At 30.9% G+C, this 120,460-nt stretch overlaps 8 protein-coding genes and 1 non-coding gene across 18 annotated transcripts; 5 read left to right on the top strand and 4 right to left on the bottom strand.

Annotated features, from left to right (window-relative positions):
- The first annotated feature begins 6,976 nt into the window (after positions 1–6,976).
- TRNAA-UGC (transfer RNA alanine (anticodon UGC)) lies at positions 6,977–7,049 on the top strand. The gene has a single exon. It is a non-coding gene; the product is annotated as a tRNA-Ala (tRNA).
- A 6,226-nt stretch (positions 7,050–13,275) lies between these two features.
- Positions 13,276–21,861, top strand: LOC100820322 (E3 ubiquitin-protein ligase MBR2). Of its 3 annotated transcripts, XM_006574828.4 has the most exons (8): positions 13,276–13,545; positions 13,691–13,742; positions 13,919–13,982; positions 18,226–19,972; positions 20,368–20,418; positions 20,876–20,977; positions 21,054–21,203; positions 21,483–21,861. In XM_006574828.4, exons 3-8 carry the CDS (start codon positions 13,975–13,977, stop codon positions 21,612–21,614), a joined length of 2,190 nt encoding a protein of 729 aa, XP_006574891.1. In that variant the 5' UTR covers positions 13,276–13,545; positions 13,691–13,742; positions 13,919–13,974; the 3' UTR covers positions 21,615–21,861. The 3 variants fall into 3 exon arrangements, with proteins under 3 accessions (XP_006574891.1, XP_006574894.1, XP_006574893.1); XM_006574830.4 differs by lacking the exon at positions 13,919–13,982 and having other exon boundaries at positions 13,338–13,545; XM_006574831.3 differs by lacking the exons at positions 13,691–13,742; positions 13,919–13,982 and having other exon boundaries at positions 13,309–13,328.
- A 5,648-nt stretch (positions 21,862–27,509) lies between these two features.
- On the top strand, positions 27,510–31,325 carry ZOU-1 (bHLH transcription factor ZOU-1). Its single transcript, XM_006574827.4, has 3 exons — positions 27,510–28,493; positions 29,842–30,255; positions 31,144–31,325. Exons 1-3 carry the CDS (start codon positions 28,167–28,169, stop codon positions 31,234–31,236), a joined length of 834 nt encoding a protein of 277 aa, XP_006574890.1. The 5' UTR covers positions 27,510–28,166; the 3' UTR covers positions 31,237–31,325.
- Positions 31,326–40,354: 9,029 nt separating this feature from the next.
- ZOU-2 (bHLH transcription factor ZOU-2) lies at positions 40,355–42,724 on the top strand. The gene is made up of 3 exons (XM_003518652.5): positions 40,355–40,818; positions 41,848–42,213; positions 42,414–42,724. The coding sequence occupies exons 1-3, from the start codon at positions 40,444–40,446 to the stop codon at positions 42,492–42,494; spliced, it is 822 nt and encodes a 273-aa protein (XP_003518700.2). The 5' UTR covers positions 40,355–40,443; the 3' UTR covers positions 42,495–42,724.
- Positions 42,725–60,725: 18,001 nt separating this feature from the next.
- Positions 60,726–64,857, bottom strand: LOC100810176 (U-box domain-containing protein 26). 2 transcript variants are annotated; one of them, XM_003518651.5, is made up of 2 exons: positions 63,008–64,857; positions 60,726–61,306 (listed from the first exon to the last, which is right to left on the bottom strand). In XM_003518651.5, the coding sequence occupies exon 1, from the start codon at positions 64,520–64,522 to the stop codon at positions 63,275–63,277; it is 1,248 nt and encodes a 415-aa protein (XP_003518699.1). In that variant the 5' UTR covers positions 64,523–64,857; the 3' UTR covers positions 60,726–61,306; positions 63,008–63,274. The 2 variants fall into 2 exon arrangements, with proteins under 2 accessions (XP_003518699.1, XP_014621764.1); XM_014766278.3 differs by lacking the exon at positions 60,726–61,306 and adding an exon at positions 62,692–62,900 and having other exon boundaries at positions 63,307–64,785.
- Positions 64,858–86,712: 21,855 nt separating this feature from the next.
- LOC100819253 (PI-PLC X domain-containing protein At5g67130) lies at positions 86,713–91,476 on the bottom strand. Its single transcript, XM_006574826.4, has 10 exons — positions 91,419–91,476; positions 91,253–91,317; positions 91,096–91,161; positions 90,883–91,005; positions 90,627–90,764; positions 88,881–88,979; positions 88,419–88,722; positions 87,918–88,141; positions 87,739–87,825; positions 86,713–87,328 (listed from the first exon to the last, which is right to left on the bottom strand). Exons 1-10 carry the CDS (start codon positions 91,456–91,458, stop codon positions 87,164–87,166), a joined length of 1,311 nt encoding a protein of 436 aa, XP_006574889.2. The 5' UTR covers positions 91,459–91,476; the 3' UTR covers positions 86,713–87,163.
- A 2,595-nt stretch (positions 91,477–94,071) lies between these two features.
- LOC100818720 (PI-PLC X domain-containing protein At5g67130) lies at positions 94,072–101,695 on the bottom strand. 6 transcript variants are annotated; one of them, XM_041011978.1, is made up of 9 exons: positions 101,628–101,651; positions 101,484–101,549; positions 98,709–98,759; positions 96,744–96,822; positions 96,476–96,613; positions 95,946–96,035; positions 95,080–95,383; positions 94,356–94,579; positions 94,072–94,267 (listed from the first exon to the last, which is right to left on the bottom strand). In XM_041011978.1, the coding sequence occupies exons 4-9, from the start codon at positions 96,792–96,794 to the stop codon at positions 94,202–94,204; spliced, it is 873 nt and encodes a 290-aa protein (XP_040867912.1). In that variant the 5' UTR covers positions 96,795–96,822; positions 98,709–98,759; positions 101,484–101,549; positions 101,628–101,651; the 3' UTR covers positions 94,072–94,201. The 6 variants fall into 6 exon arrangements, with proteins under 6 accessions (XP_040867912.1, XP_003520058.1, XP_040867910.1 ...); XM_003520010.3 differs by lacking the exon at positions 98,709–98,759 and having other exon boundaries at positions 96,709–96,822; positions 101,628–101,695; XM_041011976.1 differs by lacking the exon at positions 98,709–98,759 and having other exon boundaries at positions 101,628–101,693.
- A 6,995-nt stretch (positions 101,696–108,690) lies between these two features.
- LOC100809641 (probable receptor-like protein kinase At1g49730) lies at positions 108,691–114,009 on the top strand. The gene is made up of 9 exons (XM_006574825.4): positions 108,691–109,073; positions 110,419–110,967; positions 111,468–111,761; positions 111,887–112,148; positions 112,227–112,279; positions 112,621–112,688; positions 112,813–112,902; positions 113,092–113,176; positions 113,313–114,009. Exons 1-9 carry the CDS (start codon positions 109,001–109,003, stop codon positions 113,855–113,857), a joined length of 2,019 nt encoding a protein of 672 aa, XP_006574888.1. The 5' UTR covers positions 108,691–109,000; the 3' UTR covers positions 113,858–114,009.
- A 731-nt stretch (positions 114,010–114,740) lies between these two features.
- Positions 114,741–118,177, bottom strand: LOC100818186 (uncharacterized). Of its 2 annotated transcripts, none has more exons than XM_003520009.5 (2): positions 117,820–118,177; positions 114,741–116,672 (listed from the first exon to the last, which is right to left on the bottom strand). In XM_003520009.5, exon 2 carries the CDS (start codon positions 116,645–116,647, stop codon positions 115,049–115,051), a length of 1,599 nt encoding a protein of 532 aa, XP_003520057.1. In that variant the 5' UTR covers positions 116,648–116,672; positions 117,820–118,177; the 3' UTR covers positions 114,741–115,048. The 2 variants fall into 2 exon arrangements, with proteins under 2 accessions (XP_003520057.1, XP_014621755.1); XM_014766269.3 differs by lacking the exon at positions 117,820–118,177 and adding an exon at positions 117,551–117,796.
- Positions 118,178–120,460: the final 2,283 nt, after the last annotated feature.

Genomic DNA, 120,460 nt, shown 5'->3' with positions numbered 1-120,460 from the left:
GAGGTTGGCATGACCTTCGATAAAAAAAATAATGTATTCGAGCAGTCAAAGAATATAACATCAGAAATCATTTTGACTGTAGAACAATATATTCTGACCAGGGAAGCCTAAACTTCGTGTGTAAATCACATGAAAATGGTTGTACATAGAGCTTAGGCGCATGCAGTTCAAAGAGGCATAAGAAATGGATTATCAAAAGTATCATACATCACACTTGTCTCATGCTAATACTTAGATAAGATCATCAACAACTCGAAAAACATGTCATAGCACAAATCATCCAACCAACAGTCTCCATCAAAACATTGATGGCATAGATCAAAACGTTCATGAATTATACTTCATCCTACAAAAAGACATGGTTAGCAAAGCAAAGAGTGTTGGAAATGATTCATGGAAATGAGAAAGAATCATATGTCAAGCTGCCAAAACTTTTGGGAGCTTTACAATCTTGTGTTCCGGCAATGTGATTGCTGCTCAAACAAAATCCGTGGGTGAGAGATCATACCGGGAAAAAAAAATTCTTATACTACTGCAAACCCATAGTGCAAGTATATGATATACATGAATTTACGAGAAGTATATTGACACAATATTGATGACATCTACAACACAAGATAAAGCTAACCATATCTTCCTTATGCCTAGCCATTGTAGAATGGGAGACAACGTGTAGATTTTTTCTAAACAATTTGAGAAGACATGTTACTCCACAAATTAACATTTCTCTCATTTTAGATAGACATCACTCGATTAAGTACCTACAACAACTCAACTAACTTATGGGTCCAAGACACAGCCTATGAACTATGTGTATTAATGTGGCAAAAATATGAAGGAGTTTGGGCAACAAGGCCAAGGCCATAATAAAAACAAATGTTCCAACATGTTTTCATCTTTCTTTTTTTTAGACAAATGTAATTGTTTAAGTATTTTATTTATAATGTAATGTTCTTCTATACAAAACTTGTTAAACAAAAAGTATTATCATTTTTTAAAAAATCTAATGGCATAAACAAACAAATTATATTTAGTAAAATACTAATATTAAAAATTTTAATTTTTTTATTGAAGCAAAAATATTATTAGAAAAATTCATATTTTTTTTAAAAAATTAAAATGTTAACTTAAAAAAAGTCTTGTATAAATTAAATAATGTAAGAAAAATAATTATACTTAATAACATCATTTTCTTAAACAAAAATAAAAATTATTTTAATTTTTTTAAAATCAATTAAAAAAATGTCAAAACTAATGTAGTTTGCCTAATAAAATAGAAAGAGATATATTTTGAGAATATTGAGGAGAGAGGATGTATAGGTGGGTAAAAAATATGTAAAAATAAACCATCATCAATCACCAAAATAAAAAAAGCACTCATTTGCGTCAAAATCAAATAAATAAAAAGAAAGGATTAAATGGCTAAGATATCATAAACAACAAACAATTTAAATGTATGACTAATTATCTGACACCAACAAGATCAAACAAATGAGTGAATAGTTGAATTTTTTAAACATGTTGATAAATATTTGATTTTTTTACCATGGGTATAAAGAATAATTTGATTGAAGAGATAAAACTCATTTTAGATATCTATCTCTCAAGAAATTAGGATCTTATTTAGAATATAACAAAAAATTAATTTTCTAACCTGCATGATTATCATTCCATCGATTTTTTGTCATCTTTAACTTTTTTATTTTTGCTATGAAACTAGCAATCTGATATTTTTGCTGCAAGAATAAAACTCATTGTTAGGTAAAAGGGTCCAATAAAATCTTGAGGTCATCATGCATGTGAATAAATACTTTAAGCTACTGAAATAGAATAAAATTAGCCCCATTTGAGATTACTTGGATTAGAGTTGAGGGAAAACAGACCATCAATATTTAATTTCTCTACCATGAGGAAGTTATACTTTCAAAAGACAAAATGCATTTTAATTAGAGAATTTGATTTTGTAATTAATAGTTGAAAAATTAATAATTTTTTTTGAACTAAAGATATTATTACTTCTCAAAAGCCAAGTCAGTACAAGGTGATCCAATGATCCAACCTACCCAAGAGACAAAAAAAATTATATCATCAAAGAAGCTATATGCTTTCTCAACTTCTTTGATCCCCAGCCTCTATACACTATGTTTTCTATAATCCCATCACTAACATCTTTGCTAGTATTCCTATAAATATTATCTCCAAAAATCTTACTATTTCTGTGGATCCATATGCCATAAATTGTCTCCGTGACTGAGAGTTTTAGCAAATAAGCTCTCCAACCTTTCCTATTAGTCAAGTTCAGCAACCAGTCAAGTTCTAACGGCCACTCCTGAGGGACATGATCAATTCCTATCCAGTTTAGAACATTACTCCAAATATCAATAACAACTTTACAAGAAAAAAGAATATGGTTTTGAGTTTCCTCTACCTCCTTACACAAGCTGCAAATCTTATCAGTGATCATACCAAATCTGACCAACCTATCCTTGGTCCCCAATCTACCATGGCAAGCAAGCCATGTGTGAATTGCTCTAGGTCTAGCACAGTTTTCCTCATCAGACCGCTCCAATGCACTCTATCAGCCTCCATCATTTTATCATAAGCCTTTTTCATTTTAAATCTTTCACTATTCAGCAACTCTTTTCCACACAGGCTGCGGGGGTGTGAATGTACTCTCTTTGACTTAACACATTCTTCAGCACCCAGGAAAAATTATTGTAATCATAGTATTCATAACAGAGGAGTTTTTTATATAGTGAGTATGGATCTATTTCACCCATAGATTATCAGCCTTTTTACACAGGTTCCATAGACACTTGAGCATGGTAATATGATTCCAAACCTTCAGATTGAAAATATTCAGACCCTCTTGGCCTTTAGGTCTACAGACAGAATTCCAGGCAATAGGGCTTTTTCTAGTAATTTCAGTGCTCCCTGACCAAACAAAACTTCTGCACATACTATCAATCTTTTTTATGACACTCATAGGAATAGGTAGACACTGCATCCAAAACTGAACGATAGCAGTAATGGTGCAATTCACCATCTGAACTCTCCCTGCCATACTGAGCAGCTTTGAAGTCCAGTGTCGAATTCGAGTCGTAATCTTATCAATCAGCGGCAGGTAGTATTTTATATTGAGTTTTTTACTAGTTAGTGGCACCCCAAGATAACGAACTGGCAGCTGGCCCTCCTCATAAGAAGAAATCTGCTGGATTTTATTCTTGGTAGTACCATCTACCCCACCAAAATAAATTCTGCATTTGTTAGGATTAACCACAAGGCCTGTAGTGGCAGAGAACTTATTTATCACATGAAGCATCATTTCCACAGACATAACATCACCTCTACAGAACAGGAGTACATCATCTGCAAAAGTAAGATGAGTGATCCCTAATTTCTCACACTTAGCATGGTGATTAAAATTAGGGTCCAGCTGCAATTTAACCAACAACCTGTTAAGATATTCCATCATCACTACAAAAAGCAAGGGGGAAATAGGATCCCCTTGCCTAATGCCTCTTTTGGCCTGCATCACATCAGAGAGATCACCATTGATATTGAAAATATAGGTAACAGTCTTCAACATGATCAAGAGCCAACTAATAAATCTGCCAGGAATACCTAACTCCCTAAGGACAGTCTCTAAAGAAAACCAGTCTATCATATCATATGCTTTTTGTAAATCAAGTTGGATCATTGTCCTAGGGGTACCTCCTTTTCTAGCATAACCATTTAACAGTTCATAAGCAAGCATTATATGGTTATGAATAACCTGACCTGGGATAAAAGCTGCCTGAGAGAGGCTAACCACACTAGGGAGCACCTTATTCAGTCTAGCAGTGAGAATCTTGGACAGGATTTTGTAGAAAGTTGTACAAACTGCAATTGGTCTGTACTCCTTAACAGTACTTGCATTATCACTCTTTGGAACCAATGTCACCACAGTTTGATTAAAGGGCAAGAATAACTGATCTTGAGCAAAAAATTCCTGAGCAGCATTGACCACATCCTCTTTCACTATGTTCCAGCATGACTTAAAAACTTAGAGCTATAGCCATCAACTCCAGGCGATTTTAAGTCACTAATTCCATTTAGAGCATCTTCAATCTCTTTAACAGTGACATGTCTCACTAAATCCTCTCTTTGAACCATGGTGAGATGATCTCCTCTTCTTAAAGCATCAATATCAACATGTTGGAGGCTTCTACTATCATGACCCATAAGCTTCCCATAAAAAACTAGCACTTCCTGAGTAATTTCCTTCTGAGTAGTGAGGATAGTGCCATCATCTTTGTGGATAACTTTAATTCTTTTAGCATTTTGTCTGGATTTCAGATATGCATGAAAGAATGTATTATTGCCATCTCCAGCCCGAATCCAGTCAATTTTGGATCTTTGCATTAACATTTTTTCCTCCATTTCATTCCAGTGGATCACTTAATCAGTCAACCTTTTCACCTCCTCAATTCTGGGGGCATCCATGATGTTATTTCTAAGGTCCTGTTGAGCCTGGTCCAACTTTTCTCTTGCTGCAAGTTTATTCTTTTGAATATCATTAGTAAATTTATTAAGTTTCAAGAGATGAGGTCTAAGCCTATGAAGTTTATACCACAACCTCTGCATTGGAGTGCCTCTAGCAGGTTGGTTCCAGCTTCTTTCCACAAAACTATTGAAACCCACTGCATCCACCCAGCAGTTGTTGAATCTGAACTGATTTCTTTTTCTAACATGAAGAGGCTCAGACAAATAAAGGATGCTATGATCAGATACATGGGGGGGGGAGAATAGTCAGATTAGCATCACTATGAGTTTGGAACCAGTCTATGTTAGCCAATATTCTATCTATCCTAGAATAGATAGGATTGTCTGCCTGTTTATTAGTCCAGGTAAAAAATTCCCCAGAGCTGTCCATTTCACTCAAACCGGTTGCATCCATCATAGCTTGAAGATCTTCATATTCTGCCTCAGTAACCAGTTTACCTCCAACCCTGTCTTGACTTTTAGCCACATTGTTATAATCTCCAACAACACACCAAGGCCCCTGTTGCATATCATGAATTTCCTCCAAATCTTTCCAAAGCTTTTTCCTCTCATTAAGTTGGTTGTGGGCATATATTGCTGTCAACCAAAACTTAAAAGTGCCAGCCAAATCATAAACCCCACAGTGAATAAATTGACTAGTACTCCTAACATATCTAACATCTACCTTGTTATCATTCCATTCTATCCACAATCTACCATTTTCATGATGATTGTAATTATCCAGGTATCTACCCTTCAAGCAGAGTTTATCTCGAATTTTTTGAGCTTTTTCTTGTTTAACCCTAGTTTCAATCAAAACAACAATAGTAGGCTGAAGCTTAAGGAGATGAGAGCTTATCTCCCTTAGCTTGCCAGCTTTATTAAGCCCCCTTACATTCCAAGAGACTAACATGGGCCTCTGTCATAAGGGCCTTGTGGACCATTCAAAGCCCCTAAAGCCTCAAAGCCATTCAGACATTGTAATGTAGAGGATGATTCAGCAGCATCTTTACCTTTTCTTTCATCTCTAGATTTGTTAACAACTGTCCAACAACCACCGTCTTCAACATCAATGATATTGGGACCTTTGTCTCTAATTGGAGTCTTCACCAGAGTGCTATTCTTTTCTGCTTTCGGCTGTTTATCAGGATCAACTTTCTTCGGCTAAGACTTCCAAATCTTATGCTTAGCAGCTCCATCACATTGATGCCCAATTGTCTGGCACTTCTCACAGAATTTTGGCCTCCACTCGTATTCAATAGGTTGCTTTCTTTTTAAACCCTTATTATCTGTAATAGTAATTTCATCAAGCATCTTCTGGGTAATATCAACTTCCACCAATATTCTGGCATATGAAACTCTAAGCCTATGTGTAGTGCATTCATCTGTCACCAGAGGAATTTCAATGGCACTACCGATTTTGTTTAGGCTAGTTTCTCCCCATAGATGCAAAGGAAGTTTTGGCAATTTCACCCATATAGGGATGGTGCTCAACATGTCTTTCTTGAGATCAAAATCCGGCCTCCATTCCTGCAAAATCAAAGGCATATTCCTGATTGTATAAGGCCCTTTCATCAAAACAGCATCCATATCCGCATGAGATTTGAAGCGAAGCATGAAATATCCATCATCGTGATAGTACATATCCGACAGGGAGACAAAGTTCCAAGCCTTCTCCATGAAATTCTTCAGCATATGCATACTGATATCTCCACCTAAGACATACAAGATCAAAGTAGTTTCCCAAAATTTCAATTCTGGGGCAACATCCTCGTCCTCAATTTTCACATCTATTTCACCATCTACCACCTTGGGAGCCACATACTGCATAACTCTACCCTTAGCTGGATTTCTGTTTCCACTAATCACGTCAACCCAGAGTTTACGCCCAATTCCATCTTGGTCTTCGATTAGGGTTTCTTGAGCCACCATTTCACTTCCATTAGCAGGTCCTTGTTTACTATTAGCCAAATCACCATCTTCGTCTTCGTCATGGATTTCTGATTCCATTTCCGGTGGAGCCATCGGCGATGGAGGATTAACAGGTACCGGAGACACCGTTTTTGGTTAACAGGTACCGACAATAAAAGATATGATTGGTTTAATTATTTTATTTAAGTTAATACTATGGTTATATTTTACCCTCTAAAAGGTACTTTCTTACCTTAAAAGTATGATTGGTTTAAAAAAATAAAAGATATGTAAAAGTGAAAAAAATAAAATGAGATAAAATATTTGAATTAAAATAAAATATAAAATATAAAATTTACATTACTTTTTAAAATTTTCATCTTAAATATGCCAAATATAAAAGTAACCAATCACTACCTAAAACCTAAAAGACCGCCCTAAATTTCTTGGTGTGTGAATTATTCTTAGGAGCACTGTTTTGTTGGTTGTGATTTTATTCTCAGAATTTGTTTGCATAATTTTAGAGGCTTCATTGCTAATTGGGGATGTAGCTCAAATGGTAGAGCGCTCGCTTTGCATGCGAGAGGTACAGGGTTCGATCCCCTGCATCTCCAATTTTACACACCCACATGTAATGTAATAATTGGACTCAATTTGAGCTAGCTCAATCAAGATTTTTTTAAAGGAATAAACTTATTGCATTTCATTCATGACAATTGCAAACTGAAATACTTGGTGACTAGCATAAAACCGAAAAAGCCCTGCTAGAGAGAATGAGACTAAGAAGTTTAGGAGACTAAAAATAATCACTAATTCATGTATTAAACTTTCATTTGATTAACATAGGCTTTGATGTTTGATTTTGGCAAAGGCAACCTATAAAATCATAGTATATGATTCCAAATTATATTTTTTCTTTTTTGAGTTACATATATTTAAGATGCTATATTGCTAGGATACATTTTTTTTTGCATCTAGATTAGTTACAAAGTCACAATACATGTATTGCATTTTGTACTTTTTAAGTTAGGTATATATAGAAAGCAGGAACTCACAAGAAAGGGATTGAATTGTGTTCCTTGAAATTTTTTCATAAACCTTTAAAAAATATCAACATTGTCTTATAGAAAGTGTGATTTCATTAACAATCAATATAAGATATAATTGACAAGTTCAAAAATTTAGTTTTATTAAAAACATTTTTGAAAACCACTTATAATAGAGAAACACAATGCAAGGTTAGATAGAACGAATAAAACACAAATAAAATACACATTATTATTATACTAGTTCGTGTGTAGAAAGTAGGAACACATAAGAAAGGGATTGAATTTTGTTCCTTAAAACTTTTTCACAAACCTTCAAAAAAATATCAACATCACTTAATAGAAAGTGTGATTTCATTAGCAACCAATATAAGATATAGCTGATAGGTTCAAAAATTTAGTTTTATTAAAAACATTTTTAAAAACCACTTATAATAGAGAAACACAATGCAATGTTAGATAGAACGAATAAAACACAAATAAAATACACATAATTATTATACTAGTTCGTGCCTACCATTCTAACTATGTCTAGTTCTTGACGAATTCATCAAGTTTCACTATCACTGATTAGAGTATAATAATCTTTCTCAAGTCATTTTTGGCTCAACCCCAAGTAGTTTTACACTAGTCTCTTCAAGCTAGTCACCTTAGAATTATTCATTTCTTTGACTCCAAACCTCTTTAGGTTTCAAAAGATTCCACAAATTTTTGTAAGGATTAAGTGGACATTGACTATATATCATCTTATAGAAAAGTTACATATTAAGCTCAAAGTCTTACACTTAATATATACAAATGATTTAAGGGTTGAGACTCTAACTTAGAAGGATTATAAGGATAAAAAATAATTTAGTGATCATAAATGAATAGACTCACATTCGTTTAATGGACACATCCTATTTTTGGAGGATTCACATCTATATATTAATTTCTCTCACCGTTTTGTTATGCTTATTGATCAAGTCCCTTGTCTTTTAATCACATTCTCAAAGCAAGGCATTAGTATGTTAAGTATAAAATGCTTAGAATTTGTTTCTTTGAAAATTTGTTATTAAAAACTGTACTTCAAGAAGAGTTATGCCTTAACACTAACAACTCACTTTCGTCATAGTATTTTATACCCAAACTTGGGAAAGCACATCCACATAGGGTAGAATCAATTTTAACTACTATTAAAACAAAATCTGAAACCCTTGGACACCCTACTAGATAATGGTAAAAAAAATATCCAAAGCCCCAATTGAACAATATTTTCCCTGTCCTCCACCAAGTTAGTCTTCACCTTTGTAGAAACCATGTCCGATATCTATCAGTACAACATATTGGCTTACATATCAACTGGAGTTGATATCATATAGTGTAAAAACTAAAATCTTTTTCTAAAAATTTCACAATTCTAATATCCCTTTGGAGAAACCATGATCGATCTTAAAGACTACACTCGTCAATGTGCGAAAATATTTCCTGCTAATAAATGTGATCTCTTTGGTGCCTGTTGTCCTAACAATTTGTTAGGGAAATAAATCTTGTTTGAACAACCCCACCACGCTCATCTAATGACTCAAGTAGAAATGATGAGCTTTGTGTTGCCTTTTCTCTCTCTTGAAGCACTCATTTTTCTCCACAAAACATTTATTTTATTTTAAAATAATTATCATTTTAAATAATGATTGAAAATTATTAAATATTTTCATTTTAAAGAAATAATTAATCTAATTCTTTAACTTCCTACTCTATCCATGTTCTTTTATTTTATTTATGAAATATACTAAGAGGAAAAAATAAAGAAAAATAAAATTATTTTCTTTTATATATATAGTGAAAAATAATTTAAAACAAATCAAAACCTTTAAGAAATTATTATAGAATACAGTGACGTTTAAGGATTTTTTTTCTTTCTAAACTTAAAAAATTACTATAGAATATTTTTCAGATTTTTCCTTTCCTAAAGCACAAATAAATTTTTTTAATTTTAGAAAATCATAGATAAGAATTTAATGAATAATTTTAAACATATCTCTAAAAACTATTTTTTCATAAAAATAACAAAGAAATAGACCTTACAATATAACAAGTATTTCGTAAAATTTGTTTCTTCTTTTAATCTTAGTTTGGGCAAGAAATAAGACTAGAGACCAATATAGATTGACATAAACAATTAATCATAATCACAATAAAATAAAATTATCGTATTTTCCACAAATAAAGAAGGGCATCAATTGCTTAAGTTGGAACAAACTTGCTATGAAAAAAGAATTTGGAGACTGACCTTATTGATACCATCTTCAATCATAATAACTCCTTGATATCCAATCCATGCCTCTTCTGACTGTTTCCGCTAATGACAAATTACTTCGGAATTTTTGTACACTGGGTAACTCTACTATTCGAACAACTTACCACAATATCATGCATAACATGCTGGAGAATGAACACTTAAAAGCTAATTGTAATTGGATATTGATTTGAAATCTTCATATTCAGCCAAAGATCAAATATTTTTTTATGGAGATCCCTTTGAGGATGCTTACCAACTAGACAAAGCAAAGAGTGTTCTGTAACCATCTAATTGTTGTTGTAACATCTTAAGTTTACTATTAAGAATATATCATAAGGAGAACTCTTATTAGGACTCTTTTATTATATTTTCTTTTGTAAATTATTATTATTATTTGTGTATTATTGGTTTTATCTTAAACATGTACTTGTGTTGTGATAATGTATGTTTCTATACATGTGTGTATTTTATGTATATTATTATTATTTTATTATTACTTTTATTGTTGTTGTCGTCGTCTTTATTATATTATATTTGATGTTAGAAGAGTATTAAATTAACTTCTTATAGTTAAAATGCTTGAAAAATTGTCTAAGTCTAATGTTAATTTTATGATGAAAACCCTAGATAGACCATGTTATATCTTGAGTTATAGTTGTCCGTTTGAGGTATTTTTTGTGTCGTAGGAAAGCTTGCTAAAAAAACTACAATTCATTCATATATCTTAGAAACCAAAATTAGCTCTTATTTTAGAGAAAATCAGCTCTAAGAGTAGGTCACTTGATCATGAAAAACACTATAGGTCCCACATTGGACAAAATAACCTCATGAACCCCTTTTTTTCCTTATACATAGAGAAGACCGACAAGTCTTATATACACCAAAGAACTAAGTGGGCTTAGCATTAGCCATGGAGCCCCTCAGTCAATGCATTTTTGGGAGTGATCACGAGATCGTCTTCCTTTTCCTTGTTGAGGTATTGCTTCATTTGAGGTTAGGGAGAGTGGGTTTTCTCTTTTTCTTTTGTTGTATGAGTGATAATGAGCCACAAGTAGATTGTATGATCTTAGGTTTATGATTATAATAAGTTTATTTTCTTGGATGGGTTGTAAATACCTTGAAGCACGTTGTTTTGTTATGATTTGAGTGAATTTGATTGTTGTCTCTTTTGATGTTTTGTCATTTTGATGTTCTTGAAATTGAATTTGATAATCAATGTTCGACGCATGTGTTGATTTTCTGATAGAAAACATTAACTTAGAACACCAAAACATGTACTTAAATGATAGAATTATACTTTGTGTTCTTCATAAGTGTTGTAGCCTTGGATTATATCTAGCTAAGGGATTTGATTTCACTTTAAGATTTATATAACTCCAAATATTGTAATTTTAACGAGTAAAGGTTAAGTAGTTAGAATTATGCATTTAGTTTGTATATTTCTTAATTTTAGGTTTCTAAATGATTGAAAAGGATTTTGAGGTCAACATAACAATTGTAGAAAACTGTCTTATCTTTTTTATGAGATAAGAACCAAATTAATAGGATTAGTACAACTCTAAATATGATTATTATACTTTATGAAAGTCATAGTAACGTAAGAAGAAAAATGAGTATGTAATTTGATATTATAATGAGTGGTTGTATGATGTATGATGTTTATACTTATGATTTGATGAATAAAGTGATGTGATGATATTATTGTGTAAATAAGTAAATGTGCTCATGATTGATATTGTGACTGAATGCATGATGTTCATGAGTACATGTGAAAGTAATATGCCATGATATGCGTATGTTTTGCAAAAAATATTAAGAGAACTTACTTCATGTAGGATAAGAATCTTCAAGGAAATTCAAAAATAAACCATGTGCATATTATCTATGAACCATGCATCATGTTGTGCATATGTGTTTTGAAGTAAAGAACTTTTATGAACCTAACCGGGAAGGTCATGAATGAGTTGACATGACTTTAACCTTGGGAGTGCAACGGTTTGAAATCTCTTTTAAGCTTATGCTGATCACATGTGTTGGAGTATTTTTGCAAGGCCAAAACATCCTAATGCATTGTCGATAGTGTTATCTTGATGAGAGTGATAATGCTAGATTGCCCATTGTGTGGTAATTCATCAACTACATGGACTCCAGGACTACATTCAAAGTGTTCTCCAAAATGTTACCACATGCATATGAGTGTATGAGTCTAATGTGCATCACATTTCATGTGTAACTTTGTGTATGAAATGTTTGATTTAAATGAGACATGCTTGTGTTGTGGAACATAATGGTTATAAATGTGTCTTTATGACTTGTTTAATTTTTTAAATTTACTGTGAGATATATCTCACTCCTCGTATGTTTGTCTTTACTTTGTTTAGGCTGAATGTCACTCTTGCAGGCGAGTCGAGTCTCTGTAAGATTATGATGATGATGCTACATGAGAGATTTAGGTCTCCACTTTATATTACTATTAATTTTAGAATTACGGATGCTTTGAAACAATGTAACATTGAGATACAAATTTTATTCATTTATCTAAGAATTAAATTAATGAGTAGTTTTTCACCATATTTTATTTAATATGATTTGTATGGACTTTGAAGTACTAAGATTTGTTTAACGCAAATTAACTACTGTAGAAGGTTTCAACAAGATGATCTTTGACTCGCTTCATCAGCTTCAACCTCAAGACAAAGATCAAATTATTGTTATTCTTTAGTCCATCTGGACAAACAGAAATCAGAAAATATGGGACAATGTATACACCCCCTCAGCTACTGTCATTTCGCTAGCCATGCAATTCTGGCACGAATGGCTTTGCTGTAAAATCTCATGTCATTGCCTCTCACATGACTACTCAACTCAAGTTTGGTAGCCACCGAATTTCGACGTCATCAAATGCAATCTTGATGCCACCATCTTTAAGGATCACAACTGCTTTGACATCAGCATGTGCTTGTAGGACGACCACGGTAACTTCATTAGAGCTCGAACAATTTTCTTTGATGACCTTCCTCAACAAGCAGAAGCAAAAGTTTTTCTCTCTATCAAAGCCTTATTTGAACTCAACAACTCGATCTGAATAATGTTGTTTTTAAGACTTATTGCCAATTGATCAAAGACCATAGACTCCAAAATAGTTGGCCATTCTGATTTTCATGTTATTTTAGCCAACTGTAGACAGGGTCTTTCCTTAATTCCAAACTTTAGGATGAATGTAGTTAGGAGATAAGTTAATTTTGTGACTCATAATTAACTAGGATATCAAGATTAAATGCTAGCTAGCATCCATGATACTGATTGCATTTCCTCTTGTTGTGATCACTATATTATTCTAAAAAAAGAGTAGAGAGAATATTCTGTATCAAGGAGAATAATATAACTTCTGGTTTTCTAGCAACATAATTAAACCAATGACAGCATCTGTCTACGTGTACGAATTTCATAGTTGGGTTGAGCCCCGAACCCAAAGGCGTTATTATAAAAATTGTGAAACACTAGGTTCTTTCTCTCTCTCTTACAAAAATCTCTTAAATTAGTGTTTATAGATTACTGTACGCTAGGTACTCTGTCCCTTTAATCTCTCTCTCTCTCTCATGTTTCATTCTTTCTCTTCTCTTGTCGTGTTCTCATTGCCCTCTTCTGTTCAATAATAATAACTTAATAAAAGAAAAAAACAGTAATTGAAAATTGAAACAGCTGAAGAATAATCATCATCGTCGTCATCGCTTCCCAATCAAACCCACCACCCATTTGAATCAATCCAGGGATCCCCTTCTGGTAATAATTTTCTCCATTTCCAAACTCCAATAACCTCAATTTTCTTCATTAATGCTTGTGCTAAAGGTGATTATAGTTGTAAAAATCCCTTTTTGTTTTCTGTGACTTTAAAAATGATCTGAATTTGGGTTTTTCCGTTGGCAAGGTCTCATATCTTTAATCGGTTTTGGGGGTGGAGGATCGCGTCAATCCATTAGGTTTTTTGTCCTCAACTTTGCTTATTTCTTTCTTTCTGCCTTTTTTTTTTTTTTTAATTTCAACCGTACCTTTTGAAATTTTTAATCGATTCGAAGGCATGCCTTTATTTTTTCTTAATTTTTTTTATTAAAGTTTCAATTTTTTAGTTTTGATTCGGCTTATTTTGATTTCCCAGGTGGATTTTGCATCCTAGGAATGTAGGGTTGGGTATTGTGAAGTTTCACTCATTTGATGATCTGGTTGATCTTTACCCTCTCCATTTTAACCTGATTAATTTCAAGCTCATGCAGTGTGTTTTAGTTTTGGTGTCTTAGGGTGCAGACATTGAGTGTTGCATTATTACCCTCGTTGGTATGGGTGAGAAATTAGGGGAAAGTAAAAGCTTTGCATTAAGATAGACTTTGTACATTTTAATACTTTCTGAGGTGTTGATTAAAAACCATTCCCTGGCATTCAAACAGCTTTAGCTTTTGCAATGGCTTGTTCTTGACATTTTCAACAAAAAGTAAATGGATTGGTGGATAGTTCTTAATAGCTTATGATTTTGGAGAAGTTGATTTTTTAACAAATAGTTGAATGCATGATGAATTTTCTTCACTCATCCCTCTTAATAGATACATTCATTGAGCACACTTCCTAGCTTTTGCTAATTGTTATTGCAGTAAGATTATCTGTTCTCAAAACTATGGAGTTTTGCCACTGAACTTGTCTCCCAATCTGCCCAAGTCTTTAAGGCTCAGGTGACATTGATTTCAGAGGTTGAATCCTCCATGAGGGCACCTTTCTCCCACTCCTCCCCACGTGCTTGCATCTTCTTATAACCGCCCAAAAAAAGTTGACATTTTTTTTCTACCATAAATTTCGTTACACTGGCTACTAGTCATGTCTTTTTTAACCAATCAAGAATCCAATGGTTGTCAATGAATTTAAAGTTTGCAATTTCTCCCCTTATTTTGCTCCTGTCTCTTCTCGACTTCATGGAAACTTGGCACGTATCAGTGAGGAACCTGCCAGTTTATTACAGTTGTCATGCTTGGAATGAAGGTTGTAAAGTTGTCATGGAAATTGACAGAAAACTGGTATCTTATTAGAAAGAATACAGGATTTCTCCCTTGAATGCAGTGTCTCACTTGCAAAACTTCAAGGGTCTGCACATTCCAATGCTCAAGAGCCTTGATAATCTCACAATGATCGAATATCTCTCCCCCTCAACCAGTCTTCCTATTTATAGGCAACACGCTTTAATTTTTAACATCTTGGTGCTAGTAACTAGAGTATGTAGCTAACTAACTAACTAATGGATATATGTGAATACTCCTCTTATAAAGTTTCTCCTTGTCCTCAAGGTGAACAGCTTGTGGCTGCTGCCTGAAATAAAGTCCCACTAAAGTTCTAATAGATTGAAGCATGATGACCATGGTTTTAAATTGCGGTTGTGGTGAGTAAGAAAACCTTTACATTGCGGGAAAATGCGGCTGATGCAGCCGGAATTGCGGTTGTGGTGAGTCAAAATACCTTCATGTTGTGGCCGCAATTGTGGTTGTGGATCGATATTTAAGACCATGATGACGACTTAGTCAAACTTATCCTGCAGCCACCTCCTACTCCAGGGTCAAGCATGTGAACGCCCTTGCTCCCCTAGCGCCTTTGTTTTTCATGGTATTGTTGGTGACTTAACTCAAACTTACCCTGCAGCCCACCTCCGACTCCAGTTCGTCATGAAACAGAGCATTAGAGCCTTTATGGTTATATTGTGAAGATCCCTTGGCTGAGTTGGCTCTCTTGCAAAATGCACCAGTGCACATGGTCATAGCGGATGATTATCAAGGTCCTCTCCTTAATTTTGCTGGACTTTGCCCATTGGGACATGGGAACAATTCAATTGTTGCCATTTCCTGTTTGCTTCTCAATAATTTCCTCTACTTGAATTCTAATTCTTCTCCTTACTCCTTTGGGCATGGTCTATCAAGCCTGACTATGAGTTCCCCTTGTGTTACTCCAACCCAGCCCCCTTCTTTCTTCTCCTTCCTATGCACGCTGCTTCTAGGTGTGGCCACCATTTCCATAGGCACTTCTGCAATTCTTCCACAAAAATCAGTCACAAGACTCAACTAATGACACACCCACAAAGGGAACGCTTTTTTTCCTTTTATTTCACCCTCCGTTTGATACCCAAAAAGGTGATTATTACAATCCATGTTTTGCTTGTTGGTTTTCATTTGTTCATTTTCTTCCATTGGCGGATCAGGATCTTCATTGGCCACATCTATTTCATGTCTTCAAGATTTCCTCCCTCTTTCTGTTTTCTTGCTTCCAAGATTCTCTTCCCTCACTGCAATTTTGGCTCTTTCTCTTAAATTCTTAATTTTTCCTTTCATCTTCTTGCTCACTTCTGGTTCTGCTACCATTCACTGCATTCCCCTGGCTTTTGCTGGCCATTAAGGTTACTGATTCAAATTTTCAGAAGTTGTGCTTCGTGGAGCTCATCTCGTTTGTATTGTTCCCCATGTGTAAGCTCTGCTTTCCTCCAATCTTCTTCCAAGCTCCATCATAGAGCTTTGACACTCTTCTCTAATGTCTCTAATCGACCCTATATGGGCATGTTCATCCTGAATTCCTCCCAACATTTTGATTTGTCAGATCTAACTTTCCATCATTCTCTGCTTCCACTGTATAGCTTGGTTCTCCCCTAGCCTGGTTCTTGATTTTCAAGACCATCTCTGTTATTTTCCAGCACCTAAGATTCTTGCTCCTCACATCTCGAACCCACACTAGAAGATCTGGATCAAGTCTCGCTGGAACTCTTTTACCAAAGCCTTTGAGAATCGCTGCCATGTTGCACTTAGATGGTCCCCTTTCCACACAAACCACCAAATAAATGCACATGTCCTCACATAGTGTTTCCAATCAGTTGTATCTTTTCGTCCTTTTTTATTCCTGTGACCTCAAAATACTACTACACATTAATCAGCCACGCTCAGGTTCCTTTTTCTTAGAGTTCTGGAATCAGCTTTAAGATATACCCACAACTCCAACATTGGAGTTCTGATACCAGTTGACAGAAACCTGGTATCTTATTTGAAAAAATAAGGGACTTTCCCCCTGAATATAGAGCCTTATTGCAGAACTTTGAGGGTCTGCACCTCCCAATGCCCAAAGGGCCCAATTCTCTCACAAATGGATAGATATCTCTCCCTCTCAACCTTTCTTATTAATAACTGTCAAACTCAGAAAACAGTAGGCCAGAAATCTGTGTTCTACTGCTGGAAAATTCTCATATATATAGTATTTAATTACAAGTTAACATGCTAATTCTCAGCCCAAAATATTAGCTATCAAGATGATTTTGGGAATAACCGAACTGATGATCCACACCATGACTTTTGAGCATCTTTTACCACCCATTTGGCATGTTCATCCTTATGTTTGTCTTTATCAGGAGCAAAAGCACTGCCATCAATGTGACCCCGAAGATCTTTTCATTCGACAAATATCTGGAACTGGAATGCCCAGGCTGGGTAGTTCTTTCCATTAAGGCAAACCATTAAGACATTTAGTTTTTTTGAAGGCATGACAAAGAACCAAACTGGACTGGAAAAATAAAAATAGAACAGAACTGAGTCAGCGGCAAAAATTGTGAAATCTGGAACTAGGTTGATAAATAAGAGAGAAAAACTCTGACTGGGCTTTGGACCATAAGCCAGACTGCTACCGTGTCAAACTCAGAAAACTTTAGGCCAGAAAACTGTGTTCTGCTGGCAAATTCTCATATAAATAGTATATAATTACAAGCTGACATGCTGATTTTCAGCCCAAAATATTAGCTGACTGACATATATACATTTATCCTAATTTAGGAGAAAATAACAGTTTCACCTCCAGCTGTGGTATCCTACTTAAGGAGAGAATAAAAATTACAAAATGTACAATTACACAGCTCATTTAAAGCCCCAAAAATTTTCCATTTATTCTATTAATTTTCCATTAATTCCATTGACACAAATATGCCTTAATTCTTCTATTCATCTTGGCCCAGCTAACTAGCTGATAGGTATCTAGCAGAAATATTCAGTAATCAACATAATAATCTACCTGTAAAAAGTTTATTTTCCTTTTTGTTTCTCTTCAGTCTAAATCTCCCATTGAGGATGTATGTGCACCATCACACTGAAACAATAATTTTGTCCAAGAAAAATGCATGTTTGAGCTCTCTGGGCTAGCTCTATCTGATTTATGTGTTACTAGAGCAGTTTTAGGCTTTCCAGTGAACTATTTTACTCTCTAATGTTTGTATATCTTACCTCATTCATTTTATTACATTGATTAAATAGCTAAATTCTGATTGTATCTGTGGCAAAGCATGCTATACACTCTAGTTTCACAGCCGTAGTCGTCATCTATAGGTTATATATATGACTCTTGTGCACCTTACTTATAGCTTGAGATTTGAGAATCTTATAAATTTCCTGTTGATTAATTTAGGTGGGATAGCTTGATTCTGATGCAAGGACAAAGGAGGACTGTTGGGTCGTTCCCAGCAATTGTTAGTATGATGCAAGGGCCCAGTTCTAGTGGCACTGATATGAACCACCAGTCTTCCTTGAATCATGTGCAAAATGCAGTAGATTTCTGTTTGTCAGATTATAGGGGATCTTCTGGTGAGACTGCATGTTTACGTGGTACTGGTCATAATGTTCAGAGCTTCAGTGGCTGGAATACTGGTGAATCTAGTTCAAGACTCAATCTGATCAACCAAGTCAATGATGAAGGTCTAAAATCAGAACATGGGCTGTCTTCTTCGTATAATGCTGCTACCGAGGATGATCTCAGGTCTGAGGAAGGACAATTCAAAGCAAATAATGTAATTTTTCCTGTTAGTTCAAATACTAATCTACATGGCAATCAATCTAGAGTTCACCCTTCCTTTTTGCAAGGTTCCAGTTCTACTCATATTAACCAGAATATTAGTCTAGATATGGGGCATGTAGCTAATGCTGCTGATCGTGGGAAGGGCAAAGAAGCTGGTAGTAGTGTTAATGCCAACAATACTAGTGGAATAGACAGAGAAAAGACATTGTTTGGCAGTGCTTCATGTAATCACACAGGAGCTTCATCTGAAAGCTCTGGATACATGGCTTGGGGTGATAGTGCTAATTCAAGTTCTTCTTTAGTTAATTGGGGTCCTTCCTGCAAGAGAAAGGCTCTTGAAGGTAGTTCTAGGCAACTGTGTTCTGGAGGAAGCTCAAGCACTCTTGTACAATCCGGAAATGGTTGCTGGCCTACTGATCCTGTTGATCTTAATGCTTCCAGCGACTTAACTGATTCTACACCTATAGAAGATATTCCTGTTACTAGTCCTCCATTATTTCAGAATGCAACAAATGAAGAGCGACAAGAAGCTCCCAATGGATTTCCTTTGATAAGTATTGCAGAAAATGTGGAAAGGCCTCTAAGAAACTTCGATAGAAGAATGAGCCATCTACAGCATCAGGAATCTGTACCTCTCAATTTACCATCAACAGGGAGTGCTAGGCATCATAATCATTCTTCTCTGCATCAAGCACCTGGCTCTCACTCAATCAATGATTCGTTGGAGTTGAGGTTAACAGCTGGAGGGACATCTTCTGCTAATTCTGGCGCTTCTCTGAACCAGTCACCTGCCTTGCGCATCCATTCTTTTCCTTGGAACAGAACTGCCAATCCTAGAGGGGCCAGATCTTCAACTTCTTATAACTCTGGAGAAAGAGCCGTGCGCGAAGATTTTAATTTGAGAATGTTTCCAAGAGATAGTACGGAACACCCCATGAATGTGCCTGCATCTTCAGGACACGAACCTATTGGTTGGCATACACCATCTGGCAATGTGAACAATTCTGGAGGTGCACCTCCTCCATCCTGGATTGGATCTAGTTCAAATGTTCACTCTCCCGCTAACCGTAGCTGGATTTTTAATCATGAAGTCCCAGCAGAAAATATGCAGAGTGTGTCAGAGTTCAGTCCTTGGTCCCTTTTTCCATCAATTAGCTCTGCATCTGGTGTTCATAATGCCCATTCTGCCCCATCTTCTTCTGGTCCTCCTTCATTTACCCAGGGTTCTAGCAGCAACCAATCATACGCAAGAACAGCATTGGTGATGGAAAGAAGGGGTGGTGATGTTCTCTCTGGTGGTCCCCATTCACTGCGAGCATTAACCTTTGACAATGAGGGGAGACGTCGACTAATATCTGAGGTATCTTTTCTGTTTTCATTTGTATGTAATATGTTGCACTATTATCTGAAGGCTACTCCATGCAGGTATGATGATTTTCCTATTAAATTATGCTCATATAGCCAGGATTAACCATTTAAACAAGAAATGTGCACAAGTGAATAAATAATACAATTTTTTTAGATTCATATTATTGTTTGATAATACTTACAGTCTTGATGTTTGTCTAATTTCTAGTGCTGTCTCATTTTTTCATAACCTTTTTCAGTTTACTTTTCAGCAGAAAAGATATTTTGTAGCAGCCCGCTAAGTACTAACAAGCATCTTGATAAAGTGAAATTTGATCAACAAATTAGCTAAATTTGGTGCTACCTTTGTCCTACCTGAATTAATTATCTAATTGTTGTGTGTGCTAGATTCGCCAAGTCTTGATGGCAATGCGGAGGGGTGAGAACTTACGAGCTGAGGTTTGAATCTACTGTATAAATACATCTCGTGACAGTTTATGACATTAGTTCGTTGTATTGTGAAATTAATATTAGAGTATGTATTATCATTGGATCACATTTGGTGGATTTTCGGCCTATTTCTCTTTCATCTTAGGGAGAAATTCATCTGATAGAATACTGACACTAGAGTTGGGCTAATAGTATGTGAGCAATTGCCAATTTATCAAAACTAGACAGTAGACTCCATTTCTCTTGCAATATTGATTAGATCATCTTTGTTTACATGTTTTTTAGATAAAACTTATTTTGTGTATGATTCTCTTCAAATTGGCACACTTGTTTATGTTGCAGAAGAAATATTTATATTTTGAAGCAAGCGCAAGCTTGTTAGCTTGTTGGCCATGTTCCACTGGACTTTGCAATACTATTGAAAATACTAACTTAACATTTTCCTTTGACACTTTTGAAATGCCAGGATTATATGGTCTTTGACCACCCTTTCTTATATCATGGCATGGCTGAAATGCACGACAGGCACAGAGAAATGCGCCTTGATGTCGACAACATGTCTTATGAGGTAAAAAGGAAATATATTGTATTCCCATCCATCAGTTGCTCTCTATTATTTCTTCTGACTTTAACTGGGGTTGCAGGAATTGTTGGCATTGGAGGAGCATATAGGAGACGTGAGCACTGGATTGAATGAGGATGTCATCATTAAGTTGATGAAACAGAGAATTTACGTGCGTGCCATTATCATGACAGACTCTTATACAGATCTGGAACCTTGTTGTATCTGTCAGGTATGAGTAATTCTCAGTTTTTTTTTCCTTTTATGATCAGCCAATGTTAGTTGTTAATTTTTGTTAGAATGTTAGTGGAGGAGATTCGAACCCATTGTCTCTCCCCCCTTCCCCCTTTCTCCCTTAAACTCCGTTCTCAACCACCAAATCAATCTTATAACTCCGTCTGTCTCAGTTAGTAAAACTGTAAAACTAAAGAGGACATGAAAACAAATGCAATGATGTTTAACTTTTGAGCTAAATACATAATGCATCTTTCTTATTTTTTCATGATGGCAGGAGGAATTTTCTGATGGGGAGAATGTTGGATCACTGGATTGTGGGCATGAGTTTCACAGTGGTTGCATTAAGCAGTGGCTAATGCAGAAGAACCTGTGTCCCATTTGCAAAACAACAGCCTTAGCTACATGATAGGGAGAACCTCTATCTTCTTAAGCTGGCTCTATCTAAAGCTTTTTCTTACTTTATAAACTTTTTTCTTAAGAGAACAGGACCTCTCATTTGTTGTGATTGGGGACGACAATATGCTCCCTAAAAAGAAGTAAACAAAAAACATTGGTGGGTGATCTATGAACTATTGTAGAGTTTTATTTATACTTTTGTAATGGATTATTACATGTGGTTTATGATAAGCTATAAGCACTTTGATATTATTAAATTAAATTTCATTATAAATCTAAGGTTGGTGGCTCATGAGAGGATTATATTGATTAACCGATAGTCTTATTCTGTTTCATTCATTTATGCATAGTTTGGATAAATTTTTCAGTAAATACCTTTACATTTTTTTAAAATATTTTTTTTATAAATTAAAATTGATTCATGTATTCTTAATATTTTCAGAACTTTTCTCAATTATAAGCCTTTTTTTTTTTCATTTTTAAAGATTGTCTTGTTAATGCTACTTAGAGTCGTTGCTTAATTTCATTAGTCAACACTCAACACTTCTTAGTGTTGTTGATATTCTTAATCAGCAATTGCACGTAAGTATAAATTGAGATTGTTAGCCCCAAGTTTAAATAAATCTTTGAAGAATGTAAGCCTAGGGTATGGATATTTATATCTCCCTATTTTGTCACATACTTTCATTTTTATGTTTTTTTAATTAAGTTTTTAGTCCGTAAGCCTTTTTAAATTTCAATTTTTAGTCCTTTAAAATTATTTTAATCTTCTGTTAATTTTTCATTAACATTTTTAGTTTTTCAAATATTTTTTCCTCATTTTTAATACAAACATTTATCATCGTGGTTCTGCCTTAACACCATACCACACATCAATCTCATTAATGACAAATCCAGCTCTCTAATCTCTCTTGGATGTCTTCCTCAATATCTTCCTCACCTTCGTTTACATTGATTCCCATTCTAAAGGCTTTGAACCAAAAAGGACAATGACCTCAAAATAAGTTTAAAACTATGAAGTAGAAACTAGAAAGGGAGACATAAACAAGGAGGAACTTAACTTTGAATGGAATTGAAAAAAAAAGGTTAATTAACTTTTTCAGATTCTAATTTTAGTTCCTCAAAATTTATTTTATAACGGTTAGTCTTTCATTAATTTTTTATGGCTACAAAATACACGCATACATATGCACATATTAAAATAACTTGAAAAAATTAGTTGTAATATTATTCTTAATTGAACAACATTTTTAAATCTATAAGATAGATTTAACAATTAATGTAATTAATAATATTCTATTAATAAATAGAAAAATCAATTTTGCTTTATCTATTTTTTTTACAGAAAATTTTGTTTTATTTGTTAATCTCCATGCAAGAGACTAGTATATATCATACAAAATTATCATTACACCGACAACAGATAAATAAATAGACAATAAACATAAATAATCTTCAAACCAATACTAGACAATAAACATAAACATAGGAAAAAAAATGAGGAACTAAAAATGTTAATAGAAAATTAATGAAAGACTAAAAGTTATCAAATAAATTTTGAGGGACTAAAAATTATAATTTGAAAAAGTTGGGGAATTAAAAATTTAATTAATCTTTTTTTCAATTTCATTTAAAATTAAGCTCCTCCTTGTTTATATCTTCCTTTCCGGTCTCTACTTCATAGTTTTAAAAGACTTATTTCAAGGTTATTGTGGTCTTTGGGTTCGAAGCCTTCAAAATGGAAATCAACCTGAAGGAAGGTGAGGAGGATGTAGAGGAATCCAGGAGAGATTATAGAGGATTTGCCATTGATCAGTGGTGATGTGAGGTGTGGTGCTAAGGCTGAGCCATGATGATGAATGTTTGAACTATCAAGTGAAAAGAGAGGTATATTTATAAAAAATAGATTAACTTAATTTTGAATTGAGGATATTTTTGGGAAAAATAAATTTAAAAAAAGAGGTATATTAACAAAATTGGGAGGTATAATTATCAATGGTCTAATTATAAAGGGTCTTCTTGAGTGGTGATAAAGTGTTAGGGTTTATATTTAGTAATCTTTATGAAAATTTCTTAACAAAACAATATTGTAAATGGACAAAAGGTATTTTTTAAAATTATTTGATCTTTTTTTTTAAAATGCAGTTAGAATTAATAGATGAGGATCAATTTGAAAATTTTGAATCAAAATTTTGTTAACAGAAATAGTTTCATCATATTTTTTTTTTTATATATAGAATTCATCACCTTTTTTAAGGAATAGTATTTTGTACGAGGACACTGTAGTCTTATATAGTATATTAACTATTAACCAAACTTTAATATTAAAATACAAATTTATTAATCATTGTATTATTATTTTAATATACATTGCTTTTCATTGATGGTATTCATTTTTTTATGAAAAATGATGATATTCATTTACTAGATCTTAGAAAAAAATTATCGCATGGAGATGAAAAATGATCCTAATTAATCAAACTTGCATGCCACATGATCCCCCAATTTTTTTTCTATAAAGATGATCTCCAGTCTTAGATATTTTTTTAAAATAATAATAATAAAATTATAATTTGTATATAGTTGGACCTAGTTAATTACATTTAGCAACAACTTTTAATGATTATTTTATTACCTCGAGTCAAACCACATTATGGGGTTAATTTTTTGCCACAAATAAAGTATGATCAGAGCATCCTTAAAACATGTATTTTTATGGGTGTTATATTTTAATTTCATTTTTCTCACTAGAGTAAGTATATATATATTTTTTAGGGTAGAGCAAGTCTATATATGATATGGAGGATTTTTTTTTAAAGAAACAAACAAATAAAAAAGTCAGTTTATTGTATTTGAAACAAAATTAAGTGTAAACAAAAAATCATCTAAGTATGAATTATTTAGCATTTTCACTATTAAATTTTTTTTATAAATGAATTATTTTTTATCGATAAATATTAATTGATAGTTCCCTAGGAGATTGAAACCTATATTTTTTTCTCCCTTCTTTTTCCTTTTTTTTTCTTTTCCCTTTAACTACCAAGGAAATCTTGTTACTCCTTTATACATGAATTACTTAAATATAATGTAATATTGTGGGGTCCACTTAAAATATTTTAATTACAAGATATCTAAATATATCTTAAATTGTTATAATTGGAGACACCTTAATTCGGTTCTCAATTATATTTGAACACTACACCTAATATCATTGGTCTTCAATATCTTGTTTCTGAGCCGACCAATGTTTCACCCATTTTTTATTTTTCAGCTTTCAAGCTTCTTCTATAACGTTAGAATTTGGGTTTATCACCTTTCAAGAACACACTATCAATGAAACTGTAGTTTAATTTGTGTATTCCAAACATGATAATTTTTTGTCTTATTTAATATTATAACGTTTGTATTGTGGTTTGTGTAATCGGTGCTACCGTATATATAGGAATCATGACACAACCATGATTTCCTCAAAAGTGAAAACGAATATACCTCTACGATACCATACAATAAATATAAGTATTTTATACATATAGAGATACGTTAGAAAACATTTTAAAACCATATCATATATAATTAGTGAGTAATCCAATGTTCACTTTCTAAACTGATTAATGATGTCTTTAACTAATTATCGATCTGTTCAACATTCTTTAAGGATGATTAATTAACATATGTTAACAAAAGTTAGTGAAACTCTTATTTTTTGTTTTTCTTTCATCAAACGGAAGCAAACAATGCAAGCACAACTACACAAGAGAGACAAGGCCGTTTCATAATGGTCACTTTGCGTGTTGCGGTTTTCTTGGTTTAATTTGGAGCGATAAGTTTCAAATCTGTGGACTGAAGTGAGAGCAAACCACTAGAGTTGCATGCAATAATCACTTTGCATGCTGTATTTTGAACAGTGAATACTTTAGTTACTACTTTCTATAGAGTGCCAAGGTCTGCAGTGGAATACTTTAATGTAAAGTGTTAACGTTTCTAATTTCATAAAAACTTAAAGTGAAAAGATTGTCATATAGTTGTACCCTCACTAAACAAGCTCAAATAGACAAATACCATTAATTACTATTATTGGATTGTAATAGAGCTTTCTATATTTACATCACTCCTAGAGTACGTGAAAATATAAAGGTTTATACAATTATATATAGTAAGTACTAAGTAGCATTTTTATTTTACTTTTTTAAGTATGATTCATCATGCGTTGGTCTTAACCACATCACTACATAATAATTTAATTAATTTTTTTGAAGGCAATAATTTATTATATATTATTAAGAGAATTTCATAAATAAGAAAAACAATTTTACGACTTGAGTAGATTAAAATAGTGACTACCTTAAATTGAAAAAAACTTATTAACGAAAATGAATTAATGATATTTCAAATTTCTTTTATTCATTTTACGAACCACACAGGAAGTTTAATTTTGAATTCCTATGATATGCTCACCAATACTGCTAGTTAGCTTCTATAATATATATATATATATATACACACATATATACTGCCAGTTAGCTGTTACTTAAATAATTAAATTAAGCTGAATGTATAAGTTACTTGGAGAATGATAACAAAATGCATCTAAAATCATCATTACGTATACTCATAACGTTAGCATCCTTTCCTCTCATTAAGAAGACAGTTAAGAGTGCACTCATTGCCTAATGCGTATTTACTATATACTATATAAGAACAAAAATTCACCCATCATTAGGACCTGCAGATAAGAACAAAAATGGTTACAGAAGATAATATTATTTCATCGCGCTTAGAAGGACAATGCAAAATATATTTTTTAAAATAAAATTTATCAGTTTAGATTATGCAAAATAACGCAGATAAGAAACATAAAAAAATCAATTGAAACAACTAAGGATCAAAGGATCGATGTAATATCTTATTTTTAAAAGGGATTAATATTTAACTGTCAAAATGCAAGTTTTAACAGTATCTGTTTATATGGTAAAAAAACAATATGTGTATTTATTTGGAGAGGTCTAAAGCCCAATATTAACCATTAAATCTCATAATGAATGATGTATTTAGTGGTTTTTTATGTAAAAATAATAGAACAAATATTAACAATTAAATCTTATAGCAAGTAAAAAAAAACTATTATCTTATAATGAAGGGTTAAATTAAAATATATAATTTTCAATAGGTCTAGATTAGTACGTGAATTGTCTTGTAAACTCTTTAGTATTTGAATTCAATTTCAATTAATAACATGTAATTCATTTAATTTTGAATTAATATTGTATTGAAAAGAATGCATTAAGAGTATATTATTGTTTTTCTTTAAAATTTTTTATAGAGTTCAGTTAACTATTGTATGTGTATATAGACATCTGATTAATTAGAAGTTAAAAATAGAAGGTTTAATCGATACAGATATTTATCGTATCAAACATGCAAAAAGTCATTAATTTACTTTTTAAAAAGTAAGCATTTAATAGGGTGCATATTTAATAACTTCGCATCAAATGCCATTAGGAATTGAACACATTAAAAAAAACACTTTTTATAAAGAATTTTTGTTAACTATTTCTCAAAATCAATAAATATTTTTGTTTTTATTAAAAACCATGGTGGAAATACATTGTTCACAACTAATGCTATATTTTTAATAATAAAATTGTCTTTTGATTTCATAATGAAAACCATTTTGTACTATATTTTAAGGAATTTTTATTATGTGTTTATAGATATTTAATGTGAAAGGAATAAATACAATTTATTAAATATTTCTAATTACTTAAAAAAGTATTAAATAACTTTTGTATTTTTAATATGATTATAAATAATTTTTTTATACTTTTTTAATTTTTATCATATTCATTTACACTCAATAAAAAAATCACATTTTAAAGAGGTTAAAGGCTTGATATGAAGAAGAAGAAAAAAAAGATAAACAAAATATAATAAAATTTATTATTTTGAGATAATATTTTTGAGTAAAATATTCTTTACTATCATAAGTTAATCATTTAAAAAATTACTATATAAGTAAACGGGAGAAGGATGCAGATGAAAGAAAAAAAAGAAAAAAGAATTATAATTTACAAATTCCCTACACCTAAAAGAAAAAAAAAAAAACTGTCATTGACATCCATCTTAAGAGTGACACCAAAAGTTCTTTTCTATATCTCAGATATCATAGAATTTATTAAAATGATATTTTTTAATAAGAAAATTGTATTAATTTTTATTTGAAAATTTTAGCTATATATTTCCTAAAAATGAAATAAATTAAACCAAATTCTTCCTAGCTAAAACAAGTGGGGCCATCGTATATGGTGGGATCCTATAGTGGAATATTCTTGTACGCGGTATGATGTTATATGCTAAATATATTTGTTGTGATGAAAAGTAACCGCATTGTCTTATGATTATATTTTGGGGGTGTTAACCATCTTCATCATTTCTACTTTTTAATTTTCTTTTTGCATCTTTAACTGTACTTGGCCACCTATATATAAAATCCTTCTGCAATTTCCCTCTCCTCAAATCTAACTCTCTTAATTTATCTGTCTCTCTCACTCTCCCTCACTCTACCATGACCTTGTTGACCGTGGAAGATCAAAGTTTGCATGATATGAACTTCTTGTGGGAAAATCATTCATGGGATCCCTCCAATTCTGATAATTCGGGTGAAAGTAAAGAAAACATGAAATCACTTGATCAGGTAGAAGAAAAAGATGAAGCTCTCATGAATAAGAAACGAAATCGAGACCAAGGCAATATTACTAGTGGTGAAGGGAAAGGTGAAAAATGTCGTGAATCTGATCATGAAATGCATATATGGACCGAGAGAGAAAGGAGGAAGAAAATGAGGAACATGTTTGCCAGTCTTCATGCTTTGCTTCCACATCTTCCTTCCAAGGTAAATATTCAATCAAGTTCATTTTCATTCTTCGTGTGGTTTAATAAGTTCAAGGATAACCAAATAATTTTATTATTTGTGAATATTTCCCTTATGTTATCCTCGCATTACATGACTTTATATTATATGTCTTCTTTCTCCGACTTAACTTTGATCCTTTTCTAAAAAGGATGTCCTTTTCCCATGAAGTTTATCTATCTTGTATATGTCAGTTCTTAGCTTTTTTCTATCCTTTTCCAACATGGACAACTAGAAAATAAAGGAACAAATTAAACTTCTCCATCTTTCCATGTACCTTAAAAATGGTAAACGATTTTTTAGGGGAATGAGCTTTAACCTTATTTGGCAATTTGAAAATATTATTAGAGATCTTTCGCAAAATTACAGAATTTTTTCTCTCTTTTATATTATATGAGCTTTATGATTTCTTATCTAGACTCTTAAAGGTCCAAGAAAATGTTCAATCCTTATATATATATATATATATATTTCAATTGTCTATGTAAATCTCTTTCTTATTGACATTTTTAGTGGCTTAACCAGAAACTTTTTTTAAAGAGTTTAAAAGGATCTTGAGTCCGAGGACAATCAAATTATCACCACGTCAAATCACTTGAAAAAATTTCCTAAATAATATATTTTTATATACTTAATCAACTCTATACATTTTTATTTATGACAATGAAAGATAGATATCAAAAGAGTTTACAACTCACATTTATACATTTGAGCTTATGTATCTCAATTAAAAAAAATTGTACAAATATTAATAAATTATCTTATACAAAAAATTTGACCAAATGAAATAAAAAAAAATATTTTAATGAGGTTGATGATATAATATATGTATGATAGATAGGACTACAAGGTTTCAATACGGTAAAAAAACAGTGTAGTTGGATGAATGTATGTAGTTCGGTTTTCATCTAATAGTTGACATTTGGCCACATCTAATTTACACACAATATGATTATTGGTTACATATTAAACAAGATTCAATCTAAGTTGTAGTTTCTCTTGTTTGGGCCTTTGGCTTCTCTTTACCCAAAAAAAAAAACACAAGATCAACCCATACACATTTTGCTAATTGCAACATTTTTAGTTACATTGATTTCAAATTTGTTTAATTACAACTTTGTTTGGAAAAAAAATTATACCAAATCGATTTAATTACAAATTTATTATTATTTGTTTTTTGAAGAAATATTATTATTATATAAATTTGGTGATTACCGTTACTAGAATTATCTCTACCCAAATGCCCACCTCACGACAACCACCAAAGTTAATCTTAGGTGGCACAATAATTTCTTTTCTAACATATACTTTGATGTTCCATCTTTCGTAGGCTGATAAATCAACCGTTGTGGATGAAGCAGTGGCATACATTAAAAATCTTGAGAAAACCCTGGAAAAGCTAGAGAAACAGAAACAAGAAAGGGTCCAATGTGTCTCCACTTTTGGGTGTGAACCATCCATGTTTGTGACTGGTCAGGGATCTTCTAATAACAACATTTCCAATGCAATAATTGGAACTACTTCAAATGCACTTTCATTCCCTGTAGCTTTTGACAAGACTTGGGCTTCTGCAAATTTGGTCTTGAACATTTTTGGAGATGAAGCCCAATTCTCCATTTGCACAGCCCATAAGCCAGGCCTCATGACTACCATTGGTTTTGTGCTGGAGAAGTACAAGATTGAGGTCATAACTGCCAACATTTCGTGCATTGGTTATGGAAATGCTTGCATGATTCAAGCCCATGTAAGTTTGAAACTCAATCCCCCACCATATATTTTTTCTTATTATGCATGTTTTGTCGACTTTATTTTTAATTCAAAGTTACTACTTTCTAGACTGTTTTTAATTCAAAGTAACAAATAAACTGTTTTCAAATCAAAGTTTTGATTGTTAAGACTTAAGAGTGACACCAAATGTTTATTATATATCTCTATAAGAGATATCATGGAATTTACTAAAATTGCATTTTTATTAAAAAATTGAATTTATTTTTATTTGAAAATTTTAGTTATATATTTCCAAAAAATGAAATAAATCAAATCAAACTCTTCCTAAAACAAACGGGGTCACCATTTGTTGTGGGACCCTATAATGGAATATTCTTGTGCGCGATATTATACTATATGTCAAATATATTTGTTGTGATGAAAAGTAACCGTATTGTCTTATGATTATATATTGGGGTACCATCCTCATCATTTCTGCTTTCTAATTTTCTTTTGGCATCTTCAACTATACTTTGCCACCTATATATAAAAGTATTCAGCAATCTCCATCTCCTCAAATCTAACTCTCTTAATTTTTTTCTCTCTCTCTCTCTCTCCTCAAATCTTAAATATCGTCATTCAAAAGTTTTTGTTAAATTTATAAGTTTGTGTAACCAAAAAAAACTTACAAGTCTGTACAACAACAATACTTTCCGGATAGTGGTCGGGATGGAGTCATACAATATTATGTTTGGTATATACATGCAAGTTATTGTTCTTCCTTCCTAAAGTCGATTTGAATCTCTTAGGAGACAATGAAAGGACAAAAATAAAAAATAAAAGAGATTATTTAGTACATACACGAGCACTACGAATGTAAATATGATTTACTATTAACTCAACTAATTAATTGTTGATCTTACAGGGAAAACGAGTTTCACATCAGTTCCTAGATGCAAATTCAGTAGAGGAAATTTACAAGCAAGCGGCAGGAGAGATTATGCTATGGATCGGTTAAATTTTTGGATGATAAAAACTTATATTGGTATCATTATGTTTGGTGTGGATTTTTAGTTTTCTTGAAACTATTAGCGGACTTTTATGGCTTAACTGCCAATGGTTCTGAAAGCAAACAAATACATATACTCTAATCTTTGTGGTTTAATGTTTAAACTAAATGGTTTGTGCATTTCATAATCGTTATCTGACGATCTTTTCAAAGGATATTCTTGAACTTAGTTTTTTCCTAAAAGATTTGTTGGACTTTAAGATTATGTCTATGAAAAAGGTATGACAATTTTTCAAATGCTTGTTAAATGCCGAAGTTACTTAACCGGCCTTTATATATATAAAAGCAAGACATTTAATTCATAAGGACAAGAGTTTAACTCAGTTATAAAAATTCAACCCGTAATCAACTCTACTAAATTACTAAGATCAAATTAACTATTAAGTCACTAATTAAATTACATGAGTTGATCTATATAAAAATAATTAAAAATTTAATATCCTATCTCAAAAATAATTTTCTAATTCAGAACTTAATGTCTCAATGATACCTGATAAAATTATAATACTACAAATAAATGTATTTATTGTAATAAATTATATATTTGATAAGACATTTAACTTAATTTTTAATTTTTACACCCATTTGTTATAAATATATTCATAAAGGGATTTATTAACAAACATCCTATTTTCAGTTGAGTGCGTTACCAATCAACACAAACAAATTGGAAAAAAAAACCTTTATTTTAATTTTAATTAATTTATTTAAGGATATTATAATAATTTAAAGCTTAATTAAAAAAGTGATTTCTCTCTCCTCTCTCTTATCACACTACGTATCAATGGATTTCATTATCATTTATCTCAATTATTGGTACGATTTAATCTTCTTCCTTCATCATCTTGATATGTCACCGATGACGATAAATCAAACACCGAGTACAAAACCTTAGATTGTGCATCAGTCGGTTCATCGCGTCTCGGTTTGACGTGCCGCCACTGGCCACCATGCTTTCGATAAGTAGAAAAGCAATCCTAACCTTGCAAGGCATCGTTCCTGAGCTTTGTTAAAAACATAAAGATATGCTTAGTATTGTTATTTATTTCACCCATATTTTTATGATTTGACCCCATTGCTTTTAAAGTTTTTAGTTTTCATCAATTGCCTCTAATTGATTAGTTTTTTCTTCATATGTTTTGTTGCTTTTATGTTATTTTGTTTGATATTGTTGGGTAATTAATATTCCCACAAAAAAAATTACTCACATCCACCAAGGATCGTGAGAACACAACAAATATTACATACGTGGTTTGATACCTCTTGTCTATGTCCACGGAATCATCTAAAAAAGTATTTCACTATCACAAAAATGATTACAAGATTGTAATCCACCCCAAATAGTATATCGCTCTACATACCCGAGTATTTCACTCAATGGTTACAAGAAATGATAACACTCTCACACAAAGACACTTTTCTCTCAACAAAATGACTTTATTTCACAATCTCTATTCTCATACACTCTCTCTACATGTGTTGTATTTTTCCACTAATTCTCTTCTCTATTTATAATAAAGATTACCACCAACTATAATAAATAAGCTTTCTAGGAAGTTGAAACAAAAATAACTTCCAATGCATCCATTCAATTAAGGTTCATATAGTAAAATGTAATCTTTCACTTTGTATTTAAGCCACTTAAACCTTAATGATAAAAATCCAATTCTCAATATGCATGCATCTTATCTTTTGGCTTGAAACTCTACTATTCTCCCCCTCAAGCCAAAAGAGAAATATTTTTCAATCAATTTGAAAGCAAACAAACTCCCCCTCCAACAGAAGTCTCTCCCAATACTTCAACAATATTAGAAAATTTCATTTTCTTCTTCACTTTGCTATCATGGTTCCTCTTCAAGGCTTGTTCATCCAAATAGCAAAGGTTACTTTTATTTTTCTGCAACACCAAGTATCTCCCCTTGTACACCTTGCATCCCCACTTTGAACCAACATACTTATTCCCTTGTGATGTCATCTCCCCTATAGAAATCATATTGACAACAACAGAAAGTACAAACCTCACATTTGAGAAAGTTCGAATAACATCATCATGGAGCTTCATCCTCACGATTCATATGCCTTCAACCTTCATTGTTTCACCATTTCCTAACTTGAAATGGTCGAATTCTCCATCAATTTTCAAAGTATCAAACATTTCTCGATCTCAGCAATTGTGCTTTGAGGTAGTAGAATCAATCACCTATTTTGTTTTAGCAACCTCATCATTTGTTGCCATAAACACGCCATCTTCATCTTCAACACTTTTTACTACATTAACTTGGGAGTTGGTGCCATCTTTGTTCATATCTCTTAATTTCCTCAAGTTCCCTTTCATTTATTTGCACCCCACTTGCACATGACCATTCTCACCGCAATAGTAACATTGTATGTTACTCATATCTCATTGCAAGCGTTATTGTAATTTTGATCTTCCTCTTGGCCCATCATGTCTTCTTGAATGATTCCTCCCTTGCTCAGACTCCACCACAACTATTGCATTGTGTTTATTATCAACATTTTCAGTTCTCATTATTCTCTCATTTTCTCTAAAAGCAGCAATCACCTCATACAAATTTAAAGTTGATCTTCCCACAAGCAATGTTTGAACCAAAGTTTTGAAGGACCTTGGTAGTGAGGCCAACAACAACATCGCTTGCTCCTCATCAGAGAGTTTATCATCTGTATTCAACAGTTGACTTACTAGTTGGTTAGCGACTTTGACGCATAGATATCCACAAGGCCTTTGGTGTTGTCTCCTTCAACACGGTGTATTTTATCTCGGGAATAAGGGCTAACTGAATCATGCTCACAATCATCCTTTAAATCTTAGTCTACTCGGTTTCATTTATAGAAACTGGTCTTTCATCTTCTAATGCCTGATCAAGACCCTGTTGCACTAAAAGGTCTTGAATAGTATTTTGCCAAATCATAAAATTTATTTTTTTCGTCAAACAACGGTATCTTGAACCTTTGTGTGCTCTCGGCCATAGCTCTGATACAACTATTGGGTAATCAACGCTCCCACAAATAAAATTATCCACACCCACAAATGATCGTAAGAACACAACAAAGATTACACCATAAAAAAATAATTACAAACACAAGAATTTAATGTGGTTTGACACCTCTTGCCATGTCCACAGAATCGTCTAAAAATTTATTTCACATCACAAAAATGATTACAAGATTGTAACCCACTCCAAATAGTGTATCATTCTATAAGAAATGATAACACTCACATAAAGACACTTTTCTCTCAACAAAGTGACTTTGTTTTATAATCTTTCTTCTCACACACTCTCTCTACATGTGTTGTGTTTCTCCACTAATTTCTCTTCTCTATTTATAGTAAAGATTGTCACCAACTATAATAAATAAGTTTTCTTGGAAGTTGAAACAAAAACAACTTCCAATGCATCCATTCAACTAAGGTTCATATAGTAAAATGAAATCTTTTACTTTGCATTTAAGTCGCCTAAATCTTTGTGATAAAAATCTAATTTCCAATATGCATGTACCTTATATTTTGGCTTGAAACTCTATAGGTACTTCATTTCTTTTAAATTATAAATATATTTTTAGTCCCTTTAAAGTTTTTAAGTTTGATTTTTCTCCCTTTAAATTTTTTTATCCATTTTTTGTCTCTTAAGCTTTTCAAGACCAAAACTATTGCATTTTAAAAATAAGAAGAAAAAAACTGACAATTTTATAGAAAGAATAAAACGAAATAAATTTTAAAAAGCTTATTCTATCTTATTTTATATTTTAATTTTATATGTATGATAATCAATAATATTATTATTTTTTAAATAATTTGCCCCACTAATTTCGGATCTTGAATTCGCCACTGTCCGCAACAATGTACGCACTCCACAATGTGTCTTTAATCTAAGCGTTGGTATTTTGCTCCTATGATGATGTGTCCATGAGCAACAACATGAATGCAGCGGAGAATGACGATTGTGTGATCTCTAATGACATGGTGGAGACGATGTTGATGCAAGCAAACCACCCAATAGAGCCTAGGTTAGTGGCGTCCATCTTCGAAACAAAAGCGGAAAAATGAATTTTATATGCAAATGACTCATTACCTATTGTAATTCTTGTGACTATTTTTTTCTATTGTTTTTTTTGCATGTAAATCAATAGGTTGGACTGATGCTATTGCTACAACCAGTAGCATGTCCATGGAGGCGGGTTGGGGTTGAAGAAAACATAAGGGAAACACGTTGATAGGTAAGATATACCGGAGAGAGAAATCATATTTTTTTTAATTAAATATTAAATTATTGTAATACTCTTAAACAAACTAATTAAAATAAAAAAAGATAAAGGTTTTTTGTCCATTTTTTGTGTGTTGATTGTTAATACGCTCAAATTGAAAATGGAATGTATGTCCATTAGCAAATCTCATTCATAAATTAATAAATATATAATTTTTAAAATAATGATATATTATAAAATTTATTTTTATCATATATAAACTAAAAATATATGTTGGTATAGTGGTTTTTCTTACCTTCAAATGTCATAAAGTCTTGGGTTCTAGTCCTCTCAAGGTACAATTTTTCCACAATTTCTTGGGGTGGTATCATAGTGAAAAAGCCTAAAATACTTTAAAGACACCCTTCCAAAAGCTTAAGCTCCTTCCTTCCTTTTATTTTCTCCCTTCTTCTCCTCCTTCAAGTTTTCTCTCCTCTTTAGAGCTAAAATCTTTGAAGTTCACTCAAAGGAGACCTCATGGATGTGGTTGAATCATGATTGGTTGGTTTTGATGTAGAGACCTCAATATATTTCCTATTTTTTCTTCTCAAAACCCAACTTGGAGATGTTTGTTGTTAAGGAAAGCTTACCCTTTTTTCTTGTTTTATGGTGGTTTTGAGTTGTTTGATTTAAATCTTTAAGTTCTTTTGTTGGGATTTAGTGTTTAAAAGCTTAAGGGGTGATTATTGATGCATTTATTGTGAGTTTATATGTTTGGATAACCATTAATAACATCGAAAGCTCGAATTTTTGAAGGAATAATGTTGTAGAATGCAAATTGGCTTAAGCAAAAAAAAAAAAAAAGGCTTAAGTGAATTTGGGATTGTATGTAAGTTTTAGCATTATGGAAGAAATTGGTTGAAGTCAAGTTTTTTTTTTGCTTAAGTGAATTTTGGAAAAAATGTGAAGTCTAGACAAAATAGAGTTTAAGCTGAGAATTTTGAGCTTAAGCAGGTTTTGGAAATCTAGCGAATGGTTTAAGCAAAAAATTTATGGCTTAATCCAAATTTGGGTAGAATATTTCTAGAAAGATTACCTCTTATCATTCTATGAAAATTGTGTATGTGTGTTGGGGGGTGCGTGTGCGTGCGCGTGCGTGGACCTTGTGGGTCTAGTCTTTTAAAAAAATTACAATTTCAAAATGAATATATTTTTTTTTTCTAAAAAATAGTCAATTACACTTAATTATATATATATAAAGTCTTAATAAATCTCTAACAAATATTCAATTATAAAATTTTTAACACAACCAAGTAAATTTTTAACAAAAATGCAAATAAATTTTGGACTGAGCTTTTAAGATTAATTGGGTTTGAATTAGGCTTATCTAATAGTTCCAAGTTTGCAGGTCAACCTGCGGTCCAAACCCGTACAACTCATGGGTTATGCGGGATGAACCTAAAATCCTGTATAGTCATAGTTTTTTTAAAAAAATTGGTCTATGACCCATGCAGACCGTGGGCCCCATGGACCGATCCATGAACCTGAGCCTTAGCCTATTTATCCATCTCTACATGCATCTCATTTGTCCAAGTAAACCTCTTTCATGTTGATTTCAATCCTTATAGGTTTAAAGGAATCTTACCTAAGAATCATGACAATTAAATTATGACCATAACAAATAACTTCAACGAATCTCCTAAAACAGAAATATGAGTATTTGATCGATGCATTTGAATTTTCTACATCTCATCCACTATAAAAACCATTAAACATAGGTTACATCAAATCACTTATACCAAAAATGAATCCAAATGTAGTAAATAAAAATTATTGTAATGATAACAATATGTTTTTTTAATGAATAATTCTAAATTCTCCTAGATCATCCTCATATACTCTTTTATGGTAAGTAATGAATGTGTTTTATAATTTCAACACATTAGATGGATTTACTTTTTATTCAATACTTACTATTAAAGATAGTAGAAGAATTTGTAGGAGAAATTAGTAGCATATAACATTATTCTTTTTTAACATCTCACTCATTAATAATATGTAATTTATGTAGTTATTATAGATTTGATTGCATTTGAATTCAATAAAAACAGTGTAGTTGGACAAATGTGTGTTATTCGATCTTCATCTCATTTAAAAACAATATGATTCATAATTACATATTAGACATGACTCAATTTACACAATTGGATGGAGATTATATATCATACATTTTTCTAACTATACTAAATCATGTTTAGAAACAATTTTTTGTTGTTTGGAGATTAGATATCATACATGACTCATGGGTAATTATGAAATGTAAAAAAAAAACACGAAAGATGGGGGATTTAACATTAACGCAAAGAGAAAGAAACTAAAATCAAATTTCATTACATGCACAAGTGAATTTGTTAATTACTTGTACTTATACTTTAAATTATTATGATTATGATTATTATTATTTATACCTTAAAGATCAAGAAAATAAAATGGATAGGAACTTAGTTAAAGTTAACAATTTTAGATAATGATTTTTGGAAAGAACTCTCAAGTGATAATTCTAAATATATCGAGAAAAAAAATATTTTCATAATATTTTAAAAACTATAATAAAATAGAATTCTTTTACATTAAAAATAAAGAGTCATTAATGTCACTAGAATTTTATCTACTAAAATACCCGCCGACAACGACCAAGGTTAAGTTTAGGACCTTTTTTTTTCCTTAAATGCTTTGACATTTTTTATTTTCGTAGGCAAATAAAGCATTTGTTGTCAATGAAGCATTGAACTACAAAACAGTTTTAGAGGAAACCAATAAAACCCCATTAATTCTCAATACAATATTAAAAACAATCAATTAGTCATTTACGAGAAATAGTCTTTAATCTTTTTTAGAACCATATTGTAACTTTGCTACATCTAAAAAGGAAAACTTGCTACTATTGTTCCATCTTAAGAATGTCACCAAAAATTATTTTAAGCCTCACAATGATAATAGATGTTATAGAATTTATTAAATTGCATTTTATATTAAGAAAAGTTAATTAACTTTTATGTGAAATTCTAGTTATATATTTTATAAAAATGAAATAAATTAAACCAAACTCTTTCTAAGAAGAAAGTGAGGTCACAATGTAGTAGGCATGACAATAAAAACCAAACTCATGGATTTCCGTTCGAACAAAAAAAACTTGCTTTGACCAGGGTTGAGGTTGAGGGTCAGGTTTTTTCCAACAGGGAAGTTGGATTGGGTTTGGGTTTGTCATTCCTTGTCTCGCTCTCGTATCCACAGTGTTACATATATTTTTACAATTATTAACAATATAGTTATATATTTATATATAATTTTATTGTTATATTAATTATTAATTATATAATTATTTTTATATTTATTATTTATAATTATTAAAATATAGAATAATTATTTTAATAGTTAAATAAATAATACCATAATTATATTACTAATTATAACAAAATTAAAAATTATACATTGAGCTAAAAATGTAATTTAATTCGTAAATATGTTTTTGTTATTTATTTTTTATTAAATTATATATAATGGTTGAATTATAATATAATTAATAACTTAATCTATGATTTATTTAGTTGATAAAGTTAAAATGGAAGTCCAAGTATCGAATTCATAAGGACTTTATTTGTACTTTAGTTGATAAATATCCAATTTGTAAATAAGAGATGAAAAAATGCAATAGAGAGAAGAAAGAAAGAATTTGAAATTAACATGCAAGAACAAGAAAATAAACAAGAATAAAATACAAATGATGATTATAGAATTTAAATATGTTGGGGTCTAGCATGCCTAACTACTCTTGATGCAATATTAAGATGTTTCTCTATTTAATGTTATTTGAATTTCTACCCACATCTACTAAGACACTTAACCTTGATCCCTCACGATGAAGAATCTAATTTATCTATTTTCTCTCCCATATTCCTCTGTAAAGATAAAAATAGTAAATTGCATTAAGTATGGAGATGTATGCAGAGGCAAAACAAGTCACTCTATCCCTAGCAATGAGTTGTTTAGATATTTTTTTTCCAGTTCTTTAAAAGTTACCATTTCCCAATTTATAATTCCTAGAAACAAATGCATGGATGATCAGACCATACCATAAAATGAAGAGCAGAAAAGAGACAATAGAAACAAAAATTGCATTTAATAGATAGTAAGAGAAGTCACATTACAAGGGTGTTAGCTGTTAGGCTCCCAACAGAGGGGGTTTAGCCTCTCGTGACCATGAGAGACTTTATACTTTAGAGGCTAATGTGGATGGAAGAAAAAAAAGGGATGGATAAAGGAAGAGGGGAGAATGGCTAAAGAGAGAGGGTTTCCCCTATGAGAAATGATCAGGTGTATTCAATAGAGAGCATTGAGTCTGGGTGTGTCTTTCTCCTTTGTTTTCTACTCCTTTTATATGTCTAAGGTAGCTTAAAATTCACGTGACCTCGCGCTAAGTGCACCCCTTCTGGGCTTAGCGAGATGACTTCGCGCTAAGCGTGATCCTTCTGGGTTTAGCGGAGTGATCACGCGCTTAGTGCTGGATTTTGCGCTAAGCGCGACTTTGGACTTCTTCGTGCTAAGCTTGAGCTTGCTCACTAAGCATGGCTTATGCGCAAAGCGAGATGTCCCTTTCAACTTTTTCTTCAAGGATTTGCATCAATTTTCCTCTAAACCCGAAGTATCTACCTTTTATAGAAACATGGATCGGATAAGCAAACCCACCCCCAACCCGTCTCGTTGTCATTCCTATGAAATATTCTTGTACACGGTATTAAACTATATATTTAATGCATTATTTATTAGGATGCAAAGTAACACGATTTCCGGCATTCCTTTTTCAAAAAAATAATATAAAATTGGGGTGTTCTTAGCCTCTCACCATTTATATTTTCTCTTTGCAACTTCATAAAGTTTGTCACCTTAATATAAATGTATCATTCTCCAATCTTCCTCCTTAACCCCAAAACCAAACCTCTTAGCCTCTCTTTCTTTTTATTTCTCTTTCTCTCCACCTTGATGGCAGAAGATCAAGGTTCACATGCTATAGACTTCCATTTGGGAAACCATTTATTAGTTTCCTCCAATTCTGATAACTCGGGAGAAAGTAAAAACAACATGAAGCCACTGAACCAACAAAATGAAGAAGGTGAAGCACTCGTGAATAAGAAGCGAAATCGAGAGATCGCCAGTGAAAATGAGAAAGACAATATTACTAGCGATGAAGGGTTAGATGGAAAACATCCAGAATCTAATAACGAAATGTTTGACGACCTTCGTGGTTTGCTTCCGCAACTTCCTTCCGAGGTATGTGTTTAATTTAGTTAGTTTTCATTTGTCAAGGTTTTTGAAGGGTAATCAAGAATTTTAATAATTTTACTATTTATGAATATTTTCCCTATATTAATCATTTAATGATGTGACTATATTTATCTTTTCTTCCCTTATGAACTTTATTTGTCTAATATATGTCAAGTTTTTCATCCCTTTCCAACATGCATAGTTAGGAAATATAGAAAGGGCACAAAGCTCTATCTTTCCATTTACCTTAAAAGTCATAAACAAATTTTTATGGAGGTTTGTTTCAATCAATTTTATGGAAATTGAAAGCAATATATACTTCCTCCTCTATTACTAATTATAAGATTTTTTTCAAAAATTTATTTATCTTCTTTTATAAGACTTTTTTTATAATTTTAAGATACTTAATTATTTTTTTCTTACATACTTTTACTTAATTATTTTATTTCTAAATATTATTAAAAAACAATTAAGTAAATAAAAAGATAAAAAAAAGAAGATAATTTTAGAATGATAATACACATGTTGAAATAGTTTTAGAAATGGATCAATCTAAGCCACTGAATGTAGATCAAATATTAGGCATTCTTATTGTGCCATTTTCTTGCCGTATTAAATCATGTATGTAATCAAATTTGTTTCAAATTGGTTTGATTATAGCTTTGTTTGTTTGAAAACAAAACTATTATTATGTGCTTTGACGAATTTGGTATTTTAACATTAAAATACTATTATTATTATTATTTAAAGATCAAGGAAATAGCGGTGGGAACTTGGGTAAAAGTCAACAGTTTCAAATAATAGTTTTAGGGGAGAACTCTCAAGTGATAATTCCAAATATTCTAAAGAGAGAAAAATAATACTTTTCATAAATTTTGGAAAGTTACACTGCAATGGAATTCTTTTAAATTAAAAATAAATAGTCATTAATGTCACTAGAATTATCTCTACCAAAATACCCACTTCAAGACAACAACCAGAGTCAAGTTTAGGATGTTTTTCTAAGATGCTTTGATGATGCTTTTTATTTCGTAGGCGGATGAAGCAACCGTTATTAAGGTAGCAGCTAACTACATTAAAGGTCTGGAGGAAAGCCGCAAAAGGCTAGGGAAAATAACTAAGAGAATGTTCCCATATGTTTTCAAAGAAATAATGGGAACTTCAGATACAATTTTAATCAATGGGAAGAAGAAATTAGAATTTGACAAAGTATGGACTTCTTCAAACATGGTCTTGAACATTCATGCCAATTGGGCCCAATTCACAGTTTGCTCCGCCTACAAGCCACACCTCTTGAACACCATCACTTCTGTGTTGGAGAGGCACAACATAGAGGTCATTGCTGCCAACGTTTCATTCAATCATAATGAAAATGGAAAGACATGCATGATTCTAGTTCATGTAAGTTTTAAACTTGATCCCCCACCATGTTTATTGCACACATACATGCATGCAAAAAATTTTGCCTTCCTAGTTGAATATTTAGGAGACAATGATAGACCAACAAAAAAAAAAATGAAGTATTTTAATACTTACACATGTAGTGCCAATGTGAATATGGTTTAATTTAATTTAACTCAATTGAATTGTTGATCTTGTAGGCAAAACAAGTTTCAGATGAAAATTCAGCTGAGGAGACTTACAAGGATGCGTCTGGAGAGATTTTCTCATTGATCTCTTAAAATTAAGGGTGATAAAGAAATAAACTTGTATTCTCATCGTGTTAGAAAGCTTTAATGCCTAAACTAGGACAGTTCTAAAGGCAACTGAATAAATGCTTTCACATTATGGTTTTTTTTTTCTTTTTGGATCAGCAGTTTTCATGTGTGTGGTTTAAGCGTGCTCAAGGTGAACCTTTGTTCAATAAATAAAATATATCAATCGTTGCTTGAATTTAAAGTGCATTGTTATATAAAACATTAAAATTTTAAGATAAATAATATTTTATTCACATTAAAACAAACTCACTTTTATGAGTGGCTAGCCTTTAATTTATTGAAGGAGACACAATGAGAATCCCATCAACACCTATATCATGAATTTAAATTTTTTATTCTTGAACATTAAATTTACGCTGTTTAAAATGCTGAAAACATTTTATTATTATTATTTATTTTTTGACACGTGGCTTCTTGATTATTTTTTATTTTCTTTTACTTTAAGAAACAATTCCTCGTAGAATTACTTAAGCCCTGCCGCAGTGGTTTCGAGTTTTTATTTTTGGTTTTCAAATAAAATTTTCAAAGCAAAAATATGTTCAACAAAAATAAAATTAAAATAGTTTTACATTCATTTTGAAAATCTAAAAAAATAAATTTGTGAATTGAATTTTTTGTTTTTAAAAATACACTCTTATCATGATATCATCACTATTTACTATTTTACTTTATAGTCACTCTCACTGTTATTAATGTCACTCTCATCCATCCTCATCCATACACCACTAAATCGCTATCATCCTTATGACTGTCAAGCCACTTCAATCTCTACCATTTCATCCTCTATGTCATTATTGTTATCATTATTTTATAGTGAAACAAAGTAAAATAAAATAGTTGATTCATTAATTTTATCTATTCAATTTGTAATAACATTTTAAAAAGTAAAAACAAAAACACTGAAACTAATAATTAAAAACTTAAATGGGGCCTTAACTAAAAACAATGTTGGCAGTTGTGAATTTTGCAGCACCTAAGGATAGCCTCTGTAGCGCACCAAGCTGCAAATGAGGAGAATATTCAAACTTGTTTCTTAAGTTACTTATTTTAAGATATTATTGTTTAATATTTTTAGTATTGAAGAAGATATTAATATCTAGGTTGCTTAAAATTAAGTTTTGTTGTTTCTATAAGAAATAATTCCTTATAATTAAAAACATTTTTTCCTCAATTAAAAATATTGAACTTAAATTTTAATTGAAACAAAAGTTTAAGAGTAAATAAAAAGGTTATAAAAGTGCGGCTCATTTAAGGGTTGTTTAAAGTTATACTTTGAAATAAAATGTATATGAATTACTTAAATATGATGTAATATTGTGGGGCCAATTAATAAAAGATATAAAACTTAAAATGAGTTGCTTTAATTGCATTCATTGGAGGTGTTCTAAAAAGATATATCACTAGTAAATTAATATATAAATTAATTTATATTTAAATATATTAGTATATATTTATTAATATCCAATATATTAATATCTAATAAATATATACTAATTTATATTTTTTATTTTATTAATTTATATTAACTAATAATATTAAATATTATTATATTTTAAGTTATCATATCAAATACTTATAAATTAATCAATACATAAAAATAATATTAAAGTTAATGAATATACACTAATAATATTAAAAATTAATAAATGAAATACTAATACATTATAAATTAGGATGAAACATGATTTTGGTTATCCAAAGTCCTGTAAAAATAATTTGATTGCATTTGGTTCTTAGTATTTTCAAAATTTCTCTGTTAAGTTCTTATTTTAACTTTGTTAATTTTGTTTGTTAAATGTAAGTTATATCCACCTGTTGCAGACAATGTAGTTGAGAATCAAACGGTTACCGTTAATACACCGACTGATACTTTTATACTAGAATCAAGTGTCACCACCAACAAACGTGATAAATGAGTTTAATTGTATATATTTGTTTGAAAATAATAAAGTTGTGTTCTATTTTTTATATTCTTATAGGGAACAATGAAGGCTAATGCTAGAAATTAAAATAATGTTGAAATAGCTACTATGTAAACTCTTAACAGAAAAAATTAATGGAGTTAATAAAGAACTTTAGATGAGAAATTTGAACATTTTAAGGATCAAATGTAATGAAACTAAAATTAATATGCGTCAATATTTGAAGGACCAAAATCATATTTAATCTTATGAGTTATTTTATTAAATATTTATAAATTAAATCATGTATTAAAATAATAAATATACACTAATCATATTAAATATTAATAAATAATAGTTTATATTCTTAAATACTTATAAATTCAATCATGTATAAAAATTATATTAAATTTTAATATATATATATATATATATATATATATACAACAATAATATTAAATATTAAAAAATAAAATATTAAATTCTAATATATTAAAAAATATGTTATTAAATATTTCTAAATTAATAAATATGTAAAAAACAACATATAATGTTAATAAATATACACTAATAATATTGAATATTAATAAATTAAATATTAAATTTTGGGATTAAATACGTTTTTAATCCTTCAAATTTAGGCAATTATTTTTTTAGTCCTTAAAAAATTCTGTTTTTATTATTCCATCAAATATTTTAAAAGCTACTTTTAATCTCTATTGTTCCTTGTGTTGATAGCATCACAATTTATGGCATTTTTATATCATTTGATATATTTTTTCATTTAATTTATTTAAAATAATTTATGACATTTTAAAACCATAAAAATATATAAAAAATCACTACAACTTCACATTCATGTTTTTATTTTTCTTTTTTAAAAATTGCTAGAATATGTAAAAAAAATGGTCATCAATATGAGTAAAATATTTTGTGGTTTAAAATAACCAAAAATCATTTAAAATAAATAAATTTTGGTGGTTAAAAACCACCACAAAGTGTGAAACAATGAGTATAATGAATAAAGAGAGACTAAAAGCAACTTTTAAAAATTTAAGGGACTAATAAAAATAATTTTTTTAAGGACTAAAAAAACAGTTATCCAAATTTGAAGGACTAAAATATATTTAAGCCTAAGTTCTATTATCAAATACTTATAGGTTAATAAATATATAAAATAATATTAAATTTTAATAAATGTAATTTAATAAATATATACTAATAATATTAAAATTAATAATATATATAAATTATTATATACTAATATACTTTTGACCACCGTGTCATTAGTTTGAATGATATTGGGATTGATCATATTAAGCAATTTCTTGGTTCAAGTTTTATGGATAAAAAAATCTTATTAAAGACTACTAAAGATGGACAATCGAATTCTCTGATAATAAATTACGATAAAAATAATATTGCAAAATATTTTTTTTATTTAATATTAGTTTTACTTATGTTTGTTACTTTCTTCTTTCACTTTTGGGAAATGATGGAAACTTTATATTTTCTTTTTAGTAACAATAAATGATAATTACAAAATTATATACAACATTTGAAAATGAATTGTTTGGAGGTTTCTAAATGGGTTGCATACAATCCAACCCATTTACATTTTTATGGTTTGTAAATGAGTTTTGTTTAGCGCACTCAATTAGATGAATTAGTAAACAAAAGAGAAGAAATTACATAAATTTCTCTTGAGGTTTGCTTTATTTGCACATATTTTTCCTTCTTTTAAAATCATTACATTAGCACCTTCTGCTTTAACGGTGTTAAGTTTCCGTTTTGAAAATTAAAAAATATTTATATTAATTTTTAATTCATTTTTAGGAAAATCCAAAATTATCCCTGACTTTTAAATGACCCGAACAAAGGGGAATAGAACTGTGTTAGATCTTCTCTTTTCATCTCCATGCAGCCAAAGGGAGTAACATTCATCGCCATCATGTCGTGCGTCGCCTCCGTGCTTCTCCTCCGAGCAGTGCTAGGCATGTTTCTCCTCCGCGATCATGGTGCAAGGCTCGTTCTTCGCAGTGGTGATACATAAGCCCCTCTCTCTCGTCGCCGTCATGCCTTGTTGTAACTTTTTTGTTTCTATTCGCATCTCGTCGGCGCACGTGTATCCCATGATGTTTTTAAAATGTTGCACATGTATTCCCTGAGGTTGTAAAAGTGTTACACATGCAACCCATGTCTTTTACAAATAATACATGTGCGCCTCCCCTCTATTTTACAAAAATTACACCCAATACCCCTCTCATTCGTTAGAATGTAAAAGAAATGCAGCATACCAATTAAACATCATCAAGAAAAACAAAAAAGAAAATCAACATCATGAAAATTAATCCACAAAACACAAACTAGCACTAGTTTCACCGCACTCAATAACAAAACGGGCCCGCAAAGATTCAACAATGGTGTGCTAAAGATAGGAATTTTAAACAAAGGAATGAGATGGGAATAATTTCGGGATTAAAATTTTAATAAAAGTCATGTGTCTATCATGTAATCTAAAAAATAAATAGAATCAAAATTATTAACAATGAAGGGGATACAAGTGTAACAGGATCACAAAAATTAGGATGTTTTGTGTAGTGTCATAAAAAGGAGGAGAGACATATGTAAATAGTGCATACCTTAGGAGAGATTTCTATAATTTGCTAAAAAATCATAAATTCTCACTTTTGCTCACTGCAAGTTGCAACTTTTGTTTTGGAGATTGACTTAATCTAACAATTGTAAGTTGTAATATAGTTTTAATGGTTTTATTGAATGCTAGTTGCATCCAGAAAAAAAAAATTGAATGCTAATGGTAAGTTGTAAAATAATGAACATTAACTATGGGTTTTTAAGAATTAAGAAGCAATGAAGCAAGAACTACATTTTGAGAGATTTTTTTTGTTAAGAATTTAGATTTCATATTTTTTTAATTATTCAATCTGATGTGTCAATCTAACCCAATTAAGTTTAATTGGATTAGTTAAAAATTAGACTAAATTTAACTCAACTTAAACTATTTACACCCCTAATTTTTTGTATGAAATGATTATTTAGAAAATAATATGATTAAATTTGAAAAGCTTTTTTCATTTTTTACGGTATATTTTTTTTAATTTTAGTAATTTATTTAGATTTATTAAAACCCATTAATGCATAAGATGTACTATGAGTAAAATGAAAAATGATCGGGGAAAAACACCATGTACCTCGGTTCATTAACATTTTTACTTAGTTTGTGTTCAAGATAATAATCTCAGCTTAATTAAAATAATTACAAAATGTAGCTTATTTATAATATATTAATTTATTTTTTACAGAATAATGTATTAATTTCTAGAAAAAATAATAAGAAAACATAATGTAATTTGGGTTCCGACGCCTTTATTTAGGCCTACGGTTTGCTACCCCAAACTCATAAAACGGTAAAATAGTTTGGCCCAATTAAAAATTATAGTGCGCCCACAGAGTTATAAATTATACCATATTTATTGTATTCATTTAAAGATAAATAAATTAATAAGGAAACAAATAATTTAATTTGGGTTTCGTATAATTATTTGGATCAATGATTGGGCTTTGTTGTTAGCACATCTTATCTTGCTACTGGCACCATCTTGTTTTTTTTTATAATTATTTTGACAAAAGTAACCTTCACAAAACCATCCAATGAGTATTATACTAAAACGGAAATTTGTTTCCTTAAATGGGAATGTGCCTTCCCTATCTTAAGCCAAACAATGATAAGACACATCATAGAATTTATTAAATTGTATTTTATATTAATGAAATTATTTAAAATTTTAGTTGTATATTTTCTAAGAATAAAATAATTTAAACCAAGCTCTTCCTTATAAGCAAGTGGGGTCCCTAACGGACCCCATAAAGGTGATAATGAAATATTGGTATAGTATTAGACTATATGTTTAAAGATTGGCAAAATTACATTTTTGGTCTCCCTAATTTTCTCTGATTTTGATTTTAGTCTCCCTTTAAATTTATTCACGAATTTAGTCCCCCAATTATATCCAATTCTGTAAAAGTGGTCCCCATGCTCAAATTTGAACGTTGACTGTTACAAAGGAATGTTGATCGTCACATATCACATTCTGATTGGACAATGAAAAGGTGCACTATTTTAACCGAGTGTGGTATTTTTTTTATTTACCCCAACCTTAAATTGGTCTTCTGAAAATCCCTAGTCTTATACAATCGTGAAATCCCTAACCGTTTTGAGCATAATCCCTAAAATTTTCGAGCATAATCCCTAACCATTTTGGCTTCTTCCTATTCCTATCGTTTTGGTTATATTTTGGAGAAATCCATAACCTGTAAGCTTCTTGCTTCTTCGTATCATTGCAACCGAAACCGAAGCAAAGTTGTTGTCCTATTTGGTAGTTGGAGGTCGTGGTCGCAAATCGTTGTTGTCACCCGAGGCACATCGTCATTGGTGTCGTTCCCATGGAAAGGAGTTCCTCGTCGTATAGCTTGGAGCTCGAAAGTCGCGTGATGTGTTTGTGTAACGTAGAGACTCCACTGGTGACATTAAGGACTGGGGATAATCCAAGGAGGCATTTTTATGGTTGTGGTCTATACAGTGTAAGGAATAATGTATACTATTGGTTATGTTATGGCTTTTCTATTGATTTTTGTGTTTATTTTGGCCATGTAGGTTACAGGTAGAAAAGGGTGTAACTTTTTTTAGTGGCATAATCTACTTGTGAACAATCGTGAGAAGAGGATCACTATAGTATTGATGAAGAAGATTGATGAATTGAAGGTCAAGGAAAAGGGTTTGCAAAGCAAGATCAGTGACATGAAGATGAAGGGAAAAATTTTAAGCATTGGATTGGTTTTTTCTTGGGTCAGTGTTTGCTTATTGGTGTTTTTATTATGTAGCAGGGGAATATGATTTCATGGTGGTAATTTGCTTGTTGGTGTTTTGATTATGTAATAGTTTAGGATGAAAGTAATGATGATAAGTTGGTTTTTTTTAGTCTACACATTGTAATTGCCGAGTGGTTATGTTAATGAAAGAAGAGTTTATTGGTGTTCAACTTTGGTATTCAGATTTGATTGGTTCGACACCATTGATCCACATGCATGTTATTAAGTGAGTGCATAGAATTCCAGTTAACTCTCACTTTCTACAAGAACATCTATGTTCTTTTAGATTAACCACAAGCTTTTCTATGCCCTTTGACACCTCAAACAAAGACAAATCAGCATCACCAGACCAATGTGGTCGCCATGCTTCACAAGCTTTCTTGTTTTTTAATGATTTGTTGAATTTTGGGATGGATCGTACCTTGATACCTCATCATGATAGTCCTTAACTTGATAATTTTGAAGCTTATGTAAAATCGGATTCCCTCTAACAGAGTGATTATCGACTTGTCTTTATACTCCATTATTACATTGTTGAATGCCTCACACATGTTGTTGACTTGCAAATCACATTTGGTGTTTAGTTTAAAAGCATATCTTGTCCAAGCACCAAGGTTTAACTTTTCTAGATCCTTCCAAGCTTTTGCATCATAAGTCTTAATCTGATTCATAGCCTTTTCCCAATGAGGGATAATAGTTGCTCAAGTTGCCATCCACATCAACTCTTTCATATGTGTTCTCGGGTACTTCTTTTTCCAATTACCATACAAATGTTTGACACACAGTCTATGTTCTACGTTATGTTCAAGCTCCTTGATTACCTCAACCAATCACTACAAATAACAGTGAATAAATTAAATAATAGTAGAAATGAAATGCCCGACATCCTTTCTGAATAACAATATCAATTTTAATTTTACCTTTTGTTGGTCAGAAATGAATGCTCAACATCCTTCCTAAATACCATCTAAGTCAGCTATCAAAAGATCAAAAAACCACTTCCAAGACGAATAATTTTCAAATTCCACAATAGCATAAGCAATAGGAAACATTTGATTGTTTCCATCGTTACCTACTGCAGATAACAATTGGCCACCATATTCTCCTTTTAGAAAGCATCCACCCAATCTTATCAAAGGCCTGCAAGTGGTTACAAATGCACTCTTACAAGCCTCCAAACATACATAGATACGTTCAAACTTAGGACCATGAGGAGTTAAGTCACATTTGATCTTCACAGTGTTGTTCTTGTTTTTTTTCCTAGTATCTCAGCAGCATAACTTCTCAAGTGCTTATACTGATCTATAGTTGTACCTTCAATTTTTTTCTATTTCCTTAGCCTTTGTTTTGTATGCCTGATCCATGGTTAACCAGATTCCCCATTTTTCTACACCATAAGCAATTAAGGCTTTTAACTTCATGTCGAGAGTATGCATTAATAAAGACATCAACCTTTTTGCCACCCAATCAGGTGTAGCCTAGCTATTTCTGGCAATTCTAAAGCAACAATGCTACTTTTTGAATGTCACCACCTGCCAATAAGTCACTTGAATGGACTTGTAGACCCATAAGTAGAATGGACAACCCTTTTTTTTATAGATTGCAATGACTCTCTTGTTATCATTTTTTTAACCTTTAGATTTTTCTTAGACATTATACCAAAGGTTTTGATAACCTCTAGAATTTGTTTCTTATTGCTGAATTGCAACCCTACCTCAAACTTTACATCTTCATCATTTTCAGACACCTTAAATCGAGGAAATTTGACTTTTGGATTACTTTCATCGTCACTTCCATCTCGAGTATCTAACTCATTAGAATCTCTAACTTCATCATGATAACTGTGAAATTTAGGTTTAATTGATAGTCAAATCAAACAAGAATGACTAGATTTCCTCTACTTTACTATTTATTTTTAAGAGAATAATGAGGATTTTGATATCATTTTAATTCTTGACCAACAGGATTCAAAAGAAGGGAAATTGCAAGTGTTTTGGAGGTAAATTGATGCAAAAATTGATGCAAAAATTTGGAGGGAAATTGCATCTCGCTTAGCGTGCAAGACAAGTCCAGCATGACGCCTCGTTTAGCGGTCAGCTCAAGCTTAGCACGAAAAAACTTGAAGGCACGCTTAGTGCGAATTCCACATTAAGTGCATGATCACCGTCATACTCATTAAGCGCAGCAGTCATGCTTAGCGCATGATTGCATGAAAATTAAGCTAACTAATGCCTATAAAAGGAGTAGGAAGCGAAGGAGAAAAACACACCGAGACTCAAAGCTCTCTACTAAATACACCCAAAAGCCTGAGCATCTTAAATAGGGGAAACCCTCTCTAGAGCCATCTCCCACCCGCTCCCCCTTTCTCCATCTCTATTCTTCTTCTTCCATCCCCATTAATGTAATTCTTTTCCTACTATCTATTTAATGTCATTCCAATTTTTATTGGTCCTTTTCTATGCTTATTGTTATTGATTATGGTTTGATCATCCATACTCATGCATTTGTTTAGGATCTAGGCACTGGGAAGTGTTTATTTTCTAAAGAATTGAGAAAGGACATCTAAATGAATCATATCTAGTGGATATAATGGTTTTGTTTAGCCTATTCATGCATCTATATTCTTAATGCAATTTACTATTTTATCTCTACAAAGGGATTTAGGAGAGAAAATAGATAAATTAAGCTCTTTCACTTGAGGGATCAGGGTTAGAGTATCAGAGTAGATGTAGGTAAAATTTGGGATAATATTAAATAGAGAAAAATTATTAACATTACATCAAGAATAGTTTTGGTATGCTAGGCCCCAACACATTTTCATTCTAAATTAATCCTCGCATTTAAAAGTGTTTGTTTTCTGTCTTTCCTATTTTCAAATTTTTATGTTTTCAATAATTTTACTCTGCTTTTAACTCCCTATCCCTTTTCTTTAATTAATTGCTTGAAAATTGGGTATATGTCAACTTAAGTACAAACAAAGTCCTTGTAAACTCAACACTCAGGCTTCAATTTTACTTTACTACTTGTGACAATTTGGTGCACTTGTCAATGAGTTAACATATGACCAAAATTAGAATTTGTTGAGTCTGCTTCATTAGTCTCAAATGTCGATTGACCAGTTTGTGTAAATGTTTCAAGGTCCAAGGATTCTGCCCAATTCTAGTTTTCTTCAAAGTCATTATCTGAAACTTCACTATAATCACTGATATCATCATCTTGCTTAACCTCAACATCATCCTCCACATCACTCGCCACCACAGCCTCAACCACAACCTCCATCTCACCTTCAACACCAACCTCATGTTGAGCCTGCACCTGAATCTCCACCAAACCTTGTTCATCAACCTGAACCTTCGCCCCCATGTCACCTTGAACACCAACTTCCCCTTCAACCTACACCTGAACCTCCACCAAACCTTGTTTATCAACCTGAACCTCAACCAAAGCCTATCCATCAACCTGCCCCTCAGCCTCAACTTCACCCTCCACCATAGCTTCAACTTCACCCTCCACCACAGCTTTAACCTCAGCCTCTACTCCATCAATTGCAACAACCTCGTCAACCTAAACAACATTCAACTTTTTTTTGAGGATGTGTCAATCACCCCCTGGTCCACATAGACTTCAACCACATTGAAGCCAGAAACATCTTTAGCCAATTGCAAAATATCAGAGTCAGAATTAAGTGGCTTCAACTCTCTGCTCAGTGCTTTTCTGGGGTCCCTATGCCATAAGCACTTGAATTATTTGTACCCGAGAGAGTTAATCAACTCCTTGAAGTCAATATAGGACATAGTATCCATATCTCAACCCTATTCTTCTTCTTTGATCTGACCATTGGTATACAGAGTAAAGGGCTGATAAATGAACATCCCACCATGGTGAATTTTTTATCTCACTGTTTGTTCTTCGGTTGGCCTGAAAAAAATGACAATAATAAGAGAACAAAACTCCTTTATATAGTAAAACCCACTAAATATGTGAATTCAATAAATAAAAAACATAAATGAAAAGGAAGCCCAAAACATGAATAAAAACGACATCAACCAAACAACCCCACAAGAAAACAAAAACAAAAGCCAAAATTGCGAGGAAGACATAAGGGATCACAAGAAAACAAAAGCCAGCACACACCTAGTGGAGCCCAACACCTGAATAAAAAATAAACACGAGAAAACACACTGTGAACCACATCAACAAAAAACCCCCCACAAAGGGATATAAAGAAAACTTCGATAAAATAACCTAACTTACCTGCAAATATACTAGCGTTCCATCTCCCTACGACTATCGTGATCCTCATGCGCACAAAGTAACAAACCCCCCACACCTCCCCTCGTTTATAAACCAAGTGATGATGACTTCCACTAAAACGGAAGCCCAAATTCTCGAAGAAGACCACTGCCAACAATGACCGCCAACACCTCATGCGACTCACGCTCTAGGGATTCACTTTGGGTTCATGCTTCGAATTTGGGATTTCATGCTTCGAGTTTCCAGGAACAGAGATAAGCTTAGGGGCTTTCAATTTGCCTCAGGTAATTACCAGTAAGGGTTGAGGTAATTATTACACTCGGTTAAAATGACGCACTTTTTCATTGTCCAATCAGAATGTGACATGTGACCGTTAACGTTCCTTTGTAACGTCAACGTCCAAATCTAGACTTGGGAACCACATTTATGAGATTTGACATAATTAGGGGAATAAATTCGTGAATAAATTTAAAGGGGGACTAAATCAAAATTAGAAACAACAAGGGAGATCAAAAATACAATTTTACCTTAAAGATTAATTAATTTTCTAATTTTTTTCAAATTCTAAATTAGTTCTCTCAATTTTTTTTACAACTTTTATTCTTCTACTAATTTTTTTTGTCAACATTTTTAGTATCTCTAATTCTTTTGCTTGATTTTAGTACTTTATTTATTTTTATTATTACTCAAAATTAGTTTCAAATATAAAATAAATGAGACTAAAAATAGATAAAATATGAATTAATTTTGAACTATAAAAACAAACAAAAAACTAAAAATGAATAAAGAAATTTAATGGACTAAAAATTAGAATCCCAAAAAATTGAGACTACAAACTTAACAAATCCTATGTTTAATGTATTTGTTAGGATGCGAGTAACGCCATTTCCTTATGAATTTTATTTGAGATGTTCTTAGTCATCCTCGGCATCTATATTATCTCTTTGCAGCTTCCTAAAGTTTGTCACCTTAATATAAATGTATCATTCTCGGGTCTTCCTACCCAACTCTTTTAACCTCTCACTTTCTTTCTTTTTCTCTCCGCCTTGATGGCAAAATATCAAGGTTCATATGATATGAACTTATTGGGAAACCATTGATCAGGTTCCTCTAATTCTGATAACTCGGGCGAAGGCAAAGAAAACATGAAGTCACCAAACCAACGAAAAGAAGGTCCTCTCGTGTGTAAGAAGCGAAACAGAGAGATCGCCAGTAAAATTGAGAAGAAAAGTAGTATTAACGGAAAGTATCAGAAATCTAAAACGAAAATGAGATAAATGTGAGGATAAAATGTTATTTTTTTAAAATATCAAAAAGTTTGAAATTTATCCTTATAAAATTTTTGTTATATTTTTTGTTTTTGTAAAATTAAAATGTGTTTTTTTTCCTAGAGCGAGACTTGAATAAATCCAAGCCTTTATGATATTTTTTAAAACTTAAATTATAAACTAAAATATATATTTATTCCTATAAATATCAAAATGTTCAAAATTCATCTCACAAAATTTAGTCTTTTTTTTCGTCCTAGAAAAATTGAAATCTGTTACTTTTTGGTTTGGACATAAGTTTGGGTATTTAACCTAGGCGTCACTCTTTCCTAACTTTCTTCATCTTCTTCAAATTTAAATAAATAATTTTTTATTTTCTTTTTTAAATGTTTTGTTCAATTGCAATGGTGAGCACCACCTTATTAACATTGTCATCATTATCTTCTTCTTCTTTGAATTCTCTTTCCTTTTGAAAACCTAATACTTTTATTCACAAACTCAACGTTACCAATATCAATTTCAATGTTCTATCAAAATAAATATTACCGACAAACTCAACAACCTGACTTTCAAATTCACATTTCTCTCGAATTAGCCTGGCGGAGAAGATAAAAAAAGTTAAGGAAGAAGGAGGTTAAGGAAGAGAGATTTACAAATTTGTGGTTTTTTTATTTCTATATTTTGTGGCGATTTTTAATCCCTAGAAATCATCTACTCCCATAGTCATCAATAGAATCAATGAAAGAGAGATTTGTAGGTTTGGATTTACTCGAATCTACGTATAAGCCAAAAAGTAATAGATTTTAATTTTTCAATAACGAAAAAATGACTTAAAATTTTGTAGGGACGGATTCTGAATATTTATATGTTCGGATTCATCCAACCCTGACTCCGGGTAAAAAATAACATATTTCAATTTTATAAGGACGAAAAATATATTGAAAAATTTATAAAAACAAATTTTAAACTTTTCAATATTTATAAAAAACAAAAAATATATTTTAGGCAAAAATATTTGATGTGCTTCGAAGTTTTGTTCCACAACTTCCTTCTAATATATGCATTCAGTTAATTTCATTTTCATTCTCCAAGGTATTTTTTTTAAGGCTCCTTCTTCAAGGTTGTTGAAGGGTAATGAATAATTTTAATAATTTTTATTATTTATGAATATGTTCCCAGTATTAATCATCGAATGACATTTCTCTATATTTCTTTTTCCTTCGGTTTGATTTTTTTTTAAAAGGGATGTCTTTTATCTCCCTTGCCCCTCCCCCTCTGATATGTCAATTTTCCTAGTTTTTTTTCATCATTTTTCAAAATGTATAGGAAATATGTAAAGTACAAAAAAATCTACCAAGATTAATTTCTTTCATTTTATGGAAATTAAAAAATTGTATGAGTGTAAATAAATGGTCAATTTTTTTATCTTGATCCCTAATGAATATTTTTTAACTTATTGGTCCCTAATAAATATTTTATTTTGTTGTTGGTCCTTGGAGTGTTATCAAATCATTTGCCAAAGGCTTAAATTTGTTTAAGGTTCCTGATAAATGATCAAATTTTATTTTGGATCTCTAATAAAAAATTTCATCATTTTGAGTCTTTATCATCAATTAAGTGATAATATGTCACTTTATAAATTAATCTTTCTAACACTATTAACAATTGTAGTATCACATTATCACTTAAATGACGACAGAGATTCAAAACAAAAGTTTCAATATATTAAGGATTCAAAACAACAGAAAAATTTATTAGGGATTCATAAGAAAATTTGATCATTTATCAGGAATTTTAAAAATATTTAAACCTTTTTCAAAATGCTATCTAAATACATTTGAGTACCAAAAACAAAATAAAAAATTATTAGGAACAAAAAATTAAAAATATTATTGGGGACCAAAACAAAAATTTGAACATTTATTAAATATCAAAAATATATTTATATTCTTAAAGGTGGAAAAAATCAATCATTACATGTGTTATAGATGCATCTCAATCCTTTAGACTCTAAGTAAACTTCTTTCATATTGATTTCTCAATTGTCTTAAATGAATCATATTTTTAAATAGATTTAAAGGAATCTTTCTTACCTAAATAAAATGACAACTAAAGTCCAAAGCAAATAATTTGATTGAATATGCTAAAATAGAACTCTTTAGTTATGTTTGGCAAAATATTTTAGTTAACTTTTAGATTTTTTTATTAACTGAAAAGTTCATTTAGTTGTTTAATAAACAATGTTTTTTAATAGTTTCTTGATAGTTTTTAACGTCTTTTGAAATGCTATTTCAAATAGCATTTTTAAAATATTAGTTTTTAGTTTTATATTTTCTTCCCTTTTATCCTTAAAATATTTATCAAATTTTTTGTCTATATTTTTTAAATAAATCATGAATTTATTATTTTAAATTATTTTATACTTTTCAGCTATTTCAACCGCTAATTGACTAAACACTTATAATTTAATAAGATAATTTTTCAACTTCTAATTAGTCTTCCCGAACATAGTGTATTTGTTCCCTATGCATTTGATTTTTCTGCATTTTTTTTTGTTGACAACAAATTTTCTGCATCTTATGCACAGTAAAAACCATTGAACAAAGGTTACATGAAATCACATATACAAAAAATAAGTCCAAATTTAATAAATAAAAATTATTTTAATGATGTTGATAATATTTTTTTTTAATACACTCATTAATAGTGTCATTTATGTAGTTGTTATACATTTGATTGCATTTAATTCAATATTTGATTGCTTTTGAATTCAATGCGGTCAAAAACGGTGTAACTGAATTAATGTGTATTGTTCAAATTTCATCTAATTTACAAATAAGTATGATTCCTAATTATATATTAGACATGGCTCAATCTAAACCATTGGATGGAGATCAAATATCATACATTCTTCTAACAGTATTAAATTATGTTTGGAATTAAACTTATTTCAAATTGGTTTACATACAGCTTTGTTTGGAAACAAAATTGTTGTTGTTTATTTAAATATCAAGAAAACTGGATGGATAAGTTGAAAGTGATAATTCCGGTAAAAGTTAATAATTTTTGTGGAGAACCCTCAAGTGATAATTCTATACTACTAAAGAGATTTTTTCTTTTTTTTTTTCGAAAACTACATTGATATGGAACTCTTTTATATTTAGAATTAAAAAAATTCATTAGTGTCACTAGAATTATCTCTACCAAAATACCCACCTCAGGACCACGTTCAAAGTTAAGTTTAGATTATTTTTCTAAGATGCTATGACTTTTTTATTTATTTCATAGATGGATAAAGCAACCATTATTGATGAAGTGGTGAAGTACATTAAATTTTTGGAGGAAACTTGCAAAAAGCTAGAGAAACAGAAACAAGAAAGGGCCCAATATGTTCTCAAAGAAGTAATGGCAACTTCAAATGCAGTTTCAATCACTACTGGAAAGAAACAAGTAGCTTTTGACAAAACTTGAGCTGCTTCAAATATGGTGTTGAACATTCATGGAGATGAAGCCCAATTCTCCATTTGCTCAGCCCATAACCAGGACATCTTGCCCACAATCATTTCTGTGTTGGAGAAGCCCACAATCATTTCTGTGTTGGAGAAGCATAACATAGAGGTCATTACTACCAGCATTTCAAGCAATGATAATGTCAATGGAAACACAAGCATGATTCTAGTCCATGTAAGTTTTAAACTTGATCCCCATCATGTTTGGTGCATACATGCATGGTAAATTTTTTGCCTTCCTGGTTGAATCTTTAGCAGACAATGAAAGACCAACAAAAAATAGTAAAGCATTTTAGTACTACAAGTAGTGCAAAAGTGAATATGGTTTGGTTTTATTTAACTCAACTAAACTGTTGATCTCACAGGCAAAACAAGCTTTGGATGCAGACTCAACTGAGGAAACTTTCAAGAAAGTAGCTGAAGAGATTATGCCATGGATCGCTTAAATTTGGATGATAAAAAACTTATATTATCATCATGTTGGAAAACTTTTTCTTTTTTGCCTAACTTAGACAATTTTGGAGGCAAATAAATAAATGCTTTCATATGTGTGGGTTTTTTTTAATCAGTTTTCATGTTATGGTTTGTGTGTGTGTGCACGCACATCAAAGATAATGAGGTTCAAATCTAAGATTTTGTGTAGGGATGTTTATTGGTTCCAGCAATATGATGAATTCAATAATCCAAATAAAACCAATTAAATTGATTAAAAAAAAATTCCTATTTGGATTGGACCCAAATCAAACCAATTAAAATTCGATGTTAATTGGTTTGGGTATCAAATTCACACTTCTCAAATTTGAATTATACCAACTATATATTTATTTATTTATTTTTAATGCTTAATTTTTCTAATGGTGTATTCTTTTGAATCTTTTTATCGTTTTTTATTTCAGTTTGTCTTCAGAATCAAGGTTGTGTCGAATAATTTAATTTATTTCCTTTTAATTATTATATATAAATGGAGTTTTATTATTTAATCAATTAATCATTTGTTTTTTTTATAATTTGTTATTATTTAGTTGGTTATAATTCAATAACATTTAAATATGTTGCTTACATTATATTATGACATCATTATTTGTCAAAATCAGGACCAAATTATGTTATTTTAATTTTTTTGTAAAATTATTTAAAGAAAATCATTGGATATTTGATAACTCAAACCAAACAAACCTGTTCATTAGGATGAGTTTGGTTTAGATTAGACAAAAAAATTCTGAAATCTAAATCAATTAAAATCAATCAATTCATATTTTATTTCCCTAAATCCGAACAAATCGACCCGTGAACACTCCTAATATCGTGTAAGTTATCTCAATCTTCACCGTTAGGTCAACCTTAATGAACTCATATGTATGGTTTAAGAATGTACAAAATGAACCTTTGAATCCATTTTTGAAAAGTATGTTCTTGGAGAGGGTTTAGAGTTCCAGTACTAAACCCATTTTTGAGAGCATTACTTAAGTGGAGACACATGGATTAGCTTCGACCAAAATTCCTAATTGCCAAAGGAATACTAGAGAAACATAGCAATAAAATTATTTTTCTTTTGCTTGATTACGCTTTTTGTCCTACTATTTATTAATTTTGTTCAATTTAATCTCACTATTAATAAAGGGTTTAATTTGTTCCCATAATTTTTCAAACGATACAATTTGGTTTCCTAATTTTCACATATGATCAATTTGCCCCCTTCTGCCTAAGTTGACTTGATGTCATTGTTTATGATTAGCAATGGTTTAAAATTGTTGCTTATTAGTGGCCGTCATTTTTATTTCTGGGAATAGAAGAAAGGTGTCACGGGTGAGAGGCCTATGATTTTGAGTCAATGGTTTCCTACCCAAACTCTAAGGATGGCTAAATAATTTGGGGACATGCTAGGTGCACCCATCAACATTGTTGGTGCACCTAGCAATTATTGTCCTTGCGTTAAAAAAATATTTCTTCTTTCGAAAGAAGGTTCTTCCGGTAAGCTTCTGGAAGCTTTCCGAAAGAACCTTCTTCCGGAAGAACAATTTGTGTTACCGGAAGAACCTTCTTCCATAAAGCTCTTCAGAAGAAGGTTCTTCCGGTAGAACAATTTGTTCATCCAGAAGAACCTTCTTCCGGTAGAACAATTTGTTTTTCCGGAAGAACCTTCTTTCGGAGAAGCTATTGAAAGAAGGTTCTTCCGGAAGAAGAATTATTTTTTTTAATACAAGGGCAATTTTACCCATTCACTTAATTACTGGGTGCACCAGCAATGTTGCTCGATGCACCTAGCATGTCCCAATAATTTGGTTCAGTTAAGAATTGAAGTGGGCTACAGAGGAGAGCTCAGCCCAATTAAATTTAGTCTTATCTGTCGAGACCACAAATGAACAACAGAGATTTCCTCTTGCTAGTTGGTCATTTAATAAATAAACATTCAAACAGAAAGAAATTGCAAGTAAGTATGTTATCCAGAACAATGGTCACCATCAAGGACAATGGAGCCTTCTAATCACTCATAGTCCTTGACAACAGCAGTACTCCACCCTTTTTTGTCTCTGAACTCTAAAACAGGAACTGCACTATTCTGGAATCACCGAACTTTTTTTGTCAATGAGAAAACTTGAGAACCAAAGCACTGAAGAGAAGAGAAGAACACGTGTGGTTGGTTGGTTGGTTATTCACTTTAATTGTAATTCCCATAGTGTTTGAAAGTGATGTTTGAATGCAAAAAAGAAGCCAATATGCATGGCAAAGTGGCAATATGGCATGCACATATATGTGCACAGTACACAGAAGTAGTAGTCGTCATTGGTCACCATAACACGAAGACCCTTATTGCTGTGTGTTTGAATTGTTGTCTGCAGAAAGCATTCTTCAACTGTACTGTAGGACTGCTGAAAACAAACATATCATGCACGCGAATGAACAGAAACAGCCTCATTGTCAAGCATCAATGATATCATCCTCCAATTAAGGGTCTGTTTGGTTGAAAGAAACAAAAAATGTGTGAAAATAAATTAAGATGAAATATTTAAATTAAAGTAAACTGTAAATATATTAGACTGACATCAATTTTTGAAATTTTCACCTCGAATGCATTCAAGTATAATTAAACCAAATACTATCTAAGGGAAACAATGTAAATATCAATTTGACTTCTTTTCTTGGAGACAGACCAAAAGCAGCAAGGCACAAATGAATCGTGATTCATGAATGAAATCCCACGCTACGTTTGTTTCTTTACATACAATACACACACAAACAATCTCTGACTTGAAGGGAAATTAATACTTTTATTGTTGAAAACTCGCTGGAAAGGTTCCCCAATCACCTCATCCTTTAGGTGACGTGTTTCCCCTTGTAGAGAAGAAAAATTGAGTGGTACTGGTTTGAAGATGGGTCCCTAGTGTTACATACCCTGAGGTTTGAAGACAAAATAATTTCTCAGAAACAAAGTTGGGCCTCTGGGCATGTGATGTGTGAGCAGTAGTAATAGACTAATAGCCATCACAAAAATTGAAAAGGGGCTGCAGAGAATAACAAATAGGCAAGCACCCATGCACCCATGTGACACCAATATTTGATTCCCATTTCCCACCAACATGTGACCATCACCCCTAATACAAGTAGTAGTATTTGTAAGCCGCAACCAAAAACGATGGATCCAGTTTATGAGAATCAGTATCTCATAAAAATGTCATTCAAATCTGGTTATTAATGTGAGAATATTATTAATAGGTAATTAATAAGTATTTCTATAAACACTTAATGAATCTTGAAAGATATTCTAATCCTGATGAATCTCTCAAAATGCAGCATACCTAAATTTTTCGTTATAAAAAAAAAAAGTGTATCTGTAAGCCACATAAATCATTTTTTCCCACTCCTTGTAGTAGGACCCTCTGGGGCCCACCATGTTCCCTCACATGTGCACACTCTTTTCCTTTTCATTCAAAGACGTTTCAAATCCGTGCAACCCCTTCTGTTCTCTCTGTTTTGTTCTTGCTCAAACTTCGTAGTCATAGACCAGTACGCTATTCGGCTACAAGTTGATAGTTATGGCCCATACAGATAGCCCTTCCATTGGAATGCAGCAGCAACTGTAGTTTCACTTTCACATATTTTTTTTATCGTGTTCTGTTCTGTCAATATTGTTTTTTTGATACACTTTCTCTGTCAAATATTAAAAAATATCAAATAAGTTTGAGGTTGCCTTTCAGAGATTCCAATTCAACCCTACCCAATCCACATCTAAGTATCATTTTTCACATGGATAAGACGAGAAAAATAAAAATCTAGTTGGGGTAGCAGAATGGTCCGGAACAACGTTCGAAATTGATGTACAAAAGAATGAAAAGATGGATTAAAAAAAAATAAAAGGTACTACTATACTATCTTTCTTCTTTGGTGAACGATGGAAAGGAGTCACCAACATAATGATTATTCAAGATGATGTTCCTAGGAAGTCAAAAACACTTCCGTCTATGGAGCTAACAGATACGTGTACTTCACCGAATGGCAGTGAATGTTTTCTTTCCACCCAATAAATAAAACCACAAGCTTTCCACATGCAAAAGCAGATTCACAAATACTACTCATAACCAACCAATTCAATCATAATTACGTTCCTAAACACAAACTACCACATTACTCGAAAGTTGAAACAAAACAAAAGTTACCTCTATTTTGATTTTTCTTTTCCATCTTACAAAAATTACAACTCCCTGATGAAACATTTTTGCTTGCTTTCGTTCTTCACAATAATCGTTACATACAAAAACAAAGAGAAGAAAGAAAAATAATTAAATACAGAATTACATTACAGACCTATTTATTTACCAATCTAAACAAACAAAAAAGACTCTCTAATTAAGCTTTCTTTTTCTCGAAATCTAAACATTTTTTTCCACTATAATTATTACTGGAGGAGAAAAATTAAAAAACGGTCAAAAGGGAACCACAACGACCTGGCTGCATGCAAAATCGTCAGAATTATTTCCGATGGAATCTTGCGGCCACGAATCCCGAAGAAGCTTCAGCAGCATCTGCGCCTTCCTCTTCGCTCTCTCCGTGCAATCGCTCTGCACGAGAAGCAGAAGCTGAGTCAGCACGCCCGCCGCCACCGCCTCGCGCTGGCACCGCTCCGATTCCGAACACAGCGAGAGCAGCGCTCCGGCGGCGTACTCCGTCGCACGGTCGGAGATTTTCAGAATTATCTTCACCAGCATCGGCACCGTCAGCGCGTGTCCGGCGAACGCCTCGCATCCCGCCGGAATCCGGCAGAGCAGCTCCACCGTGGCCAGCGCCCTCTCCGCGTCGCACTTCTCGAAGTCCGCGAGCCGGTCGACTAGAACCGCCGGCGTGCCGGCGTCCACCGCCTTCTGCCGCGTATTCTTCACCAAACAAAGCGCGAACAAGGCCTTGATCCCGATCTTGAGCGCGCGCGGGTGCGAGATCGGGCTCCGGAGCAGATCCACCACTCCGTCGTAGATTTCGTCGACACTGCTCACCTCCGCGCGTAGCTCCGGCGAGTGCGTCCCGGCGACGACGATCTCGATCAACGCGGCCGAGTTGACTCGGACGTCGAACGAGTTATGCGTCAACATCCGCGATAGATAGCCAATCTTCACAGAATCAGATGCGAGCGAAGCACATTCCGACTCACCAAGCGGAAACATAACGAGTAGCGCGAGCGATTCGTTTTTCAACTCATCCGAACCGTTGTTGAAAACGATAGGGAGAAGGATCTGGCGAACGTTGTGAGAGGCAATGAGGGAACGATTCTTGTCCGAGTCGCGAGCGAGTTGTCTGAGTCGGCGAATGGAAGAAAGGCGGAGGTGAGCAGGGGCAGAACCGGAAGAAGCTTGGTTGAGGAGAGAGCGAACTAAGGCAGGGTCTGCGGGCTGTTTGGGAGTGGGGATTCGCTCGACGCCAAAAGCGCGGTTAGCGACGCACCACTCTTGGATAAGGCGGCGAAGGGTGTGGTTCGGGATTAGGGTGAAGTCTGTGAGAGTGGCGCGTGTGACCGGACACGTGCTGTTGCCGGTGCTGACCCATGCCTCGATGCTGGCGCGGTCGTAGGTTTGACCGGTGCAGACGGTTACTGGGTCTCGCATGAGTTCGAGCGAGATTGGGCATCTGAAGTGGTAGGGTATGTGAACACCCAAATCCAACGGTTCTAAACTACCGGGCATTGTAATGGGATAAGAAAGAAGAGAAGAGAGAAGAGTGTGATGTGTTGTGTTGTGTTGTGTTTGGTACGAGAAATGAGTAATGAGTAATAATAATAATAGAGGTAGCTAAATCTGAAGGCTCTGCAAATTCTCTTTAGCTATGTCACGCTTTGCTTTCTCTTATATATGAGATGGAACAGAGGAACATACCCAACAGGCACAGAGAGGGGACTGGGCCTGCCACCGCCCCTCTCTCTGCCCCTTATCTGACTCCTCCCACACGTGTGGTGGCATGCATGGCACCTAACTTGGAATCTAACCCTGGTTGGGGATTGGGGATTTTGGTCAAACCAAATATGCCACTTGTGGGTCCCACATTTGCTGCCCTAAAATCTTACTCCTGTGAACATCAACTAATTGCGTCCTCCTTTTGATTTTCTTTTCCCCTCCTTCATTTATTATTATTGTTAGGGTGTCACTTTTTTGCACATTGCCCCCTCTCCTTTTCTTTCCTTCAACAACATATTCTTATCGTCTCAAAAGTCATAGATTAACCAGTGAAGTATAAAAATTATTAAAGGAAGTTTTGTCTTTCTCAATGAAATCAAATTATTGTCAGCATATCGTGAAAATTATATTTATTTTTCTAAAATAGTCTATTATGATAAAAGAATAATTTTTACTTAATGATTCAATTAACATATAAATATTAAAAAATAGACATAAAATTCATACTTAATTATAAGTTTTTTTAATTAAATAAATAATTCATAATTTTTAACTTATCAGACAATTGCTTAATCTTTAATAGATATAATGATAGTAATTTTAATAAAGATGTTCATAAGTAATTATAGTTGTGTCATATAATGATTTATAAGATAATTTCTAAGTAGACTTTTATAATATTTTTGATATAAAAGTTAATTTCGATACTTGATTTTTAATAAGATTTTGGCCATAATTATAAGAAACAAAGATTCAAATAATAAAGGTTTCAAGAATAAATAAAGATTGATAAAAGTATAGGATTTAAAAAGATGCAATAAAATAAAAAAAAACATGAATTCATTAAAAGTAAAAATGAATACATACACGATGACCTCTTAAATCAATAGTCAATCTCAATAAGTGATGTTGTCGGTATTTAAGGATTTAAGTGATAATGATTCAATCCATCGAAATTAAACTTCTAATACTGATAGTTGAATTCTATGATTTCGATACATATACAAACAATATTTCTAAATATATTCAATGTTATTTGATGACTTCACGTAATTTCTTCCCTTAACTGTTTCAATTGATATTTAAAAATTTGAAATGATCTTGCTTTTGAGTATTTTCAAAATCACATGTACTTTAATAGAGTCGTTGAAAACATTAATTTTTATTGAAATGAATTTTTTCGATGACGATCATAACTTTTTGAACTTTAATCCACATGTTGATCACTCTTTAATGCACTCCTCTTTTTCTGTCGAAAACAAATTCCATAAAAATTATATAAGGTCCAAAACTTAGACAAATTTTACACAACAAAGGTAACATATGCTTAAAGAACTTAATCATCCACATATGAACCTTGTTCGCTGTCCCTCTTTTTTTTCATTCTTGATTTCTTGCGTCTTTTTAATCTTTGTGTTCATGACCTTTTTTCCTTGGCTCTGTTTTTTGTTCTCTTGACCCTACTGCACTCATTGTTGGCTATTGAAGAGAAAGCTTTACACTGTTCTATTGTAACTTGAGGTCATGAAAGGTTTTGTAGTGCAGAGGAGATCAATGTGTATGATTACTCGCTGGCTCATTCGTTCTTTCAACACCAACGGAATTGACTAAATCATTGTTTATTTTGATGGCGAATTAATCATCTTGCAAAAGCTTTTTCAATGAATAAAGAAAAAGTAGCAAAGCCTTTTCTAAAATTTAGAATCAAGTAGGAAGGTGCCACCCTTTTGTGAAAAATACAATACTTTTACTAATAGTATAATGTGAAGTTGATAGCATGTGTCACTCAACCATTTAGATTAAAGGAGATTTGATTAAAAGAAGCAGTGGTAACTAAGTTGTATTATCTTTCATGAATTAATGAAAAGTGATGAAATAAATATTTTACACTTTTTTTATAATTCAATTGTGAAATAAATTGAAATTTACTTTGAATTTCGATTAAAACTTTAAGTTTAAAAAGTTGAAATAATGAAATGAAAAAACATAAAGCCAATACTTTTTGGGTAGAATCTAGAAAGTTAGTAACTAATAGGGTATAATATAACCCCCCTGCCCTAAACATATAAAAGGATCCAATAACAAGAATCACAACATAAGGTAGATTCTTTAGAATAAAGGCTTAGAGAGTTATATATTTACTTAAAATAAAGCAATTGAATCGTTAGTGACACAAATGATCGTTGAAAAAATGGGAATGGGAAAAGCAAATGGTTAAATTTTACCGGCAATTAAACGCTAAAATAAATAGACTTTTTTGTCCATGTACAAGTTTTGGTCACTTGCTTTTATCAAATGTTCTGGTTAATGACAAGCATCAAATGTTTTGTAATCTTTGTTACCTTAGTAGGGTACACCTTGTGCAATACTTCTTTATTCAATAATATTTAGCCTTTTAAAAAAAATGACAAGCACTTTTCTGATCAATAATATGATCATTTTTTCTTTATATGTTTATCCTTTCATTTTTCTTATAAAATTACCAAGAGTTTAATTAATTTTAGCATACCATTTCTGTAAAATAAATTTATACTATCAAGTAATTAATTAGAAATATTCTAGATATGAATGCTGTTAAAGTAATAAAACAAAATTTAATAATTTTCAATTATATGATAACTTGTGATAAATGGTAGTGTATAAAACTTGTATAGTATTAATGTATTTTAATTAAATTTAATTACTAAATATTAAAATTCAACCAATAATAAAAGGTATATCTTATTCTTAGCTATTGATTTAATTCCCATGTAAGATTTGATTTAAGGATATGAATGGAGTAATACCTTATTTCAAGATTTCTCAAAAATAGTGCGTTTAGACAACAAAATATTGAAAAGATCCCTCTTCCTTCCTGAAGTACCACATCAAATCGAGTATATTATTAAATTTTCTGAATTATTTTGCTAGCTAGTTTATATAGTTGGATCATGGATAAATGAATGAGATTATGGGAAAAAAAGAAAGCATAAGACTAACGAGGTTAGGTCTAATAAAATGAACTAATCTCTCATAAACAAGATGAATCAAAATTTGAAATTTTTATGAAAAGAAATATTTATTTTTAATAGTTAATATTATCTTAAAAATAATTGTATCCAAAAGAAAGAGACACGTGAGAAGAAGAAAAAAAAGATAGCAGAAGGGAGAATAGGAAAAATAGAGAAAATGAAAGGGGCAGAATGCAAATAAGTTAGAGAGTATGATTAGGTTTTGAACCATTTGGTAATAGTGGGTAGTCAAAGGTCAAAGGTGAAGAGATTAGGAAAGGAAAGTGGGGGGTCCAGGTTGTCTATCCACCTCTTTTATTGTTATCGTCTTGTGGATAACAATAACGGGTGCTTGCTATCCTTAACAAAAGTGTGGTCCCTCCTAAGTGTACGTGGTTTGATAAGTGTGACACCTGTATCAGAAATTCCTTCGTCTTTAAAAATTAACTCAAACTTAAATAATTAATTGCAATTTGAAAATTTATAAGCTCAAAATTCATAAATTAGATATTTTTTTTAACCAATTAATTAATAAATGTAAAACAGTAGAAAATGACAGAATTAAATACATGGCTAAACTTTAAATTTTGATGACTCTATATTTTTAAATAATTATGAATTGTATATTTTAATTTATTTCAAGTTTAACATTTTTAAAGTAATGGTATTTTTTATAATTTTTATTTATAAATATTTTTATTAATTGAAAATAGATTATCTAAATTAATTTATATTATTATTTTAACAATTTTATATTTTAAAAAAATGAGATTTGGCGATTTTATTGAGTATTTTTTAAGAATAATATTTTTATTTCGACAAATAATGGATGTAATATAATTTATTTTTTTTATTTTATGTTAAGTGTTTTTAATAAAAAAATATTAAATTTTCATTAGATAAAAAAATTCTTTAAGATTAAAGTTTTTTTTAATTGTGTATGAATTTTTTAATTACATTTATTGAAAAATGTAATTTTTTTCATAATTTAAATTTTTTATCCATAAAAATTAAATATATTAAGTAATGACATAATTTAAATAAAAAGTATATTATTAAAACAGTAATTAAAAGTAGTTTGTTGATGACAAATGATGGCACGATTTAGGTGGATCACCACTCATTGAAAGAAAGTGTTGAATGAAACATTGGAGGCATCAAATGTTAAGAATTAAAGTAAAATAAAAATAATATAAAAATGAAAGTAAAGTAAAAATAAACGAAGGATTATAAAAGTAAAAACTAAACATTGGTGATGTGTAGCAAGAACACCTTGTCCAGAGATAAAATTTATTTTAATGATTTTTACATCTCGTCTTCAGCCAAAAAAACGTTTTAAAAAATGAAAGTAAAATAAAAATAAAAGAAGGATTATAAAGAAAAATGTTAAGAATAAAAGTAAAATAAAAATACTTTCAGTTTTTTGTTTAACAGAAAAAAAAATTCTTTCAGTTGGAAGCTAAGTGTCGAAACTTTACTTCGACTACATTTCAAAATTATTTATTTTTGGTACATAGTATTTCAGAAAAATGTTACAAAATAAGTTATTTTACTAAATAAGAGTGTGTATTTGGATTTTCAATAGTAACATCCAAACGTATATTTAAGAGGAAAATAAGTTTAAGATCATCCAAAAGTATATTTAAGAGGAAAATAAGTTTAAAATCATGCTTAATTATTCCTTAAAATTATATTTGAGACTAAAATTATGTCCAAAAATTCAGTTTCGGAAAAATAATATTTAAGATACTGTTACAAACTTCAATCTAAACTTAAGTCTATTTTGTTTAAAGAACTCTTTGACTAGTAATACGAGGTTCAATTGCAAGGTCAAAGGGTGTTTTTTTTGTGCTGATTAGGATTCTAATCATGTGGCTACAAGTATGGATGACAATATTAGGTGAAACTCGGGAGCACAAGGACTCAACTCTAAGGAAGTGTTTGCTTTTTAAGAAAGAAATAATATATATTGGTGAGAAATCTTGTATTTTTTATTTTATGAAATTCACACTTTTTATACTTTACTTCAATTTAAAAAATCTATTTTCATCGTGTAAATCAAACACACTTTTAAAATATTGAAAAAAATCGAAATCTCACATCAGATAAAAATAAAGTTAAGTTAAAATATATAAGTAAAAAATAATTCTTACTCCTTTATTTAGTTTGTTTTTGGGATTGAATTAAGTATAAACTCACATTCTAATATTAAGATGGTATCGAATGGTTTTTTTTTCTTTCTCAGCAGCATTTTATCAGAATGTTTCATTTGAGGTTAATATCGAATGAAGTTTGTGAAAAAAATAAAAAATATTAACAATTTTGGCAAACATGCAATTGGAGAAAAAACAAGAATTTAGAGTGTTGAAAAAAATATATGATGGCTAACTAGATACGATTCCTCATATTCATTCTTCCATTTTATTTTATTTTTAACACGTATACATATATTATTTTATTTCAAAAATTAAGTTAGAGAACAATTCAATAACAAATTCATCGTTATAATATATGGCCTAGATAGATAATCTTCTGACCTTATGTTTATATTAAAGGTTAACCTTCCCAAAACTAATTTGTCGTGCTAACAAAACTGTACATTTTGAAGGATATCTGATGGATATTTTACTTTGCGTGCATCAAATAATAATTTTCTTATCACTATTCATGTATATTTTGAAATAGTGATTTTTTTAGTTTAAATATGCTTTTATTCTTTCAATTGTAAATAATTATGTATTTAGTTCTTTAAATTTGAAGTTGTTTTTCTAGTCTATCACAAAATACTTTTTTTGTTCTTTTATAGATCGAGTGTGAGTCAAACAAAAAAAATGAAATAAGAGATTCACAAATTTTAATATTTTTATCATTAAAATTTGATTTTTATTTTATATCTTAAAATAAGATTTTTTGTCAGTGTTAAACTATCAAAATCAAAATCAATAAAAAAAATTCTATTTTATATTTTAAAGCAGTTAATGAAGTTTTAATTTTTAACTGGCTTGATTATGTCCGTTTTTAATTATATGTATGTACTTTAAAATATAAAATAAAAAATTAAATTTGTAAAGTCAAAATTTGTTATGAATTATAAATTTCTTATTTTATATTTGATTCGCATTTTAGAGAAATACTAAAAAAATATTTTATGGATTTGAAGAATTAAAAAAAAACAACTTTAAATTTGATAAACCAACAAAAATAAATTAAATTTAAAAGATTAAAAATATATTTAAACTGATTTTTTTAAGGGTATATATGATGGATACTTAAGTGGCAACTTTTGATTATGCTTTCTCGATATGTATGGGTGCTTAAGCGGAGCAATTTTAATGCACAAGGTCTGGTTGGCTAGAATGGAAATTATACATCAAGGATTACACAAAGTTGGTGGGGATTTTCAAACAGGGATCAATCGATTCTCTTTCTTTTTGTAATGTATTTGTGTTGACATTTATTGACAGAGTGAGTAGAGGTGGGGAGCATTTATTGGTTTTGAGTGGGTGGTTAATTTTTATTTGTAAATATTAATTAATTAGTTTCCTTATTATATTAATTAAGTAACTAAAATAATTAAGATGTGTAAAATTGTATTATTTATGATTTTTTTAAAATATTTTTTTTATAATTTTCAATAAATATTATTTCTTTTAATTATTTAAATAATAATTAATGTCTTACGAATAATGATTAATTAAGAAGACTTATGGGTCATCAATATTGTCTTGCAGTAATCTATCCTAATTCTAAATTTATTTGTGGGTTAAGATGTGGGGAGTATGTTATTCCATCATATTGTAGACTATTAAGAGATCTAATGTAATTAATTGAGTAAGTATATGAATGTTGAAAATCTTTTGAAAAGATATTTAATTCTTAGATAAAAAAATGATTATGATATTTTTAGTAACAATTAAGCCCAATTCTCAATTTAGCTTAAAAAAACAAAATGACTGGCAATTTTTCAAACTTTTGTTATTTTGTTAATATTTCAAAACTCTCCAACATTAATCTCTATTATCGACGAAACATATCTTAAACAGTATTTACTGTTTATTACTTGTCTTTTCTTTCTAAATTTTCAATTTAGTCTTCACGGTACTGTTTTTCCATTGAAATTTATGTAGATGGTCTTTGGACATTTCAACAAATTAATGAAGAAAAAGTGTACACAGTCAGCAAACAAATCAAAGAAAAAAGTTCAATCTTGTAATAATTGAATGAGATATTCAAACATTGAAAACTTTAAATCAAGATTACATTGATTTAACTTTTTAAATTTATAAGTAAGTTGTTCTTGAATAATATTTTTTGACTGGGGTTCTTGAATAATATTAAAATCATAAATATAATTAGTTCATAATTTTGCGATCAGTTTAACTTACTTTGATCCAATTTTTCACTCATTGGAAAAGGTTGCTCAATATTCAAAATACTGATAATAATGTTGGTATTAATTTAATCCATTTTTTCACTCATTGGAAAAGGCTGCACAGTACTGAAAATACTGATAATAATGTTGATATGAATTGTCAATAAGCAAATTATAAGATTTTGAAGTATGTTTTTTAAACTCTTCAAATCAAATGTCACATAAACATTATGATTTATGAGTTACATAGATTACCTAACAGGAAAAAACAAATTTTAAACATCAGAGATAATTTACGATAGTTGCTGCTTATTTTAATATTTTTCTTCAAAGTTTTTTTTTATAAATGATTTTTCTAAAGGTACCATCTAATACATGAAAAGAGTGGCAACTAAAATTTCTGTGTGATGATCATTAAAACGAATTCACTTTTTTTTAAAGAAAAATAAAATTCAGAAGAAAATAATATGAATGAAATAATTTCACTAAGTTAACCATCCTGCCTTTTCTCATTTTGAATGAAATAATTGTATTTTGCTTAAAAATAATAAAAAACAAATATATTTGAATATATAAATTATATCTATAAATAATTTAAATTGTGATATAAGGTTATTTTTAACTATTCACAAGTCCTTTAAAAACATTAAAATTTAATTTAGAGATAGAGATATATAAAAGAGAATAATTTAATATGGATGAGAAACAATTTTTCTTTTTTTGTTAAGGATAGTGTGTGAATTGAAATGCACCTCCCAGAAAGATAAGAGAGAGAAAATGTTAACTGTATAAATGAGAGTGGGGAGGGTCAGAGTCTCACTCTATTTTTATTTTATAGTATAGGAGTATCAAAAATATGATACTATCAAACACATAGATTATCAAGTATAAGATTATTTAAACTTGTAATTTTTAGTTCTCAAGAATGTAATTTCGTTAAATGCTTTAAAAAAATTATTGTTTATAATAATTTTATTTAACTTGAACAAACATCCATTCAATAAAGGAGTGAAAGTTTCACTTTCCATAATAAATACTTAAAAATTTATAAAATAAGATTAATTTTTTAAAATAAAATTCCATCATTCTATATAATATGTTGATGCTCATGAAAAATATCATGAATGCAAGTCAATGAAGTCATGAATACTACAAGACTAATGAAAAAGTTGTCCTAAGCTCTAAAAAACATATATGTAACATCTATAAAACTATTAACGCTATTTTAAAAAAATACTAATTAATAATTTGAATTATCATGTGATAATTTTTATTGTGACATGATATATTATCTCCAATGTTTCCATTTAAAAATTGTATAGTCTTAAGATATATAATTGAGCACGTGAAATAATTGATAAAGTGTTATTCTAATTTAATAAGAGAATTTGAATTTGAGTCGTGAATATATTATTGCATTGAATATTTAGATGAAAAACTTTATCACTCCAAGTAATCCATTCTATCTCAAACAAAAATTATCTCTAACAAAAGATGCATATGGTCTCTAAAAAAATATGTATTTAAATATAATTATAAGTCATTTAACTTTAATCTCATTATTTATTTTTAAAAGTTAATAAGGTAGCTTTACACCTGTTTTATATTCTACGTTTCCCTTCCAAAAAAAGGTTTAACAAAATCAAGATTAAATAAGTTTTTGTCCTTCAATTATTTCAGATTTTGAGTGTGATTATTAAATATGAAACTCCATTTAATACTCAAATAAGTAAAATTTTATAGTGTATAATAATTTTATCTGACTAAAACATTTTTTTTTCATAAAAAAATGTGTGATTCTTAAAATGTTTACAAATTTTGTTTCCATTATTACTGAAATTTCTAGACACATTGAAAGAGAGTTTAACCCCAATGGCTATATATATATATATATATATATATATATATATATATATATATATATATATATATATATATATATATATATATATATATATATATATCATTTATGCTTCTCATGACCTTTTTGACTATTGATGAGTATAATAGTAGTAATAATAGTAGGAAGATGGAGGGAACATATGAGAAAATGAAATCCATTAAATAAAGAGTGTACAACTGTATGTAGAGTTAGGTTGAAGGTAAGTACATTGCATGTTTTGTGTAGTGTTGTATGAAAGTGGATGACGCGTGGGGGGAGAGACAAATGCGGTCCAGGGCAGGGGCACGAGCACGAGGGTAGTATGACCCTATTGTCCCCGGTCAACCCGGCAATGTTTTGCCGCTACACCTTCTTCCAAAACCCACTCTTGTTTCTCTTTCCCTTCATTGCACCTGTTTCCAGCTGTTTTTTTTTTCACCCTCTTTCTTTCACTGCCTAGTATCTTGTATCCCTTTGCCCCTACTTTCTGCCATCATCCTATTCATATATGGAATTTAGTTATGTGGGTTATGATTAATTATTCTCTAAATTTTATAATTTAATATTATAGTGATTCTTAAAAATTATAATTTATTGTTAAATTTATCATTTAACATTATACTTAATGATAAAATAATCTCATAAATTTAATTATATGATCAATTTATCATATTTTTTTGTAATTTTTTAACTAAATTTTAATTTTAATTTTTATTTTTTAGAGACCAATTTATTATAGTCTTACACTTTTAGGAACTAAAATAAATATTTACTTTTTTATTTTTAAAACTTTTTTATTAAAAAATTTGGTTTTGTGTTGGTGGCCACATAATAGGAATGGCAATGGGTCCCAATTTTGATGGAAAAAACTCGAGTTGACTAGAATCGGGGTCGAGTTTGGATTTTCCTCGATAGTCAACATCGAGTTTGGGGTTGGAGATGAGATTATTAATACCCGACCTGAACCTGCCTCCAAACCCGTTCCGCTGATAATTAACACACTAAAATATCATTACAAAAATATCATTCATATTTCATGATGTATTACTATTAGTTTAAGCTACATTTAAAGGATGAACACCCTTACTATTGGTTGAGTTGGTATCAAAGTAATAGCACCAATGCAACTCTCATATTCATAGTTCATAATTCATGAGTCATATATTTTATTCTAAGTGAACTATGAGTGCCTAAGGAATAGATGAAACATTCATTGACAAAATTTTTAAAAAGCACAGTTTACAAAAATGTTAACAATCAAAAGAGAAGAAATAAAAAATGATATTGAAAGTAAAAGTAGAAGTAAAAGATCATCCATCTTAGAGTAGAAAAGTCAAAAACTTTGATACACCTGGGAAACCCCAACAATAGCAAACAAATCATCATCGCAGTCAAACTCTATGCTGCAAAGTGCAATATACATGGTTAAATCCACAAATTCATAAAATTTAAGTACCAAAATATAAATGTGACGTGACCACTTTAATTCAATGTGCCGCCTCTGCCTCCTAGACCTATCACTCTTGGGGCTCTGCGGGTTCGCGAACCGCTGGTAAATCTCCACCATCAGTCTCTCCAGTAGTGATCTGCTCCCCACCACCACGACATCGTCATCACCCCCCTAACCCACTTCTCCTCCACAACAAAATATGTCATTCCTATGAAACTCACATCCACAGCCACCAATTCGCTCCGATTCTCGAGTTTGAAATCGGATCTCCTCCTGTTAGGATCAAAAAATGCGACCACGTGTCCTTCCTTAGAGAGGCTCATCAAGAGGAACGACGTTTTGGTGACATCGTAAGTGTTTGAATCGGAGTTGGGAAGGAAAACCCTAGAAGCGGAGATGAAGAATGGGCCCCACTCGAAGAAAAGCAAGGAAAGTGATGCAAGCTCCATTGGAGCTTGTAGGCCTAGGATCTTCTTCATCAATGGATTCCTTTGCTTCTTGGAAGATGAATGGCAGCGGAATGGAGAAAGGAGAGAGAGAGAGGAGACGCCACTTCAAGGAGAAGATGAGTCTAGAAGAAGCTCACCACCATAGGAGGCCATGGATAAGAGCTTGGAGGAAGAAGGAGATGAATGAAGGGAGAGGGAGAGAAGAGCACGAAATTTTGTGCTCTAAATGAGCTTTGAAATCTGAAGTTTAATATTCAAATCATCAAAGTTGAAAAAAATGCACACACATGACCTCTATTTATAGCCTAAGTGTCACACAAAATTGGAGGGAAATTCAAATTTCACTTGAATTTGAAATTGAATTTGTGGAGCCAAACTTTGGAGCCAAAATTTCACTAATTATGATTAGTGAATTTTAGTTATGGTTCAGACCACTAAACCAAGATCAATTCCAAGATTTCCACTAAGTGTGCTTAGGTGTCATGAGGCATGAAAAGCATGAAGGACATGCACAAAGTGTGACTATATGATGTGGCAATGGGGTGTAGTAAGCAAATGCTCACCTCCCCCTCTAAAATTTAATTGGATTGGGCTTCTACCAATTCAATTAAATTTATTTCCAATCACACACATCAAACATCCACTTAGTGCATGTGAAATTACAAAACTACCCCTAATACAAAAACTAGTCTAGGTGCCCTAAAATACAAGGGCTGAAAAATCCTATATTTCTAGGGTACCCTACCTACATTATGGAGCCTTAAATACAAGGCCCAAAAATAATGAAACCTTAATCTAATATTTACAAAGATAAGTGGGCTCGTACTTAGCCCGTGGGCTCGTACTTAGCCCATGGGCCCGAAATCTACCCTAAGGCTCATAAGAACCCTAGGGCCTTCTCTTGCATCTCTGGCCCAATCTACTTGGAGTTTTCTATCCAATGCCCTTGCGGGGTAGGATTGCATCAGAAAGGATTCCGGTTCCGCTTCGGCACCAGAAGCCGAGGAGATTCTCTCAGCAATGGCGGGTGTGGTAGAGTTGCTTGAGGGAGATGGTGGGCTTTTGAGCTCATTGGGTGTGGTAGAGTTGCTTGAAGGGAAACCATGTCATGCATATCAGTCTTAACGTCAACAATCCTCACGTCTCCACTAAGAGAGAGAGAGTGACGGAAAGAAGTCGAGGCGCCATCTCCTTCATCTCCCGCAGTGCCACGATGAAGAAGTTGAGGCGACAAGAAGAAATGCGAGAACGAAAGATAGAGGGGCTTAGTACGCTGCCCGATAAAAGAGAGAGAGAAAGCGATAAATTAATTAAAAATAGTAATCATTTAAGACAATTTTGCGAAGACCGTCTTTGTTTTGAAACATTTCAAGGCAGTTTCGCAAAAAACATTTTTAAAATGTTCACAATATTTATAAAATTGTCACTGTTATACAAACAAAGATGATTTTTTTACAACCGTTGTAAATACTGTGTCGTAAAAAAGAGAGTTTTTAGTAGTCACAATACTTTGTTTACTAAATTAAAAAATTTATAATCTAACTATTTTATATGCATATACTTTTTCATGGACTACATGTATTTTTTACTAAAGACATTTTTATTTGAGCAAATATAATTAATATGGATTGTAATTTTTTTTCTTCAAGCATTTATCTTAACATCATATCCACAACTTAAACTTGAGTCCATTGGTTAATATGAAATAATCTCATATTAGTCTATTCATATACTTGGTGGTCTTTTGTATTTAATTTAACCAACCCATGGATAATAAACTCGATTTTAGAGAAGGAAGAGTAGTCTCTTACAATTTTTGAAAATTCACATTTAGTGAATTTTTATGCACGCTATTAGTGTAAAAGTTAAAGAAAAATTAAATAAATGAACAAGAGAAAAGGGTTGAACATGTTTTTGTCCTTAAATTGTTTTTTTTAAAATAGTCCTTGCAATTTTTTTTATTGTGGATTTTATATTTTTTTCGTTTTTCTTTATATTCACTGGGTGGAAACCTTAACTCTTTAGAGTTTCGTCGCACTTAGTGTAGGAATATTGTTTCTTATTGTGCGAACTCGAACATTAGGCACAAGTCCATGGGACTTTGGAGCTTGGCGAGAGCTCTTTTGCATGCTTAGGACTGGAACACCCTAAAGCACTCTACAGTTCTAGGGAGTCTCACACTCAATGCACCTTCGTCGCGGTTAGCGCAAATTATTAAAAAAATCCAAAAAACTCTTGTTGTACTTAGGGCTCTCTAATTAATGCAAACACACAATCTACAAAATTCATAAGTAACCAAATTAAAATACTATTATTTTTAATCGTCAACGCTCAAACAACATGCACAAAATTTTAATTATGATTAGAATTGACTGACCATAAACAAATCCATGAGACTATTTTGTCACTTTTTTAGTTGCTCATACATTGTTAGTTCACAAGTCAGACCTTGAAACTTATACTAAACATCACTAAAAGCTTATTCATTACATTTTTATGAAATTAATTTAAAATTCATTGTTGTAATTATTTTAAAGCACTTAAAACACATTGGAAAAACAATTGATGTTACATAAAGCACAACAATCAATTTTCAAGTTGATCAATCGACCCGGGTGTGATTGGCACCACTTCAAAGTTGTTTATTTCAATGATAGGGGGAGCACCCTGTACATAAGAGACCCTGTCTCTCCATTTTAAGAGAGATTGGACTAAAAAACATGGAGATGATCATTTGGATCCATGGTTCCATAGTACAATTCCATAGAGGGAGTTGTTGAATATGCTTTGGAACCTAAAAACTGAACACTGCAAAAAAAAGGATAAGTTGAACGAGATTATCCTGTCGTCGTGTTGATCAACAATGACTAATGTGGCAGTTGGTGGTGAGAGTTCATTGTGTTATGAACTATGTTAGAGAATGAAGGTATTGATTAGATAGTATGTCCAGGTTGGGAAACATAGACCTTGGAGAACGTGTGGGGATTAGGATGGTTGCTACGCTCATCACGGTGGCTTTATCCCAGTCTCGTTTGGGTAAAGTGTTCTACATCAATTATCATTCCTACTCCAAGGTGTTTCATTGCTGTTGAAAGATATAACAGCCAGTTTAGCAACAAAAGTCACCGCTGCAAATGTAGTAACATTATAAACAACATTGGTAGTACCTGCAATGGGTGGTGGTTGAGGTATAGGTACACAATGACGATTTGTTGGAACACTACTACAAAAAATCATTTTAACATCGTTACCCGGTTTATAAAATTGATGTTAACAAAAAAATGTGATATTATATTCATAAATAATATGAAATTGTTAATATTGATTTGTTTTAAAAATCGATGTTAATAAAGTCTTGTTAACACCCTAGTTATTTTCTAGTAGTAGAGTGATGAAAGCCTCCAATTTGTAGTTCCTGTTGAGAATAATCTCACATCGGATGTTTAACAAACTTGATAAGTGTTTATATAATTGGATAGGTCATCCCTTTATAAACCAATTTTTAAGGAAACTTTTCGGATGTCTTTACTATACTATAAAATTTAATATGGTATGGTGGTGGTCACCTACAAACACCCAAATGCTCAAATAAGTAGAAGAATGAGGAAAATGCATGACCAAAAAAAATTGAATGTTACCTGGTAGCACATAGACCTTATATAGCCTTCATTGAGGTAGGAAAATTTGTTGGATGATTTGGCAGTTAGTTACACTACACATGGCGGACGTGATCAACAAGTGAGGTCGACATTTTATAGTTTTTAGAAATTATTTAAATTCAATTGATACTATTTTTATGACACAAAAAGTAGAGTGGTCCTTCGTTAACTCCTTTGGTTCCCCTATAAATAAATCTGGCACAGTGCTCAAATGACCTCCCATGAAGAACACAGCTTAATCACCATAGAGAAAAGTTAAGCACTAGCTATGACTCGAAATTTGTGAAATATGAACTGAAGTGGCTAACTTAGCTCTGTTCTTTTTACGCATAGGTAATTTTAATGAATATATATATATATATATATATATATATATATATATATATATATATATATATATATATATATATATATATATATATATATATATATATATATATATATATATATATATATATATATATATATATATATATATATATATAACGAATGGTGACCCTAGTTCTAGTTAAAGTGATGCTAGTGGATGAGGCGCTGGAAAAGCAAATCAATGGCTGACTTGCCCTCATGATTCATGAGTGAACTCTATAAAATCTAGATGCCTTTTCACTTTACAAATAGATTACCCCATATATTATATTAGAGTTACAATAAATAAAAATAAAATAAGAGAGAAGCTATACGAATGTTATTTACGGAGACATTTCCTATGGCACCATGTCCCATGCATGGAAAGTCTCAGGAGAGAAAAATGAGTGTGGATACTAAGCAAAGCCTAGTTGGCCTTGCGATTCGCCCTAAGTAAGAATAATAATGCTTGATTCGTCTAATGTACTAGTATTTTTTTAAGACCAAAATCTAATATAATCTTTTGACCAATAATTGAACTCACTTTCCACTCTGTTCATGCATTTGCTCCCCCACGTGTTCACCCTCCTACTCTGTATTTTTTTTAGTCCAAATCCAAACCCTTCCTACTTTCAATTCATAGAATATTAGCATATATAAAATATGAGAAATGATAACCAGGTCACTATGCTTGTGATATTAGTTAAAGAAATAAAAATATTTTTATTAAAATGTAAAATTATATTATTTATCATTTTTAACGTTATCTCATGATTTTCTCAATAAAAAATATTTCTTATAATTTCTTAATTAATACTTTAAGATATTAATTAACAAGAATAATAAAGTATAAACCAATATTGTGGGTTGGTGCGTGGTCCCCTAATATCGTCCATCTTTTCTTTTTTCAATTGCGACCTCTGACTCTAACGCCAGGGCCAGACTTTGAGGTGCAACATTTTGTAGCATTTAGCAATGCCATTTATGTATAACTTAATCAATGGATTTATATACACAATATACTACTAGACTACATATATTAAAGCCCTGCAAACTAGTATATTTTTAAGAAATGGAAATATTTTCAGTAAAAAAAATAAAATGGAAATGGAAAGATTTTATGGGTCTACACCTCGACGGGGTGTTGTGAATTGCGCATGGCAATAAGGCAATAATCAAGAATGAACTAATTTGATATTAGAATGGGAAGAAGTTATTTGGCCAGTTGCATGCAGTACAATACATGTTTATTCATATTTCTGTTTTTTTTTAAAATATTTTTAAAATTTATTTTTATTCTCAAGTTTTTATTTGGAACAAGTTTAAAATAATTTAAATTAACTTATTTTTATATATTATACTTAAAAAATGATAAAAATAAAACAACAAAAATACATTTCATATTTATATCTTCATAAAACAAAAAAAAACATCTACAGGATAGACAACATTAGATTGATAAAAATGTTTTAATAGCTTGTCCAATAAATAAAGACTCCATTCAATATTTCAATCAACAAATTTCCAAAAACTAAATTTGAGACAAAATTATTTTCTATTTATATAAATATTGAATGCAATTTTATAAATAAAATGAAAGCATAATCCAGAATGTAAATGATTTAAGTCTATTTTAAAAAAACTAAAACAAGGATAAATGAAAATAAATAAAAACAAGAAATGTAAATACACAAATTATAATGTTAATAATCTCTCCTGAAATTACATAAGTAAGATTGGTGGCAGTAGCCAATTCAGATTTTTCTTTATTTTTATTTTTTGTAATTAGCCGATTTAGATTCAGCTGCGGTCAAAGTTTGAATCTAGTACTGAAAATCTTCCCAGATAAATTAATGCATCTCTGTCTTATATTTATATCTTTAAGTCATAAGATGTGGGCGTGCATTTAAAGCATGGTAAGTGTAAATTCTAATGTACATCCAATCACGGAAGAAAATGATGCCCCGTCGTGTGCTTAGAACTTACTCCTTTACACGTATTAAACAGATTGGGAAAACACCAAATAAATTTTTAGTTTTTCGTAATATGTCTAAAAGAGAGACTGGTACTCTCAAGTCTCAAAGTATATATGACATAAGTCATAAGATATAGATTTATTTACAATGGGCGACTTGCTTGATACTTATTAATTGATCTCTTAAGTTTCAGATTTAAGCTTTAAGCTTTATATGTAAGCACATGACGGATTCTAAAATGTATTAAGGGAGTTAAATTTTTTATACATAATTATTTAAAAATTTAAATCCCAATAAATAATTATTAAATAAATAAAAAGTTAAAAAAAATACAGGATAAAGGGATAGTTTCCCTAAATTGGGGTCAAGGAAACTCAGTCACCGGATTCAGGAAACACTCATAGCATACTTGCCAACAACTCAACCTAAGAGTTAAGATTAAGACCCCTAAAATGTTCTAAAACTCCAAACCCCACCAATTTTACTAGCAATAAGTTGTCTTCATCTTTACGTCTATTCTGATTTCAACTCCTTTTTTAATCATAAATTGAATTTTTTTTTCTAGCAGAAATTGAATTTTGAATTTGGTCCAGTTTATTTTCTTCTGAAGGCTCGGTCCATTTTTATTTTCTCTTTTATATTTAGGTAATTTATATTCTCAGCTCCACCTTTTACTATCCTCACCCCAACCTTTTTTAAAAAACATGAAATCTCCATTTTGCCCACTCACCAAATCCTTACACTCCTCCCCTTCCCATCCGACTTTCCACCCCCTAACATTGTCTACCAAGCAACACCGCCCTGCCATTAAGTTCCAAGCAGTGCCGCACCGGCCACCTTGCCCCGCGAGATCTACGTTGCACCACATTACATCGCACATGCCCCATGAGAACCTAGTAGCACAATGTCGTGCAACCGCTTTGCGTCAATATCTAGGAAGATGCTGAAGTTTGTTGAACATTGTTGTATGTATGGATGAACAATGGTCACAATTGGGTTTGGCATGAATGTTTTATCAACCGTTTGAATGACCCTTTCTAGTTTCAGTGAAGGTGTAAGGTAAGTCATCATTTAATTGAAGTACATATTTGTGTGAAATGTTCTGTTGTCTGAAAGTTCTGTAAATGGTGGTGTACCCCAAATTCTATACACATGGTTAGTGTTTTATGAAAAGGTGGAAGTGAATTTAATATTCCTAGGGATTTGAATGGTATTTCTAATTCATAATTGAATTAAAAAAATGTGAGACGAAATTTGGTGTATGTTGTGTATCCTTTTCAATGGAAATGCAGTTATGTTTTATTGAATATACACTCTGTTATTGCAAAATAAGGGTGTCCAAAAAAAGATGTAAAGAAAGTACGATCCCATCGTATATTCAATAAAAACAGAATCATGTTTCAGTTAAATATTTTTTACACCCCTTTATTACAACATAAATTTCTTTTGTTTCAGTTACATATTTTTTACACCCCTTTATTACAACATAAATACAATTTGGTTGTACAAATATACAACAAAATAGCATTTTTGTTATACATGTGTTTTTGTCCCTCAAACACTACAATGGAAATAGGGTTCCATTGTTGTAGATTTGACAATGAAATCATATTTCCATTGAAAGGGTATTTCTGAAGTTTCATAAAATTGTATCCACGTGGAAAGGGAGAATAGAAATACATGGGTTCAGAATAACAGTTCCCTTGTATTTATATTACTTCTTTGTTAATGGACCATACCGGCTAGAGCAGCCCGTGAAGTACCTACTGTCCAGTCTATAGTAAATTGCTAATATCATCAAATTAAATGTCTTAGTAATGATAAAATAATTAAACTATCCATTCTTACAAAATTGAGCATATTATTATTATTATTATTATTATTATTATTATTAAATACAGATCTATATGTTGCGTTATAATAACACAAAATTAAGTTCTTCAAGCATGTGGCCATTGGTTCAAATTTCAAGTTTTTGTGTATGAAAGAGAATATATTAGGAGAAGTTAAATTTTTTTAAATAAATCTCAGATTCTCAATATTTTGAAGGATTGGTTTCTGGCTCTTGACTCAAAAATACTTTAGTATAAAAAAAATACTAACTTGTTATAATATCTTGTAAAATTTTGTTCAAATTATTTATTTTAAATAAAAGGGATGATACATTTTAAATTTGATTAGATATGAAAAAAGTGATTTAGACAGGTCAGAGTCATGCACCACAAACAGGATCAAGATTTGATTCAAAGGGTTGAAAAACACATTTGATCATTGACTCAAGACAAAAGAAATATAAAAAAAAAAAATCTTGAAGTAACTTGATCTATCATCTCTCCATATGAATTTGTTCTTTGAATGTAGTGTTACAAGTTTTTGTATATGTTTAACTTATATCTCAATTTCAAACTTAACTTTTTTCCAAAAAATTTCTCACAAATATTTTTTTTTGTAAAATTTCTTCATTAGAATAGAACAAGGGTGATTATGGGTATTTGTTTTATTATTTTACTTTATTAAATAAAAATATGAATTTGTATATTGGTAATGGAGAAATATAAACTCTTTTATTTTAAAAGTGTTGTCACACAATATTTTGTAAATATGTTGTTAAATTATTAGAAAAAAATGTGTTTTAAATTCTACACCTTCACTTAAATTTGGTTTTGGTCCTTGTATTTTTAAATTGATCAATTTTGTCACTCAACTTTTGAAAATATTTGAATTTAGTTTCTCTTCATGTTTAAATTTAACATTTAGTGACAAATTGGATAAGAGATTAGATTCATACATATTATGTAAAGTTAGAGGAATAAATTCATTAATTTAAAAGTACATAAATCAAAATTAAGTTTGACCAAAATTACATATACCAAAAACATATTTTTCCATCCAATTATTAGAGATAATGTAAGTGATGTTTGTGAATAATAACAAGAGTACGAGGCACACATTCAAACAAGAGCAATAACACTCAAATTATAAGTACAAATTATAGTTCTTCATCTCCATTTTTTACCAACACATTTTTTCAAGAAATGCATAATATGAAAGTCCTAATTATGTTGGTTATAGTACCACATTTGTCATTTTTATCAAATAGTATCACATTTATCATTCTTTAGATTATGTGGTTGAATAGTCAAGACTAAACAGATGCGTTGGCTGCAAGAGTACAAAATTCGGCAACATGTGCTATTTGAGGGGAATTCAACACATGATGCAAAAAGTAGGAGATTAAAAAAATTAATAAGATACATATTTGTTGGCTGCAGTACTACATTGACACAAGCACGTCAACAATATGCTAAACAGGGTACATTTTCAAACCTCAAACATTTTTCTATGCCTAACCCTCAAACTCAAGTTGAAGGATTTATCTTTTATGCCAGAAACAGCGCATAGTTTCGCTAGCTATGTGCCTCAATTTTCCTTCCATTCTATTTCCTCCTTCTATGTTATCCACTAATATGAACACTGACTCTCGATGTTCAGTTGTTCACATATAAAGCAATGACATCAAATTATCATCTATGTCTTTGAAGGAGCAATGGTAATAATGAATATGAAGATAGATGATGATAACAATAACAACTCAAAGTGTTGATAAGTAAGAGACTTGGCCCTCACCACCACAACTACTAGTACATTATAGTAGAAGTGGGCCAAGAGCTAGAGGCGAGTAAGCACAAATAGTGAAAAAATTGAACACAAGAAGACAACTTCATTGTGTAACCTAAAGAAATTCTTCATGTAATTTTTTACTAGGTTATTTTTACTTTGATTTTATATAACTAACGGAACATTAAAAAATCAACTAAAGAATTAGCAATTAACATAACAAAATCAAAAAAATAAATTAAAGACTTTAAAATTAACATTAACATTAACATGAAAAAAATTAATGACTTTGGAGTGTGGAGGGTGAAACAGATCAGCATGTGGAGAAGAGGTTGTAAAACTCGCTACATGGATGCTGCTATGTTAGGTATTTTGGAGTTTTCTTGATGGTGCTTGTTGAGCATTTACCTAGCATATGCAAGCAGAATGAGAGAGGAAACACAAAAGGAAGATAGACATTATTTAACGTAACTTGTTATTTGTTTGTTACACCTCAAATATATTATAGATGGGACAATCCATAATGTACTTGGGGTGCACCAAAACAAATAATGAGGTACATTAAATAATTAACAAGAAAGATATGATGTGCCTTTCTTGAACTTAATGAGTTCGAAGATGTCAAGATGGTCTTTTTCATTTAATTTTTTTTAGATTATGGGATTTGAAATGGGGTAGAATTTGGTCGGTGAACAGTTATGCATGAGCTGTGATTATGGCTTATTGATATAATAAGCTAATTTTATATGTTTATTTAAGAATTTTTGCTACAAACTAAATTTAAATGATGATGGCATTCACAAAGATATGATTACGATAAAGATAATAGTAATAATAATAATAGTGATGATGAGTGGTAACAATAATGACATGAATATAACATGTAAAAAAAATAAAAAAATGATGTTGATAATAATAACATTGATAGTGATAGTGATAATATGAAGATTGTGATAATAATAACAATGACAAAAATAATTAAAAATGGTTTGATTATAGGATGCCTATTTATTTTTCATCTAAAATAACTTATGCACTAATAATCCCCAACAATATATTGAAATAATATATAATAATGTATCGTATCATATGTTGTTTATCCTGGCCACCAAATTAGTATGTAGGAGATGTTCAATACAATCTTGGTTTTACAAGTGTAAAAACCAATCTAATATATTTGGTATTTTATAATTTTATAGGACATATAAATTCATTCTTACATAATAACATTACTTAAGGTGGAAATTTTTTTAAAAAAAAATCACAGTGGTATATAAAATAAAAGGCTTCTCTTACACAAGGTGTATAGATGTCAAATATACGCAAGAATAATTGTTACTTGGATGGGCAACTCATGAACAAACAGTCTCCCAAATTCACTTATATATTTTTCTTTTGAATGCACGTTAAATCAATGATACCATACCCTCACCACATGATGCACACTAATAACTTAACAATATTAAGTTCAGAGAGCCCATTGCATTTGCATACCCACTATGACTATAAAATTACAACTACACCTTCCAAAGCTCCTCTTTCAAAATTAAAATAAAATAAAATAACAAAAACCATTGCACTGCACCAAATGTTCACGCACATTCAGCGTGATCCCCCAAAAATGGTTTCTTCACACACTTTCTTTTCTCCTACTCTCTTCTACTTAGATTTTATGAAGGGAAATGTCTGTTCAAAATGCCACGAGCAAGGCCCCAAAAACAGTGGTGGCTAAAGACCACAGCAAATAAACTGGCTTGCAATTTCGAATACCAAAGCTAGTGTTACGTGCTGCTGCTGCAAGGGGAGGAGTGGCTTCAGCCTCAGGTAGCTGACACACTCCAAATGTCATATTAGCCTGCACAAATCCAATTTCATTATAAGCAAACTTAAGAGAGTGAGAGTACTATGGTAGACTATATAATCACAACTCATTTTTATGTGACATGTTTTTTTTTGTTAATTATGTTACTGATATGAAATATTTATTAATTTTACCAATTATTAATATTTATAAGAAAATCTGACTATCCATTCTGATAGAGTCTTTTCTTTTAATCATATTTTTTTTTTATCTATAAGATTTAAATCTGTTACCATACTTAGGGAATCCAAACTCAATTCTATTAAGACCAACGATTTGTTAGTTATATTTACATGTTATTAAATCTTTGATATAAATAAGTATAGATTAGTTAGACCACTTGTTCTCAGACTATGTAATATTTTCTTTTCGCAAGTGAAACTATACAATTAATTGCTGCAAACCTTGCATGAGGCCAAGTTTTCACACCCACAAACTAGATGACCATTAGCAACATCTATTGCATCAGGGGCTCCTCCTCCATCGCTCCTCTGAAACATCAATGTTATAAAAGGTTTACTATGTTTACTTTCATCATTACTCTATAAGTTGGGAATATCAAACATGGCTAATGTTTAAATACCTTGTAGAAATCAACAGCAATGAAATTAGGCCATCGTTTGTCAGCTGCTTCATAGCATGTATTGACCATGCTAAGCAAAGGAGCTGAGTTGTCCTTGCAAGATTTAGTTACATCAGGAAGATCTCTAAAGAAATTCACTAGAACTAATGATCTTGATTTTGTGTTCATAGATGGTGACTCTGCACGATTAGGGCATGAACCAGCTTTCATGCCTCCATTTCCATCTGCAAATTGCATTCCCAAAACTCAATTACCAAAAGTAGTAATAATAACACACTTTTTTACTACTGATTAAAATTTATCTAAAATTACAAAATCATAACTGAGATTCACTAAATAAAGAGTAAGGCTCATGCAAATTTATGATTTTTAGTAGCAAGTTTCAGTCATTTATAAAGAGTGTGTTTAAAATCATTTCTTAGAGATTATGCTAATAATATTTCTCTATCAATAATTTTGTTTCCGCATTAAACTTAAAATTTAGGAACTTGTAGTACTTACATTGGTTTTCTACTAAATATCGCCACTCATAGGCTATCCCTTCAGAAGCTTCCTTAGATGATTTTGAAGTGAAGACTACTAAACGTTGATTCTTCTTGACCATATCATCAACGGTGGGCCAGTTTCCACCATTTTTGGGCATTCTAGACACTGGAAACCAGTATTTTCTCAGTCCAGCAGCATCAAACACCTTTGTTAGGCCTTTTGGTGATGTAACATAATCCTCAATGAAAATAGTAACAATCTCTGATGGGTTTGCGTCTAGAAATACTTGAATCTCTTTGAGAACATTAATGGCAGGTTGCTGCATTGTTCACATACCAGATAAATATTAATTATTCATTATTGAAAGAGAAGTATAATCAGATTTCTTGGTCACAGAGAAATAGTGTTTTGTAATTGCATTATTGACTATCCTTAATTTGGAATAGCAATAGCTAAGCCATTTTTTTTTTTACTTACAAAAGCTGTGTAGTTGTAGCACTGGCCACCAAATGAATGGCACAGCCAAATATCATTCTGGAAATCATACATGTCAAGCATCAACCCTCGTACTCCATTCTGCGAGATAAATGTGAGCATAATTAAGGTTCCGAAGCTCTTAAACTGAAATCATTTTAGATTTCTTTTACGCATTGGTAAATTCACAAGGGATAATTTCTCTTTCACGTCAAGAATCAAATCCACATCCTTGTCACATATGAGTCTCACTCTTATCAAATTCACAAGGGATAATTTCTCTTTCACGTGAAGAATCAAATCCACATCCTTGTCAGATATAAGTCTCACTCTTATCAAATGGACTAATCTTTATTAACATACTCTTTGTAATTTGTACTATGTATCTTTTGTTTTTATTTTTTAAATGATGCTATTCAATCTGTATAAAAGTTGGTGAATAATTTCTACCAAGTGACCAATTGTGAGAGTATAAAATAGATGTCTTTGCTGTTTTGCTCATGTTTGAACTTTGACCCATTCCTCATCATTGTTGTGCTTCCAACAATTCCAAACGTGTCATTAAAAAATTTAAGAGATTCTTTAAGAAAAAATAATTAACGTTTCACACTATGTCCCTAACCAATCAAATTAAACTAGTAACAATTTGAACTATTTAATCATGGAAAAAAAATCCTACTTGTTTAGTCAATTTAATATATAAATTCCCACATGCAAGACATTCTTGTTCGTAGGAAAGCAGATAAGGGCTATCCTCGTCAATGGTGGGCTTCAACAATGTATGCATGTCATTAAGAAAATTAAAAAATTCCCATTTCACATTAAGTCCCTAACTTATTCAACTAAACTAGTAACCATTTGAACTATTCAACCGTGTAAAAAATTTCTAGTTGTTAATTTAAAATGTAAATTCTCACATGACACAATCTTGGGCGAAGTTTTCATAATAGGGATTTATCCTGCAGCACGCAACCTTATAACCAACCACTTTCAGACTTTTTCAGTTAAAAAAGAATTGAAAAGAAAGAAAGTGGGGACCTAATGTTCCGTTACAATGAGCACAAAGCAGAAGCTTTACTTTCCCGGTAAGTAGAATAATGAACACAATGAGAGACACGACAAATGATCTCCAAACAACTGCTTAAAGTTTCAAAGATCTTTCCTTTACTTAATTTCCACCTTTAGGAGTTCAAAATTTTCCAAGTAACCAGATGACAATATTAAAAAAAAAAAGAGTACAAAACTTATATGCAAGCTAGAGTTCAACAAACATATAAATTATACTTTAAGACTTTTTTTATGTAAAAAAAAAATATTTTAAGACTTTTTAATGTAGGTCATTTATGGCGATTATCATTTATGAAAGACTTTATTGTATATGGATTGTTGATACCTAAAAATAAAATATTTGTGAAAGTTTGTGATTCAAATACTTTATAAAGTCCTCAGACAATGAATGTATTATTTATTATTGCAATTCTAATTGACGAAGAACATGAAAGTTGTGTTTACGTAAAAAAAAAAAAATTGAACTTCACTATGAACTAAAATTAATTTGTGTAATTAACTTTTATAAACCTCATAAAAAGATTTAATTTACGCAAAAAACTCAATTCATTTTAATTTCTTATTTCTCTTATACTGTATCATGTCATGCAAGTAGTTTATCCAAAGCTTAAAAATTAAACAACTCCATATTAAGTTTTTCCAAAAGAAAAATGGAAAGTGATGTAAGAGAACAGAACCCACATTAAGCTGGCTTGTGATCGTGTCCTGCTGATTGGTTGGAGACAGAATAACAGAACCCGTCATTGATTTCTTACCCAAAATCGCAAATGAATTATGCGTCGTCAGCCATGAATACCGATTAAACGGCAACCCTTTTATCTATTCATTCAAAAAATCGAAACCTTCATTAAAATAGATACCATTTTCATGCCACAACAAAACAAAACTAAAAAAAAAACAGAACAACAAAAGAAGAAAAAAGGGTTGAGAGTGAGACCTTTGAAGTGGGGTTGATTGGTTGAACCCGAGTGCAACGTGGTCGCACGTTTCCATTGGCCACGCAAGTTTCGCAATGCAAACCCGAGTCGCAGTTCTTGTCGGCTACGCATGTTTGTCCTTCCTGTTTAAGAATGTCAAGTTCAGAAACCGGTTTATCAAAGAGAAAAGCTAAAAAAGGTTATTGAGAAGTGTTAAAGCTGTTACTTTGTACCTTGAGAGCAAGTGAAGAAGGGATAAGGAGCAAAACGGCGAAAAGGGTTGTTGCTAGTGTTGGCTTCTGCGAGAAAGAAAGAGAGGAAAGTGAAGTCTCTGTTTTGGAACAGAGGAAAAAACAGAGCATGCATGAGGAAGAAGGAAGGAAGATATACCTGCATCATCATTATTTGGTTTTGTTGATGGTGTGAGAGGAAAGATGAGATATTGTCGCCTTTATCTGTCAGTTACAAAGATTGAATGCGAAATTTGAATTCCAAAGACTACAACATGTGAACAAGACGTATGAGCTGAACGTGAACCATTTTATAGCAGCTTTACCTGTCAAGGTGTTAACTAATGATCTTCTCCTAATCAACATATATATGTTAAAAAAAAATTCCACTGGTACACCCTTTTTATATTAGAGAGATACTTAAAAAAAAATATTAGAGGGAGAAATTAAGAGCAATGTGAAAAGGTGTAAACTGAAAAATAAAACAATGTTATCATTGAATTGTTTTTTTTATTCATACTATTGATATGAAGTATACATTGTTATAATATATTAGATTCGATCAAAAACTTTGGTTGATCACTAAAATTTTTAAAGAGATTCTTTCGTTTTAATTATATTATTTTCATTTACAAAACTCAAATCCAAAATTTTATTTAAAAAATATTATCACTAAATATATAAATAACATATGTATTGAAATTGAAAGTGTAACACTATCTAATCATAAATTAAAATTGTTAATTTGTATGATAACTATTTTAAAAATTATATAAAAATAATTACTAAATAGTTGGCAATGTAATACACTAATAATGCATGTCTTTTAATCTTTTAAAAAATAAATTATCAAAGGATGTTATAAAAAAATAATAACTCTATGCATTAAGCACATATACTTTTACTTTTTTTTAGTTTATTTACAAGCGTTAACAGTATGTGTTGTTCGTATTTCTCAATACTAAGATTTATATTTGGTTATTAGAAACAAAAGGGTCAATACTAAGTAATAGATATATTGATAATCAAATTTGAGTTAACAAGCATGTTAGTTGTGATAATTCAGAATTGTTAAAATGGTTAGTCCAACCCTAAATAACCGGCTCCAATCCATATAATTAGGTACATTATTGTGAGAGGATCAAATCCTAATTTTATTAAGAATTTAAATTTACATTTACTATATGCTATTGTGACCTCATTTGTAATAAAAGAAACATGAAATTTAACTTCTTAAATAATAATAATAATAATAATAATTATAGATAAAATATTTAAATCATGTGATAACAACTTAACACGTTTTAAGAAAAAAAATTATACACTAATATTAAAATTAAACTCATTTTTTATTTGTATTTTATCCTAACAAAGATATCTAAAAGACAACAACTAGCCACAACATTAGAAAAGAAGAGAAATGAACCAGCTGATCATGGCCTTTTGGTATCTCGTCGTGTATATGATTAATGCTTAGTTTATTTTGCATTTTTCAAAGAAAAATACTTATTAATTGCAAAAAATTGTTTATAGTGTTTCATAATAATTAGGTATTTTTTTAAAAAAAAATAAAGAGCTAAAAAAAATAATTTAGCATTTTTTAAATAATTATTTATACATGGTGAGAGGTCACAAAGTTTGAAACATTCAGCCTCCTGCCGTATCAATGTTATGCGTACAAGCTAATGTTGTTTAATTTCTTCCTACAAAAAGAAGTTTATTTCTTGAAGCAATATTTTTTCAAACTCTTTTTTTTTTCTTCCCTTGAAGCAATTATTGTTTCGAACTCTCTTTTGAAGCTTCATTGACTAACGCATGACAAAAATTGCTTCACCGTAAGGTACAAGTTCTATAGACTATAGCATGAGATAGCTAGATTGCTTCATTTCATAGTTGGAAAGGCTTCGCAAGCTAAATTATCCAAAATCCTTTCCTTCTAATTAACAATTTTGCTTTCTAACTGTTTCACTCCATGCAGCTTAATTAGTTTGCATGCATAAAGTATAACACTTAACATATGTAGTTTAATTAAGGTCAGAAGTTATGAAGAAATTTGGGTTTGCGTGGCTTTTAGTTCAGGTGATAATGGTCACAAAGCTCTCAAGGACTCAAGCATTTGCTTGCATGGTCTGCGTCGCCAATAAAAGCATATTCACAAAAAGAACTTTGAATAATGGTTAGAATTCCATGACGCTACGCAATGATTCAAGTTCAATTGGATGGAAAGAACCACCTTGAGACATTTTTAAAAAAGAAAAGGACCTAATCAAACATTTTTAACAATCAAAGGATTAAATTAATAATTAAATCATGACACTTCATTTATATTAATCAAAATTGACATATAATATAATTTGATTTGGTCTTTGATGATAAACAATTTTTTTTTTTTGAAATCAAAGACTATATTATGAAATTTATAATAAGTCAGGTATCCTTTTTTAATCAAATGAGTTAAATTTCCTTAATTTAGATCCTCTTCCAATAACTCAGGAAGATTTGTAATAATTCATGTATCTTATTTAGTTATTTAAATCTTTTCGTTACTTTTTAATATATTTAACTAATATGCAGAATTCTCATATCTTTCTGAACTTGGCTTCAATGTCTTCTGAGGAGCAAAAACATTGCCTTTTGCTCCATCGAGCGACATCTCACTTTTACAGAATGAGGAAGCCAAGTTTGCATTAAGCAGCTCAGTAACATTTGCATTATAAATGACAATCCAAAGTTTGCATAACATTTTGAAACCATTAATCTGAATTTTTTTAACTCAACAAAATTGAAAATATGAACCCAACTTGCTTGTTTAGTAATAGCAAGGGGAAAAATCAAGTTCATACTATGGTTAAATAGTAAAGCTGCATATGTGTGCCAAAGGCCAAATTGATTTGAAAAGAAAAAACAAGGGGAAAAAGTTATGTTGCTACTATACCATGAGAGCTAGTGGGGCCAGGGAAAGAAATTAGGAACCATGCATGCAGGGGATAACATGCTTAAAAGAGAGAGAAAGTTGTGTTCAACATATAATTGGAACACATATTCTTCAGTACGTAATCCTTCATCTTTATATAACAAAAATAATTATACAAGTCATTCGTTGCATTTCTTACGTCTCAAGCAAGTTTTTATTTGCCATATCCAATGCGTCTGGAGCCCCCCCACCATCGCTTCTCTAAATGTTCCATCAACAAATTAACTCCAATGAATATTATATATCAATATGTAGGTAATGGTTATCAAAGTGTTATTAAAAAAATTACCTTGTAAAAGTCAACAGCAACGTAGTTAGGCCATCGATTACCCGCAACCATGAAGCACATATTCATCATGCTAATCAATGGAGATGAGTTATCCCTACAAACTTCTTTCGAATTTTGTACATTTCGAAAGTAGTTCATTAAGACTAGTGACTTTGTGGTTGTGTTCATTGGCAATGATTCAACACGATTTGAACAAGAACCTCCCTTCATCCCATCATGCCCATCTACAATATTAGAACTTGTCAAAATTGACCTCAATTAATATAGGTTAGAATATGTTTTAGGTATTTAATAAACTAGTAAATTTTATTTTTAGTCTCTAATAAAATTTCTTTTTGTGTTGAATCCCTAATGAAATAAAAAAAATATATTTTTTATTCTTAATATTTTGTTTTAGTTTATGATAAATTAATAAATTTTGTTTTAAATTTCTAATAATTTTTATCCATTTGTTATTAGTCTTTATGAAATATTTTTCAAAGAACTAATACAAAATGAATAAAATTTATTATTATTTTAAATAAAACTCGTTAATTTATTAGAGATTAAAATCAAATATTAAGGAAAAAAATATTTTTTATATTTTATTAGATACTCAACACAATTTTTTATTTATTACAAATCTAAAACAAAATTCACAAATTATTAGTAAACATAAAAGTGATTAAACATATTTTAGCCATTAATATATAACTTGATCTTGAAGGAATGGTATGGGACTCACATTGATTTTCTACGACATAATTCCACACGTATGCAATTCCTTCACGAGCCTCCTTAGTAGCATTTGAAGTGAACACAATTAGCCTATGATTCCTACGTATCATTTCTTTGACGGTTGGCCAGTCACCGCCATATTTAGGCATTTTAGATGCTGGAAACCAAAATCTCCTCAACCCTGCTCCATTAAACACCTTATTCACACCATTTCGTGATGTTACATGATCCTCAATGAAAATGGTGATGATTTGTGTTGGATGTGTTTTAAGGAATGCCCTGACCTCTCTTAGAACATAGATTGCTGGTAGCTGTTAAATCATATTTCATACATCAAAACCAGGGTTCTAAAGAATGTGAAGTAAAGCATGTTTAAGGACTGTTTTCTTTTTTTACGAAAGTAGTATTAAAAAATTAAAACTATTTAGGCTGTAGTTTCAAACTATTTACATTGCATGGTTTTTTTTTTCCACCTAGGATAACATAAAATATCATCCCAATAACACTTTGTGTTCATTTTTTATAAAAATTTATTTTTTATATCGATTGTAGATATAATCAATATGAAAAGAATGTATTGACCAAAACAAGAGATGTCGCTCTAAATGAGGTCTCTCCTATATGACAAAAAATTAGCATAAAGTATTATTTAGGGTGACACCTCCAGCATCCTAAGTAACAAAAATAATTTGTATCATGTAATTAATTTTGAAACTATTCTATTTATGTAAATAGTTTTTTTAATACTAATTCCTTAAAAAAGTCCATGTATGTTTAAGCATAACCAAATCAAACAAAATCAATAAATCAAACAAAATCAATAAATTTTCATTGTTCATGGTGGTGATTTAGAAAATTTTACAAATGTCTTACAAAAGCTGTATATTTAGAGCATGGTCCTTGACATAACCAAATGTCATCTTTGTAATCATTCATATCCAACGTTAATCCTCTTACACCATTCTGCAATGAAAAATATCTCATAAAAATTATAAGCATATGTGTATATGAACTTGTCTTTAGAAATTGAAATGACATCTTATATAACAATCATATCTAAATAGTTATTTTTATCATTGAAAGTGTGTATGGCTGATAATTTTGTTCTTGAAATATGGAAAAACAAAATTTAATCTTCAAAAATATAAAAAGTGAGACAAATCCATTTCATCATTAATTTTCATATGTTAACATTAGAAAACTTCTACTTGACAAATATAAACAGAAATGTCATAAAATTGATGATCATGTGAACATAGGAATTAAATTTTATTTTTTATAAACGGATTTGTCAGCCCTATATACTTTCAAAAATAAAAATGACTATTTACCCAACAATTAATATAGTTACTCTCATTTACTTCATCTCTAACAAAATAAAATTGACAAACTCTGTAACATACTTTGAGTTGATCCGTAATGGAGTCTTCTTGGTTCATGATGCCCAAAATTGGAAAACCAATACTTGAGTTCACTCCTCTCCATGCAAATGAATTATGGGTTGTAAGCCATGAGTATTGATTAAATGGGAGATCTTTCACCTATACATCATTCACAATAATCATATACAAATTAAAATTTATTAGCAATTACAAGATAAAATAAAAAGAATAATGAGGTAAAGGTTAATAAGGACCCTTGAAATAGGACTTATAGTTTGAATTCGTGTACAGCGATTTTGCGAATTGCACTCGAGGCATTGTGATCCCAACTCACAATCATTAGTGGCTCGAGAACATGTATCTCCTACCTATTAGAAAAATGTTTCTCACAAAGAAAAAAAATTAATCAACTTGAAATGATGAGTGGATTAACCTATGATAGAAGCTAAATAATTAATATATGAAATACTTTTTAAAAGTTAAATAATTAAAAAATTTACAATCACGATGCATGATGCATGTGTCTATCAATAAATCAAAGCGGCCCATTTGTACTTTTTGGGTCAAATATTCATACGGAATTAAAAATTTAACCGATTATTTTTAGTGAAATTTCTTTCTTGAAATTCCACACAAAGCATTTATATTTAGTTCAGTGTATTATTCAGTTACAAGGAAAGTGTGAAATTTCTTTCTTGAAATTCCACACAAATCAATGACTGATTGGTCAAAGCATTTATATTTAGTTCAATGTATTATTCAGTTACAAGGAAAGTGACTAAGTGTCATTATTAGACTTCATAATAAATTAATAAATTATGAGTATAAAATAATATTAGCTAGATTGTAATTTTAGTTTTTTATTTTATTTTTAATCCGTGATTTTGATTTTTTTTTATTATTTTGCAATTGTAGTCCCTAGATTTAAAAAAAATCATAATTTTTCTTCAACTTCAATTTTGCATAGTTAATTTTTTTATTTTTTTATTTAATTAATTAATTTTTAAAATATTATACTTCATCACAATACTAACATGTCATTATTCAACCATTAAGTTGAATAATTAAAATATGAAAAATTAAATATTAAAATAAAATTATAAATTTTTAAAATTTAAGGAATAAAATCACGAAAAAAACCAAAATTGTGTATTAGAAATTTAATGGAGATAAAAATTATAATTTAACCAATAAAATTAACAATTAATAATTTGAAAATGAGTCTTTATTTTTTATAATTGCGTAAAAAAATGCACTTATTTATTTCTTATATGAAGGTCCCGAAATAGTATTCCTAATAATGATATTCAAAGAAGTTATTTGACTCAACTTTGTTTCTTATAATTAGAACAAAATTTCTCCTCTTAGAAAATGGACCATAGGTAGTATCTTTTTCAAATCCTAAGCTCATGTCTTGTAAAGCCCTTCCAAATTTATCAAGTTTCTATATCAAATTTCTTACTTCTAAACTTTTAATTTATTCTATATATCTCAAATACATTATAAACCTATAAATATTTGGATAAAAAAAAATTCGAAGATTCTAAGTAGAAGAATATTGACAGATGATACCAAAACTGTTTAAATAGTTGATAAAAAAAGGAAGGCATAAATCATACACAATTCAACTTAGAAAGATTAAGAGTGCAATTAAACACTTTTTTTAAGAATTCTTCTACATATAACATTCATGAATTGACAAACTATCTTGAAGTTCATGAATAAAATAAGGATATATGAGACTATTTTTAGATAAACTTTTAGAGCAAGATTTACAATAAAAAAATTGTTCAAAAGAAACACAAAAAAATATAACTACAAAAGCGATTATTAAGATTTAATGAGGATATGGGAGGGGAAGCTCAAACCAAGAATGGTCAAGAAATAATGATAAGGTCACTCCTAAGAATTCTATGTTCCTTCATTATATCTCAAAATCTTGAGTGTTGGCCAATTCATACTAAAATGTTATTTAGTATAATTTGATAAAAAAAAAAAAGAAACATGTATGATAACTGATAAAAAAAGAAAAAAGAAAACAAATGAGGGGATGTCATACCTATGAATTAAGCAAGGTTTTTCTGCTACTTAAGGTTTCATTTTAGTTAGAGTGATGACACTTGAATTATCAAAATTTGAAAGAATTACGACAAAAAGAAGTGGTGATTGACCTTCCTTAAATATCAATCATTATGTATATGAATTGAAGGTTGAATCTATGGCAAGATTCAAAAATTGTCATTCCTAACTTCACCTTGGAGAGTCAAAGGACGTTTATAGCTCGTGCAGGCAGACCATTAGGGACCTACAAGAACTTCATCATTTAGCAACAATAGACATTTCTTAGTATTTATTTGTGATATTTCTATAATGATGTGGACAATTTTTCTTGTATAAATCATAAAAATTCTCAAGGATCCTTATAAAAGATCAAAATCAACAAAACTTTATAACTTTAAGAACTTTTGATAAAGAGTTTACTTACAAACTCTTCTGGGGTCACTGTAAAGAAAATGACATTAATAATCAAAAGTAACTTTCAACTAGTATAAGCCATGACAGACTGATCTAACAATAAGAAGAATATAAAACATTACCAAAATGGCGAGTGCGATGAAAGCCAAAGAACTACTAAATAACTCTTGAGCATAAGTTTCCAAAACAATAATCAATTCTCTTCACAAGACGTTAACAAAAACTTTGACTAATATGACACTTTACGAAACTTGGCACAAAAGAAAATAAAAGATTATTCCTGAAATTCTTTAATCGCATGGTATATCATTTTTTTTTCATTCCTAAAGCAAAGAAAAGCTTGATGAGAGAGTAAAAAGGATAAATTTCTCTTGGTTATGGTGAAGAATTAAAAGGTTTTCTCTTATATAATCTAACTACTTCGAAGCCATTATTATTACTTGAATTAAAGCCATTATTTTATCAACTAGATGTGAAGACAGACTTCTCAATGGAAACTTCAATAGAACATGTATATACAGCAACCCCAAGGTTATCCAATTAATTCAAGGGAAAAAAATATAAGGTTGTCAACTTATAAAAGCTTTGTATGACCTAAAACATGCTTTGGGAGTTTGAAATAAAAGTGGATTGTTTCAATTCTTAAAATTGTGAGGCATTGCCATAAGAGTCCTCCAAATTAGAAAAATGTCAACAAAAAAAAAACTGAAATTCAAACTATTCTCATTTACTCATTTTACCTCTTGACATGTACAACTTATCATTATAGTCCTTAAATTTTATAACTTACTATCATTGTAGACTCTAACAAAACTAGCAACATGGACTAATATGGCTAACAAATTTTAATTTCAAGAATATATTTGACATTTTCTAGCAGAAACTATTATGATGGTACTTTATATTTTTAGGGACTAAAATGTAATTTACTCTTTCAAATAACTCATAGCTAACCTTCTCTTCATATCCTAAATTAATCAAGGCACGCATATGACTTTATCATTATTTGCCTTTATGTTGATAACTTATTTATATAACAAGCTTAGGCACGAGATGACGAACTTAGGCTTTGCAGAGTATTTGTTTGGCATATAGTTATTCTAAGAACATTGAAGAAATTTTATTTCTCAAGAAAATTGAAGTATGTTGTAAATCTATTGAAAAAGTTTTATAATACAAACTTGCCAAATATTTTAATAAATGTTACTAAGAAGCTTTTGAAATGATATGACAAGGAGAAGGTAAATAAGACTTCATATAGAAAACTTGTAGAATCACTAATAAGAACCTTACCAATACAAAGGGTAAAATTTGCCTATGACAAGCCACTAAGGTCAATTAATTTTTAGGTCCCTAAAAGAAATTTTAATTTTATGTGTATATATAACTAAAAAGAAAAAATATTTTAAGTGTAAAAATTAAAACACTACTTAAAATATTAAATTTATTAAAAGATCTTTTCCAAATGCATTTATATAAAATATCATTAATTATTAATTTCATTGTGACTTTAGTTGAAAGAAGTTTTTAAAATTAAATTAATAAATCTTGTTTGTTTTCTAATGTGTCTTAAGAAAATTGAATATTTTATTTTGTTATCAAATGAAAAAATATATATATCTAAACCTGATTATACAAATTTAATAGCTAATCTTACATCAAAAAAATTAAATTAAAGAAAATAAATTTAAAAATAATTTTATATAATACATATTCCACCTATATTACTAAAAAGTCCTAATATAATGTTTGCCTAGGATAGGACCTCAAATACTCTTGGCCAATCCTATTATTCTTTATTAGTGACATCATTAAATATTACTATGTGGTAGTTAATAAACTTATGCAAAAGACTTCTAAGATCAATTAATTATTTTTTTTAGAAAGTAAATTGTCTTATGCTCATCAAGGAAGAAAAAAGTCTTATCTTCTCTGAAATCATAATATATCATAACTACTCATAAAATATTTGTAGCTATTTGGTTTAGAAGAATTTTGAAGAACGTGAAGTAAAATCATTGAATGGTCTTCAACTATTTTTATTTTTTTTGTGACAAAGTCCTTGACAGAAATGATCAAGAATCATGATTTTTCATAAATGGCTAAAAGCGTATTGAACATATATTTCATTTTATCATAGAGAAGGCTGAATAAGAGATTGAGCTAAAGTTTTACAAATAATTGTAAACGTTTCTATGAAGCCTATTTTTCAAATTAATTTTTATATTTTTCAATTTTGCAACAAAATTTTAGAAATTTTAAAATTAGAAAGGGGTATTATTTTCTGAAAATTTAAAATCGTGATTCTTTTTTTAAAAAAATCCAAGCACTATAATTCCTAGAAATAAAATGCTACTCTAAGAATTACTTCTTTAAATAAAGTATTTATGGTTCAAGTATATATATGTCACAACTTTTAAATATTTCTAAGAGCTTTATATAAGAAGGTCTTTGATAAATTGTAACTAATTAAGAACCAAAAAATTAAGCCTAAGATTCAAGAGTTGCTACGCCTTAGTTTTGCAATGGAATATATTCTAGTAAAACAAAGTACCATGAGAATAATGTAACAAGCAAATACGAGACTTGTGCTGATCAAAGTAGCAATGAGAAGGTAGTTCTGCAAAATAACAAAGATGAAAGTGTGAATACAGGCAATATGGCAGAGCAGAAAGAATGCAAATGTAATTTCATATACCTCCATCTCCTATTTTGGTTTAACACCAAATTACGAATTACATAGACAAGCTACTAATACATTATATATATATATATATATATATATATATATATATATAAAACTTCATATATTTTGAATGGCTACAAGAGAATATCTTGAATTTTACTAATCTATATTTTAATCATATTTTCATTGTCGGATCCCATTAATTTGTCTAAAACAATTGCAAAGGGTTATGCAGCTTAGAGTAATTTAGGAATGCTTTGGTCTAATGATATTAGTTGAGTTGTTTTTATTACGTGTGAGTTGTGTTGTTAAAAGTTAAAATAGTTGCAACAAACAATAATATCATGATAGTGACCCAAAGAATGAAAACAAAAAAAGAAGGAAAATAATAAATAAAACGGGGAACTATTCAATTATTGTAATATGACACGTCTATAGTGAGATGTCCCTCTTATGCGAAGAAAAAGCTAGAAAAAAAGGGTTTCTTTTTTTGTTTTTGCTATTGTTCCTAACACTATTATCTACTATATGCTAATCTAAAAATAGATTATTATCAGCTTTTTTGTTACACAAAATCTTATTTGTTTGTAATGTTAGAATTGAAATGGAAAATAAATTTATATTCAAAAGATATGCGCGCCCTTTTCTTCTGCATTTAAATGATACAATATTCATCTTGTGTACTGTGTAGAATGTTCACAAACAAAAGAATTTTAGATTTTATCAGATGGATGATGAAGAACAGTTATATATATTGAGCATGCTAAGTTTCAAGAGAAAAAATATTTACCCAACTTAAATCAAATTAGTTGGATGTCCTATATGATATTTGAATTTTAGAATTTTAAACAAAAGAAAAGATACCCAGAAAAATGATCAAACTATATATATGCACCCTTGAATGTATATGTAAGCTTTCGTGTATTAATTTTTTTTTAACAGCACCTTTAATATATTAATTAACTGCTTTAAGAATGTTTGAAACGTTTAGCCTTTAAGAACATTGATTGGCCATTGTGATTATGATTTCACTAAAAGATACTTTACAAAAAGAGACTTTGTATTAATTTGTGTTTCAAATTTGCCTTGCCTAACTTAGAACACATCCTCCCAAAAGGAAGATTTTATATATAGAACACCCGGATTCACAGAATGTAGAACTAGGTGGGCTGTTTTGACAAATAAATAGCAATCAGCAGTACAACTTTTTTTGTTTATGCTATGTAACATTTTTTTCTAATCTATGTAACTTTTATTTTCCGTCCTTAAAATAAAAAAATTAAACATCCAAAAAAGAATTATCCAATGACTTTAAAGATAAAAAATAAAGCAAACATATTTGATAGTATTTAAAATAAAACAAAAAAAATTCAAAGACAAAAATGAAAAAAAAACCTAAATTGTAAGAATAAAAAAAGTATTTAAACATTGTTTGATAACCCGAATTGGACAAATAGTTATAGTCGACAAAATAAAATAATTAGCAAAATGATAACTAACTTGTTTGGTTATAGAAAATGAAAATAAAATTGAATATACATGTGAATTTGGGTTTGCTTATAGTAACGGGGTTTATACATTTTTTAATATTAGCTGGGCCATTTTAGCTCATTGTAGTCTTTGGGTCTAGCGGGCTGATCTACTACTGGTCTATATTTTTTAAAAACTATTTTTATAATCATATCATATCAATAACAAAACAGTCAATATGTAATATAATATTTATATAAAATTATTATTTTCGTTTCATATTCTGTAATTATAATATTCCTACATTAAAAATTATTTATTAACATTTGATATTTAATTTATTTGTAACATAATGAAACTCATAAAAATATATATTAATTTTAAAGCCTTTTATGTTTTTTTAATATGTAAATTTAATCTAATATAAAATATACTGTCCAAATAAACAAGAATATAAATCATTATAAAAATAATTGAACCTCATAAAGGTCTGGTCATTGTGCATTAGGCTGCGTGGGCTTAATAGTTTTTCAAATTGAACTAAATTAAAGGAGTCCAGAAAAAGAAAAAAAAAAGTGAGCTAAACTAAATTAAAATTGAGTATCTATTTTTTTTCACATAACTTGAAATATTTGTCGGAAGTTATTAACCTTTCTAATTTGATCAAATTTAACGTCTTACAAATAAAAGTAGTTTTAAAAGAGTTCATACATATATAGTGTTTTTTTTTAAAACGGTCGTAATTATAGCATTTAGTTTTTAAGTGAAATCATGACATATTTTTACAAGTTTTAATTTTTTATTATGAAATTAATTATCAATGTAGGTTTTAGTCACACTTTAAATTTATCATTCCTTCTCAATAATAAATTTTGTAAGGATTAAATTTAGGATCTCCTCTACCAATTTGCTATGTGATTGCAATATCATTAATTGGGAGCTCACCTGATTGAATGATTATTTTTAGAGTAAATAGTCATTTTTCGTCTTTATTGAAAAATCTGTCTTCGAAAAATAAAAATTTAAATTTTAGTTCCCAAAAGTGAGAAAAGTGTGTGATAAATCTATCTATTTGTTAACTTTGGTCCGTTATCGTTAATGAAAGAGCCTGCGTGGTACATTTAAAAATGAATTTGTCAGCATTCTACACATTCAGATGAAAATTACTATTTATCCAAAATATAATTTAATTTTCATCTTCCTCTCTTTGTTTAATCATTACAAGAATAACACTACAATAAGCACTTAAAAAATAGGAAAATAAACATAAGTTAGAACATACATAATAATAAGCATAATATTGACTAATAAGCATAATTTGTTTATATTACTCTAAAATTTCTAATGTGACAATATATTTCCCCAAATATGAGACTCAAACAAAAATACATAATCATTAAGTTAATCTTTACAAAAAAAATGAGACACAACTCAATTTTGTCACTACCTAATATTGTCACAATAAAAATTTCAAAGCAACAGATAAATTATGCTTATCATTCAATATTATGCTTATTATTATGTTTGTTCTACGGTATGATTGCTTTCCTATTTTTTAAGTGTTTATTGTAATGTTTTACTTGCAACAATTATAAAAAGAGAAAAAAATGAAGATTAAATAATATTTTGAATAAATAGTTATTTTCGTCCATGAATGTGTAAAACGCTGACAAATTCGTTCTTGAATGTGTCATGTAGGCTCTTTCATTAATGATTACAGATGGAAGTTAACGGATGAATAAATTTGTTGCACTTTTTCACTTTTGGGAATTAAAATTTGAATTTTCATCATTTGATGATAAATTTGTCGACGTTCTACACATTCAAGAACAAAAATGACTATTTATCCTTATTTTTACAATTAAATTCTTAAATAAGTTTTTCAACTCCTCATTGGCATGAATATAGTTGTGAAATCCGATTCGGCCCCGACCGATCAACCGGGATCCGGTGGCCTAACCGAGCAGGTTCCACTATTGGATCAATCACATAATTGACCTGAGATGACCCGATCGGTTAGGTCACCAGATTCCGGTTGGACTGGTTTGACCTAATCGATTTTAAAAATAAAAAATGAAAAATGAATCACCTCTACAATGCCATTTTGATGTCTTTTTATTATCAATTGTTATTTTGGAGTATGGATGAACTTTTCTTACTCAAATAATGTTAATTATATACTTATATATAATTAATACATATATAATTTTAAATTTTTAATATATACCGGATTAAACATGGTCAATTAGTGACCCACTAATTAGAGTACTAACCCACTGATCCATTACCTCGACTTGGTCAATGACTAGATCGGGTTTCACAACTATGAACATGTATTTTAGTTTTTTCATTTTTTAAATATAAATTTCAAAATAATACATGTTGAGTAAAATCAAAATTGAATTTATTTTTATTTAATTTTAAAACACTTTTAATTCAATTATTAAAACTAAAAAAAATGATTTGTGTTGCATATTTCAAGACATAATTTCTCAATTGGAATTATTTAGCCAAAACAGATAAGGATAGCTGGCACACATATTGTTACTTATTATACAATATTTTTTTGATCCAATCTCGTTGGCCTTTTCTATCCCTAACCGCTAGATTTTGCACGTTAATCAACATTAACATTTCTTAATTGATACCTTTGTCGGGCTTACTCACTTTGCTCGGCTGAAGTTCGTTATTGGACAAATGAATAATGAAGTTCGTCCTTTCTTTATTTTTATCTTTAAAAATAAAGGACCTATACCAAAACAGATCTTCAACCTTTCATTTTATTTTATTTTTTTTATAAAAAAAAACAGATCTTCAAAAGATGCTCCCAATGGACTTCATAAAAATAAAAGGAAAACGGAATAGGAAATGACCAAGTACAATTTCCTTTCAATTCGACCCGTGCACAAGTTTTTTCTTTCTACAGTTACGGTTTTTTTTAAATATATATTTATTTATTTTCCTTCTAAACTACAAGTATCCTCTCCAGAAAAAGACAATCTCACTTAAATCAAATAAAAATACTATAAGAAAAAAGTATATAATGTAATAATGCATCACCGAAATAATTGATATATTTATTTTGTTAAGAATTATATGTAATCATACAAATCACCAAAGAGTATAAAAATATATTATATTAATGTGAAATGAACATAGGAATTTAACTTAATATGTTTTTTTTTCTTCTTAAATTGGGTCATTTTTATGGTCCCTTAAATTTAAAATTATTTTTTATCCATCAATTTAAATTATTTTTTTTAGTCTCATGAAGTAAAAAACCATCATAAATTATACATTTAAACTGCCCAAAATAGTCAAGAACTAAAAAGAACATTTTTTGAAATTGAAAAACTATAAAAAAAACCAAATTTAAATGTAGGAAATCAAAAAATAAAAATGATCCAAATTTGATGGAAAATACATATTTGAGTCTTTAATTTACAACTAGGACAAAGTTATAATTTTTTTAGACCACATATATTTTTCATCAGAAATAATCATATTTAAATTAGATATAATCATTATTGATATCAAAGTTTTTCCTTAAGTATCTAACCAACTACATGCATAAGTTATATTTTTTATTCTTCAATATTAATTGTCAATTTATTAATTTTTATTATTAAAAAATTTGAACCCACAATATCTTCTCACTCCTTTTTTCCCTTCACTACAAATTAAATCATTCTTATAACTCCTTTATTCCTCTAACACAAAGTTGTATATACCATTAACAGTTAATAAATAAAACAGAAAAATATGAATACCAATATTGTCACACTTGTGATGATTTCTTCTTCTTTTGTATGACTATTACATGAATATCTGAATGCAAAATAATTTGGACACGTTTGATAGACAAACCCGTGGGCAAAGAGAAACAAACATGCTCCAATGTAACAGTATGAATGGCATTCTAAGCCATAGTATACGGAATGCAACAACCACATCACATAATATAGGCACATGTATGATGTTGTATGTAGCAACACAGGTGTAATAGGGTCCTACGAAACACGGACACAAACACAGACACGTGGACATCCATAATATTTAAATTATAGAATATAGTATGAGTGTCGTATCAATGACACAGATGCATATCGAACATCAGACACGATAAGAAAATGGAGTGTCCGTGTTTCATAGATAGAGTCCCACGGAACCTCACATGCTGATGCAACTAAATCCATGACCTTGGAATTGGAGGCCCGTGTTATTTTGTCTTTCATCTAAAACAAATTTCAGTAACCACGTAAAGGATTAGGCTTTTTACATTCCATAAGAAAAGAATCTCAGTGTGTGCCGACGCTGGAGAGTGGAGTCACTCCAAACAAACGAGATAAGATACATTTTTATTATCCATAAGAATTCAAGAACGATATTAAATTTTTTACAATAAATTAAAAATTAGAATCAACTAATTAAATTAGACTTCTTTAATAATTTATTTTTTTAGCTTAAGGTTGATCTCTTCAATTATAAAAAAAAATTGATCTTGAAAGAGTTTTTATCAAATTGAATTGGATATTAATCAGTTTCTTTATTTTACTAATAATGCTAATTTTAGATGACATGATAATTTTTTTTTATCTAATAAAAGGACTAACTCAATCTAACAGAAATATTTTGTTTTCAATAGGTTTTCTCTTTTGAAAGGTAATTTTGTTTTTGACATCATAGTTACACACTAGATATGGATTTCTCTTTGGATAAGAAGAGTACCCTTGTCGCTCCATATTTTGGAACTGGGAAGTTCCCTCTGCACAATTTTATTTTTATTCCAAAAAAGAATACTCAACTTTGTTGATACTTAAAAAAAAAAACACTTTAAAGAGCTAAAGTAAATATTTTTAGATTTAAGAAACTAAACTACAATAAAAATGAGATGAGAAACAAAATATGTATTTTAGCCAAACAAATTTTATGTACCTAAAAAGATATTTGCAAATAATCAACACTTGTAACAAATTAATTAGCCATTATTAATTATTGAAGTACTAAAAGTGAAAATGGAGGTGTTTGATTGAAGCTTTAGCATTGACAAAAGAAGGCGGCGGCTAAACAAAGCTCCAATCGCATGCCCAAAATAGAAGTGCATTGCTAGTTGCACACAAAAATAATAAATAAATGAAAATAAAATAGTAGTAAATCAAATTTACCCTCATAAATGCAGCAGCACCATGATCGGAAGTGTCTGTCCTTCATAATTGTCTGAACTCGTTAGGACATAATCACAGTACCATTTTAACAATGGTAACGTTTTCAGGTATCAAGTTTATACAAAAAAATATATACATGATTTCGTACAAATCAAATTTGTTATTATTCAACAACTAGTTAATTTTTTTAATAATAGTTACCTTATATATATTCAACAACTAAGATTTTAATGTCAATTTAAAAATTCATATTTTACTAGTGTGATTTGAATTTTGGTGCATAGTATTTGTCATTAGGCATTAGCTTCGAGGTCTGAACAGCTATCACATGAACATTTTTTGAGAGTGGCATGGCATGGAATGACAAAAATGAAATGGGAGCCTCTGGTGTACTGTGGAATCAGAAACAAAATAAAAGGTGTACCCCACGAAAGCATCAATTAAAATTGTTGTTCTTCCTCTTCAGTGCGCATTTATTCAGAGCCAAACAAACAAAAGTACAAAAAACCCTCTCACTCTCACTCATTCACACACACAAACAAACCCGCTTTCTCTCTCTTTCTCTCTCACACACACACCGGTCTTTCTCAAAAGTCTAATAAAACCTATTGTAGCAGCAAGAAGCTGTGAAATGGTGTTCCCAAAATGGGGTGGTTAACACTTAAGACACATAAAAATGAACACACTCTTGTTGTACCTTGAAGCCTTTAAATAAAATTTTCATCTTTCTTCTCTTCCAACTCCTCCACCATGCTCTGCTGGCTTGAATCTTTGGTGGGATTGTTGGCTTTTCTTGGAATACAGCTTCCTGTCATAATGGCTGGTTAGTTCATTCTTAAAGTTCTTTTCTTTCGTAGCTTTGCTTCAATATGTTTCACCCTTTCGCCTTGTTATGATGCTGGTGCATTGATTTGTGGAATCTCTTTTACCCATCTTGGGGGTAAGGAATGGTGTCAACTGTCAAGTTAGGAATGAATGAGAATGGGTGTATGTGTATATATTAATGTGAATGTGAAAAAAATTGGAACTTGTGTTTGATATTCTTGCAGCATTTACTCATTGGTCGTAGTAGTTATGATTGATTTTCCCCGTTGCATTGCATTCTTGACCTATTGGGAAACTAAAATAAAAGGGATGAGAAAAAGGATTGACAGGTGTTAATGAATCTGGACATTTATGCACTTTGTCAATGTGTTAATAACTTTTCTCTCACCTTGTTTTCCCAAAATTAATATTGCTTGAACACAAGAACAAGTATCTTGATGGAGTTGTGGTCATAACAAATGCTTTTACCACCAGAATGGTTGCAGAAATTAGTATTGAGAATTTTCAATCCACTGCTCTTACAAAATCACAATTACTCTAGGTTTGCTCATAGAGGACACGGAGTTATAGTACCTTCTAAAGAGCAGAAAGTAGAAACATTTGACCACATTTAATCTATAGATTAGAAATTAGATAAGGCTATCATTGCACACCTGGCATCCTCTGTGGTACTTTTAAATGGTTATAAACTATCTAAAATGGAAGTGTTCAGAATTGTGGTGAAAGTGAAGGTATTTATTGGTGATACAAAACAGTTACCAGTATCCATTTCAGATAGATGCTCTTCCACATTATTTTTCCATATTCAAGATTTATACATGGGGAATTATGACTTGGGCAGGGAGCCAAAAAATTTCATGGTGCACATATTGTGAACGTAAACACAAAACAATAATAATCAAAGAACTATGCATTCAAAACAAATACCGCAAGAATGCAATGAAATGAAACTAAGATTGAACTTATTTCAGGGTACAGTTTTATGTCCTGCGTTCTGAATACTGTCACAGAAACAGGATATGGCTGTACTCTTTACAGTTTCTCTAACCATTACCATGAGGGAAATGGCTAAGGAATTGACAAATAGAAAAAAAAATTATTAGTGAATATTTGGAAGTTACATTTTTTAATAAAATTTTCACTATGCATTCAAAACAAATACCGCAAGAATGCAATGAAATGAAACCTGATATCTTTGTATCTTTAGAATTGTGCATGTTAACTTTATGGGAGTTAACATGACTGGTCAATCTTTTTAAATGTACTAGTAGCAAACTGTTGGCAGTACAGGTGAAGGATTATAAATGTGATTTAGTGGTCTAATATCACTGCTCCTTTTGCAGATTGCCCTTTGAATTTTACTGGTTCAAACTTCACACTGGCTTCCTCCCTATGCTCTAACCATGGTGACAGGGGAAAATGTTGTCGCTACATTAACACTAACGTTGCAATTTCTGTTGCTCGTTTTGCTAATGCAACAGGCAACCTAGGGGTCCCTCAAAATGCATCTGACATCTGCCTCCAAACCATATTTCAAACCTTGGAACTTAATGGAGTTGCACAAAATGCAACAGCTTTTTGTGGTTTTGGGACAAAAATTCCCGTTAATTATGAATGCAAGGGGAGAACTAGTGTTGTCCAAATGCTGCAATCCCCCAGATTTACGGAGGTCACAAAAAATTGCAAAGCGCCACTAGGAGAGGAAAGTAAATGTAAGAAGTGCTTAAATGCCGGCTTTGGTTATCTGCATCATATCGGAATTGAAGATAATATAACACTAAGTACATGTCGTGATGCCACTTTTGCTGCACTAGCAAGCCAAGTTGATGAGACATCTATTATTGACATTGCAATTTGCTTCTTCGGGGTTCAAGGACTTCTCATACCTCCTGGTACAGTTTTAAATTAATTTTATTAACAGGAATCAGTCTGATGCTGTCCCTCTTCAGCTTTCTTTTTTTTTTTGTGATGGTTTTTGTTACCTCTTCAGGTCTCTCTGTGTGCATGAGTTCCTCCATGTGTTAATGCTACTACATACATTATATAATTATGTCTGAGACTTATTATGATGTGAAGCTGATAAAATAGATGAGATCTTTACTTTAGAATGCTATAGATCCTCTTCATAATCATTTCTTACTAAATAAACAGTCGTTGGACAAATCCCTTTCCATTGGTACGACAGTAAAAGAATAGAAAACAGTATTAACTAAACTATGCTTGAACAAACTGTATAAAGTCTAGTTATAATAATTAATGTGTGCCAAATGACTTCTCTTTTTGTTTTCTTTTTACCCTATTAAATATACATTCTACAGATACAATGAAGTCTGTGTATTGTTACCAATAAAGTAAAATTTAGCTGATAATGCTTTTACATTTGTGATGCCAGTTTCAGAGTCATCCCCACCCTTGCCTGCTCCTAAGGCTTCTCCAAGCCCCCCACGGGTTGCTGATGGTCCAAGTCATCCATTGTTAAGTGCGCCTTTAAAGGGAAACCACCATTCATATCATTTGACATTAGTTCCAGGTATTGCTATTGCAGTTACAGCTGTTGCTGTTATCACACTCATAGTCTTGATAGTTCTAATTCGCCAGAAAAGCAGAGAGCTAGACGAGCCTGATAATTTTGGTAAATCCTGTTCGAAAACCTTACCTCCTTGTGCAACATGGAAATTTCAGGAAGGTAAGGTTCTGGTTGATCACACTTGTTCTGTTTATTTCTTCTTAGAAGTGATATATTGAAACCAGCACTTTATTTTTTCTTACTATGCTTCCTGTTTGGGGTGCGGGTGTGGGGGTGGTATACAGGTTCTTCGTCTATGTTTCGAAAATTCAGCTACAGGGAGATAAAAAAGGCAACAAACGATTTTAGCACTGTCATTGGCCAAGGGGGATTTGGAACTGTGTATAAAGCTCAATTTTCTGATGGACTGATCGTAGCAGTAAAAAGGATGAACAGAATATCTGAGCAGGGGGAGGATGAGTTCTGCAGAGAAATTGAACTTCTTGCTCGGCTGCACCATCGGCATCTTGTTGCTTTAAGAGGCTTTTGCATTAAAAAATGTGAGAGGTATCTGTTTCTGTGTGCTTATTGTCTTCTTTGACATCATTTACCAATGAATCAAACCATTCTGCATCTTTATGGCAGGTTTCTGATGTATGAATACATGGGAAATGGAAGCTTGAAAGATCATCTTCATTGTATGCCTCTCAATATCTATACATCGTTCTACCTTAAAAACATAACACACGCACACGCATACACTCACATATTGTTTTGAATAGCATATTTACGATAATATTTGGTTCGATTACAAATGGAACATCCAGCTTCCCCCCTTGTGCTTGTATTCATTTTCACGTGGATCTTATGTATGCGCTTTTCTGCATCTTTTTTTAACTCGGCACTTTCAGCCAGACTGAACATGACAATAAAACATGTTATGCACCAAATTAATTGCATTAAAGTAGTGAGGAAACAGATCAATATCTTAGCTTGTTTTCCCTATTAACCCCTTAATATATTTTGTTGATTTGTTCAGCCCCTGGTAAAACACCTTTAAGTTGGCGAACTAGAATCCAAATTGCCATTGATGTCGCCAATGCACTGGTAATATCTCTTATTGGTTTAATTTCGAGATTTAGTTCAATTGACTGGATGATTGCTTTTAATCCTCTCTTTTCTTTATTCTTTTATTTTATGGATTTTAATTTTCAATCTCATTCTCGGGCAGGAGTACCTCCATTTCTATTGCGATCCTCCTCTGTGTCACAGAGATATTAAATCCAGCAACACTTTACTGGATGAGAACTTCGTTGCTAAGGTTGGATGACCCTCATACTGCATGCCACCATTTCTACTGTTAATATTCATTGTCTTTTTGTAGTCCAAGAGTTCAAAATAATGCAAAATTTATATGATGTTATAGATGGATAGTGCAAATCTACACTCTCCCATCAGATGCCGTAAGTATTAACTAACTCCTTTATTCCTGTATTACGTCATTTCACAGATAGCTGATTTTGGCCTTGCACAAGCTTCAAAAGATGGCTCAGTATGCTTTGAACCTGTAAACACCGAAATCCGGGGAACTCCAGGTATAAAATTCTTTTCTTCATTATATTTATCTTAACTGATTTTGGCTTTGTACACAATTCAGAGGATAGTTCTATATCCAGGGAACTACAGCCATCATTGACAATACTTAATTTTGGATGTTAAATTCAATTCCAGGTTATATGGATCCTGAATATATTGTTACTCAAGAGCTCACGGAGAAAAGCGATATATACAGTTTTGGGGTGTTACTACTTGAAATTGTGACAGGAAGACGAGCCATTCAAGATAATAAGAATTTGGTAGAATGGGCTCAACCATACATGGAATCAGACACAAGATTATTGGAGCTAGTAGATCCCAATGTGAGGGAGTCTTTTGACTTGGATCAGCTCCAAACAGTAATCTCTATAGTAGTATGGTGCACACAGAGAGAAGGAAGGGCAAGGCCTTCGATAAAACAGGTACTTAGGCTTCTGTATGAGACATCAGAACCAATGCACAGTGAGTTTCTACAAGCAGTTGAAGATGAAGAAGGTCAGGGAAGTCAGCATAGAGGCAGAAGAAGCAAGGGGAAAATGCTCAGAAATGAGGCATTGTTTCACAGCGGAGATGGAAGATATCTTGCTTCATCTTCAAGTACGTCTCGGTCGTATTGCAGTAGAACCTTTTTACTTGAGAGTGGCTCTCCACAGTCTCCGCCAAATATGTTCTCTCTCTGAAACAATCTTTAGGTTCTTCAAGTTGGCTTCAATTTTGCATTTCTCATTTACTCACTGACTTGTGGATTTGTTAGAAGTAGGAGAAACTCTTTTAAGGTGTCCATATATTAAAATCTTGGGAGAAATGAGAAATATAGTGTTTTCTTTGCTTTTATTATCCCCATTGGCTTGCCGTTGCACACAGTTTAAGTTAAGAAACACGAGCAATGTTGATGATTATATTATACTATACTTTTAAGAAATTGTTTTAAGGGAACCTTTCACACCTACACACAGTGCCTGGAATTGGGTTTTTTTGAGGACAGATTTCAATTTCATAGTCATGCATGAAAATTTCCTCTTTGCAAGGCATGGTTCCAAAGGAGAAGCTTCAGGTCATGGTATAACACTGTTTGAGAAGTTATAAACTTGGAATGCACAAGTCAATAAGCCGTTCTATCTTTCTTGACTAAGATACGCGGTAGAGGGGCCATAATTGTGGGAAAAACGTGAAAAAATGAAAGTCGTAAAGAGTTGCTTCACTTTGAACCTGAAAACATAATTGATTTGCTGCCACCACACTCTGCCGCCTGGCTGGTCAGCCACCATATTTGCAGTGGCAACCTTTTATGACATTAGTAAAAACTGTAAAAGCATTGGTAGACATTGATATTTAAACTTTAAAAAAGTACTATTACACAAGTTTTATTCCGTATAATTTTTTTTCTCCTTACTAGCTGTAGGTGTTGATCCTTATTTTCATAAAGGATAATCCCTTTAGTTTCTTTTTATTAAGATATTCAGTAACGACCATAGTCAATCAACTCCTACTGAAACTTCTTGGGACAGAACCATAAATGGAATGATGTTCAACTAGTAATCAGTATCACGAAAAGTCAACATGTATGAAAAAAGTGTACATTGAGATAGAATACAAGATAGAAGTACAAAAGCCACTACTCGTACATGTCTCTCCTATAAGTAGCTAATCGGCTGCAGAGACTGGAAGAAAACACAAACTTTAGAAAAGATAAAAATACATGCAGGACAGTGACTAAAAAAAACACATACGCCCAGCATATCATTTTTACTAAACATCTAAGGAGTAAAAACACAGAAAAGGATGAGGTTGCTAGAGAGAACAAGTAATTCCTAAGCATAAGTTTAAAACATCAGAATGGTTAAAGTAGATGCAGTCCGTTGCTGAGTTTTCTAACCACCTACAGCAGCCAGGAACTTCTTCTTGCTTACTGGTTCCTCATGCAGTACCACCACATCACTCACTTTCTCAAACAAATCTTCCAACTTGTCCACACCAAATCTCTGATATTCCAGTTGTTTCTTGTAACGCTGCTGGTATATAGCCTCAAAACAACCTAGGAATATGCGACAAGAATAGCTTACCAGAATCTCTTGCAGCTCATACTTAAATTGCTCAATAAAACGGTCATCAATTTCACATTTGGCAGCTCTACCCTGATTCCCCTTCCCTATGCAACTTCTTTCATCATGCTCTTCGATGACTACTCTTTCTTCATCTGAGAACTCATCTGAAGAGCATCCACCAGTGACAATATTCACATTCTCTTCCTGGGCTTCCTTTCCTTTCTTGTCTTTCTTTGCCAGAGAGAGAGGAGGAGCACTTGGGCCTGCCTTCCAGTTTCTGAGATACACAAATTTCCGATTCCCTTTCCCTTCCACAGCCAGGGCATCGCCCATCTTCTTGAAAAGATTGACCAACTTTATTGCTCCATATTCAGATACATAAAGAGGTCTCCCATAAAGTTTCTGGTACTCTGCTGGAACTCGGGCCAGAGGTAGGCATCCTCCAAAAAGTTCGAGCAACCTTACCAGCTGCCCCTTGAGACCATTTAAATCCCCAGGCTGTACCCATAACTGACATTCATTAAGGTCACTCGAAGGCATCATAGACCCTCCTGGAACATCATTCAATACAGATGGAAGGCTATGTGTTCTCATAGTTGTAGGCAAGCAAGTCGTGTTCAATGTGCCATTGTTGTATTCAGACAGAGATTGTGACACCATTGAGAATTCCCTTGAGTTATAATAGCTCTGTGACATACCTCTATAAACTATTGCTTCTTCTTCATTTTGTCCATCAGAGTTGTCATTGATATGGCATCCCATAAAGTGTCCAGCAAGTTCAACTGGACCTCCACGTGGTGGCACTAAAGCCTTCGAAGGGGGCACAAAGCCTTCTCCACGAACCACACTAGGCCAGTCCCAAACAAATTTACCAGCATTGCATAGGGCAGAAGAAACACCCACGTTAGCAGGGATGACAAGAATTACAGTATATCCCCGCTGACCAAGAATGTGAAGTGCTGGTGCAAAATCAACATCCCCAGATATAAGCATGATAGAGGATGGTGGAGGGTTGTCAAGAGCAAATAAGAACATGTCGACCAAGATAGCTTTATCAGCAGCATCTTTTCTCCCATTGGGAACATCAATAAGTTTAACGCCAGTTCTCTGACAGCCCTCTCTAAGTCGCCTAGGGAAAGCATTGAAATCCCCATAAGCAGAAAACATCATAACAGCTCCTTTAATTACTGGGTGCACCCGTAAAGCCATTCTTATATTACCTGCTACATCCTCAGGGCGCACATCACATGGAACTGGACAATTTTCAATATCCCAAAGGATTGCTACTGGGCCATCTAAGGAGCTATAGAGTTGCTGGTTTAAAGGACATTGAAGAATGTTTGCGTTTGATTCAGTCATAGTCTTCCCTTTTTGTTCCAAAGTGTCTGACGCTATTATTGGTGTTGATTTACTTGGGGTAGCCATCAATGCACTAGAAAATCAGATGTTCCTGCACATAATGGAGTGAAGACATCATTAAACAAACAAATCCCCAAAAACATCTTATTGCAACATAGTGAGAAGGTAAGACTATAGGCATGAATACTCTAACCATAAAACACAAAATAGACACACTTGATGCACCATAAAAGAGAAACAAGACCTACAGAACTAGAATAAAAACAGATTTTTTCCCTTCAATCAGAAGCCGGTTAAGACTTACAGAGTATCTATTCTAGGAACTATCCTGTGTCAACACAGGCTACCAAACAGTAATTAAAATTTAAAACCACTAGAGCAAGAAGCAGAACTGCCTCATTGCCAAAGAAAGCACAAGGTAATATATCTACTAAACAGATTCCACAGTGGAAATCAATGGTAAGGATATCAAACTAAGGACTAACAAGATTATTGAACCCACCTACCCCCCAAAATAAAGATTCTGAAATATATTCAAAAGTCAAAACATAAAATGATTTCATCAGATAATATGATTTGCATCCATCACTCACTTTATATGCATCAGTTCAATCCATGTATTTAACATAAATTAGAGGACAATTAGGGAATCCCAATCATAAGACAATAACGTCAAGCCAAGTTCACTGTCCCAGTATCACAAGGGTCTATAATCACTTAATGATGTCCTCCAGTGATTGAAAACGACATCAACAAAACACCACAATTCACAAGCCCCAACTCTTACCCCCGCACCACTGCATATACTGAACGAAGAGCCAAGACCCCATTCCAATTTCATTGAGATCAACACTAACAACTAAACAACCCAAATCAAAAGAAACACACTTTATGCAATTTCTACCACTTATCCCTACAACAAAGCACTCAAAAACACACAACCAGCAAAAAAAATGAAGTTCCACAAACCTAGGTCCGGCAAAGCAAGATTCAGAGCAAAGAAATTCCATCAGAAAAAAAAGCACATATTTGAACAGAAAGCAGCAATATTTATTCCAAATTGCCCATCCATACAAGTCAGAGAGCAAAATTGTTCTAATCAGAACCAAATCGGAGCAAAAGTGTTGGAAAAAGCAGGGAACTCAAAACCCAAAATCCCACAGCACGCGTTATCTAAATCTATAATATAAACATCTTTCACTGCAACCGAAAATGAAGAAAATAAATAAGAGAGATACCAAATATTTAGTGGCAGTAATTGGAGAATAATTGGGGTTGTAATCAAATTGGATGCTGCAGAAACATGAATCCGCGTGCTGATTAAGGAAGCAAAAGAATGATGAATAGAATCCCGAAGATGGATACCGTACAAGAAACGCGTGATATTATTGAAGAATCGGATAGAGAGAGTTGAGGAAGTAATTTAAGGAACAAGGATACGGCTAGGTGTGGTGTTGTGTTGTGTTGGGTGGGTGCGTTTTTTATTGAGATTTTTCACTTTAGTACTAGCGGAAGGAAAGAGTGAAAGTGAAGAAGGATTAATTGGGACATTAGGACTTAAGGATTAATCGAGATTTGAATATTTTACTTTAGTTTCTTATGGCATTATTATTATTATTATTTTTATAAAAGTTTCTTGTGGCATTATGATGTTTACATTGGAACCACTATGGTGGGTCCAATAATAATGGGAAATTTGAGATAATATACAAAATATTTTATGTTCAAACTTCACTACAATTATTATAAAAAAAAATTCTTATATTCCTATATTCTTATATAAAAGCAAAATATAGCAAATATGTTTATCCTTGGTATCCTAAAAACTAATGAAAAAATATGTATAAGGAAGAATGTGTTAGCATTCTATTTAAATAATAAAACAATCACGAGCTTCTTTTTTTCCTTTTTATGAAAAAAAGTTGTGTGTAATTGGCATAGCTACAAAAATTAAATAATATATTCATATATTGTCTGTTGCTAATGCACCTTAAACAGAAAAAAATGATAATATGTATATATGTAAGAGATTATTTGGTATGGATTCAACATTAGATAGTATAAATGGTTACATCCTCTTATTTTATTCTACTTTTATTTAATTTTTATATGATTTTTTATCTTATTTTATTATGTCCACCAAACACACCTTAATTGTTATTGTTTACCGTATATAGTAAGATAAAGCAAAATTATGATATTGGTTTCTTTTTATTCATTATCTCAAATGTCTTTATCAAATTGATAATATTAATTTATCATTTATTAATTTTATCAGCATACTAATTACTTTTGAAATAGCATAAAAAAATTAATCACTTTTGAAATAATGAATTGAAATACCCTTTTTATCCCTCTAATTTAACATTTTTTTTCATTTTTATCCTTGAAAAAAATCATTTTACTTCTTGCAAAAAATGTGTTTTGTTTTTTGTCCTTAAAGTGTTTTAGATAACACTTTAAATAGTAAAAAAGTGTTTTGAAGAGTAAAAAACACCTTCTAAAGTATTTTAAGAACGAAAAACAAAATAAATGCATTTTACAAAAATTAAAACAAAAAAAGAATTAAATTGTAATTTTGGTCTTTCTACTTTTTTAAATCCATGATTTTGGTCCTCTGGATTTTTAATTGTAATATTTAATCCTCCTAATTTTATAAATTTGTAATTTTAATCTTCTTATAGATTATTAACTAATAATTGTAATTACTATAGATATTAAATTAATTATAAATTAAATAAAATTATTAATCATTAAAAACTTTAATAAAAGACTATTAATCCTAATGTGATGTGACTCCTAGTGGGTATGTTTGGAAAATTAGAATTAAACAATTTTTATTCAATTTTTAAATAATTGATGGTTTTGATTAATTTAAAATTAATTTAATATCTCAATTAATTATAATTATTTGTCAATAATCTATCAGGAGGATCAAAATCATCAATTTATAAGACTAGGGGATCAAATGTTACAATTCAAATTCAGGAGGATTAAAATCATGAATTTGAAAAATTAGAGGGATCAAAATTACAATTTAGCTAAAAAAAATTGAAGGAATGAAAATGAAAAAAAAAAACACTAAATTGCAAGAAGAAAAAATGTATTTAATAAACACTAGTCTTTTAGCCATGGTAATGCACATGATAAATACTTAATTTTTGTATAACTAAAATTTATAATAAATAATTATTTTTAGTATATAAATCATATTATAATTAAAATTTGTAATAATTAACTATTTTAAACATATAAATTATATTTTAAATTTACAATAAAAAATTTATATTGTGATATAATATTATTTTTAACTATTGATATTTTCTTTAAAAAAAATTAGTAGTTGTTTGATATACAATTTTTTTTAGTTACTTGTAGCAGTTTTTGAAACCTTAATTTACTTAGTCATCTTAAAAGGTTAGTTTATAACTTTAAGAATAGTTAAAAATGTGTATTCTATTTTTTGGATATTTTTATATTATACTGTTTATCTTAACTATTATACTATTTACAATATTTATTTTATTATTTTAACATTATAGTTAAGATATTGATAGATGATAGATGTTCATTTTATTTTACTTTTTCATTTTTTTCTTTTATTTTTAACATTATATTTTAAGATATTTTACTCATTACACTAATTAAGATAATGTTATTATGATGTCTACTTAAAAGTATGTGATTTCTACTTTTTCTAAATATTTGGTTGCAATTTCATTTTATAAGATCAGTAATAAAATATTTAATATGACATGGAAAACTCGCATGACAACGAGGAAGATGAAGAGGAGCAGCAGGAAGGTTTGATGATTCGGGAGAAAAACTTGGAGAGTATGATTGCCCGACTTTGATACTCTCTGAAAATGAAGAACACGG

Source organism: Glycine max, chromosome 2 (assembly GCF_000004515.6).
Source record: "Glycine max cultivar Williams 82 chromosome 2, Glycine_max_v4.0, whole genome shotgun sequence".
Taxonomy (NCBI): domain Eukaryota; kingdom Viridiplantae; phylum Streptophyta; class Magnoliopsida; order Fabales; family Fabaceae; genus Glycine; species Glycine max.
Note: the sequence above shows the minus strand (reverse complement) of the source record. Positions and strands in the feature narration are given on the sequence as shown.

What these genes read in the sequence shown, in the direction of transcription:
- LOC100818186 (XM_003520009.5), bottom strand. Translation starts at nt 116,647, where the DNA reads ATGGCTACCCCAAGTAAATCAACACCAATAATAGCGTCAGACACTTTG.
- ZOU-2 (XM_003518652.5), top strand. Translation starts at nt 40,444, where the DNA reads ATGTATCATTCTCCAATCTTCCTCCTTAACCCCAAAACCAAACCTCTT. An exon ending in TTCCGCAACTTCCTTCCGAG is followed by an intron (nt 40,819 to 41,847) that starts GTATGTGTTTAA and finishes TTTATTTCGTAG; the next exon opens with GCGGATGAAGCAACCGTTAT. An exon ending in CATGCATGATTCTAGTTCAT is followed by an intron (nt 42,214 to 42,413) that starts GTAAGTTTTAAA and finishes TTGATCTTGTAG; the next exon opens with GCAAAACAAGTTTCAGATGA.
- LOC100819253 (XM_006574826.4), bottom strand. Translation starts at nt 91,458, where the DNA reads ATGTTGATTAGGAGAAGATCATTAGTTAACACCTTGACAG. An exon ending in CAATCAACCCCACTTCAAAG is followed by an intron (nt 90,765 to 90,882) that starts GTCTCACTCTCA and finishes TTGAATGAATAG; the next exon opens with ATAAAAGGGTTGCCGTTTAA. An exon ending in TTGCTGTTGATTTCTACAAG is followed by an intron (nt 87,826 to 87,917) that starts GTATTTAAACAT and finishes TTGATGTTTCAG; the next exon opens with AGGAGCGATGGAGGAGGAGC.
- ZOU-1 (XM_006574827.4), top strand. Translation starts at nt 28,167, where the DNA reads ATGACCTTGTTGACCGTGGAAGATCAAAGTTTGCATGATATGAACTTC. An exon ending in TTCCACATCTTCCTTCCAAG is followed by an intron (nt 28,494 to 29,841) that starts GTAAATATTCAA and finishes CATCTTTCGTAG; the next exon opens with GCTGATAAATCAACCGTTGT. An exon ending in CTTGCATGATTCAAGCCCAT is followed by an intron (nt 30,256 to 31,143) that starts GTAAGTTTGAAA and finishes TTGATCTTACAG; the next exon opens with GGAAAACGAGTTTCACATCA.
- LOC100809641 (XM_006574825.4), top strand. Translation starts at nt 109,001, where the DNA reads ATGCTCTGCTGGCTTGAATCTTTGGTGGGATTGTTGGCTTTTCTTGGA. An exon ending in TGCATTAAAAAATGTGAGAG is followed by an intron (nt 112,149 to 112,226) that starts GTATCTGTTTCT and finishes TCTTTATGGCAG; the next exon opens with GTTTCTGATGTATGAATACA. An exon ending in ATGAGAACTTCGTTGCTAAG is followed by an intron (nt 112,903 to 113,091) that starts GTTGGATGACCC and finishes GTCATTTCACAG; the next exon opens with ATAGCTGATTTTGGCCTTGC.
- LOC100810176 (XM_014766278.3), bottom strand. Translation starts at nt 64,522, where the DNA reads ATGCCCGGTAGTTTAGAACCGTTGGATTTGGGTGTTCACATACCCTAC. An exon ending in AAATAATTCTGACGATTTTG is followed by an intron (nt 62,901 to 63,306) that starts CATGCAGCCAGG and finishes GAATCTGCTTTT; the next exon opens with GCATGTGGAAAGCTTGTGGT.
- LOC100818720 (XM_003520010.3), bottom strand. An exon ending in GCTCTAAATATACAGCTTTT is followed by an intron (nt 95,384 to 95,945) that starts GTAAGACATTTG and finishes ATGATTTAACAG; the next exon opens with CTACCAGCAATCTATGTTCT. An exon ending in TTATGTCGTAGAAAATCAAT is followed by an intron (nt 94,580 to 95,079) that starts GTGAGTCCCATA and finishes CTAATATTGTAG; the next exon opens with ATGGGCATGATGGGATGAAG.
- LOC100820322 (XM_006574828.4), top strand. An exon ending in GACGTCGACTAATATCTGAG is followed by an intron (nt 19,973 to 20,367) that starts GTATCTTTTCTG and finishes TGTGTGTGCTAG; the next exon opens with ATTCGCCAAGTCTTGATGGC. An exon ending in GTGAGAACTTACGAGCTGAG is followed by an intron (nt 20,419 to 20,875) that starts GTTTGAATCTAC and finishes TTGAAATGCCAG; the next exon opens with GATTATATGGTCTTTGACCA.